This window comes from Zingiber officinale, chromosome 1A, assembly GCF_018446385.1.
Source record: "Zingiber officinale cultivar Zhangliang chromosome 1A, Zo_v1.1, whole genome shotgun sequence".
In the NCBI taxonomy this organism is placed as follows: Eukaryota; Viridiplantae; Streptophyta; class Magnoliopsida; order Zingiberales; family Zingiberaceae; genus Zingiber; species Zingiber officinale.
This window is the reverse complement of record NC_055987.1, coordinates 64,531,912-64,676,090: the sequence shown is the minus strand read 5'-3', so window position 1 is coordinate 64,676,090 and position 144,179 is coordinate 64,531,912. Positions and strand designations below refer to the sequence as shown.

General features: G+C 40.5%; 3 protein-coding genes across 4 annotated transcripts; 1 reads left to right on the top strand and 2 right to left on the bottom strand.

The window, feature by feature from the left end:
* Positions 1 to 77,058: 77,058 nt before the first annotated feature.
* On the bottom strand, positions 77,059 to 79,632 carry LOC122025720 (probable transcription factor KAN2). Of its 2 annotated transcripts, XM_042584577.1 has the most exons (6): positions 78,798 to 79,623; positions 78,637 to 78,713; positions 78,422 to 78,470; positions 78,244 to 78,343; positions 77,559 to 77,613; positions 77,059 to 77,484 (listed from the first exon to the last, which is right to left on the bottom strand). In XM_042584577.1, the coding sequence occupies exons 1-6, from the start codon at positions 79,396 to 79,398 to the stop codon at positions 77,395 to 77,397; spliced, it is 972 nt and encodes a 323-aa protein (XP_042440511.1). In that variant the 5' UTR covers positions 79,399 to 79,623; the 3' UTR covers positions 77,059 to 77,394. The 2 variants fall into 2 exon arrangements, with proteins under 2 accessions (XP_042440511.1, XP_042440519.1); XM_042584585.1 differs by lacking the exon at positions 77,559 to 77,613 and having other exon boundaries at positions 78,798 to 79,632.
* A 4,416-nt stretch (positions 79,633 to 84,048) lies between these two features.
* LOC121998223 (zinc finger BED domain-containing protein RICESLEEPER 2-like) lies at positions 84,049 to 85,470 on the bottom strand. Its single transcript, XM_042553025.1, has one exon. The coding sequence runs from the start codon at positions 85,468 to 85,470 to the stop codon at positions 84,049 to 84,051; it is 1,422 nt and encodes a 473-aa protein (XP_042408959.1).
* A 3,600-nt stretch (positions 85,471 to 89,070) lies between these two features.
* Positions 89,071 to 125,837, top strand: LOC122025711 (PTI1-like tyrosine-protein kinase 3). The gene is made up of 8 exons (XM_042584564.1): positions 89,071 to 89,260; positions 90,138 to 90,273; positions 99,954 to 100,201; positions 100,337 to 100,463; positions 100,918 to 101,191; positions 111,938 to 112,070; positions 125,192 to 125,278; positions 125,372 to 125,837. Exons 2-8 carry the CDS (start codon positions 90,171 to 90,173, stop codon positions 125,519 to 125,521), a joined length of 1,122 nt encoding a protein of 373 aa, XP_042440498.1. The 5' UTR covers positions 89,071 to 89,260; positions 90,138 to 90,170; the 3' UTR covers positions 125,522 to 125,837.
* The last annotated feature ends 18,342 nt before the right edge of the window (positions 125,838 to 144,179 follow it).

Below are 144,179 nucleotides of genomic sequence, written 5' to 3'. Positions count from 1 at the left end.
TGGACAGTGGGAGTAGGGGTTGTGAGCTCTTGATTGGTGGCTATGCCTCAAGGTAAGTGTTTACCACTAGTTTTCTTATTAGGTTTGCTTTGTTTTGGGTGATCATGGAAGGTTGAAAGAAGGATTAGGGTTTTACTTCCAGTTGTAAGTTGTTGTGTTTTGGTTAATTAGTTGTTGATGAGTGTTTGATTGTGCGAAGTCATGGATTAAATGATGGATTATGTAGGGTGGATGAATATCATGACTTCATGGTTGTCATTGGGATCATTAGATTGATTATTAGATGTGGGGTGTTTAGTTTATGATTTGAAGGATTTATGATGAGTTTGGATTAGTGTTTGATTGATGATGAATTATGTAAGTTGGATTTAAGATGTGTTGATTAATGAGTTTTGGATTGATTAATAGGTTATGGATTATGGTTGGATTTAGAAAGAGTGGAGTTTAAGGATGTACCTATCATCTACTTTGGTTTGGATCATTGGGTTGAAACTAAACAGGGTTACCTAATCGACGTAGGATTAGGTTTCGGGTTTAGTTTATTGTTGATTATGTGATTAGCTAAACATTATATATATACCATGTGATTCGCAGGACTTGGATTCGGGACGAGCGTCTCGAAGTGGAATTGATTTATCTGACGCGGTCGACAGATAAAGGCGGGTATTTCTTCCTTGGCTCTATGTAGATTTTTATTGAGCTTAGTGCATGGTTATTATGTGATGGTTTAGGCTGCTTTACCTTATATCGTGTTTGTTGGTTATTTTCCTGCTTGATACATATGCTTGACCCTTGTGATGATCTATTTAATTCTTATACAGTCTACACTTTGGATTATCTATACTCTGTGGTATTTGTGCACATGTAGAGTGTGTATGGTTCGTTGGCAGTGTTCATATGATGATTGTCCATTTTTATGTCGTGTACACATTTGTCCGGTGTGATGATTAGAGGAGTTGTGTTGATTGTATGTTTGTGGTTTATACACGTGTTTGATGTGTTTATTATTGGAGGATACATGTGGATTGTACTTGCGTTCTGTGCATATGTGTCCAGTGGGATTAGTGGAGAGTTTTGGTTGATTATACATGTGTAGTTGTGTACATGTATTTGGTGGGATGTGTGGATTTACCATGACGATTATATTCATGTTGTGGAGTGCTTATGTGGAGTTAGAGTTTGCATGGATGATGACGGTGTCTGTATCATGATTATATATATATCATGTTCATCATTCATTGCATACTGACGACTATCATCTCCTTTGTAGTTGAGAGGGTTGTCAGTTTTTATAGCTGTCCACTCTACCACTGATGGAGAGTGGTAGCTGGGAGTGGAGCTATGTCCTGTCGCGCTTACTCAGCTACTCAGTATTTTTACTCTGTCAGCCTCGACCACTCTGGAGTAGTGGATCTTGAGGGTACAGTAGTTAGAGGACTTGAGTTGTGAGTGGTCAGGGATCCTTAGCTATGTAGTTAGATAACTACATAGTATACTGTCGCCTCAGTCGCTTTATAGCGGTTACGTGCGTGAGGTTTGTACGGTTTGTCATGGACCCAAGCCTCTCGGCCATACTGGGGTCGTGGTGTTTGGAGAGGTGTCGGGGTGACCATGGAGCATGCATACACATTTGCATATGATGCACGGTGCATCGGTGGATATATACTTGCATACATGTCTAGTAGATACTAGTTGCATGTGATTGTGGTTGTTGCACTTGTTTGAGATATGCTTGTTGCATATGGTTGTCATGCTGCATACATGTCATTTATTTTACATGTATATGCGGTCGTATTTATATTGCACAGGTATCACGGGTATGTCTGTTGCAGATCTAGTGAGTTTGCTGATCTTTGTACCTTGCGTCGATTTCAGATTGGGTATGTATTTGCCATTCTGTCAGTAGTGGTTTGTGTAGTTTGTATGTCAGTTATGAGTATGTCTGGTTATTACGTCGGGTATGTTCAGATGCATTGATTATGATAGTATGATCATGTTCTTTATTTCCCTACTAAGACTGTATACTTTTGATCATCATGTTTATGTATAGTCCATGCACTATATTTTTTATTACCCGCTGAGTTACCTATACTCACCACCGCATTTATACATTTATGTTTTCAGGTAGATGGTTGGAGTGTCGCTTGGAGTATCCTGCCTACCGGGTCCTACGTCACATCCGACGATCGTTTCGGGTTTTGGTATATCTTTATTTGTATTCGATATATGTTGTATTTGGTGTGTTGTTGTATTTGTTGTTGTGGTTGTTGTATAAATCCTAGCCGGCTAGCAGTGTCTTGATGTGTTTTGTGTGGGCTTGTCTTATCGTTTTTCCGCTGTGTTGGTTTTTAGTGCGGCTGTGTGGGCTGTTTTTGTTGGGTTTTTCGGGCCGCGAAAACCGCTTTTCGCGTCGCGAAAACCCCGAATCACCCAAAGCCGTAAATCCGTGCAAGGAAAAATTTCGAAAACACAAATACGAGTTTTATACTACGATCTACAGTAGATCTACAAAGGAAAAAACCATTTTACCTTCGATGCGTGCCCTTGCAAAATCCCGCTCGTCCAAGGTACTTGTCGGATCTCCAAAGTATCAAGGTAGATACTTCTCTAGTGATATCCACACGAACAAGGAGTGTCTCTCACACTCAAAGGATGGAGAAGAGAGCCCCAAGTGTGCTAGCACTTTCTAGAGCTCTCGGATAGGATTTAAATGGAGGGAAAAAGAAAGAAGAAAGGAAACTCTTACACTCAAGAAGTAGTCTCCTCTTTTGTGACCTTCACCCTTTCTTTTCTTGGAATACAACTCAACCACCTTCTCTCCCTTCATGGAACCCACGACCAAAAGAGAGGAGAAAGCAAGAGAGAGCTAAGGAGGAAGAAGATGGAATGAATGAGAATGAATTGCATTCACTCTCCTTCATGTGTGTGTAACCCCCTTCCCATTTAATGTGGCCATTAAAGATGGGATTTGTAACCTCCATGAGGTGTCACACACATGTGCAACCATGATGATGTGGAGCATCATCAATGGTCCACCTTATGCCAACTCACAAATGAGGTGACAAATGGTCAATTCAAAATTGACCTTTGATCTTCCTTCTCAAATCAAGTCAAACTTGATCAAATCTCTCTCATGGTTGATCTAATCTAACCATTTGATTCAAGCCAACTTAATATAATGAATCTAATTCATTTAATTAAATTGATTCAATGATTCATAAACCAAATTAGACTCATTGAACACATGAATCAACTTGAGTCTAACTCAATTAGCCCAATTTGGATTACTCTTAATCTAATTTGGTTCATCACATGAACCTAATCCAATTGGTTCATCACATGAACCTAATCCAATTGGTTCATCATATGAACCTAATCTCCATCCACTTGTTCTTTATGTGTGACCCAATAGGTTCTTGTAACGTTGGCAATGTGTCTAAACTCCTTTAGAAACATAAGCAATGAGCGGCATCTAGCAATACATCATTGCTACCCAAGTTACAAGAATGTTGAGATCCAACATCACCTTGTGACTACTAATTGTGACTCCTCACAATATGTGACAAGTGTCCTTCTATCCTAGACATCTAGATTGATTAATGTGAGGCATAGACCGTGTCATCCTCTAATCAATCTAAATCTTGAACTCCAATTAGACTCACTCGATCAAATGAGCTCAACATCTAATGTTGACTCATTTGGGCATGGCCATGCACTTCGTAGTCTCACTCTATCAAGAATAGCGATGTCGCTCCCGTCATATGGGAGGGATAGATCCCATCTACATCACTCACATCCCTCTGCATAATTCGTTACATACCCAGTAATCGCCTTTATAGTCCACCCAGTTACGGGTGACGTTTGACGAAACTAAAGTACATAACTCCTTATGTAGGGATCCATGGTGACTTCAGGTCTAAGAACTAATAGTCATACTAATAGCCACATGAGAAAGTATATGACACTCATATAACGATCCATGATACTTTCTCATGGTGGGTCATTCAGTATACATTCTCCAATGTATACCCATGTGTCAGCATGATATCTCTATATCCATGACTTGTGAGATCAAGTCATCGAGTTGACCTACATGCTAGTCTTATTGCATTAACATTGTCCCTGAATGTTAATACTCGACTAGGAATGATTTAGAGTAGTGTTCCCTATATCATCTCACTATCGATTCAACTAATCGATTGATATAGGTATGAACCTTCTACTCAAGGACGCTATTATACTTAGTCTATTTGGCACTAATACAAATAAGTATAATAACCAAACAAATGCCTTTATTAATATACAAGAATATGATACAATGAGTCCATACAATCATCAAATGATTGGCTCTAGGGCTCTAACTAACAATCTCCCACTAGCACTAGTGCCAATCAGTATAGGCTCTAAGGCCTAATGACCTAGTGTGACCATCATGCTTCCTCTGTGCCAAAGTCTTGGTCAAGGGATCTGCGATGTTAGCCTCTGTAGGTACTCTGCAAATCTTCACATCTCCTCTATCGATAATCTCTCGAATGAGATGGAAGCGCCGTAGTATGTGCTTGGTCCGCTGGTGTGAGCGAGGTTCCTTCGCCTGTGCTATAGCTCCATTGTTGTCACAATAGAGCTCAATAGGGTCAGCGATGCTAGGAACCACCCCAAGTTCGGTGATGAACTTGCGGATCCAAATCGCCTCCTTTGCTTCTTCGATGCAGCAATATACTCGGCCTCTGTTGTAGAATTAGCTACTGTGTCCTGCTTCGAACTCTTCCAGCTCACAGCACCACCATTTAAGCAAAACACGAACCCTGACTGCGATCGGTAATCATCCTGATCGGTCTGGAAGCTAGCATCACTGTAACCCTTTACAGTTACTCATCATTGCCTCCATATATCAAGAAATATTCTTTAGTCCTTCTTAAGTACTTAAGAATATTCTTGACCGCTATCCAGTGACTTTCACCTGGATCTGACTGGTATCTGCTCGTCATGCTCAAAGCATACGAGACATCAGGTCGAGTACATAGCATGGCATACATGATCGATCCTATGACTGAGGCATAATGGATCTGATCCATGCGATCTCTCTCCTCTCTAGAAGAGGGACCTTGAGTCTTCGAAAGACTCACGCCATGTGACATTGGCAGAAATCCCTTCTTGGAATTCTGCATGGCAAACCGAAGGAGTACCTTGTCAATGTATGTACTCTGACTTAGGCCAAGCAATCTCTTAGATCTATCTCTATAGATCTGTATCCCTAGAATGCGGGATGTCTCACCTAAGTCCTTCATTGAGAAGCAACTCCCTAGCCAGGTCTTGAAAGACTGAAGCATAGGGATGTCCTTCCCAATGAGTAGTATGTCATCCACATACAATATGAGGAAGACAACTATATTCCCTACAACCTTCTTGTAGACACAAGGCTCATTTTCGTTCTTGATGAAACCAAACTGTTTGATTGCATCATCGAATCGAAGATTCCAGCTCTGAGAAGCTTGCTTTAGTCCATAAATGGACCTATGCAACTTGCATACTCTGCTAGTATGCTTTGGATCTACAAAACCCTCAGGTTGTGTCATGTACACATCCTCGAGTAGGTTTCCATTCAGAAACGCGGTTTTGACGTCCATCTGCCAGATCTCGTAATCGTGGTAAGCTGCAATAGCAAGCATGATCCGAATGGACTTAAACATCGCTACTGGAGAAAAGGTTTCATCATAGTCAATACCATGAATCTGCTAGAAACCTTTAGCTACCAAGCGACCCTTATAGATAAGTCCATCCATGTCAATCTTTCTCTTAAAGACCCACTTGCACCCAATGGGTTTTACCCCTTCAGGTGGATCAACCAAAGTCCATACTTGGTTCGTGTACATGGATTCCATCTCGGATCTCATGGCCTCTTGCCATTTCTCGGAATCTGGTCTCATCACAGCTTCCTGATAGGTGGTAGGCTCATCCTCTATGAGCACAATGTCATCATGGTCAGACAAGAGAAAAGAGTATCTCTCAGGCTGACGACGTACCCTATCAGACCTGCGAAGAGGTATGTCTACTTGAACCGGTTGTTGTTCCTCAACTCCTTGTGGAACAACATCATCCACAACACTTTGTGGTTCCGGTTCAATTTCCATCGAGGCATTAGTGCTATTGTTCGCATCTTGAACTTCTTCAAGATCGAACGCGCTCCCACTAGTCTTTCTAGAAACAAAATCCCTTTCTAGAAAGACCCCAGTCTTTGCCACAACTACCTTGTGCTGACTGGGAATGTAGAAGTAATATCCCTTAGTTTCCTTGGGATATCCGATGAAATAGCACTTGTCGGATTTGGATCCTAATTTGTCTGAGACTTGACATCGTACGTAAGCCTCACAGCCCCAAATCCTCATGAAAGACACCTGGGCATCTCTCCCAGTCCATATCCTATATGGTGTCTTTATCACGGCCTTCGATGGAACTCGGTTGAGAATGAAAGCTGTCGTGTCTAGAGTATAACCCCAGAGGTATGTCGGAAGACCTGTGTGACTCATCATAGACCGTACCATATCTAATAAGGTATGATTCCTCCTTTCAGATACATCATTCCACTGTGGTGTTCCAGGAGGAGTGAGTTGAGATAAAATCCCACACTCAGCTAAGTAGTTACGAAACTCATGGCTTAAGTATTCACCACCTCGATCGGATCGAAGTATCTTAATACTCTTGCCAGGCTTCCGTACTTCATTCTTGAATTCTTTGAACTTTTCAAAGGATTCGGACTTATGTGTCATCAAGTACACATAACCGTATCTACTGAAGTCATCAGTAAATGTGATGAAGTACCTATAACCGCCTCTAGCAGCGACATTGAAAGGGCCACATACATCACTATGTATGAGTCCTAACAAATCAGTCGCTCTCTCGCTGTGCCCACTAAAGGGAGTCTTGGTCATCTTGCCTCGTAGGCATGACTCGCATATCTCATATGATTCAAAATCAAATGAGTCCAACAAACCATCCTTATGGAGTTGGGATAAGCGCTTGTCATTTATATGACCTAAGCGACAGTGCCAAAGGTAGGTTTGGTTCATGTCATTAGACTTGAACCTCTTGGTATTTACGTTATAGATAGGGCTCTCGAGGTCTAGAATATAGAGTCCGTTTATCAGAGGTGCACTACAATAGAACATATCATTTAAATAGACAGAACAATATTTGTTCTTTATTATAAACGAGAATCCTTTCTTGTCCAAACAAGAAACTGATATAATGTTCTTAGTCAAGGCAGGCACATAACAACAATCATCTAATTCTAGTACAAGCCCAGAAGGAAGAGATAGATGATAAGTTCCTACAGCAATAGCAGCAACTCGTGCTCCATTGCCTACTCGTAGGTCTATCTCACCCTTCGTCAATGCCCTGCTATTCCTTAGCGCTTGTACATTAGTACAAATGTGTGAAGCACATCCGGTATCTAATACCCACGATGAAGAAATAGAGAGGTTGACTTCTATAACATGTATACCTGAAGTAGAAATCTTATTTCTCTTCTTCTTAAGATCTTCCAGGTATTCTTTGGAGTTCCTCTTCCAGTGCCTTGCTTGTCCTTGATATAGGTGACAAAGATGCTTAACCATATCGTAAGCGCCCATCAACTCATGTTGCTTCTGAAGCTCAGAGTTCATGGTCGCGAGCATAAGACAGGACACATCTAATGCATCATCTTGATGCTTCTTGTAAGCATCCCGGTCAGCTCGCGTGGCAGTGGCAGGAGGAGCCTCTGGAATGGGCTGCTCCAGAACGTTCTTGGGTGAGAACTATTCTCAAGTTCCTGTACCAGTCCAGGAAATTTGCTCCATTGAGCTTGTCCTTCTTAAGGACAGAACGCAGAGAGAAAAAGTTCGTATTCGACGTCATGGTTATCTACAACAGAAAATTTGCAGAAATAAATATCATATTCTTTTAAATCATCTAATTAGGCCTTTAATTAAATGATGCTCCCACTGAATTCTATAATTCTTGTGGGACAAGATCCACATCATACTAACCCTTGAGTTAGCTTTGGCTAATACGCCCAAGGCTTAGTATGATCGGTAGGTAACGATTACCAATTACATCTCTATGCAACTCTTGTTTATAGAATCAATACCCGCATTTATATTAAAACTCGAGTTAGCTTTGGCTAATACGCCCGAGAGTTAATATAGATGTGATTTTGACCTATTCTTTTCCAACCGTTGGAATAATGCCTATAGTTGACTCAATCCAACCGAGTAACTAGGAATACTCAATCTAATTGAGTTTGTATTCTTCCATGCGTTGATAGGCGGGACCAAGATTGTCCCTCCGTACCCTACCAAGATAATATGTATTGCTCTGCTTTGGCAGATTCAACAATACATGTGATCGAGGTAGTGATAGGTATCACAGCACGGTTAGGCATTTTGAGTTGGTTCGATCTAGATCTAATCTAATCGAGAAGGATGCATCTTGTGCATGACTTAGATCTAATCTAATCGCATGGGTGCATCATGTGCACGACATAGATCTAATCTAATCGTAAGGCACTAATTAATTAACTACTTATTAAATATGCATCACATACACAAGCAATTAATTAATCTATTTGTGATTTAGTCATGGCCCTACTACGATCTTCTCAAGCCAATGAGAAGATCGATTGGTCAACCTAGGGTCAACAGCTTCTTCAAGCTCCTCCCTTTGACCATCTTGTGTTGCTCGTGCCCGCCTCGGAACTCCGTCTCGTGTGGACCCTCCACCGCTCCAATTTGTATATTATAATTTGAAACTCGAGTTACATTCGAGTCTAAATCTAATTTACAACAAGAAAATAAGAGAAGGCACGACGCGCAGGTCACGAATATAATACAACACTCGCAAACACATAACGGCACGCAGGCCGTATTATGAATTACAACACAACCAATCATATTGGGTTTTGGGCCATGACTATCAAAAAATTTATATATAATTCAAAATTATATATTTTCATAATTTTTCTATAATTTTAAAACTAATTTTTACAATTTTTATGAGTAAAATTTCCCGACGGTCACGTTTAGCGGTTTCGGGCGCAATCGCGGAACGGATCCCCTTGCGGGGCCCAGGGGCAGCGCCCCTACCCGCGATCTAACCATCGCGAGGGTTCCTTTGCGATCCAACAGCGCCTAAACCCGCTGTCCCAAAACGATTTGGGCCGAGACATTGCCGTTTCGGATAAATCTTCCCGGCGGGTTCGTTTTTAGCGATTTCGGGTGCAATCGCGGAGCAAATCCCCTTGCGGGGTTAGGGGCAGTACCCCTACCAATGATCTAACCATCGTGAGTTGCTCCTTTGCGATCTAATGGCACCCAAGCCCGCTGTCCCAAACGGATTTGGGGCAAAACGAAGCCGTTTTGGGTAGCCGAAGCCTACAAGTGCCGAGACACTTGTGCTTCGCTTCTACGGAAAAATTACCCATAAAAACTATAAAATCATAATTTTACAGAAAATTACAGAAACTTTAGTTTTCATAAAACCAAAAAACAAACTCGTATTCGCCTTGCACGTGGCTCTGATACCACTGTTGAGTTTTCGCGTCGCGGAAACCCCGAATCACCCAAAGCCGTAGATCCGTGCAAGGAAAAATTTCGAAAACACAAATACGAGTTTTATACTACGATCTACAGTAGATCTACAAAGGAAAAACCATTTTACCTTCGATGCGTGCCCTTGCAAAATCCCGCTCGTCCAAGGTACTTGTCGGATCTCCAAAGTATCAAGGTAGATACTTCTCTAGTGATATCCACACGAACAAGGAGTGTCTCTCACACTCAAAGGATGGAGAAGAGAGCCCCAAGTGTGCTAGCACTTTCTAGAGCTCTCGGATAGGATTTAAATGGAGGGAAAAAGAAAGAAGAAAGGAAACTCTTACACTCAAGAAGTAGTCTCCTCTTTTGTGACCTTCACCCTTTCTTTTCTTGGAATACAACTCAACCACCTTCTCTCCCTTCATGGAACCCACGACCAAAAGAGAGGAGAAAGCAAGAGAGAGCTAAGGAGGAAGAAGATGGAATGAATGAGAATGAATTGCATTCACTCTCCTTCATGTGTGTGTAACCCCCTTCCCATTTAATGTGGCCATTAAAGAGGGGATTTGTAACCTCCATGAGGTGTCACACACATGTGCAACCATGATGATGTGGAGCATCATCAATGGTCCACCTTATGCCAACTCACAAATGAGGTGGCAAATGGTCAATTCAAAATTGACCTTTGATCTTCCTTCTCAAATCAAGTCAAACTTGATCAAATCTCTCTCATGGTTGATCTAATCTAACCATTTGATTCAAGCCAACTTAATATAATGAATCTAATTCATTTAATTAAATTGATTCAATGATTCATAATCCAAATTAGACTCATTGAACACATGAATCAACTTGAGTCTAACTCAATTAGCCCAATTTGGATTACTCTTAATCTAATTTGGTTCATCACATGAACCTAATCCAATTGGTTCATCACATGAACCTAATCCAATTGGTTCATCATATGAACCTAATCTCCATCCACTTGTTCTTTGTGTGTGACCTAATAGGTTCTTGTAACGTTGGCAATGTTTCTAAACTCCTTTAGAAACATAAGCAATGAGCGGCATCTAGCAATACATCATTGCTACCCAAGTTACAAGAATGTTGAGATCCAACATCACCTTGTGACTACTAATTGTGACTCCTCACAATATGTGACAAGTGTCCTTCTATCCTAGACATCTAGATTGATTAATGTGAGGCATAGACCGTGTCATCCTCTAATCAATCTAAATCTTGAACTCCAATTAGACTCACTCGATCAAATGAGCTCAACATCTAATGTTGACTCATTTGGGCATGGCCATGCACTTCGTGGTCTCACTCTATCAAGAATAGCGATGTCGCTCCCGTCATATGGGAGGGATAGATCCCATCTACATCACTCACATCCCTCTGCATAATTCGTTACATACCCAGTAATCGCCTTTATAGTCCACCCAGTTACGGGTGACGTTTGACGAAACTAAAGTACATAACTCCTTATGTAGGGATCCATGGTGACTTCAGGTCTAAGGACTAATAGTCATACTAATAGCCACATGAGAAAGTATATGACACTCATATAACGATCCATGATACTTTCTCATGGTGGGTCATTCAGTATACATTCTCCAATGTATACCCATGTGTCAGCATGATATCTCTATATCCATGACTTGTGAGATCAAGTCATCGAGTTGACCTACATGCTAGTCTTATTGCATTAACATTGTCCCTGAATGTTAATACTCGACTAGGAATGATTTAGAGTAGTGTTTCCTATATCATCTCACTATCGATTCAACTAATCGATTGATATAGGTATGAACCTTCTACTCAAGGACGCTATTATACTTAGTCTATTTGGCACTAATACAAATAAGTATAATAACCAAACAAATGCCTTTATTAATATACAATAATATGATACAATGAGTCCATACAATCATCAAATGATTGGCTCTAGGGCTCTAACTAACAGTTTTATATATAACTGCGTGGTTGTGATTGTTTCATTCCAGCCGAGTGGGCTGTTATTATAACTGCGTGGTTGTGTATATAAATATTCCAGCCGCATGTGGCTGATGTATATTTTATTTGTAGTGATGTTTCATATTGTCACCGGTACAGGGGAGATGCTGTCGGATTTTTGTCTGACAGGTACTCCTTTGGGGGCGTGACAGTTCAAATGTTCCCAAAAAAAATTTCTAAGTCAAGTGAATGAACTTTTAGAATTTTCCAGAAAAAAATTTCTAACCCAAAAAAACAATTAAGTTAGAATTTTTTTAAAAAAAATTAAGTTAGAATTTTTTTAAAAAAAAATCTAAGGAATTTTTGTTTATGTTAACAAATATTTGATAAACTTTCAAAGCATTATTTAATTCTTGTTTAATGCTTTTTCATAAAGTTAATTAAACATTTTCTTTCAATATTTTAGCTTCCAGGTCGTGGCGAGACACTAGGCCTTCTTGGTTATTGGAGCAACAACCACTTCCTTGACAAAGCTTTATAAAAAAAAAATTACTGTTTAATTTTCTTCTCTGAAAGCGCTAAGTCTAATATTTCAATTAACATCAAATATTATGTTTTTTAAATTTCCATTTTAACTTCTCATAAGTTCTTAATTCACAGATTTTTAGAATTATCGCAAAAAATATTGAGCATGCAAAAAATTGTACATTTTCTATTGTTAGTTTGTCAAAATCTTTTACTTGACAAATTGTGTCTTTTAACTCAATATTCTTTAATAGTTTTTCAGTTTTTAATTTAAAATGTTCTTTCGACGAAATAATTTGTAATTCACGAAAACCTTTCGGCAGTATTTCAATTGAAACAATTAATTTGCCAAGAGGTGGAGACCATACCTGACTTACATTGTCGGCGGTTGATTCTCCCCCTGTTGAGTTGTTTTCGTCTTCTGATGTATCTCCCCCTTCATCGATGCTCATTTGTGATGAGCATTCTAGGTCTTCAAGTTGGAGTTCGATTACTGGTTCTGTCTCGGCACTTACCTCAATTTCGGACTCTTCTGACGTCGGATCAGTGTCCATCGAGGAGTCGGATTCAACTTCAATTTGTTCTTCGTGGAGTTTTAAGAACTTTTCCCAGAATAAATGAAACTACCCTCCTGGATTTCAACTCAGAATAAATGCAGTAGTAAAATAATAAAGACAGAAAATAAAAGCAGAAACAGAAGTTTAACCTGGTTACAACCAAGAGGGTTGTTAATCCAGGGCAATGAAAAGCGCACTAAGAAAATTCTCCTTCTCTGAAGGTGGAGAAGTCTTTTACACTCTAATTGCTCAGAACTACTGCTAGGAATTGCTTACAGATTGATTGCTTGAGTTATTGTTGAATTCCTAGCTCCAGGGGCCTTTATATAGCTCCCGAGGGTCCAAGGCGCCTCCAACAAGATTCAAGGCGCCTCCAGCTCGGTCAGCGGATAAAACTTTATCCGCAGCATAAACAGTCAAATTTGACCTATTGAAGGCGCCTTCAACAGGGTTGAAGGTGCCTTCATGATGGAGGAGCCTCCAAGCCTGCTGGAGGCGCCTCCAAGCTGGCAGCACAGTTTCCAGCTTGGTTTTTCCAGCTTCCGACGCTCCGTTCTTTTGGATGATTGCGGCCAACCGGAATAGGGCTCACCCGAACCTAATTCTCGGCCTTTTCCTCGATCAGCCTTCCGTCCCGGCTTAACGTCCCTCGAACGCCGCGCACGCTCTTCACGCCCACCGGAGTACTCTTCCGCAGCTCTCTCGTCCTTCGGACGCACCGAGCCCGTCGACTCCCTTCCCGTGCCATCCTTCTCGCTAGCTGCATCTTCCGCTCGACTTCCTATGTTCCTAAGCTCATGCACACTCAGACACAGGGATCAAACACAGCAGGACCTAACCAACTTGGTTGATCACATCAAAACTACCACGGGGTCCAACAATAAGGCTTTCCAAGAATTGAAAGATTATTTGTCTACTCTCCCTGTATTAGCTAAGCCTATAGTAGGAGAGACTCTGTGGGTATATTTGTCGGCTAATGAAAATGTTGTAGGCTCTGTATTAGTCAGACAAGAAGGAAAAGAGCAACAACCTGTATATTTTTCTAGCCATTTATTAAAAGGAGCTGAGTGTAGATATACTATACTAGAAAAGTTGGCTTATGCACTAGTCTTGACCGCTCGGAGGTTGCGCCCATATTTCTTATCACATGAAATTATTATATTAACCAACGGTACTCTTGGACGGGTGTTACTCAATCCAGAGGCATCAGGTCGGTTGATCAAATGGATAACGAAACTTGGAGAATATGACATCCAGTATCAACCTCGATCAGCCATCAAAGCACAAGCTCTGGCAGACTTCATTATAGAAGTTCAAGGCCCTGAGGAAGAAAACATTTGGAAAGTTTATGTAGATGGCTCCTCAACTAGACAAGGTAGTGGAATTGGCATTCTTCTTATATCTCCAAGGGAAGATAGACTTCAACTCTCTATCAGATTGAATTATAGAGCTACTAACAACGAAGAAGAATATGAAGCCCTGATAGCAGGATTGCAGGCCGCTCGGCATGTAGGGGCAGCTCGAATTCTCATCTATTTTGATTCTCAGTTGGCAGCCCAACAACTATCAGGCAATTTTGAAATTAATAAGGACAGACTCCGGTTATATGATGAAGCGTTCGATAAGTTGAAATCTCAGTTTCAAGAAGTAAATATACAAAAGGTTCCTCGATCTGAAAAATCAGGTAGCAGATGAATTGGCTAAGTTGGCCTCTGCTAGAGTGCCATGGAGTCTAGATCGGCCCGTAGAACAAACTCTGTTAATATCTTGTATTGAAAGACAGACTGAAGCAGAAATTCAAGGTGATTGGAGGGCTCAAATCATATTGTATTTACAACAAGGTATTCTTCCCAGTAATACAGAACAGGCAAGGGTATTTAAGAAGAGAGCTGCTCAATACACTATGGTAGGAGAACAGTTATATAAAAGAGCTTTTTCTAGACCTTTACTCAAATGTATTGGTACAGAAGATATACAGTTTATCCTACAGGAAGTCCATCAAGGTTCATGTGGTAGTCATATAGGGGGAAGATCGTTAGCCCGAAAAATCTTATTAGTAGGATATTTTTGGCCTACTCTACACGCAGACGCCAATAAAGTGGTAAGAACTTGTATGTCTTGCCAGAAACATCAAAATATTTTGCATCATCCCACACAATTGTTGAAAACCTCTATAGTCTCATGTCCCTTTGATCAGTGGGGCATGGATATAGTAGGTCCCTTTCCTATGGCAGCTGCACAAAGAAGATTTTTATTGGTAGCAGTGGATTATTTTTCCAAATGGGTAAAAGCAGAGCCACTTGCCCGGATTACTGAAGATGCAGTTATTAAATTTCTGTGGAAAAATATTATATGTAGATTTGGCATTCCTCATAAGTTAGTCTCTGATAATGGAAGGCAATTTCAAGGGGATAGAATTCTAGCTTGGTGTGAGAGTTATAGTATTACTCAAGCCTTCACCTCTGTAGCTTATCCACAAAGTAATGGTCAAGTGGAAGTAACCAATAGAGAAATTGTAAGAGGTTTAAAAACCAAATTGGATCATGTTGGAGGTAGCTGGGTAGATGAGTTATCCAGCGTTCTTTGGGCATATCGTACTACACCTCGAGAAGCTATAGGAATCACTCCCTTTCAATTGGTTTATGGAGGAGAAGCAATAATTCCCATTGAGGTAGGAATAGAATCTGATAAAAGGCAGTTATATGATGCAGACAATGAAGGTCGGCGACTCATGGAGCTGGATTTGATAGAAGAAATCAGAGATAAAGCCGCTGCTCGTCTCGTATCGTATCGACAAAGAATGAGACAAAATTACAATAAAAGGGTCATCCCCAGATTTTTCCAAGTAGGAGATCTAGTGTGGAAACGTATTAAGCCTGTCGAGGATGTTAGTAAGTTGGCACCACAATGGGGTGGACCCTACAAAGTGGTGGAAAAGCTTGCATCAGGCTCATATTATCTCCAAGATGCTGAAGGAAGAATTCTGAAACGTCCCTGGAGTGCAAATCATTTACAACCCTACCGGATTTAACAAAGATCATGCTACTTAAAAATATGACAAAGGGAACAAACCATAATTGTCTGAACTAAGTTTCCAATTAAAAGAAGACAAGTATTCTCATAGTTTATGTACTCCATTCCTTTCAATAAATGTAATATAAAGCAAATACCGCCACAAAAATAAAGGTGGCTCATACAGATTGACTAGTATTGGCAGAACTTTTTGTTGGGTTTTTCGGGCCGCGAAAATCGCGTTTTCGCGTCGCGGAAATCCCGAATCACCCATGCCACTGGATCTCGTGCGAAGGATAGATTTCAAAATATTTAAATATGAGTACGAGTTTACTAAAACTTAGATCTACTCCTAGATCTACATGGAAGAGATCTATACCTTCGATGCGTGCCCTTTTTCGTATCCCGCTCGTCCAAGATTCGTCGGATCTCGAAAGTATCAAAGATAGATACTTCTCTATACGTATCCACACGAACACACTAGGTGGAGATGACCAAAACAAGGTGTGCTAGAACCTTATGGGATTCGGCCAAGGAAAGGAGAGGGAGAGCAAAAATGGCTAGAGGAAGGAGATGAAGTGAATGCACATGAATGAGAAAATGAATTCACATCCACAACAAAAGGTGGCCGGCCACTTTCCCAAGTGTAACCCCCATTTTTGCATTAAGTGTGGCCATTAAGAGATTTGTAACCTCCATGAGGTGGCACACACATGTGCTAAACATGATGATGTGGCACCTCATCATTGGCCACTTAATGCAAACTCACCAATGAGGTGGCATGAAGTCAAGTCAAACTTGACTCTTCATCTTCCTCTCAAGTCAAGTCAAACTTGACTTAATCTCTCTCATGGTTGATCTAATCCAACCATTTAATTCAAGCCAATTTAATATAATGAATCTAATTCATTTAATTAAATTGATTCAATGAGTCATAATCTAAATTAGACTCATTAAACACATGAATCAACTTGAGTCCAACTCAAGTTAGCCCAATTAGGATTACTCTTAATCCAATTTGATTCATCAAATGAATCTAATCCTCTTGGTTCATCATATGAACCTAATCTCCATCTAATTGTCCTTAGTGTGTAACCCTATAGGTTCTTGTAACGTTGGCAATGCCCCTAAACCCATTTAGGAGCATAAGTAATGAGCGGTATCTAGCAACACATCATTACTACCCAATGTTACAAGAATATTGAGATCCAACATCACCTTGTGACTACTAATTGTGACTCCTCACAATATATGACAAATGTCCTTCTATCCTAGACATCTAGATTGATCAATATGAGGTATAGACCGTGTCATCCTCTAATCAATCTATATCTTGAACTCCAAGTAGACTCACTAAATCAAATGAGCTCAATATCTCATATTGACTCATTTGGGCATGGCCATGCACTTCGTGGTCTCACTCTATCAAGAATATCGATGTCTCTCCCGTCATATAGGAGGGATAGATCCCATCTACATCACCCACATCCCTCCGCATAATTTGTTACATACCCAGTAATCGCCTTTATAGTCCACCCAGTTACGGGTGACGTTTGGCGAAACCAAAGTACATAACTCCTTATGTAGGGAACCATGGTGACTTCAGGTCTAAGGACTAGTAGTCATACTAATAGCCACATGAGAAAGTATATGACATTCATATAACGATCCATGATACTTTCTCATGGCGGATCATTCAGTATACATTCTCCAATGCATACCCATGTGTCAACTTGATATCTCTATATCCATGACTTGTGATATCAAGTCATCGAGTTGACCTACATGCTAGTCTTATTGCATTAACATTGTCCCTGAATGTTAATACTCGACTAGGAATGATTAAGAGTAGTGTTCCCTATATCATCTCACTATCAGTTCAACTAACTGATTGATATAGGTGAGAACCGTCTACTCAAGGACGTTATTGTAACGCCCGCCCTCCCTGCTACCCTAAGGGACGGGGCTACGATACTCTACGTATAAATTTTTCTTTTTAAAACAGCGGAAGACTTAAAATAATTTTCATAGTTTTAATAAAACTTTTCTTTTAAATTTCTTTTGAACTATACTATCACATGGCATCAAAAATCATAACATCAAATCCAGTGGAACCATAATGTCAAGCCACACATGTTTAGGTATCACAAGTCATAAAATACCAATGCATAGTTCTTTAAAGAAACTTTAAGCAGGTTCTTATTTATTTGGTTGCCTAGCCACCGCCACACACATCTTCGTTGCCCCTCCTGCTGCTCCTCTAACTCATCCAGCTTTTTCCTTTATCTGTGGTACAAGGAAAGTAAGCTATGAGCACTCATGGCTCAGTAAGTTCCTTTCCTACTCACTAAAACCAACAATCAGCACATAATCAAGAATGCATCAACAAGTCATAATCTAAACTAATCATGGCATAACATAGCATTCTATTCAAGCATATCATGCATCATAATATAATCTCAACTAGTCATAGCATATCAAGCATCACCATGGCCGAAACATATACATAGTGCATTGCATAAAACATAGCTAGACATGGCATAACAACAAGTATCATGGTATATCAAAGCATGGCCGAAACATGTATATCAAAGCATCATACTATGGCCGAAACATGTACATCAAGGCATCATCATATCCTTGGCCGAAATCTATATATCAAGCATCAACAACTCAATGGCCGAAACATGTCTATAAGGTATAGCATGAACATAACGTAATCATACCTTATCATGGCATATCATAATCAAGAGCATAACATGAAACATAGCATAATCATAAGGTGTATGCAATATGATTTTGGAAAACATGTATCCGCAAAACATGTGTATGTCTCATGATCCTTTAAACCATTTTCTTTTACATATATACTTGAAAATAATATCAACATATTTAGGGCCCCGGCTTGTACCATACATACATAACATAGATGCGCGCGTCCTAAGTATATCCAAGGTAGCAAGTCTTGAATCATACTAGGAACTAGGTCAAGATCACAAAGCATGGCCTAGGGGCGTATTTAAAGAGTCCATCCCTTATTAGCCCAGATCACAAAGCAAGGCTTAGCCTAGATCACACAGCAAGGCTTAGGGGTGTACTAAGGAGCCCATCCCTTATTAGCCCAGATCACAAAGCAAGGCTTGGCCTAGATCACAAAGCAAGGCCTAGGGACTGATTAGGAGTCCACCCTTGGTACAAGCCACTCACATATAAAGTAAAATACATGTCATACATATCATGTATCATAAAAGCATGCATCACTTAGGCACACATCATATCATAAAAGTATGCATCACTTAGGCATACATCATGTCATAAAAGTATGCATCACTTAGGCATACATCATATCATAAAGGTATGCATCACATAGGCATACATCATGTCATAAAGGTATGCATCACTTAGGCATACATCATATCATAAAGGTATGCATCACTTAGGCATACATCATGTCATATCAATATGCATCACTTAGGCATAGATCATAAAAACATGCATGTCTTAAGCATAAAGCATATCATCAAGCATGCATGATTTAACCACATATCATATCATGAAAGCATGCATATTTTAAGCACTAAACATAGCATCAAGCATGCATAATTTAACCACATATCATAACATAAGCATGCATAATTTAAGCACAAAGCATATCATATCATAAAAGCATGCATATCATATCATAAGTCATAAATCACAAGCATACATATTAAGCATAAGGGTGTATCTTGTGATTATCCTATCATAGGAAACATGGTATCATATTTATCTTGGTTTTAAGCTTCCTAAACCCTTGTGGCCGAAACCCTTTAAAGCTCAATTTAGGTTAAACACAACATCCAAGCATGTGGCACCTAAATTATCATCATAGCATTTTCATAGGAAGCATTATAAACATGATTAACTTAGTTTCTAAGTTCCTCAAGTCCCTAATTTCATATGGCCGAAACCTTAAGGTGTGGAACAAGGTTCCATATGACATAAAAGCATGGACAACTTTAAATCATATTTATAACATTTTTACCAAGGAACAAGGTAAACACATTTGACACATTTGAATTAGTTCCTAAGTTCTTTAAGCCCTTAACATATATCATGGCCGAAATTTAACAAGTTCTCATTAGGGCTACAAACAAGCATACAAGCATGTGAACTTGGACTAACATTATGTATAAATTCATACAAGGCATCATCCAATAGTTATGGCCGAAACAAACCCTAGCATCATTTTAGGTCATAAAACAACATATAGCATTTGAACCTTGGCTTTCTACTTATCATATTTCATGTAGAGTGACATGAGCATATTTAATTTAGGTCCTAGAGTTTCTAGGGCATCTAAACCTTCATGGCTGAGACTTACAATGGTCCATTTAGGTCATGGAAAAATCATACAAGCATGTGACACAATCAATAGGTTATCATATTTTCATAAGAAGCATTTTAACACCTTTGGTTTAAATTCTAGGGCCTCTAGGTCATTTAAATCCTTTTTGGCAGAAACTCATCAGTGTTTAAACTTGCTTCAAGTAACATAAAAACATATGAAGTCATACAAGTTTCATAGCATGTGTAAAGACAAACATAATGAGCATACATATGAATTGTGTCTTAGGCTTTCTAGGTTTCTTTTTCTCTTTTTCTTTTATTTTTTTCTCATGGCCGAAACCTACCATTCTTTAGCTAGGTTTTTAAGTGGCCTAAAGCATGAAAAACCTAAGTAAATTTCATGGTAAAATTTACTAAGAAACATATATATATATTTGGTTCATGAACAAACTTGGACTCTTGTGATCATACATGTCATATGTCATATAACTAATTTTTCTACACCCTAATCAAGCATGAGGGCATTAGAAAAATTTCATATCTAAACATCACAGAGGTATTGAGCACATTAAAGTTTTTTTTAAGCTTTTCTAAGCTATTCATCTCATCATGGCCGAAAACCCTAAGAAAGAGTTCATGAAGTTCTAGCAATATTCAAACATACAACTCTTTTAAGATATTTGTATTCTATCACATGAGCATGTTTATTTAAATTTAAGGGTCTTCCTAACCCTAAACCCTTTCTTGGCCGAAACATATGAGTGGGTTTTCTTTTAGTTCAAATATCTTCTAAGCAAGAAAACTAATACATGATCCTTAATATTTCATAGGAAGAACCTTGTACTAGTTGGGTAAAACAATAAATTTCCCTAGCCTCTTAAAGATATTTTTGGCCGAAATTCTAGGGTTAAGTACTTCTCTGATCAAGCATCATATAGGTATAAAAACATGAAGAAGAACCCTTTTCCATGGCATAGAAAATCTATCATGTAGTGAAGACTAGTTAAACATCACTAGATTTTTGAAAGCTCTTCTTAGCCGAATTTTCTCAAACTTGTTTCTAGGTTTTAAAATCTTCATAAAATCCGAAAAACACATAAAAGCCTTGTACCACAGGTGAGGGGAAGCTTACCTCCTTTTTCGCTTGTGGATCTAAGGTATGGTGAAGAAGAAGTAACCTCTTCTTTTAGTTCCTTTCCCTTGAATTCCCTTGCTTAGTCCTCCTTGTATCTTAGGCTTCTTAGGGAAAAAAACCTTGGCTTTGGGGCCGAAAATGGAGGAGGGGGAACTGAGGTTTCGGTGAGGGAGAGGAGAGAATGAGAAAAATGAGAGAAAATAGAATTTTCCCTTTACATATTCTCTTTTATGTTAAGGGGGAAGAGGTAGCAAACTTAGTTTTTGCTTTCCTTCTCCCTTAGCCTTTTTTTTCTATTTTATTTTTATTTTTATTTATTTATTTATCCCCATCATTCATGGTGAAATAAGGGGGAATGAATCCCCTTAATGGTCTCTTTTATTTTCGGCAAGAGAAGAGAGAAAGAGGGAGAGGAAGGGAGGAAGGCAAATTGCCTTTCTCTTGTTCTTTACTTGTTTTCTTTTGGCTATCTTTTATTCTCACCTTTATCATGAGTTTCCCTCCTTTGCTATCAATATCTTCTCTCTATCCCAACTGGTTATTACCCATTAACTCTATGAAATATAATATAAGAGGTTCAAGGTTCAATCCTTGACCATTACTTCTTTTTATTTCATTTTATTTCTTTTTACTTCAACTCACTTCTTATTATTTTTCTAAGGCAAAATTCATCATTCTCATATTTATTCTTAAAAGGTTAGTGGGTGTTACAGTTATTATACTTAATTTATTTGGTACCAATATAAGTAAGTATAATAATCAAAAACCAAATGCCTTTATTTATATAGAATATGATACAACAAGTCCAAAATACAATCATCAAATGATTGGCTCTAGGGCTCTAACTAACAATCTCCCACTAGCACTAGTGCCAATCAGTGTAGGTTCTTAGCCCAAATGACCTAGTGTGACCATCATGCTTCCTCTGTGCCAAAGCCTTGGTCAAGGGATCTGCGATGTTAGCCTCTGTAGGTACTCTGCAAATCTTCACATCTCCTCTCTCGGTGATCTCTCGAATGAGATGGAAGCGCCGTAGTATGTGTTTGGTCCGCTGGTGTGAGCGAGGTTCCTTCGCCTGTGCTATAGCTCCATTGTTGTCACAATAGAGCCCAATAGAGTCAGCAATGCTAGGAACCACCCCAAGTTCAGTGATGAACTTGCGAATCCAAACTGCCTCCTTTGCTGCCTCTGATGCAGCAATATACTCGGCCTCTGTCGTAGAATCAGCTACTGTGTCCTGCTTCGAACTCTTCCAGCTCACAGCACCACCATTAATGCAAAACACAAACCCCGACTGCAATCTATAGTCATCCTGGTTGGTCTGGAAGTTAGCATCACTGTAACCCTTTACAGCTAGCTCAACTTGGCCTCCATATATCAAGAAATATTCTTTAGTCCTTCTTAAGTACTTAAGAATATTCTTAACCGCTATCTAGTGACTTTCACCTGGATCTGACTGGTATCTGCTCGTCATGCTCAAAGTATACGAGACATCAGGTCGAGTACATAGCATGGCATACATGATCGATCCTATGGCTGAGGCATAAGGGATCTGATCCATGCAGTCTCTCTCCTCTCTAGAAGAGGGACCTTGAGTCTTCGAAAGACTCACGCCATGTGACATCGGCAGAAAACCCTTCTTGGAGTTCTGCATGGCAAACCAAAGGAGTACCTTGTCTATATATGTACTTTCACTTAGGCCAAGCAATCTCTTAGATCTATCTCTATAGATCTATATCCCTAGAATGCGGGATGCCTCACCTAAGTCCTTCATTGAGAAGCAACTCCCTAGCCAGGTCTTGACAGACTGAAGCAAAGGGATGTCCTTCCCAATGAGTAGTATGTCATCCACATACAATATGAGGAAGACAACTATGTCCCCTACAACCTTCTTGTAGACATAAGGCTCATCTTCGTTCTTGATGAAACCAAACTGTTTGATTGCATTATCGAATCGAAGATTCCAGCTCCGAGAAACATGCTTTAGTCCATAAATGGACCTATGCAGCTTGCATACTCGGCTAGTATGCTGTGGATCTACAAAACCCTCAGGTTGTGTGTCATGTACACATCCTCGAGTAGGTTTCCATTCAGAAACGTGGTTTTGAAATCCATCTGCCATATCTCATAGTCATGGTAGGCTGCAATAGCAAGCATGATCCGAATTGACTTAAACATCTCTATTGGAGAAAAAGTTTCATCATAGTCGATACCATGAATCTGCTTAAAACCTTTAGCTACCAAGCGACCCTTATAGATAAGTCCATCCATGTCAGTCTTTCTCTTAAAGACCCACTTACACCCAATGGGTTTTACCCCTTCAGGTGGATCAACCAAAGTCCATACTTGGTTGGTGTACATGGATTCCATTTCGGATCTCATGGCCTCTAGCCATTTCTCGGAATCTGGTCTCATCACGACTTCCTGATAGGTGGTAGGCTCATCCTCTATGAGCATAACGTCATCATGGTCAGACAAGAGAAATGAGTATCTCTCGGGCTGACGACGTACCCTATCAGACCTGTGAAGAGGTATGTCTACTTGAACTGGTTGTTGTTCCTCAACTCCTTGTGGAACAACATCATCCACAACACTTTGTGGTTCCAGTTCAACTTCCATCGAGGCTTCAGTGCTATTGTTCGCATCTTGAACTTCTTCAAGATCGAACGCGCTCCCACTTGTCTTTCTAGAAACAAAGTCCCTTTCTAGAAAGACTCCAGTCTTTGCCACAACTACCTTGTGCTGACTGGGAATGTAGAAGTAATATCTCTTAGTTTCCTTGGGATATCCAATAAAGTAGCACTTGTCGGATTTGGGTCCTAACTTGTCTGAGACTTGACGTCGAACGTAAGCCTCACAACCCCAAATCCTCATGAAAGACACCTGGGCATCTCTCCCAGTCCATATCCTATATGGTGTCTTTATCACGGCCTTGGATGGAACTCGGTTGAGTATAAAAGCTGCCGTGTCTAAAGCATAACCCCAAAGGTATATCGGAAGATCTGTGTGACTCATCATAGATCGTACCATATCTAATAGGGTATGATTCCTCCTTTTGGATACACCATTCCACTGTGGTGTTCCAGGAGGAGTGAGTTGGGATAGAATCCCACACTCAGCTAGGTAGTCACGAAACTCATGGCTAAGGTTTTCTCCACCTCGATCGGATCGAAGTATCTTAATACTCTTGCCAAGCTGGTTATGTACTTCATTTTTGAATTCTTTGAACATTTCAAAGGATTCAGACTTATGTATCATCAAGTACACATAACCATATCTACTGAAGTCATCAATAAATGTGATGAAGTATCTATAACCGCCTCTAGCAGCAACATTGAAAAGGCCACATACAACACTATGTATGAGTTCTAACAAATCAGTTGCTCTCTCGTTGTGCCCACTAGAGGGAGTCTTGGTCATCTTGCCTCGTAGGCATGACTCGCATATCTCATATGATTCAAAATCAAATGAGTCCAACAAACCATCCTTATGGAGTTGGGATAAGCGCTTGTCATTTATATGACCTAAGCGACAGTGCCAGAGGTAGGTTTGGTTCATGTCATTTGACTTGAACCTCTTGGTATTTATGTTATAGATAGGGCTCTCAAGGTCTAGAATATAGAGTCCGTTTATCAGAGGTGCACTACAATAGAACATATCGTTTAAATAGACGGAACAACATTTGTTCTTTATTGTAAACGAGAAACCTTTCTTGTCCAAACAAGAAACTGATATAATGTTCTTAGTTAATGCAGGCACATAACAACAATCGACTAACTCTAGTACAAGCCCAGAGGGCAGAGATAGAAAGTAAGTCCCTACAGCAACAGCAGCAACCCGTGCTCTATTGCCTACTCATAGGTCCACCTCGCCCTTTGTCAATGCCCTGCTATTTCTCAGCGCCTGCACATCAGTACAAATGTGAGAAGCACATCCAGTATCTAATACCCATGATGTAGAAATAGATAGATTGACATCTATAACATATATACCTAAAGTGGAAGTCTCACTTCGCTTCTTCTTAAGATCCTCCAAGTATACCTTGCAGTTCCTCTTCCAGTGCCCGGTCTGACCGCAGTGGAAGCAGGTAGCATCCTTGGCGACCCCTCTTTTAGGATTCAGTGCCTTGCCTTTGCCCTTGGCTTGGGACTTTCCCTTGCCTTTGGGCTTGCCCTTGCCCTTATGTTTCTGAACCATCAGAACAGTGTTGGGCTTAGCCTTCTTAATGTTCAACTCAGCAGTTCTTAACATGCTAAGTAGCTCGGGCAGTGGCTTGTCAATCTCGCTCATATTGTAGTTTAGAACGAATTGACTGTAGCTATCCGGCAAGGATTGCAAGATCAGGTCAGTGGCCATCTCTTGGCCAAGTGGGAACCCCAACCTTTATAGGTTCTCTATGTACCCAATCATTTTGAGTACATATGGGCCTACAGGAGCCCCGTCTGACATCTTGCACTGAAACAGTGCCCTTGAGATCTCAAATCTCTCATGCCTCGCTTGACCTTGATACAGTTGACGAAGATGTTCAACCATATCGTAAGCGCCCATTAACTCGTGTTGCTTCTGAAGCTCAGAGTTCATGGTCATGAGCATTAGACAAGACACATCTAATGCATCATCTTGATGCTTCTTGAAAGCATCTCGGTCAGCTCGCGGGGCAGTGGCAGGAGGAGCCTCCGGAATGGGCTGCTCCAGAACGTACAGTTTACGTTCTTGGGTGAGAACTATTCTCAGGTTCCTGTACCAGTCCAGGAAGTTTGATCCGTTGAGCTTGTCCTTCTCAAAGACAGATCGCAGGGAGAAGGTGTTCGTGTTCGACGTCATGGTAATCTACAACAGAAATAAAAAGCAGAAATAAATATCATATTCTTAATCATTTAATTAGGCCTTTAACTAAATGATGCTCCCACTGAATTCTATAATTCATGTGGGACAAGATCCACATCATACTAACCCTTGAGTTAGCTTTGGCTAATACGCCCAAGACTTAGTATGATCGGTAGGTAATGATTACCAATTACATCTCTATGCAACTCTTGTTTATAGGATCAAGATCCGCATTTATATTAAAACTCGAGTTAGTTTTGGCCAATACGCCCGAGAGTTAATATAAACGTGATTTTGACCTATCTACCAACCATTGGATAATGCCTATAGTTTAAACTCGATCCAATTGAGTTAACTAGTTACTCAATCTAATTGAGTTGTACTCACCCATGTGTTGATAGGCGGGACCAAAATTGTCCCTCCGTACCCTACCAAGATAGTATGTGTTGCTCTGCTTTAGCAGATTCAACAACAACATGCGATCGAGGTAGTGGTAGGTATCACGGCATGGTAGGCATTACGAGTTGACGCGATTTAGATCTAATCTAAATGATGATGCGTATCAAATACTTGATTTAGATCTAATCTAATCGTGGGGTGCATCATGTGCACGATTTAGATCTAATCTAATCGCTAAGCACTAATTAACTACTTAATTAAACATGCATCACATACATATAAGCAATTAATTAAATTATTTTGTGATTATGTCATGGCCCTACTACGATCTTCTCAAGCCAATGAGAAGATCGGATGCTCAACCTAAGGTCAACAGCTTCTCAAGCTCCTTCCTTTGACCACCTCATGTTGCTCGCGCCCTCCTCGTAACTCCGTCTCGAATGGACCTTCCACCGCTTCAAAATTTACATTACAATTTTGAAACTTGAGTTACATTTGAGTCTAAATCTAATTTACAACCAGAATATAAGAGAAAGGCACGACGCGCAGGTCGTGAAAATAAAATAAAATAAAATAAATACAGCACGCACATCACATAACGGCACGCAGGCCGTATTATGAATTACAACACATTTCCAAATCCAATTTGGGTCGTTTGGGCCATGACTATCACAAAATTAATATATAATTCAAAATTATATATTTCTATAATTTTCTGTAATTTTTTTTTATAATTTTACAATTTTTACGGGTACAATTTTCCCGGCGGTTCCGTTTAGCGATTTTCAGGTGCAATCGCGAAACGAATCTCCTTGCGGGACCAGGGGCAGCGCCCCTACCCGCGATCTAACCATCGCGAGGGTTCCTTTGCAATCTAATAGCGCCTTAGCCCGTTGTCCCAAAAAGATTTGGGGCGAAACCAAGCCGTTTTGGAAAAATCTTCCCGGTAGCGGAAGCCTACAAGTGCCGAAACACTTGTGCTTCGCTTCTACGAGAAAATTACCCATAAAAACTATAAAAAACCTAAATTTACAGAAAATCAAAGAAGCTATTTTTTCATAAAAAATCAAAAACAAACTCGTACACACCTTCGCACGTGGCTCTGATACCACTGTTGGATTTTTCGGGCTGCTAAAACCGCGTTTGCGCGTCGCGGAAACCCCGAATCACCCATGCCACTGGATCTCATGCGAAGGATAGATTTCAAAATATTTAAATACGAGTACGAGTTTACTAAAACTTAGATCTACTCCTAGATCTACATGGAAGAGATCTATACCTTTGATGCGTGCCCTTTTTCGTATCCCGCTCGTCCAAGATTCGTCGGATCTCGAAAGTATCAAAGATAGATACTTCTCTATACGTATCCACACGAACACACTAAGTGGAGATGACCAAAACAAGGTATGCTAGCACCTTATGGGATTCGGCCAAGGAAAGGAGAGGGAGAGCAAAAATGGCTAGAGGAAGGAGATGAAGTGAATGCACATGAATGAGAAAATGAATTCACATCCACAACAAAAGGTGGCCGGCCACTTTCCCAAGTGTAACCCCCATTTTTGCATTAAGTGTGGCCATTAAGAGATTTGTAACCTCCATGAGGTGGCACACACATGTGCTAAACATGATGATGTGGCACCTCATCATTGGCCACTTAATGCAAACTCACCAATGAGGTGGCATGAAGTCAAGTCAAACTTGACTCTTCATCTTCCTCTCAAGTCAAGTCAAACTTGACTTAATCTCTCTCATGGTTGATCTAATCCAATCATTTAATTCAAGCCAATTTAATATAATGAATCTAATTCATTTAATTAAATTGATTCAATGAGTCATAATCTAAATTAGAATCATTAAACACATGAATCAACTTGAGTCCAACTCAAGTTAGCCCAATTAGGATTACTCTTAATCCAATTTGATTCATCAAATGAATCTAATCCTCTTGGTTCATCATATGAACCTAATCTCCATCTAATTGTCCTTAGTGTGTGACCCTATAGGTTCTTGTAACGTTGGCAATGCCCCTAAACCCAATTAGGAGCATAAGTAATGAGCGGTATCTAGCAACACATCATTACTACCCAATGTTACAAGAATGTTGAGATCCAACATCACCTTGTGACTACTAATTGTGACTCCTCACAATATATGACAAATGTCCTTCTATCCTAGACATCTAGATTGATCAATATGAGGTATAGACCGTGTCATCCTCTAATCATTCTAAATCTTGAACTCCAAGTAGACTCACTAAATCAAATGAGCTCAATATCTCATATTGACTCATTTGGGCATGGCCATGCACTTCGTGGTCTCACTCTATCAAGAATATCGATGTCTCTCCCGTCATATAGGAGGGATAGATCCCATCTACATCACTCACATCCCTCCGCATAATTTGTTACATACCCAGTAATCGCCTTTATAGTCCACCTAGTTACGGGTGACGTTTGGCGAAACCAAAGTACATAACTCCTTATGTAGGGAACCATGGTGACTTCAGATCTAAGGACTAGTAGTCATACTAATAGCCACATGAGAAAGTATATGACATTCATATAACAATCCATGATACTTTCTCATGGCGGGTCATTCAGTATACATTCTCCAATGCATACCCATGTGTTAGGGTGTATACTAAAAGCCTAGCTTTTGGTATAAACATTTATCTAGTAATAAGAATCACATTAGTCAAATGTCTACATTTATGATAAATGTAGTTATTCAATTAATTTATATTGTAGATAACATGGTGTGTGGTGTCACACACAGAGGATCATGTTATCAGTACCTTATAAATTATAAACAGTAGCTCACGACCAAAATGGAAAGGAACAAACCATTAGAAGGTCGTAGTGTAATTAGGTATCAGTTTATCTTGACTGTATAATTACACTAGTACACTTAGAGTGTATTGAGTAGGACCATTTGAGGTCGTTTCTTTTATATTGATTTTATAAAGAAACAAAGACCTCGGTTATTATGGAAGTGTGCGCTCTTAATCCTAATATAATAACAAGCACATATATTTGATATTTATTTCTTTAATTTATCAATGGGTGAGATTTAGTTCGATGAATCAATAAGCCCGATAAGTTGGGAAATGGTATCACTTATAGTATGTGTTGTTGATTATAGAAGGAAACTCTGTCCTAGAGATACTAGGTTGATAATGTCCTCAAGAGGAGCTCATAAAGATTGTCATGTTAAACCCTGCAGGTGGGCCTAGTCCAACATGATGATAAGGTTGAGTGGTACTACTCTTGGACTAAGATATTAATTAAATGAGTTGTCAGTAACTCACTTAATTAGTGGACATTCGATATCTTAAACACAGGGAGACTAACACACTCATGATAAGAAGGAGCCCAAAATGTAATTTGGGATTGGTACGGTAGTTCAATAATAGTTCTCTAGTGGAATGAATTATTATTGATAAAATTAAGTTGTGTGTTCGGGGCGAGCACGGGATGCTTAATTTTATCGGGAGACCAAAACCAATTCTTCCTCTCGGTCCCTATCGTAGCCTCTTGTATATAGAGATTTATACCCACCACATACCCACCTTCTTACCCAACCAATAGGGGCCGGCCAAGCTAAAGGTTGGCCTTAAGGTGGCCGGCCAATAGCTTGGAGCCCAAGCTTAGGTGGCGGCCACATCATATTAAAAGGATTTTTATTAAAATTATTTCTTATGTGGATATCATAGTTTTAAAAGAGAGTTTAAAAATTAAATCTTTCCTTTTAAAGCTTTCTACAAAGATTAAGAAAAGATTTGAAATCTTTCCTTATTTGTAGATTGAAAGGAGATTTTATTTTTAAGAAAAACTTTCCTTTTTAACCATGATAATAATTTAAAAGAGAAGTTTAAAAATTAAATATTCTCTTTTATTAGTTTCTACAAAAGATTAAGAAAAGATTTGATATCTTTCCTTATTTGTAAATTGAAAAGAGATTTTAATTTTTAAGAGATAACTTTCCTTTTGGAAATTATCCACATGTTTAAAAGAAGAATTTTAATTTATAAAATTTCCTTTTTATTAACCACCATGAAGGGAAAATTATTGGAGAAATTTTTTATAAATTTCTGGAGACAAATTAGGAAGTTTTAATTAATTAAAACTCTCCTTGTTTATAGCTTGATGGTGGCCGGCCATGTAAATTGAGAATAAGAAAATTGTTTTTAATTAAATAAATTTTTCTTTTCCATGGCAAAAGAATTAAGGAAGTTTTTAATTAAATTTCCTTATTTGCCAAGACCAAGGATTATAAAAGAGGGGGTAGAGGTGCCTTCATGGGGGATCAACTCTATTATTCTTCTCCTCTCTTTTCCTCCTTGGTGGCCGGCCCTAGCTTCTTCCTCTTCTCTTCTTCTTATGGCCGATGGCAACCTCTCTTTTGGAGCTCTTGATGGTGGCCGGTTCTAGCTAGGAGAAGAAGGAGAGAAAGGTGGTTTTGTTTCTTGCATCCCTTGGAGCTTGGTGGTGGTGGCCGGACCTCTACTTCTCTTGGAGAATTGTGGTGGCCGAAACTTGTAAGGAAGAAGAAGGTGCTTGGTGGTTCTCATCTCTGAAGATCGTTGTCCACACAACGTCCGAGGTTAGAAGAGGAATACGGTAGAAGATCAAGAGGTTTTTCTACAAGGTATAACTAGTAATTTTTCTTTCCGCATCATACTAGTTATTTATGGAAATAATACCAAATACAAGAGGCTTACGATTCTAGAATTTCGAATATGTTTTTCGATGTTATGTTCTTTTGTTTTTTCTTTTCCTTGTGATTTGATTGTTCTTTTCGGTTAACCTAAAGTTATTTTAGGAAATTAAATATTAGCTTTCTATAAAAGGTTTTGTCAAGTCGGTGGTGGTTGCTCCCATATCCAAGAAGGTCGTGTGCCTCACCACGTCAGTACTGGGAACCAATTATGGAAATTAATATTTAATGGAATTAATAACTTAAGGTGATTTGGGTCGAACGTGTTAAGTTCCGCAGGAGATCCAAGTCAAAACCTAAAAGAACAAATAGATTAAGTTTTGGATCAAACGTGTTAAGTTCCGCAGGCGATCCAAAATTTAATTTAAAAGAACACATGGTAGCTAGGAAAAGGTTCAGACCTTTGTACAAAATTTTTGTACAGTGGAACCTCTAGGTTTTCCGAGTAGCAACCTACAATTGGTATCAGAACTAGGGTTTTGCCTCTGTGTATTTGGTATTAGTTTAATTATGCACATGTCATACATAATTTAGGCAGGATAATAGTAGGATGTGCTAACTTTGTGGATGCAGGATCCAACTATCATGGCTTATAGTTTTATGTGTGTGATTGGACCCTTGGACATGTCAAGGGCATTTATATGTGTGTGCATGATTGTATTATAAAATACAGAGTTGTATTTAGTTTTATTAGGATTTTATTTTGATCTAGATACATGTACATTCCTTTTATGGAATATAGGATCAAAATTGTAAAATTCTATTTATGTCATGGATCGAATCTTGCAAAGCGTGGAACCTTCTAAGGACCAGAGGCGCAGTGGAACAAGGAGCAAGATGGATGCGACAGTACCCGGTGGCGGTGGCCAAATATGGCAGCAGCTTGGGATGACAACGCACGGAGGACAACTAGAGATAAAAGCCATAATAGTTGAAAATTAGATTTTCTATTTATTGCTTTTATATTGTCTTTGTGCATGTTAGTTTACAAGTTTAGTAGGCTAGCATAGTTAAAATTCCTCATTAATAAATAACTAAGTGGGAGAGGGATTTTTAAGTAAATCTCATGGTCTCCATTACTGGTTTGTAAGTGATGCAAACAAGCTTGCGCGTTGGCTCTGAGTGCCTTCCTCCATAACGGATAAGCTTGTTTGCGGATCATTAGAACAGACTTCCATTTTTGGATGACTATAGGAAGTTAATTAAGAGCGTGTGATCTTCCCCAACGGAAGGGGCATAATCTTATTAATGGACTTAATGTCAAGTAATGGTATACACTTAGATACATCTAATAGTATCCTCCCCATCGGAGTCACTGCTATTATTTGTGTGACCAAATGAAACCAACTATTAATTTGTCATAAAACTAGGTTGACAAGATAATAAAATTAAAGGGTTAAAACCCCTCTTACAAATGATTGATTTTGTATACATCCACACTAACGTGGCATACAAAATTAACGGTGTTTGAGATAATTTTATTTGTCATAAAGTTACGTTGACAAGATAGTTAATGGGTAAAACCCTCCTCTTACAAATGTTGATTTTGTATACGTCCACACTAACGTGGCATGCAAAATTCACGGTGTTTTGAGGTGTTGGTAAATTTAAATAGTATTGTTAGAGGAATCAATATTATTTTAAATTTAGAGTCTTGACCAAATATTTGATTAAAGATAGACCAACTATTAATTTTATTCGTCATAAAGTAAGGTTGACGAGATAATAAAATTAAATAAAATTTCCTCTTTGAATTTGTATACGTCCACACTAACGTGGCATACAAAATTCATGGGGATTTTTAAGGAGTTGGTCTTAACCAAATATTTTTGTGATTCTTAGGAAGATGGTCAATCCCTAGCTGATATACTTTAGGATAGACTTAGTGGTCCCAATTATAATTGATTGGAAATAGAATTTGGACATTAAGGTAGGTCCTCTTAGAACTAAGAACAATATAGGTGTATTTTATTCATTAGTTGATACATGTTTAGTGGAGTTATCTACCAGTACCTGGTGTGTAGATATGGGAGTCATTGATCATGTCTGCAATTCATTGCAGGGTTCGAGGATACCCGACAACTAAATGAAAATAAAAACACCGTCCACATGGGCACTACTGCAAAAGTAGCAGCTGTTGCAGTGGGAGAGGTTTATTCTCTAATAGGAATAAAATTTGGATTATTAGGAATTGTCTTTACATACTAAGTTTAGAAAGAACCTGATTTCAGTTTCTAAACTATTATAGAATAGATATTGTGTCTATTTTGATAACAAAGTTGTTATCAAGAAAAATAGGCAAGTTATCTATTCTGGTATGATTGGTTGACAATTTATAATCCAATAACTCCCATGATGCAACAAATGGAAATTAATAACACATCTTCTAACTTAAGAGAAAGCAACCTTCGAAAATGAACCAATTATATCTTTGACATCTAAGGCTAGGTTATATTAACTTAAATAGGATTCATTGGAAGCTGATGAACTTTTGGGTTCATTAGTAGTGGAAATCTTTCCAACCTGCGCGTCTTACTTGGAAGGAAAATAACCAAGAAGCTTTTAAGTCCAAGGGGTATGGAGTCAAAGATATGTTAAAATCGGTTCATTCTGATTTGTGTGATCCTATGACTATCCAGACAAGAGGTAGTATTGAATATTTCATCTATTTTATAGACAACTATTCAAGATACAAATAAATTTACTTAATGTACCGCAAGACTAAGTACTTTGATTAGTTCAAAGAGTACAAGGCTGATGTGGAGAAATGTTAAAGTAAATGTCACTATGGTAAGATCGTAGTGGCAAGTACCTCTTGGGAGAATTTAGGAGTCACTTATCAAAAGTAGGGATTCAATCCCAACTAACTGCACCTGGTACACCCCAACAGAATGGTGTAGTAGAAAGAAGGTAAAGGACTCTTATGAAATAATTAGATAGATGATGAGTTATTTAGAAAATTACCAAATTTGTTTTAAGGATAAACTCTGATAACGAAAGTGAACATAGTACCTTCCAAGTTAGAACTCTCTACTCATATAGAATTGCTGAATAGGTGAAAACCTATTTTGAAGCATATTCGGATTCGGGTAATCCAGCACATATGTTAAAGAGAGACAATGATAAGTTGGATAGGAGTTCACTTGTTTGTAAGTTATCCTAGATAAACAAAAGTAAGTTTATAGTCTTAAAATCAGAAGGTCATTGTTAGCATCAATGACTGATTTTTTAGAAAAGGACTATATAATGAACCACGTGCTCATAAGTAAATTTGTTCTTAAGGAAATAATAAAGGACATGTCTAACCTAGTACCAACTGTACAAGATGAGATACCACAAGAAAACTGCAACACGTATCACAAATTGATACACAATTACAGAAAGTGTCTTATTGTAGTGGGAGGGTTGTTATGCAACCTAAATAGGTTCATGTTTTGGGAGAGTTTTTGGACTCGATCCCTGGAGGGCATGAACCTGATCTCTGGTCATATGATGAAGCACTCCAAGATAAAGATGCAGCATCTTGGCAAAGAGTAATGAATAAAAGAATTAGAATATATGTATTCTAATAAAATCTGGAAGCTTGTAGAATCACCAAATGGTGTAAAAGCCGTTGGGTATAAAAAGGTCTATAATAGGAAAAGAGGGATAGACAGGAAGGTAGTAACTTTCAAAGCAAGGCTTGATGAAAAAGGAAACTTTTTCACTGGTAGTCATGCTTAAGTCTATCCGGATTCTTTTATCTATTTGGCAAGAGGATGTCAAGACAGCATTCCTTAATGGAAGTTTTGAAGAAAGCATCCATATAAAGCAACCAGAAGGGTTCATTGCAAAGGACTAAGAGCATCTTGTGTAAGCTCAATCAGTATATGGACTGAGGCAAAGCTTCAAGGTCTTGGAACATCCGGTTTATCAAAGTAATCCAGATCTATGGATTTATTTAGTAACTGGATAAGTCTTGTGTATACAAAAGGTGTGATGGAAGCGTGGTGGTATTTCTTGTACTATACGTAGATAACATTTTTGGTAGTTGGAAACAATATCAAAATGTTGTCAGAAGTAAGGGTATGGTTGTCCAAATAATTCGATATAAAGGACTTGGGAGAATGTATATATTTTTGAGATCAAAATAATAAGGGATCGAAAGAAAAATATATTTTACTTATCCCAAGCTTGATACATCGGAAAATCCTTGCTCGCTTTAAGCATGCAAAACTCCTCGAAAGGTTTCTTACTTTTTAAGGATGGAGTAACTTTATCTAAAGATATGTCTCTGTAGACATCAAAGGAGATAAAGGAAATAAAGGCAGTTCTTTATGCTACGGCTGTTAGAAGCCAAATGTATGCTATGTACGAGATCAGAAATCTATTTTGCCAAAGGCATAGTTAGCAGATATCAAAGTAACCCTGGACAAGGACAGTGGACTGCAGTAAAGCATATATTGTAGTACCTTAGAGGCACTAGAGATTATATGCTAGCTTACAAGACAGTTATTTTGGTCCTTGTGGGTTGCATGGATTTTGACTTCCAATCAGATAGGGACAATAATAAGTCAACCTCGGGGTTTTGTGTTTACTTTAGGAGGTAAAGTCATAACTATGGAAGAGTGATAAGCATAGGTGTTTTTCTGGACTCCATCATAGAAGCTTAGTATATGGCAAGCCTCTGAGGTAGCTATAAAAGCTGAATGACTCAATAATCTCAAGATAGACTTAGATATGATTTCTGGTTTGTCCAAAGATTATTACAATTTATTGTAATAATGTTGGTGCAGTAGCAAACTCGAAGAAACCATAAGTCTATAAAGGCAAGTAAACACAATAGAGCGCAAGTACCACCCAATACGAGAAATCGTATAAACGAGGAGAAGTTGTTGCTGCCTAGAATGCATCAGATGATGACCTATAGATCTTTTCACTAAGGTCCTTAAGGCGAGAGCTTTTGATGGACATGTTGAAGGGTTGGGAATCAGATGTATGGCAACAGATATGGCAGCTTAGTCTTTTAGTATAAGTGGGAGATTGTTAGGGTGTATACTAAAAGCCTAGCTTTTGGTATAAACATTTATCTAGTAATAAGAATCACATTGGTCAAATGTCTACATTTATGATAAATGTAGTTGTTCAATTAATTTATATTGTAGATAACATGGTGTGTGGTGTCACACACAGAGGATCATGTTATCAGTACCTTATAAATTATAAACAGTAGCTCACGACCAAAATGGAAAGGAACAAACCATTAGAAGGTCGTAGTGTAATTAGGTATCAGTTTATCTTGACTGTATAATTACACTAGTACACTTAGAGTGTATTGAGTAGGACCATTTGAGGTCGTTTCTTTTATACTGATTTTATAATGAAACAAAGACCTCGGTTATTATGGAAGTGTGCGCTCTTAATCCTAATATAATAACAAGCACATATATTTGATATTTATTTCTTTAATTTATCAATGGGTGAGATTTAGTTCGATGAATCAATAAGCCCGATAAGTTGGGAAATGGTATCACTTATAGTGTGTGTTGTTGATTATAGAAGGAAACTGTGTCCTAGAGATACTAGGTTGATAATGTCCTCAAGAGGAGCTCATAAGGATTGTCATGTTAAACCCTGCAGGTGGACCTAGTCCAACATGATGATAAGGTTGAGTGGTACTACTCTTGGACTAAGATATTAATTAAATGAGTTGTCAGTAACTCACTTAATTAGTGGACATTCGATATCTTAAACACAGGGAGACTAACACACTCATGATAAGAAGGACCCAAAATGTAATTTGGGATTGGTGCGGTAGTTCAATAATAGTTCTCTAGTGGAATGAATTATTATTGATAAAATTAAGTTGTGTGTTCGGGGCGAGCACGGGATGCTTAATTTTATCGGGAGACCAAAACCAATTCCTCCTCTCGGTCCCTATCGTAGCCTCTTGTATATAGAGATTTATACCCACCACATACCCACCTTCTTACCCAACCAATAGGGGCCGGCCAAGCTAAGCTTGAAGCTCAAGCTTAGGGTTGGCCAAGGTGGTCGGCCAATAGCTTGAAGCCCAAGCTTAGGTGGTCGGCCACATCATATTAAAAAGAATTTTTATTAAAATTATTTCTTATGTGGATATCATAGTTTTAAAAGAGAGTTTAAAAATTAAATCTTTCCTTTTAAAAGCTTTCTACAAAAGATTAAGAAAAGATTTGAAATCTTTCCTTATTTGTAGATTGAAAGGAGATTTTATTTTTAAGAAAAACTTTCCTTTTAACCATGATAATAATTTAAAAGAGAAGTTTAAAAATTAAATATTCTCTTTTATTAGTTTCTACAAAAGATTAAGAAAAGATTTGATATCTTTCCTTATTTGTAGATTGAAAAGAGATTTTAATTTTTAAGAGATAACTTTCCTTTTGAAAATTATTCACATGTTTAAAAGAAGAATTTTAATTTATAAAATTTCCTTTTTATTAACCACCATGAAGGGAAAATTATTGGAGAAATTTTTTATAAATTTCTGGAGACAAATTAGGAAGTTTTAATTAATTAAAACTCTCCTTGTTTATAGCTTGATGGTGGCCGGCCATGTAAATTGAGAATAGGAAAATTGTTTTTAATTAAATAAATTTTTCTTTTCCATGGCAAAAGAATTAAGGAATTTTTTAATTAAATTTCCTTATTTGCCAAGACCAAGGATTATAAAAGAGGGGGTAGAGGTGCCTTCATGGGTGATCAACTCTATTATTCTTCTCCTCTCTTTTCCTCCTTGGTGGTCGGCCCTAGCTTCTTCCTCTTCTCTTCTTCTTATGGCCGGCGGCAACTTCTCTTTTGGAGCTCTTGATGGTGGCCGGTTCTAGCTAGGAGAAGAAGGAGAGAAAGGTGGTTTTGTTTCTTGCATCCCTTGGAGCTTGGTGGTGGTGGCCGGACCTCTACTTCTCTTGGAGAATTGTGGTGGCCGAAACTTGTAAGGAAGAAGAAGGTGCTTGGTGGTTCTCATCTCGGAAGATCGTTGTCCACACAACGTCCGAGGTTAGAAGAGGAATACGGTAGAAGATCAAGAGGTTTTTCTACAAGGTATAACTAGTAATTTTTCTTTCCGCATCATACTAGTTATTTATGGAAATAATACCAAATACAAGAGGCTTATGATTCTAGAATTTCGAATATGTTTTTCGATGTTGTGTTCTTTTGTTTTTTCTTTTCCTTGTGATTTGATTGTTCTTTTCGGTTAACCTAAAGTTATTTTAGGAAATTAAATATTAGCTTTCTATAAAAGGTTTTGTCAAGTCGGTGGTGGTTGCTCCCATATCCAAGAAGGTCGTGTGCCTCGCCACGTCTGTAATGACCCGCCTTCTACTACTAGGCTGTCTGGCGAATCGCTACGGTTTTGCTGTGCTATACTGTGCGGAAAGCTGGGCTAATTAAAATTTTACTAACCATCTGATTAATGTTAACTCTGACACTAACATTCCGGGTGTACCTTGGAGTTGTACACCGGCTAGGGGAGGCATTTTCAACTGGTGACCCCCCTCCAGATCGATCCACAGACCGATCTGCTGATACTGGTACGTTCACAAGGCCCTGGATCGGTCGGTTGTCCGATCCCGAAGCTACATCGCTCCTGTACGCACCTGGATCGGTCTGCAGACCGATCCAGGTGTGGCCTGATCGGTCGCTACGACCGATCCAGGTATGTCTGGATCGGTCGGCTGACCGATCCAGGCACCTGGAAATCTCCTGGTGGCTACTGTCTCGTGCTGTATCGGTCGGCTAACCGATCCAGGAGGACACAGTAGCATACTGTACCTGGCTGGATCGGTCGGCTGACCGATCCAATGACACGGCCAGGCCCTGATCGGTCTGGAGACCGATCAGGGTCTGATTTCACCCGGGGAATCTGATTTCAGCACTTTGGAGTGCCAAACCCCCACACAACATCTAACTAATGCATCATAAACTATTCTAACAACATATAATAACATTTTAACGACATAAACTAGAAATCTAACTTAACATAGGGCATAGTTTAGGAGTTCATGGCAACACACAACTAAAAGTGCTTAGAACATGAAACCAAAACCAATAGATAAAATGCTGAAGTAAATGCTAAAAGTCTAATGCTCAATTTGCTACGTCCCCTAAGGACCTTTGATTCCAGTTCCATACACACCCACCATCTTTGCATTGCCCTCCAGCTTCCTCTGCTAGTCCACTTTCCTTTTACCTGTATCTGCAGTATAAGGAAAATAGTATCTGTAAGCCAAAAAGCTTAGTAAGAAACCATCTACCTCACAAAATCATGCATTCGATGCAGTATGCTTTTAAATCATGCTATTTGAAAATATGCACTGAACTTACTAAGACATGGTATACTGAAATCATAAGGCATAACATATGAGCATGGCATAAGCACTGAATCATGGCAAAGCAACCAAATGAACACTGAACTGAATATAGGCTAAACTAACTGAAACTAAATCTGTAACTGGAAACAAACTCAACTAGCATAACTGATTTTGAGTTTTGAAATCTAATATATAATAATTGAAAATACTAAACATGCTGTTGGGCCCGGCAACTGTACTTACTGTGCGCGCATCCCTACTAGACCCGGGGTTGCAAGTCCCGAATTTAGCAGGGTTGTCTAGGCTATCTGAACCTAGGGACGACTGTGGGAGTCCAACCCAATCCAATACAGTGCCACTGAAAATAAAATACTGATAACTATAGCTAACTGATATAACATGCTGTTTCTAGGTTATCTGAACCTAGAGCTAGGTTGTCTGAACCTAGAGGCGACTATGGGAGCCCACCCATTGGACCGTAGTCCCATACAGCTAAAATAACTGATTTACTGTTTTAAACGCTTCTAATGCATTTAACTGTAGTATTAAAATGCCTAGGTTGCATTTTTACGGATCGGGTTATTTTATCGAACACTTAGTGTGCCCCAACTCTCCTCTTTATTAGGGAGACCACCTTTAGGCATCCGACAACGTCTACAACCCCAACTGAAGAGGATAGGCGTGTCCGGCCCATCTAAAGGTGCTAAACTAATTCCTAAATCTGAGAGGAGGGTTAAAACACCCTACATGTCAACAAAATCTGGATATTACTAATCTAATGCATAGAAAATCCCAAACGGAGCTATTATACTGCAGGTGAGGGGTTTCTTACCTCTTGATCGTAATTTCTTACGATTCTATTCGCTAGAGTTCCGGTGGAGATGATCCTCTCGACGATCCGATCACGTCTTCGCGTTCCTCTCGCGGAGAAGAACCTCTTTCGTGTTGGAGTCGTCGCCGGAAGATGAACCTATGGACCCTTGCCTTGGTGTGCCGTGCGTGAGGAAGAGGAGAAGGAGGGAGAGGCGGCGGTGAGGTTTTGGAAGGGAAAAGTGGCGTGAGGTGAGGAGGTGCCGAACCAATCCTAAAATAAACCAACCCAACTTAAGTTCTTCTATTTATATTGAGTGGGTAACTAGGCCCAATTCTAATATAAATATAACTGATTCCTCTTTCTTTCAGCACGGCCCTGCTGGGTTCACCGGTTACTAAACTTATCCGTAAACCATAGGTCTCGGGTTCGATTCCCGCCTAAGCTATTTTACGGTTCTAATTATTTTTGCTACTTCCGCTACTCGGAAAATTCCGGAATAATATCTAAAAATCCCAGAAAAATCATACTATATTTCTAAAACAGTTTTGAGAATTTTCGGGCTTTACAATCCCCCATACCTTATAAAAGTTCATCCCCGAACTTAAAACAATTCGGGTACTTCGTCTCATGCTGACCTCTGTCTCCCAAGTCGCCTCTGCTGTTGTGTGCCAGTGACTTTGACTAATGGTACTTCCTTGTTCCGTAATTTCTTCACTGCTCGGTCTATTATCCGAATAGGCCGATCATCATGCTGAGATCATCACGGACTGTACCAACCGGGGCTCAATCACCGGGTGGCCTGGAATTTGCTTCTTGACGGAGACATGAAATACGTTGTGGACGAGCTGACATCTCCCGAGGTAGCTCTATCTCATATGCTACCTTGCCCACTCTCTTCGTGATAGGTATGGTCCCACATATCCGGGAGCTAGCTTGCCCTTCTTCCCAAAACGCATGACTCCTTCATGGGAGCTACTCGAGGAAAACCTGATCCCCAATCGAAAACTCTAGGGTCTGCGCTGTATCAAGATAGCTTTTAAGGCGGCTCTGCTTGTCTCTATCCTCCGGCGAATCAGATGGTCACTGTGGTATCCGCCACTAGATCTGCTCAAGCTCTAGCTCCTTCATGCTCACCACTCTCATACCAACAGATTGGTGATCCGCACCTCCGCCCATAGAGTGCCTCATAAGGTGCCATGCCGATAGTGGCACGATAACTATTGTTGTATGCAAATTTTGCTAAGCTCGGATATTTGCACCAACTTCCTTGAAGTCTAGGGCACACGCCGGAGCATATCTTCGAGTACTGATTTACTCGCCTCCGTCGACCATCCGCGAGGATGGAAGGTCAGGTCAATTTCAATTTGGTGCCCAATCTTGTTGTACACACTCCCAGAGATGTGAATCTACTGTCTCTGTCTAAAATGATGGTTCGTGGGACTCCATGTAGTCTGCGATCTCCTGAAGATACAACCGAGCTAGCTTCTCCATGGAGTAGGATATCTTGATAGCTAAAAGTGGGCTGATTTAGTCAACTGTCGACTATTACCCGATGGCATCAAAACCATTCGTGGTTGGTAGCCCCACTATGAAGTCCATCGAGATATCCTCCCACTTCCATTCCGGAATCAGATAGGCCGCAGAACTCCTCCGGTCACGATGTTCCGCCTTGACCCTCGATGTGAGGCGTGCTAACATATCTGGCGATGTCTCGCTCATCCCGGGCCACCAAAACGTTTCTTGGTCTTGATACATTTTGGTGGAGCTGGATGCATCGCTTAGGAGTCCTGTGAGCCTCATCTAAAATCTGTCTCCGTAGCTCCTCCTGATCTGGAACACAGAGTCTATCACCAAAATACAACACCCCGCTATCGGACACTCTGAATTCTCTACTTTCTGATTCTGTTAGCCCTTGCTTGATTTTCTGAATTTCAGGGTCCTGATCCTGAGCTGACTGAATATCACCAAGCAAGGTAGACTCTAAGGTCATAGTAGAGAGCTGTCCGACGATGAGTTCGAGACCAAAATCCGCGATCTCCTTCTGTAGGGGTGGTGACATGGTTGCTAGAGATAATAAGGTAGCGCTGGATTTTCTGCTAAGTGCATCTGCTACCCTATTGGCTTTCCCTGGGTGGTAGAGGATGTCTATGTCATAATCTTTGACTAGCTCTAGCCACCTGCGCTGTCGCATATTCAGATCTGATGATCTGTATACACACTGCACTGAGCTCCATACAAGTAATGTCTCCAAATTTTGAGAGCGAACACTACTGCTGCAAGCTCAAGATCATGAGTAGGGTAGTTCTTCTCATAATCCTTGAGTTGTCTGGAGGCATAGGCGATTACCTTGCCATCTTGCATCAGCACTGCTCCTAATCCCAATTTAGAGGCGTCACTATATATATCGAAGCTGTCTGTATTTTCTGGCAGTGCCAGAATAGGTGCACTGGTCAATCTCCTCTTGAGTTCGCTGAAACTGTTCTCGCAGTCCTCTGTCCACTGAAATTTCTTGTTCTTCCTGGTGAGAGCTGTCAGTGGGGAGGCTATCCTGGAGAAGTCCTCTACGAATTTCCTGTAGTAGCCTGCTAACCCCAGAAAGCTTCTAATTTCACTGGCGTTCCTGGGTCTCTTCCAGTTACTTACTGCTTCTATCTTGCTGGGATCTACCATAACACCATCCTTGGAGATGATGTGACCGAGAAAGGACACTGATTTAGCCAAAACTCATATTTCGTGAACTTGGCGTATAGTCGGTTCTGCTGAAGGGTCTGCAATACTAGTTTCAGGTGTTCTTCCCGAGTTCCTGAGTAGATAAGAATGTCATCGATAAACACAATAACAAACTTATCTAAATACTCCCGGAATACCCTGTTCATGAGATCCATGAATGTAGTGGAGCATTTGTCACGCCAAAAGGCATGACTACGAACTCGTAATGTCCGTATCTGGTCCTGAATGTCGTCTTGATATATCACCCTCCTTGACCACGACTTGGTGATATCCGATATGAGGTCAATTTTGAGAACACCGCTGCTCCTTTAATTGGTCGAGCAGGTCATCTATTCGAGAAGAGGATACTGTTCTTGATCGTGACCGATTCGATGCTCGTAGTCTATACATAGCCGCATGCTTCCATCCTTCTTCTTCACGAATAGCACAGCGCCCCCATGGTGAGTGACTAGGGCGATGAAGCCTTGTCAAGTAGCTCCTGGCTACTCATGAGTTCCTTCAGTTCTGGGAGCCATGCGGTGGGTGCTTGATATAGGATTGGTGCCGGAAAGAGCTCTATCTCAAATTCAATCTCCCGGTGGTGCTAGGCCCGGTAACTCTTCGGGAAGACTGGGTAGTCACATACAACTCGGACCTCTGCTAATTGTTGGTCCTCGTCATGGCTGGTATTGACTACATGTGTTAGGTACCCACATCCCGAATCCATCAACTTCGTGCCTTCATAGAGAAATTTTTGGCTTTTCTCTTTGGTTCTCCGATGTACTCAAACTGTGCTTCAGCTGGAATACGACTTTCTGCTTATGGCACTCTATGGAAGCACCGTATTTAATCGGAAAGTCCATCCCAAGGATGATGTCGTAGTCAGTCATTTCCAGCATGATCAGATGAGTTCCCTGTCTGCTATAATGACTAGCACCGCTCTGAGCCAGTGCGTGGATGCCATGACCTCTCCTGAAGGTAGTGCCGTTAAACTGAGTACCTCTGGGGTATTTCTAATTTCTCGGAGAACATCCTGGCTATATATGAATGGGTTGCCCCAGTATCAAATAGAACAGTAGCACTATACTGAAAAATGCTAATCTGACCTGTGACGACTGTCGAGACATTTGCTACGTCTTCTCTGGTGAGTGAGTAGATCCTCGCATTTGCCATAGCTGGAGGGGCTTCTAATCTGCCATGGCTGATAAGTGGACCTTCTAGAGCGGCCTGCATCTGATGTAACTGAGCTGGCTGGCCTGCATACTGAATCTGCTGTGGCTGAGGAAGACCGGTCTTGTTCGGGCACTGCTTGGCCATGTGCCCTTCTTGTCCACATTCAAAGCATCCTCGTGTGCCCTTGCGACAAACCCCTGGGTGGAATTTCCCACAAGTGGCACACTTTGGATAACTGGGTCGCTTGCTAGATGGTCCTCCTTTTGAGTCACTCCCTGATTTGCGCTTGTTGTTGGAGTTCCCTTTCCAATTAGAGCTGTGGCCTTGCTGTTTTTGAGTGTGAGAGTTTCCTTGGCCCTTGGACTCTGAGGAGGCTTGCTTCTGCTGCTTCATGCTGTTCTGGTAATGCTCTGTGGTCAAGGCACTGCTCACTAACTCCTCTGTGGTTTGTGGCCTATGTATGCCACCAGCCACGTTCACTGCTATCTCTGGCCTCAGCATCTTGAGCATCAACCTGATCCGTTCCTTTTCCGTGCTGACTAGCTCTGGGCATAGACGAGCCAACCTGTTGAATTTCTTCACGGCTTCCTCAACTGAGAGGTTGCCCTGCCGAAACTCAGTGAACTCGTCATAGTGGCGGTTTGTAACCCGCATATGAAAGAACTCCTCAAAGAATTCTTTCTCAAAGTCGGCCCATGTCATCTGGTTCACTGGGCGCTTCTGATTCTTTCCCACCACATGCGTGCGTCTGGAGGCACACTTCACCTTCTCGCGTTCCGGCCAGTCCAGAAGTCTCCAGTGTTTTGAACCAAGCTTGTGCATCCCATGGTTCACTAGCGCGAGAAGTTCTCTGGCTTGACTCACTGCCATTGGATCAGATAGGCTTCCTTTCTTGGCTCAGCTGGGTGCTGGTGCTGGTGCTGTAGGTTGAGCTGGTGGAACCTCTAAGACTACTGGTGTCGTGACTGTGGGGGTACTCTGCCGATTAGCCTTTAAGGTGGCTATTTCGTTGTTGTTCAACTAGTTGTCAGAATCGAGCCACTAACGTAGAAGGTCCGGAGGAGGCACCAACCGCCTCTTCTTTGGGGCTCAGTAGCTAGTGCCCTTCTCGCTGGGCGTCCTCGTGCCATTTCTAAAGACATAGAGAACATAGGTATAACTAACACTATCACAGTTATCTAACTACTGATATCATGTTTAAACTATCACATATTAACAAGCAGTAGGTATATAAACATGAATTGTAATAATAAACCAGAAGCATAAATAAAGTAGAGGTGTTCTTACTTGGAAGCTGCAGGTACAATGCTGATGTGTGTGTAGGAAGTATGGAACCTCGCTCTGATACCACTCTGTAACGACCCGCCTTCTACTACTAGGCTGTCAGGCGAATCGCTACGGTTTTGCTGTCCTATACTGTGCGGAAAGCTGGGCTAATTAAAATTTTACTAACCATCTGATTAATGTTAACTCTGACACTAACATTCCGGGTGTACCTTGGAGTTGTACACGCTAGGGAGGCATTTTCAATCGGTGACCCTCCGCATCGATCCACGATCGATCCGAGGATACTAGTACGTTCACAAGGCCTGATCGGTCGGTTGTCCGATCCGAACTACATCGCTCAGACGCACTGATCGGTCGCACCGATCTGTGTGGCCCGATCGGTCGCACGATCGATCTATCGGTCGGTGGACCGATCGAGCACTGAAATCTCCGTGGCTATCGTTCGTCTGGATCGGTCGGCTAACCGATCCAGAAGCTGCATCAGCTTCTGGATCGGTCCAGACCGATCAGGGAGTTCCTTGATCGGTCCGGAGACCGATCAGGGTCTGATTTCACCGGGGAATCTGATTTCAGCACTTTGGCGTGCCAAAACCCCACACAACATCTAACTAATGCATCATAAACTATTCTAACAACATGTAATAACATTTTAACGACATAAACTAGAAATCTAACTTAACATAGGGCATAGTTTAGGAGTTCATGGCAACACACAACTAAAAGTGCTTAGAACATGAAACCAAAACCAATAAATAAAATGCTGAAGTAAATGCTAAAAGTCTAATGCTCAATTTGCTACGTCCCCTAAGGACCTTTGATTCCAGTTCCATACACACCCACCATCTTTGCATTGCCCTCCAGCTTCCTCTGCTAGTCCACTTTCCTTTTACCTGTATCTGCAGTATAAGGAAAATAGTATCTGTAAGCCAAAAAGCTTAGTAAGAAACCATCTACCTCACAAAATCATGCATTCGATGCAGTATGCTTTTAAATCATGCTATTTGAAAATATGCACTGAACTTACTAAGACATGGTATACTGAAATCATAAGGCATAACATATGAGCATGGCATAAGCACTGAATCATGGCAAAGCAACCAAATGAACACTGAACTGAATATAGGCTAAACTAACTGAAACTAAATCTGTAACTGGAAACAAACTCAACTAGCATAACTGATTTTGAGTTTTGAAATCTAATATATAATAATTGAAAATACTAAACATGCTGTTGGGCCCGGCAACTGTACTTACTGTGCGCGCATCCCTACTAGACCCGGGGTTGCAAGTCCCGAATTTAGCAGGGTTGTCTAGGCTATCTGAACCTAGGGACGACTGTGGGAGTCCAACCCAATGGATATCTAATCCAGTACAGTGCCACTGAAAATAAAATACTGATAACTATAGCTAACTGATATAACATGCTGTTTCTAGGTTATCTGAACCTAGAGCTAGGTTGTCTGAACCTAGAGGCGACTATGGGAGCCCACCCATTGGACCGTAGTCCCATACAGCTAAAATAACTGATTTACTGTTTTAAACGCTTCTAATGCATTTAACTGTAGTATTAAAATGCCTAGGTTGCATTTTTACGGATCGGGTTATTTTATCGAACACTTAGTGTGCCCCAACTCTCCTCTTTATTAGGGAGACCACCTTTAGGCACCCGACAACGTCTACAACCCCAACTGAAGAGGATAGGCGTGTCCGGCCCATCTAAAGGTGCTCAACTAATTCCTAAATCTGAGAGGAGGGTTAAAACACTCTACATGTCAACAAAATCTGCATATTACTAATCTAATGCATAGAAAATCCCAAATGGAGCTATTATACTGCAGGTGAGGGGTTTCTTACCTCTTGATCGTAATTTCTTACGATTCTATTCGCTAGAGTTCCGGTGGAGATGATCCTCTCGACGATCCGATCACGTCTTCGCGTTCCTCTCGCGGAGAAGAACCTCTTTCGTGTTGGAGTCGTCGCCGGAAGATGAACCTATGGACCCTTGCCTTGGTGTGCCGTGCGTGAGGAAGAGGAGAAGGAGGGAGAGGCGGCGGTGAGGTTTTGGAAGGGAAAAGTGGCGTGAGGTGAGGAGGTGCCGAACCAATCCTAAAATAAACCAACCCAACTTAAGTTCTTCTATTTATATTGAGTGGGTAACTAGGCCCAATTCTAATATAAATATAACTGATTCCTCTTTCTTTCAGCACGGCCCTGCTGGGTTCACCGGTTACTAAACTTATCCGTAAACCATAGGTCTCGGGTTCGATTCCCGCCTAAGCTATTTTACGGTTCTAATTATTTTTGCTACTTCCGCTACTCGGAAAATTCCGGAATAATATCTAAAAATCCCAGAAAAATCATACTATATTTCTAAAACAGTTTTGAGAATTTTCGGGCTTTACAACGTCAGTACTGGGAACCAATTATGGAAATTAATATTTAATGGAATTAATAACTTAAGGTGATTTGGGTCGAACGTGTTAAGTTCCGCAGGAGATCCAAGTCAAAACCTAAAAGAACAAATAGATTAAGTTTTGGATCAAACGTGTTAAGTTCCGCAGGCGATCCAAAATTTAATTTAAAAGAACACATGGTAGCTAGGAAAAGGTTCAGACCTTTGTACAAAATTTTTGTACAGTGGAACCTCTAGGTTTTCCGAGTAGCAACCTACACCATGTGTCAACTTGATATCTCTATATCCATGACTTGTGAAATCAAGTCATCGAGTTGACCTACATGCTAGTCTTATTGCATTAACATTGTCCCTGAATGTTAATACTCGACTAGGAATGATTAAGAGTAGTGTTCCCTATATCATCTCACTATCAGTTCAACTAACCGATTGATATAGGTGAGAACCGTCTACTCAAGGACGTTATTATACATAATTTATTTGGCACCAATACAAGTAAGTATAATAACCAAAAACCAAATGCCTTTATTTATATAGAATATGATACAACAAGTCCAAAATACAATCATCAAATGATTGGCTCTAGGGCTCTAGCTAACACTTTTATCATCTATGTTCGAGCAATCAATAATGGGGAATCTTGAAGACTTATTCAGCCTTCCCCCTCCCCTAAAAAGGCAAGAAATTTTAACAAGGTCAGTGCAGTCATAATTTTTTAACAAAGCATAGTCGATCAGGGCATCTCATGAAGTAACTCGGACGGACCTTCATGGGAGGAACCGGAGACTTTAAACCATCACAGAGCATAGTCGATCGGGAAATCTCATGAAGTAACTCGGACGAGTCTTCATGGAGCAACCGGAGACTTTAAACCATCACATAAGATAGTCGATCGGGAAATCTCATGAAGTAACTCGGACGGGTCTTCATGGGAGGAACCGGAGACTTTAAACCATCACAGAGCATAGTCGATTGGGAAATCTCATGAAGTAACTCGAACGAGTCTTCATGGGAGGAACCGGAGACTTTAAACCATCACAGAGCATAGTCGATCGGGAAATCTCATGAAGTAACTCGGACGGGTCTTCATGGGAGGAACCGGAGTCTTTAAACCATCACAGAGCATAGTCGATCGGGAAATCTCATGAAGTAACTCGGACGAGTCTTCATGGGAGGAACCGGAGACTTTAAACCATCACATAAGATAGTCGATCGGGAAATCTCATGAAGTAACTTGGGCGGGTCTTCATGGGAGGAACCGGAGTCTTTAAACCATCACAGAGAATAGTCGATCGGGTAATCTCATGAAGTAACTCGGATGGGTCTTCATGGGAAGAACCGAAGACGTTAAACCATCACATAAGATAATCGATCGGGAAATCTCATGAAGTAACTCGAACGGGTCTTCATGGGAGGAACCGGAGACTTTAAACCATCACAGAGCATAGTCGATCGGGAAATCTCATGAAGTAACTCGGACGAGTCTTCATGGGAGGAACCGGAGACTTTAAACCATCACATAAGATAGTCGATCGGGAAATCTCATGAAGTAATTCGGACGGGTCTTCATGGGAGGAACCGGAGACTTTAAACCATCACAGAGCATAGTCGATCGGGAAATCTCATGAAGTAACTCGGATGATTCTTCATGGGAGGAACCGGATACTTTAAACCATCACATAAGATAGTCGATCGGGAAATCTCATTAAGTAATTCGGACGAGTCTTCATGGGAGGAATCGGAGACTTTAAACCATCACAGAGCATAGTCGATCGGGAAATCTCATGAAGTAACTCGGATGAGTCTTCATGGGAGGAACCGGAGACTTTAAACCATCACATAAGATAGTCGATCGGGAAATTTCATGGAGTAACTCGGACGGGTCTTCATGGGAGGAACCGAAGACTTTAAATCATCACATAAGATAGTCGATCGGAAAATCTCATGAAGTAACTCAGACGGGTCTTCATGGGAGGAACCGGTGACTTTAAACCATCACAGAGCATAGTCGATCGGGAAATCTCATGAAGTAACTCGGACGGGTTTTCATGGGAGGAACCGGAGACTTTAAACCAACACATAATATAGTCGATCGGGAAATCTCATGAAGTAACTCGGACGGGCCTTCATGGGAGGAACCGGAGACTTTAAACCATCACAGAGCATAGTCGATCGGGAAATCTCATAAAGTAACTCGGACGAGTCTTCATGGGAGGAACCGGAGACTTTAAACCATCACATAAGATAGTCGATCGGGAAATCTCATGAAGTAACTCGGACGGGTCTTCATGGGAGGAACCGGAGACTTTAAACCATCTCAGAGCATAGTCTATCCGGAAATCTCATGAAGTAACTCGGACGAGTCTTCATGGGAGGAACCGGAGACTTTAAACCATCACATAAGATAGTCGATCGGGAAATTTCATGGAGTAACTCGGACGGGTATTCATGGGAGGAACCGGAGACTTTAAACCATCACATAAGATAGTCGATCGGGAAATCTCATAAAGTAACTCGGACGGGTCTTCATGGGAGGAACCAGAGACTTTAAACCATCACAGAGCATAGTCGATCAGGAAATTTCATGAAGTAACTCGGACGGGTCTTCATGGGAGGAACCGGAGACTTTAAACCAACACATAATATAGTCGATCGGGAAATCTCATGAAGTAACTCGGACGGGCCTTCATGGGAGGAACCAGAGACTTTAAACCATCACAGAGCATAGTCGATCGGGAAATCTCATGAAGTAACTCGGACGAGTCTTCATGGGAGGAACCGGAGACTTTAAACCATCACATAAGATAGTCGATCAGGAAATCTCATGAAGTAACTTGGACGAGTCTTCATGGGAGGAACCGGAGACTTTAAACCATCACAGAGCATAGTCGATCGGGAAATCTCATGAAGTAACTCGGACGAGTCTTCATGGGAGGAACCGGAGACTTTAAACCATCACATAAGATAGTCAATCGGGAAATCTCATGAAGTAACTCGGACGGGTCTTCATGGGAGGAACCGGAGACTTTATACCATCATAGAGCATAGTCGATCAGGAAATCTCATGAAGTAACTCGGACGGGTCTTCATGGGAAGAACCGAAGACTTTAAACCATCACATAAGATAGTCGATCGGGAAATCTCATGAAGTAACTCGGACAGGCCTTCATGGGAGGAACCGGAAACTTCATAGCCTAATCAACCGGGATTACATTGGCCTGGTAAATACAAAGTTTCATGGATTTATTCACAAAATCAGTTAACATTTCACACTGGGTCAGAAGCCAGGGTTCAAGGGCAATTCTATACATATGACGTATTTCCTATTTGGAGGTCCATTCAAATGGAAATCTTTATTTAAAAATCGACCGGAGTATTATACTCAGCTCGGAACTCAGGAGTTTTTTACAGTCCCTTATACAAAACTACTTGGGATTATTCATTCTTTTGAAATATGGAGCACACTAGCTATTATCTGTAGAAGGATGCATCAAGGCGAGGTTTAACTTCAAGAGATAGACAAGGAATTCTTGAATAAAGCTTATACTTAATGCTTGGAAGCATTTCAAAAGAGGCATTCTCAAATCAGCACAATAGAAAAACAGTTAAGTATCAAAAATATCTTATACATCGCAATCACTTAATTACCAGGCTTTGGTTACATTTCTTTTCACTACTAGTTTTTCATTTACAAGTCTTTTATGAACAATCTCTTTAGACATTTGGAAAAGGACCTTTTAGATCTGCGGGTAGTTCTTCGTTAAGCCTGCGACGATTTATGAAAGAAAAGGGAGGTTCCTTGGGTAAATAGTCACCCTCTCTTAACTGTTGAAGAACTCCCGATACAGAATAATTTAAAGCACCCACTATCTTGCGGACAAATTCTGAGGCAAATGCTGAAGACTTTAAATAAGCCTGACGCCACTCTTCCCACCGATTCTTCTCTTGCTCCTTATAACTTTGGAAGTCAGCTTGCAGTTTTTTGTTTTGTTCCTTTAAAGCATCCTTTTCTGATTTAAGCTGTTTCAATTCCTTCTAGAGCAGTGACAATTCAACATCTTGAGCCTTCCTCTGCTCTTGTTCCTGTTGGATAATGAAATCATGAGAGGCTAGGTCTTGGGCTTGGTTAGAAAGACAGGCATTATGAAGCTTCTCTACTTTCTCTAAAATAAAACTTTTTTGAGAAGCATCTAATAGAGCTTTCTCTTTTAAAGCAATCTCCAGTCGAAGACCAGAATGTAATCGATCCACCTGTAATTCCAAAGTTCTTCTTGCAAGCTCTTTATCTTTTAATAATTGCTGGGATTCCTCCAATTCTTATTTCAATGCCCCCAATTGTTGATTTTGTAAAGCCACTTTCTCTTGCAACTGAGCCAGATCGCTGTTAGAAGAAGGTAAAGTAGCCTTCAATGTCTCCAGTTGAGCTTTTAATTTATTGTTCTCGTGGTCCTTAGCCGTAAGCAGCTAGTCGATATGTAGACTTGAGGCAAGAAACTAAACAAAAGGATGATGTAAGTTAAAGATGAAGGTACAAAGTTGATAACATATAACTAGAAATATTTACAGCCACTGTCTGATGACTATGGCGATCAGCTCGATGTGGAAGGCTAAGGCCTCCTTGTTGTTCGTAACCCTGTAGCCAAGATTCGGCTAATAGACCTTGTAGTTGCAAAGAGCCATAGCTAGGTGGATCAGAGGGATGTCCCAATTGAGAAGGTAAACACGCAGCTTGTTTAAATAAAGGATGAGGAATGGAGGAAGAAGGAGGCAGAGAAGAAGAAGATGCAATAGAATGAAAAGGAATAGTAGAAACAAGAGAAGCAGAGGAAGAACTAGATGGAATAGAAGGCGACAGTGTAGGAGAGGTTGATGCAGTTGTGGGAACACTAACAGTCGAAGGAATGGCACTGGGAGAAGATCTCCGGCAAGGTGTCTGTTTTGCTCGAGGCCCAGAAGTCAAGGGGGGCAAGGCCAATGCAAGAGGTGCAGAGGACACAGAAGGGATAACGGCCATCTTAGAAGCAGAAGCAGAGGAAGCTAAAATAATAGAAGAAGAAGGGATAAGTAGACCGGGTCCCATCATCCTAAGAGAAGGGTTAGAAATAATATGGGTAGGAGTTATCGGTGCCTTACCTCTCTCAAGAGAAATGGGTGCCGGGACAAGAGGAGTTTGCACAAAGGTACCAAAGAAATCACTAAAAGGAGAAGCCTCGATAAGATTTGGCTTTTTAACTAAGGCAATAAAAGGCTCTTCTTCTTCCTCTTCCATGGTTGCAACAGCCTCTGCCCGTTGTTCTTCCACAGATAATAAACCCAAGGTGGAAAAATTAGGATTCGATCGGCGGTCACGTAACCATTTTTCTCCAAGATTATTGACAAAGGACTTAGTCATAGCAGGATTCTTGTACATAAAGGCTGGAAGACGAGCATCAGCTGAAACCCAAGAATTGAACACCGTTATGAAAGAGATGCATTAATCAGTAAATATGGGCCGAGATGTTTATACATACCGAAGGATCCATCCAAAGGGGTGTCAATTTTACTTATTTCAAAAGGAAACATTAAACCCTCCACAATTAGATGAGGCAAGCTGAATTTTGCTCCTCTCAATTTAGGTAGGGCAGAAGCAACAAAGGGATCGTTAAGAAGATCATGGGTGCTAGGAAGTGGAGGTAAATCATGTATCCATTGGATAGGAAACGGAGGGGGAGAAGGGAGACGCATATAGAAAAATTTGTGATACAATTCCCCCTGAGGAGGAATGCGATTGAACAAAATAGCCTTGGGACGAGATTGGAATTTAAAAACACTAACATCCACTCGACGAGGAATGAAGAAGTGATGAAAAAGACGAGGAGACAAGGGAAAATCTAACAATTTAGATACCCCAATAAAACCCATAAGAATGGAAAAGGATTGAGGGGCAAACTGGTTGAGTGGGATACTAAAATAACGGCTAACATTACAGAAAAAAGGGTGAAGAGGAAATCGAAAACCTTATAGGACTTGGTCTCGGAAGATAGATATACACCCTAAAGGAGGAAGATGTGGACCTTCATGAGGAGCGGGACGGATTATATAAGAAGGAAAACCATAGGTCGCCTGTAAGTCCACTTCTTCTGTATCTATAAGGCTGGAAACACATGAGAGAAACTAGGCAGGAGGAGAAGCCGCAATAGAGAGATGATCAAAGAAAGAGGAATCAAGGAAGAGGACGAGAGATGGAGGAAAGCGGAAGAAAACTTCGTAAACCCTTGTTTTTCTTCTGGCCTTGTGCTAAAACCCCCAAACAGAAACAGCAGAAGGAAAGAAGAAAATAAAAAGTACTTAGAATTCCAATCGTCATAAATGAGTAAAAGTATTAAAAAATAAAATCAAGGGAAAGAGATAAAGTTAAGTAATCTACCTCAAAAAATATGTGAAGTTTCCCTAGAAACAATTCTTAAGAAATCTTGGCGGATACAGAGAAAAATTAGTCCATTAATCATAAGTTTTGGGTATTGGTGTAATAAAATAAGGCAAAAAGTTGAGCACTATATGTTAGTTAACAGACAGGACTTGGTTATAGGATGTCGGATGAGGTCCATAGATATGAATTGGGCGGTTCTGATAGATCGGCCGAGACAAAGATCACCCAAATGTATCGACCAAAAGCTTATCACAATAAGTTAAATCATATACCCTATGACAAAACCATATGAGACTTGAATAATACATAAAATGACATATGAAGATACAAGTAAAATAAATCGACCAATATGCAAAGTATCATGATAGGACTGTGCTAAATCTGGCAAGGAATAACTAATCTATAAAATATCGGGCAGTACTTATCAACCTTGATATATACCGTCCGGTCATGAGGAAACAATCTAAAATATCTGTTAGGTGAGGTTGTGGGATAACCCGCCAAGCAACATTTGACATATTTAAAATAGATGACTGTCATGAGAAAGAGTGAAATTTACAATGAAAAGGGTTTAATCAGCGTTACATAAGTTGGTCAGATTGTCATCATAGAGTTTTGATCCCCTTTTGTTACAAGAATTTGAATATAAGTCAAACTAAAGTCAAATGGGCTATAGATCAGGAGGTTTGTTCTCAATAAGTCTGCGACGATTCAGGAAATTAGGAGGAGGGTCACGAGATAAATAGTTCTCCTCTCGTAATTGTTCAATCGCCCCTTTAGCTCCCGCAGTAAAAGCTAATAAAATGGACTTCACGATCGGCCTATTGAATTCGGAAGATTCAATCATGGCGATAGCCCGGTCCTTGTAACGATTATCTTCATTCTCTTTGTAAACCACCAAAGCCGTTTGGGAAGTCTTCAGTTCATCCTCTTTGACAGAAACCTCGGCTTTAACTAAATCAAGGGAGGTGTTCATGGAAGTTATTTCATCTTCCTTCAGCTGCAGGGCTTTAAGTTTTTCAGCCAATTCTGCTTCATAACCAACCTTTAGCTTGCCAATTTTGGAAGTTAATTCTTGATTGAGGTCTGTAGCCGATTTGAATTGTGTTTGAAGACTTTCCATCTGAGCTTCAAGTTGCTTCTTGGCGGCAGCAGAAAACACGGTAGAAGATAACTCAGTAACCTGTTGTCTCAACTGATCATTCTCAGATTTTAGTTTCTTGCTCTCGATATATAAATTATGCATCAGTCGAGATAAACCCATGTTTTCTATCCACCGCTGGAAATATAATAAAAGACCATAAGATAATCACTAAGAAATAAAGAGTAGACGTTAATAGATATACCTGATTCTCCTTATGGGAGAAACGGTCAATTGCTTCAGGGGTATTAAGTTCTTCAAAAATAGGACAAACTTTATCCCAATCACCGGCGAAGGAACCGCCTAGCAATATGGGGAGGACAGGCATAGTAGAAGAACCAGCAGAGAAGGAGGAAGTTGTTAGCTAGAGCCCTAGAGCCAATCATTTGATGATTGTATTTTGAACTTGTTGTATCATATTCTATATAAATAAAGGCATTTGGTTTTTAGTTATTATACTTACCTGTATTGGTGCCAAATAAACTAAGTATAATAACGTCCTTGAGTAGAAGGTTCTTACCTATATCAATCGATTGGTTGAATCGATAGTAAGATGATATAGGGAACACTACTCTTAATCATTCCTAGTCGAGTATTAACATTCAGGGACAATGTTAATGCAATAAGACTAGCATGTATGTCAACTCGATGACTCGATCTCACAAGTCATGGATATGGAGATTTCAAGTTGACACATGGGTATGCATTGGAGAATGTATACTGAATGACCCGCCATGAGAAAGTATCATGGATCGTTATATGAGTGTCATATACTTTCTCATGTGGCTATTAGTATAACTACTAGTTCTTAGACCTGAAGTCACCATGGTTCCCTACATAAGGAGTTATGTACTTTGGTTTCGTCAAACGTCACCCGTAACTAGGTGGACTATAAAGGCGATTACTGGGTATGTAACAAATTATGCGGAGGGATGTGAGTGATGTAGATGGGATCTATCACTCCTATATGATGGGAGAGACATCGATATTCTTGATAGAGTGAGACCACGAAGTGCATGGCCATGCCCAAATGAGTCAATATAAGATATTGAGCTCATTTGATTTAGTGAGTCTACTTGGAGTTCAAGATTTAGATTGATCAGAGGATGACACGGTCTATGCCTCACATTGATCAATCTAGATGTCTAGGATAGAAGGACACTTGTCATATATTGTGAAGAGTCACAATTAGTAGTCACAATGTGATGTTGGATCTCAACATTCTTGTAACTTGGGTAGTAATGATGTATTGCTAGATACCACTCATTACTTATGGTCCTAAATGGGTTTAGGGGCATTGCCAATGTTACAATAACCTATTGGGTCACACACAAAGAACAAGTGGATGGAGAATAGGTTCATATGATGAACCAAGAGGATTAGATTCATGTGATGAATCAAATTGGATTAAAAGTAATCCTAATTGGGCTAATTGAGTTGGACTCAAGTTGATTCATGTGTTCAATGAGTCTAATTTAGATTATGACTCATTGAATCAATTTAATTAAATGAATTAGATTCATTATATTAAATTGGCTTAAATTAAATGGTTGGATTAGATCAACTATGAGAGAGATTAAGTCAAGTTTGACTTGACTTGAGAGGAAGAGGAAGAGTCAAGTTTGACTTGACTATTTGCCACATCATTAGTGATTTGGCATTAGGAGAACTAATGATGATGTGCCACATCATCAAAGTGTGCCACCTCATGGGGGTTACAAATCTATTCTCTTTAATGGCCACATTTAATGAGAATGGTGGTTACCTTTTTTGGTTTTGAATGAGAATGAATTTTTCATTCACTCACATTCACATCATCTTCCTCCTCCTAAGCTCTCTTCTTGCTACTTCTCTTCTCTTGGTCGTGGGTTTCAAACAAGGGAGAAGAAAGGAGAGTGAATCTAATCCAAGAAGAAAGGTTAGTGAAAGTCACATAGAGATTTTAAAGGAGTGTGTTCTCTTCTTTTTCTTTCTTCTTCTTCCAATCCCATCTGAGAGCATCAAGAAGTGCTAGCACACTTGTGGTGTTATCTTCTCCATCCTTGTGTGTTAGAGAACACATCTTGTTCGTGTGGATACTTCTAGAGAGTTGTCTACTTTGACAACTAGAGATCTGGCATCTCCTTGGACAAGCGGTACTCGCGAAGGGCACGCATCAAGGGTAATTTTCTAAAAATATAAATATAAGAGTAGATCTAGTAAGTAAACTCGTACATGAAAATTTTTCTTTGCACGGATCCGTTGGCTAGGGAGTTTCGGGGTTTCTGTGACGCGAAAAAGCGGTTTTTGCGGCCCGAAAAACCCAACAGTGGTATCAGAGCCACGTGCGAAGATGAATACGAGTTTATTTTGGTTTTTATGAAAAATAAACATTCTGTAATATTCTGTAAATTTATAATTTTTATAGTTTTTATGGGTATTTTTCTCGTAGAAGCGAAGCACAAGTGTTTCGACACTTGTAGGCTTCGACTACCGAGAAGTTTTTCCCAAAACGGCCAAGTTTCACCCCAAAAGTTTTTGGGACAGCGGGCTAAGGCGCTGTTAAATCGCAAAGGAACCCTCGCGATGGTTAGATCGCGGGTAGGGGCGCTGCCCCTGGCCCCACAAGGGGATTCGTTCCGCAATTGCGCCCAAAAACTGCTAAACGAGACCGCCGGAAAATTTTACTCATAAAAATTGTAAAAATTATGAAAAATTACAGAAAATTATGAAAATATATAATTTTGAATTATATATTATTTTTGTGATAGTCATGGCCCAAAAAGGCCCAATATGATTGGATTTGTGTTGTAATTTATAATATGGCCTACGTGTCGTCATGTGTTTGTGTGTGCTGTATTTGATACGCGACCTGCGCGTCGTGCCTCCCTATTTATATTCTAGTTGTAAATTAGATTTAGACTCAAATGTAACTCGAGTTTCAAAAATGTAATGTAAATTTTGAAGCAGTGGAAGGTCCACTCAAGACGGAGTTACGAGGAAGGTGCGAGCAACACAAGGTGATCAAAAGGAAGGCGCTTGAGAAGCTGTTGACCTTAGGTTGACCATCCGATCTTCTCATTGGCTTGAGAAGATCGTAGTAGGGCCATGACATAATCACAAAATTTAGTTAATTACTTGTGTATGTGATGCATGTTTAATTAAGTAATTAATTAGTGCCTAACAATTAAGATTAGATCTAAATCGTGCACAAGATGCACCCTTACGATTAGATTAGATCTACATCGTGTACAAGATACACCATATCGATGAGATTAGATCTATATCGAGTATATGATACAACATCGACGTTTAGATTAGATCTAAATCACGTCAACTCTAATGCCTACCGTGCCGTGATACCTATCACTACCTCGATCACATGTGTTGTTGAATCTGCCAAAGCAGAGCAACATATATTATCTTGGTAGGGTACAGAGGGACAATCTTGGTCCCGCTTATCAATGCATGGGCGAGTACAAACTCAATTAGATTGAGTATTCCTAGTTTACTCGGTTGGATCGAGTACAACTATAGGCATTCTTCCAATGGTTGGAAAGGTAGGACAAAATCATGTTTATATTAATTCTCGGGTGTATTAGCCAAAGCTAACTCGAGTTTTAATATCAATGCGGATCTTGATCCTATAAACAAGAGTTGCATAGAGATGTAATTAGTAATCGTTACCTACCGATCATACTAAGTCTTGGGCGTATTAGTCAAAGCTAACTCAAGGGTTAGTATGATGTGGATCTTGTCCCACATGAATTATAGAATTCAGTGGGAGCATCATTTAGTTGAAGGTCTAAATAAATGATTTAAAAGAATATGATATTTATTTCTGCATTTATTTATGTTGTAGAATTTCCATGACGTCAAACACGAACAACTTCTCTCTGCGTTCTATCCTTAAGAAGGACAAGCTCAACGAAGCAAATTTCCTGGACTGGTACAGGAACCTGAGAATAGTTCTCACCTAAGAACGTAAACTGTACGTTCTGGAGCAGCCCATTCCGGAGGCTCCTCCTGCCACTGCCACGCGAGTAGACCGAGATGCTTATAAGAAGCATCAAGATGACGCATTAGATGTGTCCTGTCTTATGCTCGCGACCATGAACTCTGAGCTTCAGAAGCAACATGAGTTGATGGGTGCTTACGATATGGTTGAACATCTTTGTCACCTATATCAAGGACAAGCAAGGCACTGGAAGAGGAACTCCAAAGAATACCTGGAAGATCTTAAGAAGAAGAGAAATAAGATTTCTACTTCAGGTATACATGTTATAGAAGTCAACCTCTCTATTTCTTCATCGTGGGTATTAGATACCGGATGTGCTTCGCACATTTGTACTAATGTACAAGCGCTGAGGAAAATTGACGAAGGGTGAGGTAGACCTACGAGTAGGCAATGGAGCACGGGTTGCTGCTATTGCTGTAGGAACTTACTATCTATCTCTACCCTCTGGGCTTGTACTAGAATTAGATGATTGTTGTTATGTGCTTGCCTTGACTAAGAACATAATGTCAGTTTCTTGTTTGGACAAGAAAGAATTTTCGTTTACAATAAAGAACAAATGTTGTTCCGTCTATTTAACGATATGTTCTATTATAGTGCACCTCTGATGAACGGACTCTATATTCTAGACCTTGAGAGCCCTATCTATAACATAAATACCAAGAGGTTCAAGTCAAATGACATGAACCAAACCTACCTTTGGCACTGTCGCTTAGGTCATATAAATGACAAGCGCTTATCCCAGCTCCATAAGGATGGTTTACTGGACTCATTTGATTTTGAATCATATGAGATATGTGAGTCATGCCTACAAGGCAAGATGACCAAGACTCCCTTTAGTGGGCACAGCGAGAGAGCGACTGATTTGTTAGGACTTATACATAGTGATGTATGTGTCCCTTTCAATGTCGCTGCTAGAGGAGGTTATAGGTACTTCATCACATTTACTGATGACTTCAGTAGATATGGTTATGTGTACTTAATGACACATAAGTTTGAATCCTTTGAAAAGTTCAAAGAATTCAAGAATGAAGTATAGAACCAGCTTGGCAAGAGTATTAAGATACTTCGATCAGATCAAGGTGGAGAATACCTTAGCCATGAGTTTCGTGACTATCTAGTTGAGTGTGGGATCCTATCCCAACTCACTCCTCCTGGAACATCACAGTGGAATGGTGTATCCGAAAGGAGGAATCGTACCTTATTAGATATGGTACGGTCTATGATGAGTCACACAGATCTTCCGACATTCCTTTGGGGCTATGCTCTAGACACGGCATCTTTTATACTCAACCGAGTTCCATCTAAGGTCGTGATAATGACACCATATAGGATATGGACTGGGAGAGATGCCCAGGTGTCTTTCATGAGGATTTGGGGTTGTGAGGCTTACGTTAGACGTCAAGTCTCAGATAAATTAGGATCCAAATCTGACAAGTGCTACTTTATAGGATATCCCAAGGAAACTAAGGGATATTACTTCTACATTCCCAGTCAGAACAAGATAGTTGTGGCAAAGACTGGAGTCTTTCTAGAAAAGGACTTTGTTTCTAGAAAGACTAGTGGGAGTACATTCAATCTTGAAGAAGTTCAAGATGCGGATCCTAGCACTGAAGCCTCGATGGAAGTTGAACTGGAACTACAAAGTGTTGTGGATGATGTTGTTCCACAAAGAGTTGAGGAACAATAACCAGTTCAAGTAGACCTACCTCTTCGCAGGTCTGATAGGGTACGTCATCAGCCTGAGAGATACTCATTTCTCTTATCTGGCCATAATGATGTTGTGCTCATAGAGGATGAGCCTATCACCTATCAGGAAGCTGTGTTGAGACCAGATTCTGAGAAATGGCTAGAGGCCATGAGATCCGAAATGGAATCTATGTACACCAACCAAGTATGGACTTTAGTTGATCCACCTGAAGGGGAAACCCCCATAGGGTGTAAGTGGGTCTTTAAGAGAAAGACTGACATGGATGGACTTATCTATAAGGGTCACTTGGTAGCTAAAGGTTTCAAGCAGATTCATGGTATTGACTATGATGAAACCTTTTCTCCAGTAGCAATGTTTAAGTCCATTCGGATCATGCTTGCTATTGCAGCTTACCATGATTACGAGATCTGGCAGATGGATGTCAAAATCACGTTTCTAAATGGAAAACTACTCGAGGATGTGTACATGACACAACCTGAGGGTTTTGTAGATCCAAAGCATACTAGCAGAGTATGCAAGCTGCATAGGTCCATTTATGGACTAAAGAAAACTTCTCGGAGCTGGAATCTTCGATTCGATGATGCAATCAAACAGTTTGATTTCATCAAAAATGAAGATGAACCTTGTGTCTATAAGAAGGTTGTAGGGGACATAGTTGTCTTCCTCATATTGTATGTGGATGACATACAACTCATTGGGAAAGACATCCCTTTGCTACAGTCTGTCAAGACTTGGCTAGGGACATGTTTCTCAATGAAGGACTTAGGTGAGGCATCCCGCATTCTAGGGATACAGATCTAAGAGATTGCTTGTCCTAAATCAGAGTACATACATTGACAAGGTACTCCTTCGGTTTGCCATGCAGAACTCCAAGAAGGGGTTTCTGTCGATGTCACATGGCGTGAGTCTTTCGAAGACTCAAGGTCCCTCTTTTAGAGAGGAGAGAGACCGCATGGATCAGATCCCTTATGCTTCAGCCATAGAATCTATCATGTACGCCATGCTATGTACTCAACCTGATGTCTCGTATGCTTTGAGCATGACGAACAGATACCAGTCAGATCCAGGTGAAAGTCACTGGATAGCGGTCAAGAATATTCTTAAGTACTTAACAAGGACTAAAGAATATTTCTTGATATATGGAGGTGATGATGAGCTAGCTGTAAAGGGTTACAGTGATGCTAGCTTCCAAACCGACCAGGATGATTATCGATCGCAGTCAGGGTTCGTGTTTAGCATAAATGGTGGTGCTGTGAGCTGGAAGAGTTCGAAGCAGGACACAGTAGCTGATTCTACGACAGAGGCCGAGTATATTGCTGTATCAGAGGCAGCAAAAGAGGTAGTTTGGATTCGCAAGTTCATCACTGAACTTGGGGTGGTTCCTAGCATTGCTGACCCTATTGAGCTCTATTGTGACAACAATGGAGCTATAGCACAGGCGAAGGAACCTAGCTCACACCAGCGGACCAAACACATACTACGGCGCTTCCATCTCATTCGAGAGATCATCGAGAGAGGAGATGTGAAGATTTGCAGAGTACCTACAGAGGCTAACATCGTAGATCCCTTGACCAAGGCTTTGACACAGAGGAAGCATGATGGTCACACTAGGTCATTGGGGCTTAGAGCCTACACTGATTGGCACTAGTGCTAGTGGGAGATTGTTAGCTAGAGCCCAAGAGCGAATCATTTGATGATTGTATTTTGACTTGTTGTATCATATTCTATATAAATAAAGGCATTTAGTTTTTGGTTATTATACTTACTTGTATTGGTGCCAAATAAACTAAGTATAATAACATCCTTGAGTAGAAGGTTCTTACCTATATCAATCGATTGGTTGAATTGATAGTGAGATGATATAGGGAACACTACTCTTAATCATTCCTAGTCGAGTATTAACATTCAGGGACAATGTTAATGCAATAAGACTAGCATGTAGGTCAACTCGATGACTCGATCTCACAAGTCATGGATATGGAGATATCAAGTTGACACATGGGTATGCATTGGAGAATGTATACTGAATGACCCGCCATGAGAAAGTATCATGGATCGTTATATGAGTGTCATATACTTTCTCATGTGGCTATTAGTATGACTACTAGTCCTTAGACCTGAAGTCACCATGGTTCCCTACATAAGGAGTTATGTACTTTGGTTTCGTCAAACGTCACCCGTAACTGAGTGGACTATAAAGGCGATTACTGGGTATGTAACAAATTATGCGGAGGGATGTGAGTAATGTAGATGGGATCTATCCCTCCTATATGACGGGAGAGGCATCGATATTCTTGATAGAGTGAGACCACGAAGTGCATGGTCATGCCCAAATGAGTCAATATAAGATATTGAGCTCATTTGATTTAGTGAGTCTACTTGGAGTTCAAGATTTAGATTGATGAGAGGATGACACGGTCTATGCCTCACATTGATTAATCTAGATGTCTAGGATAGAAGGACACTTGTCATATATTGTGAAGAGTCACAATTAGTAGTCACAAGGTGATGTTGGATCTCAACATTCTTGTAACTTGGGTAGTAATGATGTATTGCTAGATACCGCTCATTACTTATGGTCCTAAATGGGTTTAGGGGCATTGCCAACGTTACAAGAACCTATTGGGTCACACACAAAGAATAAGTGGATGGAGATTAGGTTCATATGATGAACCAAGAGGATTAGATTCATGTGATGAATCAAATTGGATTAAGAGTAATCCTAATTGGGCTAATTGAGTTGGACTCAAGTTGATTCATGTGTTCAATGAGTCTAATTTAGATTATGACTCATTGAATCAATTTAATTAAATGAATTAGATTCATTATATTAAATTGGCTTGAATTAAATGGTTGGATTAGATCAACCATGAGAGAGATTAAGTCAAGTTTGACTTGACTTGAGAGGAAGAGGAAGAGTCAAGTTTGACTTGACTATTTGCCACATCATTAGTGATTTGGCATTAGGAGAACTAATGATGATGTGCCACATCATCAAAGTGTGCCACCTCATGGGTGTTACAAATCTATTTTCTTTAATGGCCACATTTAATGAGAATGGGGATTACCTTTTTAGTTTTGAATGAGAATGAATTTTTCATTCACTCACATTCACATCATCTTCCTCCTCCTAAGCTCTCTTCTTGCTCCTTCTCTTCTCTTGGTCGTGGGTTTCAAGCAAGGGAGAAGAAAGGAGAGTGAATCTAATCCAAGAAGAAAGGTTAGTGAAAGTCACATAGAGATTTTAGAGGAGTGTGTTCTCTTCTTTTCCTTTCTTCTTCTTCCAATCCCATCCGAGAGCATCAAGAAGTGCTATCACACTTGTGGTATTCTCTTCTCCATCCTTGTGTGTTAGAGAACACATCTTGTTCGTGTGGATACTTCTAGAGAGTTGTCTACTTTGACAACTAGAGATCTGGCATCTCCTTGGACAAGCGAGACTCGCGAAGGGCACGCATCAAGGGTAATTTTCTAAACATATAGATCTAAGAGTAGATCTAGTTAGTAAACTCGTACATGAAAATTTTTCTTTGCACAGATCCGTTGGCTAGGGAGTTTCGGGGTTTTCGCGACACGAAAAAGCGATTTTCGCGGCCCGAAAAACCCAACAGAAGTAGGAATGGATGGAGGAGCAAAGACTAAATAAGAAGAAGGTGAGGAAGGTAAAGACCCAGAAGTTGGAATCGATAGAGGAAAAGTTAAAGAGATATCACCAGAAGTGCTGGCATTAGAGAAAGGTGAAGCAGGAAAAGTGAGAGAAGGGTAGAGTTCGTCCAATGTGGGTTCGTCCGAAGGAGGGTCAGCAGGAATGAAACCTTCTGAAACCTGTTCATCAGTCGGAAGGACAAGCCTCCTTTTGGATGGAGGGATTCTGGTAAGTTTACGCCCCGGACATTTGCCGGTAACAAGTTCAGCCATTGATTTATGGGGGCTACCGGAAGATGTGAGTTCAATGAGGGGAAGAGGAGCGGATGAAGAAGTAGCAGTAGCCATTGGGGAAGTAATGGTGGGTAGAGAAATAGCAAGGATCTCCGTAGAAGGACCTTCAGAAACCTCAAGAGCTTCAAGAACCCCTAAAGAACTGGGTGTCTCCGCTAAAGGAGCCGGCTCCTCGATTGAAGGAGGAGGAATAATAGCAGCCAGAAGTTCGGCTTCTTTTGCACGAATTGCATCCTCTTCCAGACGTAGTTCTTCGTCAATCAAAGCATCATAGAAGCTATCCACTACACAGAAAATAAAAATAGTTTAGTTAGTTAAAAATAAGAAGAAAGAAATAAGGTGTTACCTAAAGGAACACGAGTATCAGGTTTGACTGGACTTAAGCCAAATAGGTATAGGAGATCGACTCTTAGCCACTTGGGAATAGAAAGTCGGTGGTTTAATAACTTCTCACAGTAAACAGGAAAGGAAGGATGAAGATGAAACTCCTTGACGTCGGGTAAGGGAGGCAAGAAGGATTTCCAGGCATAAGACCAAGGAATGGGTCCTGGAAACTTCAGAAAGAAAAAACGGGATTTTCAGGCTTTGAGAGACGAGGGCATATCCTCAAAAAGAACCATTTTAATCTGTGAATGAAACAAGAAAACACCCGGTTCTGAACATTTGGGATAAGAAAACATGAAGAAATTTTGAGGAGTAGGAGGAATATCCCGCAAACGAAACAACATGTAAGTACCGCATAGATAACGAAATGCGTTGGGGGCAAATTGTTGCAAAGGAATATCAAAATACTGGCTTATTTCAATCAAGAAAGGAGGAATAGGAAACCTTAAACCTCCTATCAGTTGATCTTTAAAAAAGGTTACGCAATTATTAGGGGGGCGATGAGGACGATCGGTTGATTTTGGGATTATGATGCCGTATTCCCGGGGAATTTCATACTGACGACGGATAGCTAGCCTCACATTTTTATCAAAAGAAGAAGACATATGGACATACCAAGGAGCAATTGCTTCCTCAGCCATGGACAAAAGTATAGGCTAGTGAAACAATATATTACTTACTAAAGACAAGAAAGGAGATCGTCGAGAAACGGTGAGCACGGGGTTTGGTTGAAGACTGCAACAAGAAAAGAACTCTAGAGAAGAGAAAAGAAGGGACAAAGTTTAAAAGGAGACGAAGGGTTTAGGGTTTGAAAAGCACACAACTATCGTCAGATCAAAACACTTTTATCTCAGCAGACGCTGAGGATCATAAGAGAAAGGCAAGAGGCCTACGTGACGTGGCGGTCAGAAAAAGTATATGTCATACCATCATAAAAAACATTTATATTGGATGTGACGGATCGGATCACGCTGGGGTTGGTAACACCTCGGGGTACGCTTCTAACATTCTCTCACCCAAAGAAGAGCCAATCACCAGCTAAAAAGCTTCGAAAGAAGACGTGATTAACTGGACATGATAAAGTGAAAAGGACTGATTTTTTGACTAAGTCCAAGATAAGAACAAAAACATTTAAGGATGGAGATTTAGGCGAATCACAGATTTTGAATTAACATCCTTATAAAATGCAAACTAATATTGATCAAAATAATTGTATATTGGCCGGTATAACTTTGGTTATGCTAGGTGAGTATAATATTGATTTCAATCAATGAAACAATATTGGCTGGCATAATATTAGCTATAATATAGAAGTATTCCAATAGTTAAGATAGCCTCAGCCATGATAAATGACACGTAGGATATACAGAGGGGTAATGAATATAACATCACATTTATTCTTGTAAATTACAGAAGGATTCAATAGAACCACTTAATTCAATACAAAGGTTTGTTTTTACACTTAGAATATGATCAAGTACATAACATTACATTTCCCCTCAGAACGGTAAACATCAGATAGATAACAAAATTTACAAACACAAGCTCTTAAAACGCTTAGAAAATTTCAGTTCCACTGGATTCAAACTTACCATGGAGAAGAGATGGAAATATCTTACTTCGCCCAGGCTTGTCAAGGCACATAAGTGGCAATATTCTGCCTGGGACGAAGAAAGCAACAAAGTAGAAAGACTCAAGGGCAAGGGGAAGTAGAAAAATCTATTCAGACCATGATGGAAAAGTAAATGTAAAAGTCACTTCCCCTCTCAAGCCCTGGAGTGTTGCAACCAGAGCAACCAAACATAACCCAAGGGTAACATGTGTTGTGCCCTTCACACCACATCCATGGGTTATTTGGTTGCCCTTCCCTGAGTAGTAAAAATCTCTCTGAAGTTTCTTGAGTCCTTCAGAGCATCGGCATCTTTGGATGAAAAGTCTGAAATGTGAAGCTTTATCTCTTAAGACGATCCCTTGAACCCTAGAGGTAGCCGGAGCAAAAATCCTAATAAACTCACATATAGATCTCACCTTGTCCGACAAAAGTCGCCCCCACAGAGGAGGATCCAAGACCATAACCTTAGCAAGGAAAGTTAGCAAGGAGGGAAAAGAACTAAGGTGGGTGGTGAACGAAGAGAAGAGTGTAACCCTATTTAAAGGATCAAAAAGACTTAAGGAAGGAATCACTGTACTAAGGCTCACGGGATCATCATGCTTAGTTTCATCAGATAGTCGTACATAAAATCTGTGAGGTCATATCAATATCTGGGGCAGAGTCACGGGTAGAAAAAGACAAAATCAGACTTATGTCTAGTCAGTCGTCTACACTTCCTTCGACTAGACTTGAAGGGAAGGCTAGTGATATGAGTTAGGTGTCGTGGGTCCCCGATAAGGAAAAGAAAGGAGGTAATAAAACCAAGGAGGTAGGCTAATATCGGCCGGGATATACCTCCAAAGGAGATAAGTTTGTATCAACCGAAATATACTTCCCAGGAGGAAGATTCGCATCAATTGGCATATACCTAAAAGGAGGTACGCCAATATCGGCCAGGATATACCTCCAAAGGAGATAAGTTTGTATCGACCAAAATGTACTTCCCAGGAGAAAGATTCACATCAATTGACATATACCTCAAAGGAGGTAAGCTAATATCGGCCGGGATATACCTCCAAAGGAGATAACTTTGTATCGACCGAAATGTACTTCCCAGGAGGAAGATTCACATCAATTGACATATACCTCAAAGGAGGTAGGCTAATATCGGTCGGGATATACCTCCAAAGGAGGTAAGTTTGTATCGACCGAAATATACTTCCCAGGAGGAAGATTCACATCAATTGACATATACCTCAAAGGAGGTAGGCTAATATCGGTCGGGATATACCTCCAAAGGAGATAAGTTTGTATCGACCAAAATATACTTCCCAAGAGGAAGATTCACATCAATTGACATATACCTCAAAGGAGGTAGGCTAATATCGGCCGGGATATACCTCCAAAGGAGGTAAGTTTGTATCGACCGAAATGTACTTCCCAAGAGGATAGCCAAGACTGGTCGGTTGACCAATATCTTGGAAAGATACTTGATAAAATATAACCTAAGGTAAGTAACATAGAAGGTCGTCGATAGAAGCCTCTAGTCATGATTAACTTTGACTGATACAAGGAACATTGGTACATTAAGCTATCCATGATATAATAAAAGCAAGAAAGGCGGGAAGAAACGATAGAAATACTTTAAAGAAACTCGTGAAGTAGGATAGAGGTAAATATGTCAAATAAGATAATTAATGAAGATATCTGCGATATGTGACTCTATGACAGGTGTTATATATTTTGGCGGGAAATGTGTTTTTAGATTATTTTGCAGGTGCTAAACGACAAAGAAGGTACATCTGGGGTACAAGAAAGATTCCTTAAAAGTCATTCACCACAAGTACACAGCTGATGTCATCTCATAACAAACTCTAACAAACCGGGGTCCACTTCATGACTACGGAGGTTATATGAAGTGGTATAAAAAGGGAAATCCTCTCCGTTGGCTAGGTAAGTACACATCATCGCGCACACTCATAACGCTAATTTTCGGAACTACTGCTCATCTTCTTCCTCTTTTCTTCCACACAAGCGAGATCACTGACTTGAGCGTTGGAGGGCCTAGCCAGGGATTCCCATCCCAGTCTTAGGTCACTGACGATAGTGTTGGTTGGTCTCTTGTGCGCAGGAAGTCTCGGAAGTTCCGAATCTGGGTATCTCTTCGATTGGATTTCTCTCTCGTCATCGGATCTTCGTGCAAGGAAGGCATTCAGTAACTCTATTTTTCCTGATCCGCTTTGGGTTTCTCGGATCGTTGGTCTACAAGTATTATTCTTCATCAGCACGGTGGGTTTCCTTCTTCCGGATCTCCATCCTGCTCAGCTTCTCAGACAGGATCAACACTAAACATGAAAATCCTGACCATATCTACCTCCATAAAACATGTACCAAAAATAGATAGATCAAATACGAAGGTCAAGGTACACATGTCAGATATGGTCAATGTCTAGTTCGGTGCATCGTAAGGCATGGTTTGTGACTACCTCTATGAGCATATATAATCAAGCAGATATAAATGAAAAACAGGTAATTAAAAACAAGAATGCAACAGGTAACTAGTAGTGACATACCGATGCAGATATGAACAAAATCATTACTACTTGTTAAAAAGTACTATGCATATCAAATGACAATATCTAAAGATAAGTCAAGGTACCCGCCTCCAAAATAGTGTGTGCCAAAAGTAATCCTACGTAAGGTAGTGCGCCGCAAATTAGAGTCCTGTAACAACACCTTTAATTTAGCTACTACCATATATACCAAATAGCTAAACCAAATTCTTATTTAACAAGAACCCTAATTCATTCATTAATCTCAGTTAACTAAATAAATCGAGTCTAATCTAAAACTTAGATTAGATCCCTCAATTAACCCTAATTATCAAGACAACCACTTGGGTCTATCATTTCTAATCTTCCTAATTTCAATTTTAGGTGTAAGCTACAGCAAGGATAAATTCCTCCACCTCTTACCTCAACTCAAGCCACCACTGTTGACTCGCTGTCGGAGATCACAACTATTGGGAATACCCGAAAACACCACTACTCTGGCTAGAAACCTCCTCATTGCCCGGATCAAAAGGAGATCAAGAAAGCAACCAAGAAATCTATTCATTATCACAATCTAGCAGCAAAATAGCTTCCATTACCTCTTCCTCTTCAATCGTCGGTGATGATCATGGATCCAGTGATGTAGACGTCCAGCTAACAGTGCTATGGTGGCTGGAATCTAGCAACCTCAAACCAACCGTCCACTGAAATATAGAAAATAAATCCCAAATTCAACTAATTAGGAGTCCTTACAGCAGTGTACCCAAATCCACATCGTTGTACAAGTGAACAAGGATGGCAGAAATCAAACAGGGTTGGTGGCAACAACAGATCGAGAAAAGATTGGAAGTTACCCTGGGTATGTGCGACGTTGGCTCTAGGGCAGAGATCCAAACTAGGGCACGCCTCAGCTAGGGACCAGGGATGAAGATGTGGGGTCGACTTCTATCTCCATGGTCGGCAACAACCCATCGGCGGTGTCGAAGACGGAAGCTAGGGCACCGAGCGTTGTGCCTAAAGTGAGGAGATAGGGAGAGGAGCTCGTGTAGCTGATGCTCGGCTGTCTTCGATTTGCAATGTCGGCGCTGCTCTGTGAGGGAAGAGGGAGACACCTAGGGTGCTCTCGCTCGGCCATGGCTGTCGGTGGCGATGAAGACTCGGCACCGGCACGATCGAGCGACGGCGACGTCAACTGAGGTGCGTGAGGAAGAAGGGAATCGGGTAAAGGGAAGAAAGCGGCGTTGGTTGTGATCAGGAGGGAGATAGGCTCAGGATTTTGTACTCGTGGGTGAAGAGGAAGAGGAAAAGGGGAGGACTCGAAGCTTCCGCCGGCGGTTTTGTACGTGAGGGGAGGAGAGGAAACGCCATCGGTTTGGGAAGGTGAGAAGACTCGGGAAGAAGAAACCAAGGAGGAGGAGGAAAGGGGGTCGTCGTCGGGGCTTAGGGCATGGTGAGGAGAAAAGGAAAAGAAAAGGAAATAAGAAAAACAAATATTTCCTCGTTAAAATGGGATAGTTTAAACAGGTTTTCCCGTAGCCCTAATATTTATCCTCGTAACCTACATCATACGACCTTCAAAAAATTTCCAGATAATTTCTAAAAATTTTGAAAAATTTCGTTAAGGTTATTCCTCTATTTAACCTTATTATTTAATTAATTTTTGTTGCCATATTTTACACTTCCCCTTAGGACATTGGCTCATGTAATGCCCCTTTTGATTGCAAGAAATGCACACAATGTGCTCCTTACTCTTCTTTGTCATGGAAGCAACCTTCTTAGGCTTATTTTGCCCTTTGGTGTCACTTGGCCCTTCTTCTTGGCCAATTTTAGACACTTGCTCTTATAGTAACCTCTTTCCCTACACTCAAAGCATATAATGTGATTTTTATTATTAACAATTGAAATTGTTATATCTTTTCTTGTAGGGTTGGCACACATCTTCCTCTTTATTTGACCTAGACGTGGAAGCTTCTTCTTCCTCCGATGTCAACGAATGATGCTTCCCCTCAATCTTAGATGTGGAGGCCTCTTCATCTTCATGATCGTGTACATGGAACAAAGAGTATGCTCCCTCTTTGCCTTTCTTGTGGCACTCCGTTGAAGATGAAGCTTCTTCTTCTTCTGATGTTGAGCATCTCTCAACCTCGGAGTCCTCTTCCTTTTGGTCTTGCTCCAATGAGTTGCCCTCTTTGGATTTCTCTTGGTTTGGTGTAGTGGAGGGAACCTCATAGACTTTAGCCAATTTACTGCATAGCTCCTTGGCATCCTTGTATTCTCCAATTTGAGTCAAAATATTGTTTGGCAATAAATTGACCAATAGCTTGGTCACCTTGTCATTTGCCTCACTCCTTTGAATTTACACTTGACTCCATTTGCTCTTCTTGAGAATTTTACCTTTTGAATTTGTTGGAGCTTCAAAATCTTCCATTAGAGCAAACTATTGCTCTATCTCCATCATGAAGAAATTTTCGACTCTTGATTTTCAAGAATCGAAGCTTGTTAATGTATACGGTGGAGGCACCCTTGTGTCGTATCCAAATCCATCTTGGAATTCCATTTGAAGTTAAGCCTTGATAAAATCTTTGACTTGTTGAATTTGGTTTAACTTCTTCTCCCTCTAGCTCGTTGCCCCTTCCGGTGATGATTCCGGTGAAGAGTGACCTAGCTCTGATACCACTTGTTAGGGTTGATTTGTAGCTAGAGGGGGGTGAATAGCTCATCACGCTCCAGTTGCTTGCTTCGTGATGATGATATGTAGCAAAAATACACACAAAGTACACTCACAACCGCTAACACTAGGATTTACTTGGTATCCATCTCAAGAAGAGGTGACTAATCCAAAGATCTACACACGACGAACACTCCACTAATAAAAACACTCCTTCTTGGTAACTACCGACGGTGGAGAAACCTCGTACAATACTCACATACAACAACTCAACACAAGAAGAAAAATGCAATGAATATAAATAAAAAAACCCTCTCTTCTTGCTTACTTGTCATTTGGTGTTGCCTCTTGAACCTTAGAAGTGCGCCAGCACTTGTCCCCAAGAGCCTTCAAGAACTGGTTGTGAGCAGTGGAGAAATCGCGTGAAGAATTGGGAAGAATCGCACGTGAAAAGCTGCCGAGAAAAACACTCACAACGGCTATATACTGTGTGCTCCTGCGGTTCCCAATCAATTGGGCTTCGTCACAATCGATTGCCATGTCACATCCCAGCCGTCGATCACCTGCATCCTGTCCAATGATTGAATCCCAATCGATCGACTGATCGATTGGGGAGGCTGAATCGATCGGCTGATCGATTCAGCCTTCTTCTGTGTTCTTGTGTCTGCACGAAAAAACCCCAATCGATTGACCAATCAATTGGGGAGCCCAATTGATCAGCTGGTCAATTGGGGAAGCTACTGTGTGCTCGATATAGGCTCCCAATAAATCGACTGATCGATTGGGCTACCATTTGTCGCAACACCGTGCCCAATTGATCGACTGATCGATTAGGCATCGGTTCAATCGATCGACTGATTGATTGGGCTTCGGTTCAATCGATCGGCTGATTGATTGTCCTCCCTTTGACTTGCTTAACTCAAGTCTAGGATCCCCAAATTCAACATCCGGTCAACCGTGACCTGTTGGAACTCCTCATGCCTAGCATCCGATCAACCTTGACCTGCCGGGACTTCTTTGCCAAGTGTCCGGTCAACCCTTTGACACACTTGGACTTACCGTCTCGCGTCAAGTGTCCGATCCTCCATGACCCATTTGAACTTCTACCAGATGTCCGGTCACTCTTGATCCATCTAGATTTCCTCGTGCCAAGTATTCGGTCAATGCTTTGACCTAATTGGGCTTCCCAACACCAGGTGTCCGTCCAACCTTGACTCGCCTGGGTTTTCCACGTGCCTGCCTTCACTCACCAGGTCTTTCCTTCTGCCTAGCTTCACTTACTAGGGCTTTCCTTCTGCCTAGCTTCACTCACCAGGACTTTCACCTAGCTTCACTCACTAGGGTTTTTACCTAATTTCACTCACCAAGATTTTCCCACTGCATGACTTCACTCACCGGGACTTTCACCTGCCTAGCTTCACTCACTAGGTCTTTCACCTGACTTCACTCACCAAGATTTTCCCACTGCCCGGCTTCACTCACCGAGACTTTCACTTGCCTAGCTTCACTCACTAGGTCTTTCACCTGGCTTCACTCATCAAGATTTTTCCACTACCTGGATTCACTCACCAAGACTTTCACCTGCATAGCTTCACTTACTAGGTTTTTCACCTGGCTTCACTCACCTGGATTTTCCCTTGCTTAACCTCCAGTTAGGACTTTTCCAGTAAAGTTCCGGTCAACCTTGACCTACTTAACTATTCTTCACATACAACTGGTCATCCTTAACCAGATGAGAATTGTATCAACAATCTTCCCAATCGGATAATTGCATCTGCAATCTCTATGTATTGTCAAACATCGAAACCCAAATATCCAGACTCAAGCTTGAGTCAATTCAAGCTTAGTCAACTTGGTCAACCTGACCTAAGGAATATTGCACCAACAGTTATAGCTCCCCCTTAATCACTTAACTTTCTCTCCTTAATCACTTCACTTTCTCCTTAACTTTAGAATTTTCTAACTTCTTTCCTCCTTTGACATATATCAAAGAAATGCAAGAATGTTAACCGACTAGGGTTTGATAATCTTGAAAATTGGATAAAGCTTATAGCTTAGTAATTAAGAAAAACTTAACTTTAAAAACATAGTTTTAAAAATATTTTGATAACAACTTCGTTTGAAAGGGATTTTGACAAAAATCATAATTAAGTACTTAGCGTTAAAGAATTTTTAGATAAATAGTATAGTTAAGCACTTAGCAAATTTATAAATCTTTGAAAGTACTTAGCTTTTTCCAAAAATTTAGTTAAATTTAAGTATGGAAAGGAAATGCCTTTTAATCACATTTAGCTAAGAAGGTGATGTTTTTGAAAAACTACTTAGCAAAAATTAAAACATTTTATCAAGTACATAGCTTTTTGAAAAACTTAAAAAAACTTGAACTTGCTTTTTCAAGGAAAATAGTTAAATAAAAAAACTGAACTTCCCTTTCACTCTCTCTTGATTAATGTCAAAAAAAAATTGAACTTAATTTTTTTTAAAATACTTTAACTTTTCAAAGAAAAATAGTTTAACTTTGAAATTTTGAAAAAGAATTAATGCATTAACTCCCTTTCATTCCCCTTGATTAATGCAAAAAAATACTTTAAAGTCTTAAAGTCCAAGCACGAGAGTTTAAAGTAAAGAAAAGCTTCAAAATTAACATCTATTTTCCTTAACAAAATATCTAACTTTTAGCTACTACCTACTTACCATAAGGTAGTAAATTTTACTTGGTTAGTAAAGTTAGGTAAGCACTACAGTTAGTTTGACTAAAATGAGCTCTCTCTTTTTCAGTACTATGCTAATGACCTCCTTATAAAGAAGTTTTGTCTTTGACGATTATAAATGGTCATTATTCGATGTAATTATTCGCTAGCCAGTATTACTCATCAATTTTAATCAAATGGAATTAATCTCAATTAATTCATCAATTTTACATTTGAACAGCAACAAAAAAAAATATGACAAAACATCTTGGGTAAATTTTTTCTCGACCAGTCCAGTATTCGACTTAACAACTTAGTTAAATATAATTTGAATCATAAATTTACAACTCCTTGCACACTCAGACATGAGAGATAGTTTTTCCCTATACATTTATTCCTATCATGAATCTATATACAATAATTTAAATCAAAAGACTTATCAAGAAATTTTTAACATGAAACTAAATTCTCATTCATAATAAAATTTTCATTTTATTTTTCGTTGTATCTCTTTTCTATTCATTATTGAGCAAGTAACTAACATTTTCTCTTACTGTTTATTTGAGTTATTCACCCAGATGAAGACAGTTTATTGGAAAATATTAAAAATCTTAGAGCTTGTTTTTTAAATTACTTGAAAACATGTATGTTTTCTAAAAGAAGTAATATCAATCCGGCTGATTTATCTCATTTCTGTCTAAATTAAATAAACTGAATGATTATTTTGAATGAAAAAAACTTTCTTTAAAATGCTACTCTTCCTTTTCCAAGTAACATCTGCTCACAACCACTCAATCCGGTTGAGTGTTGACCAAGCGCTACCTAGTTAGCTAACTTCCCAGAAAGAGACTGACCCTTCCAGAGAGAAAGTCTTGGGGTCCAAAGGTAAACTAGCATATCACAGTGGCCCAAAATGCAGGGATGTGGGGAAGAGGCAAACCTCTACATGAAAACAAGGCATCAATTAAAGGGACGTCACCTCACAAGCCCGACCAACTCTGTTGCCAAACCAAGGTAACGAGGCGACTAGACACTGCTCTGCCCTTGCTGCCAGCGAAGAAAGAGGGGGATAATTCAAGAAAAGAGAAGAGCCACAAGCTTTGGAACCTTGTGATGAGAGAATGAGTGCATCCTGTGCATCATCATGGAGTAATCATTCTTTTATTATTTCAGCCCCTCCTTTGTTTTTTTGCCTTTTTCACTTTTTTCCCTCATGAAAAAGTAAAGAAGTGAAAAAAACAGAGAATGAGAGTTAATTTCTTTCTTTAAAAAAGAGTGTTTGAAAGCAACAAATGCTCCCGTACGATGATTTCTGAAAAGATGTCTTTTATCATCGAGCTGCTGCGCCTCTAAAGGAGTCTTTATTTACTTACTATCCATTTAACTTTACTGCCTTCGCCTGCTGCTTTATTTCCTTTGTCTGCTGTCAACTGTCCATTCTTTTAATCTCTAACTGATGACAGTCCGCTCAGGTTTACTTACAGAATAATTAGGAAACATGAGGGTTTAATTAGATATGAGAATAGCATGAGAGCACGGTATGTTAAATATTTTTAACATGTTGCATGATATGAAACTAGAGAAAGTAAGATGCATCAGAAAGAAAAGGTGAGCATGAAAAAGCTAAGCAAACATCGTAAAGCAAAGGGTGAAAGTGTATGAGGCCCAGATAACGGTTGCATGTTGAGGGAGCATAACCACATGAACAAAGGTCAAAAGAAGCTTTGCAGGACCTATCTTTTGGTAAATGCCGATGCCATTCTTCCTAATTAATATGCCTCATCGTTAAGCTATTATTCTCCAGTAAAGGTGAAGTCAAATGTTCCTAAACTAAGTCATTCTTCATCACTGGAGTAAAGATGGATGTGCTGAAGATTCTATGCTTGATTCATTCTCCATTGTTTCTATACGTTAATAATTGATGCATGAAGATTAATACATTTTTGATTTGTGATAAAATATAGAAATTTTAAACAACTTTTCCAAAGAAACATTTGATCATTTATCTCCATTTTATGTGTAAGTTAAGCTATAGTAATTAAACTTAATTCTTAACCAGCACTAGAAAAGGATCAACTTGCCGAATAAATTGTGATGAAAATAAAAAAAACTCACTATATATACGAATTTAATATAGTTTTCATTAAACTTATTTCATGAATATTGGCATCTGCTAACCAATAAATTACCCAATTTTCACAGTGCTATAGGATTATATAGAACTATGCTTACACTAATGACTGTCTTTTGACTTTATTGGGAGAATACAATGAAATACACATCATCAAGCTCATCCATCAAATGTTGTAATCACTTTAATGAAAGAAAATTAAACACAAAGTCTGTGCCGATAAATCTTTACACTAATTAGGTAGAACATATCTGTTGGTTAATTAATAACTTTTCCAAAGACACAGGCACCTGTGTCCTTCAAGATGATCTCCCTTGCTCTACCTTTTCTTTTCTTTTCTTGTTTTGCATCAATTGTCTTCTTGTCTCTTTAATTGTTTGAACTTTCTTTTGAGTCATTTAGTTGCGAGTGGATCCGTCTTGAGTAATCTAAGTCATCGTGGCCTTCCCAATGTGAACTCAAGATTGACTTTGCTTGGACTCAAATCTGAAAACACTTCGAGCTTGCTTTTCGCTTGCATGTCCTGCAAATTCGACGAAAATGGCTTCGAAACTCATCTATATTTTCTTTCTTAAATCATTCAAGTTGTTTCTGTACCTCAACAAAAGTTTCAGCATTATTTGCGGTGGGTTCATCAGGGAAACAACTTTCCCTGATAAAACAAGATCGACCAAATTAATTAATGCATACTAAATAAGGGCTGCAAGCGACTATTGTTAAAAACAACGACCTTCTCATAATAAAAACAAAGTTGCATATAAACAACAGTTTTTTATTTGTCTTTTTTGGGCAGATTTTTCAGATGAGACATTGCCTCGAAATAAGAGAGAAATATGGTCTCCTGTTGTCTCCTTTGAACTGCAGAAATTCTATCATCTCATACCAAATCATCATTATCACAATGTTGAAGGTACACCTAGAATTTATATAAATAGGCTGCAATTTTTCTTAGCCTCTGTGCGCAGATGAATATAAGTCGAAACTTAAAAAATTAATTAATTAGTTAATTAAAAAGTATCCAGGAGAAGCTTTCGTGCGAACTGGCATGAAAAAGATTGGTTTGAGCATAGAAAAAAAATTGAGGTCGGTTAGCCATCTTGCATTATCCCTAGCTATTTCTATGAAAGGGCACTTAGCACACTAAGTGCTAATTGTATTATTTATAAGCTAGATACAACTATAAAGAAATGTAATTGAGTAAGAAATAATAATTAACGCGGATAACATTCATGTTCATAGTGATATATAGTAGCGTTTCATTGTTAATCTTAATTAAGCTCACCTTCCATGGAATGATCCAACCGTACGCAGGTTTGGTCTCTCCGGGGAGTTAACATCGAACACCTCCCTGGATAACCCGTTCTCAAATCCATCGAGTTGGCCTAAAACGAAGGAAACAAAAATAAAGAAAAAAATTACGACCTAGCTAATCAGTAACCATGGTCACTAAACGATGATACCTGAAGAAAGTGGTGTCCTGTGATCGGTATTTTTCACAGTTCGATGCATCTGCAATATTCATTTGTAACGAGTTGTTGTAAAATCTCGATAGAAAAGGGAGGGCGGGGTAGAGTATTGCAATTAAGAAATTGAGGGAGAGGAGTAGAAGAATAGGGAAAAAGGTTTCGCTCAGAGATCTTAGAAGAGCTACGATCGAAAGGAAAATCTCTCTTACCTGCAAGTGAGATTTGACATGGGCCAAGGTGAGATCTTTGACATCCATGAGCTCAAGAACCGACTTGGGCGTGGCTCCTAGTTAAGCAAAGTAACGCACGGCATCAAAAGAGGTAAGCGATGAGCAACCCAATTGATCAGAAGTGGTTCATAAATTAGTACTTTCATGGCCTCCCAGGAGCTCCACAGCATGGACAAAGCGGGTGTGGAGAGTGGGGGTCCAGCGCATTCTAGGCGCTCTCACCCCCCGCTTTCCGAGTAACAACCTCGACGGCAAGTAGCACCTCGACAACGATGCCCTCGGCAGCCCTAACTGGGTGCGAACGAAGAGAGAAGCGCTGGAGGCGAACGAGGAGTCACACAAGTTATGCAGTAGTGGGCGATTGTAGACCGGTATTCCGTTTATGGGCTTCAGCAAGCAGAGGTGGTGGGGGTGACTCTGGTGGAGTCCTCCTATCAGTGATGGGACAGGGAGGTGAGGGTGTTGGAGGAACTGATGCTGGGTGCTACTGTGTCTCGAGGAGCATGTCGGGTCTCCCAGGGAGAGATCACAAGCAGATGGCTCGCCGACGTTCTTCACCCCTGCGGCGAAGGGGATGCTGCTGGTGCAGGAGTTGTTGATGTTTCTGTCGAGGGATGGCTTTGTCCACAATCCTACCTCAATGCTCTCGTCTGCTGGTTTCGGCCTCCAAGTTGATGACGGAGAGCCGCTTGGTGGGCTTATCTGAAGTGATAACTCTGGTTGTGCGGAGAACAGCTCCATGGATTTTCTTCTGCTGGAGGAAAAACTTGAGATCTCCCCCCTCCTTATTCTTCTTCTCTCTGTTACCGTATTAGTTGTTACTGCTTCAGGTGTGCGTGGAATAGCTATGGGTAAGATATACCTGGAGGAATTTGTGTAGTAAAGTGCTACAGTGGCAAAGATTATGAGCTATACATAACGCGCATGTGGTGTGCATCATCATGTAAGGGAGAAACATGTGATGAGTAAACATTTAGTTTTGGAGTGATAAAGACGCTTTCAATGCGTTTCTATTTTGTTTTCGCACAGATTTTGTGTTTTTTCTTTTCTTTTTCCTACACATCTTTACCTAGTGATTTTTTTTTGTCACTTTAGGTAATCATAAATGTCAATAAAATTAAATCACTCCTTGGGGTTAATTATAACTCCACACTTTCACTTTGTTTCTTGTAGGAATAACTCTTGTTTTTGTTTTTAATTTTTAACTTTTGGATAAAATTTTATATACAGTCTAATAAATTGACTTGCATTCCAATTAACAGATATGAGTGCGTAGTATACACTTTCATGCTAAATATATAAAATAATTTCAAGCATCAGTATTAAAGTATTCCTTTTTAAAAAAATCTTTTGAAAAACTCAAAAATACTATCAAATAATTGTTTAAGCATCTCTACTGCTCTTTACAATTAGGTATGGTCCGAGATATATGATCTAGTTCGGAAATTGAGTCGGATGAAGACGGACCGCGAGGTCGCTAGTGTTGACGGAAAGTCGTCGCGAAGCCAGGTCGATATGGCACCCTCCGGGAGAGCTCACACAAGCGGATGATGGGGGGTGGTGACGGAGATGATGAAGCAGGGACCCTCTGCACACTCAGACGAGCCCACCCGTCGTTAGAGACCAGAAATCAGGGAAAAAGTCTCCGGGTCAGGCCCTCCGACGCTCAAGTCAGGTACTTTTTCCCCAGAAACACAGAGAAATGATGAAAAGTAGAAGGCAAGTATGAAAAGGACTAGTGAGCGTACTTTCGTAAGGGACAAAGCATCCCTTTTTATACTGCAACGGATGTTTCTGGAGTCTGACGGATATCAGGGAATGTCGGATGTCAGGCTTTGTCTGGCGGTGGATGACACGTGGCGTCCTTCTATAGGTCTAGGAAGGAATCCTAGGGTTGTACACACCAGACCATTGGCATATTCTCTGATAGGCAATGATTATTCCCTGACAGGTTGTTACAATTCCTTGACTTGCTTGTCGTGTAGCTTCCGACCCCCTTATTCCATTGTTCCTGTGTTGGCTCTTTATACTTGATGATCTCGACCTGTGGGTGCAGACCTGTAGCTATCTTGAGTCATGACCTGTATGCGTCGGTCTGCTTCCGCTCATCCTGAGTCCCGACCTGTATCCTTGGTTGGCCCTGTATCCTTGGTTGGCCTAATTCCGACCTGTACGCTTGTCCTTATATCCTATGTCGCAAGGCTAGAAGCCCCGACCTGTAACCTTGGTTGGCACAATCCTGACCTGTATGTTTGTCCCTGTATCCTGTGCCGCAAGGCTAGAAGCCCCAACCTATAACCTTGGTTGGCACAATCCTGACCTGTATGTTTGTCCCTGTATCCTGTGCCGCAAGGCTAGAAGCCCCGACCTGTAACCTTGGTTGGCACAATCTCGACATGTACGTTTTGATCCCTGTATCCTGTGCCGCAAGGCTAGAAGTCCTGACCTGTATCCTTGGTTGGCACAATCCCGACCTGTACGCTTGTCCCTGTATCCTGTGTCGCAAGGCTAGAAGCCCCGACCTGTAACATTGGTTGCCACAATCCCGACCTGTACGGTTGTCCATGTATCCTGTGCCGCAAGGCTAGAAGCCCCGACCTGTAACCTTGGTTGGCACAATCCCGACCTGTACGTTTTGATCCCTGTATCCTGTGTCGCAACGCTAGAAGTCCTGACTTATATCCTTGGTTGGCACAATCCCGACCTGTATGCTTGTCCCTGTATCTTGTGCCGCAAGGCTAGAAGCCCTGACCTGTAACCTTGGTTGGCACAATCCCGACCTGTACGTTTTGATCCCTGTATCCTGTGCCGCAAGGCTAGAAGTCCTTGTTGATACAGTCTGACCTGGTGTTGTTTTGATGTTGACACTGATTTAAGTTTGTATCAGATTTTAATTAGACTCAGATTGATTAATGATCAAGGTTGATCATGTGGAGAGGAAAGTCCAAGTATGGATACTTGGCACGCGAAGTCGGAGAGGGCTCGGCAGCTCGTTCTCCAGACTAGGTCAGAGAGGGCTCGGTAGCTCGTTCTCTGGACCGGACGAAGTCGGAGAGGGCTCGGCAGCTCGTTCTCCGGACTAGGTCAGAGAGAGGGCTCGGTATCTCGTTCTCTGGACCGGACTAAGTCGGAGAGGGCTCGGCAGCTCGTTCTCCGGACTAGGTCAGAGAGGGCTCGGTAGCTCGTTCTCCGGACTAGGTCAGAGAGAGGGCTCGGTAGCTCGTTCTCTGGACCGGACGAAGTCGGAGAGGGCTCGGCAGCACGTTCTCCGGACTAGGTCAGAGAGGGCTCGGTAGCTCGTTCTCTGGACCGAACGAAGTCGGAGAGGGCTCGGCAGCTCGTTCTCCGGACTAAGTTGGAGAGGGCTTGATAGCTCGTTCTCTGGACCAGGAAGACGTTAGGGTTTAGGGCTGGGAGGCTCTAAAACTAACACAGGGACATTGGATCGGTCTGTAGACCGATCCAGTGATACTTTGTTGACTGGATCTGTCGACAGACCGATCCAATGATACCTTAAGTGAACTGATCGGTCTCGTGACAGATCAGTAACCACACAGAAGCTTTCTGTGGGTTATCTGATCGGTCTACAGACCGATCAGAAGGAAGCGATGGGATGCGCTGGGACTCAAAGCGATAAGGGGGGGATCGGTCTGTGGACCGATCCACCCATAGGCTAATCGGTCCACAGACCAATCAACATCAACCCAGACCGATCAGGGTGTGTCCTGATCGGTCTGAAAGGTTATGGATCGGTCTGTTGACCAATCCACAACAATGTCGTTTGTTTTCTGCTGTTTCTCTGCGATTTCTGATTCACCTGATCAAATCATCTGCTATGAGATTTTTGAGTTACAGGTTACAGGTGTCGTGCCAGTGCTTAATTTCAAATTAAGCTCCATCAGAAGAATGAGAACAAATGCCCTTTCTGCTGTGTTTCACTGCAAGTGGTGCAATTCGAGCGTAAACGTTCACTGGCTGCGATCAGTTGGCAACAGCTTTACTCTTGCTCATTGGTTCGAGCTCAGAGACACCAGTGAAGACCATGGATGGTATTGATGTGAGTTCAGAGAACCAGATGAGGAGGAAGAGTGATTGGCGACGCCTGAGTTGGTTGCAGCGATTCGACACAGGTGACAGTGGACAGTGAGAAAGCAGAATAACGGACTGTCTGGGTCTGACTTCGGATTTCCAACCGGAAACCCTAGGTCGACCCGACGCCTACTGTTCCCTCTACGGGGAACGCATCCTCACCTACTCCCCTCAGGAGAGATTACCTAGTGTCAGTCCGGTCCTCCAGACCGACTGGACTTTCTGCCTAGTGTTACCACCCCCTAGGACCTAGGGTTACCGCCCCCTAGGGTTTTTCTCCACCTAGGGTTTCCAACCCCTAGGACCTAAGGTTACCCCCTTAGGATTTTCCTCCACCTAGGGTTACTACCCCCTAGGACCTAAGGTTACCGCCCCTTAGGATTTTCCTACCAACTAGGGTTACCACCCCCTAGGACCTAGGGTTACCACCCCCTAGGACCTAGGGTTACCATCCCCTAGGGGTTTTCACCTGCGTAACCATAGTTAGGACTTTTCTGCAATCTCATTTAAGCACATTAGATAACAAGGAATCTTAACTTTGGATCTCTTTGCCATTATCAAAATTTAGGTTCGATCGTCGGATGCTTCCCGCACCAACAATATCTACATGAAAAAGAAAGGAAAAAAAATACATTACAAATACAACTTTAGATTAAAAAAATTATAACGCTAGAAAATTTATCGTTTTCTCCAAAGAGCCAATCTCTACTGCATATTAAGGCTTCAACAACTTGTGGAGACATTGAACTACGATATTGGTCAAGAATTCTACCACCAAGACTAAAAGTCGATTCAGATGCAACTGTTGAAACTGGAACATCAAGAACATCACTAGCTAATTTAGCTAACTCTGGATATATGAATTGTTGAGATCTCCAAAACTCAAGTACATTAATTGAAGATGTTCTTTTACTTCTTGGTTCATCTAAATACATCTCCAATTGACTTTTTTGAGCACCGACAGCAAACTCAAAATCCTCAAATTCCTAGCATATCAAGATAAAAAAAATACTATATTTGATAAAAATAATTCAAAACGATCAAAATGTTCATCATTCTAAAATTACTATTAACATTAACAACTTAATATCATACCTTGAAAACATTTGAAGATTCTTTACTAATATCATCCTAAAATGTAAGAGCATTGACTTCTTTGCTTCCTTGAGAATGCAAAGATGATGTTGAACTAGTATTTGAATCTTTAATATACTCACAAAAAATATCAAAAAGTGTTTCTCTAACTTTCATTAATTCCCGAGACCCAGAACCATAAAGCTTTCCATAACTAAATTCAATAAACTAAAACTTGTACAGAGGATCAAATTTCACAGCAATGACAAATAAAATATTGAATTCACACCAATATTTGTTGAATTTGACAAACATTTGATCAGTTATCTTCTTCATATACAAATCCTGACTAGATGACTCTTCATGTAACTTTAACTGAATTACAAAGACATGAGGAAAGTACAAGTTTGATGTTGGATAACGAGATCCAGAAAAGTCCACAGTTGCATTATGAAAAACTTCAAGAAATCTACATTTTTTTTTAACTCTATCCCACTCTTTTGCAGTTGGACAACTTTGAAAATTAGAATCACTCAATTGAAGATGGCAAAAAGCAAGATGATAGAAAAGAGCACTAGAAAGCATCCTATATGTAGAATTCCATCTAGTCGGAACATCTTGCATTAATGCTCTTTTAGAATCTAGAGAAGTTTGGAAAACACAATTCTTGAACTTTTCCTTTCTTCCTTGAGAACCCTTAACATATTTCATAGATTCTCTAATCTTATCCACGACAATGTCAATCTCTTTCAAACCATCTTGTACAATCAAATTGAGAATATGTGCACAACATCGAACATAAAACAAAATGCCATCAAAGATCAAAGCATTCTTTAATCTAAGCTGAGTTTTAAGTATTTCAACACAAACATCATTCGCGCTAGCATTATCCAAAGTGATAGAAAACAACTTCTTTTCAATACCCCAATCACAAGCCAAACTATAAATCTTTTCAGCCAAAGCAACTCCTGTATGTGGAGGAGGAATATAGGAAAAATTCAAAATTCTTTTTTGCAACACCCAATTCTTATTTACATAATGTGCAGTCAAACTCAAGTACCCATCAGTCGCAATAGAAGTCCATGCATCAGAGGTTAAACATATTCTACCAGGGCATGCAAGTAACTCAGTATGCAGTCTACCAAATTCAACACCATAAATCTTCTTAATGTCAAACTTTACAGTGTTTCTGGAGAAATGGCAAACTCTCGGTTCCAAGTACTTAAAGATATTCCACATTCCTTCATATTCAACAAAAGAAAACGACAAATCATGTCTCAAAATTGAATGCACCACTAACTCCCTAAATTTATCTTGATTAAAGATTGTTCTTGTGGTTAAGCACGAACCTTCATCCGTAGCAATTATGTACTGCCCAATCTCTTTTGTAGTCATTCTCACACATTTTTTAATATGACGGTGTAAATTACCTGTACCACTTTTGCTATCAGCTACATACTTAGCCCCACACTTGTTGCATTTGCATTCGAGTTTCCCATCTGAATTTCGAGGAAGCATACTAAAGTGCGACCAAACTCTAGATGAAAGTCTTCTCTTTTTTTGTTGGCGGTTGAACTTTTTTTGCTTTATCTTTATGGCAAGAAGATTGCGAGCCTTGTGGTATTTCTTGAATTGAATCCTCACTGTCATCTTCAATATCCATTAAAATTTCATCTTCTTCGTTCCTTTCCATATTTTACCTACAAAATAAGTTTCAATAAAAAAAATATTAGTAATAAAAATAAACTATCTAGTATCTAACAGAGAAGACACGGAAGGCATTCAAGTCAAAAGAGAAATGGGGGTGAATCGTGATGATACCTTTCTCGTTCGATGGTCACGATGATATCTAGGGCTTATCATGGACGTCATCGCATCATGGCTTTGACATCGATGGTCGTCGCATCGGATTGTCAACATCGAGGGCGTCGAGGCATCTCGGGATCAACATTTAGAACTCTAGGGTTGTCGCGTTGGGGACTCGGGGCTAGGTCGTCGCGGCGTTGAAGCATTGGCCATCAACGTGCATTGCTTTGAAGAAGGGTGAAGAACTGAAGAAGAATCAAAGATTGGAAGACGAAAACTGAAAAGATTAAAGGAGTTCGGCTGTTGCGTCGCAGCGTCGCCCGCTGAAGAAGAATAGAAGATGTGTCGGAACGGGTAGGGTTTTTACTTCTTAACTTTTTTATTTTTTTTATTTGTAATTTTAGTTTAAATTTATAATTATTTATAAACGGGTTCACAGGTTGTAATTGGGTCATTTCAGATTGACCCGAACCCGACCTATTTATTAATTGAGTCAATTGGATCGACCCGATTTCGACCCGAACCCGAAACTACCCGACCGTAACTTGATTTTTTTCGTGTTTGGTTCGGGTCATGTTTTCATGTCGGGTCAAAAATTGCCACCCCTAGCTTCAACTACTGTAAAGAGGCTTCTCCGCCTGAAGGAGATTTTTAGTGAGCTTTACTTGCCTTGAATTAACAACCACCTAGATTGTAACCAAGTAAACGATCTATCGCTTTCTTTCTTTAATTAAGTTTCTTTTTATTCCAGTGTTTCTTAATTAAGCTTGAAAAGACAAGAAAGGTTTTGTTTTTATTTCAAACTATTCACCCCCCTCTAGCCGGTCGTCAAGGGACCAATAGTTGTCGGCCATGACCATCGATCGGTGCCCTCTTGATGTAATTGCTGGGGTCTCCGGCAACGGAAGCCAATCGCCAGCCATCTGACATGGTAGCCGACCCCATAGGTGCGTGGAATTGTGAGATGTGGCTGCGACCATCTCTACCATGACGAATGTGATATTTGGCTTGTGGATTGGCCGTTGGCCTGAGACAGTCCCGATGATGGAGATGAAAGGGCGCTGCTGCCGCTCAACTCTGCCAAACGCCCTATCTTCCAGTGTCTGTAAGTTCCTGGTAGCCACGTAAAAATCGCGATACCATCGTGATTTCCCAGCTACTACTGAAATCACGACTTCATTATGCCGCCAGCTCAGGGAAAAACTATTGTGATGCGGTCACCAACACTTGTCGACTTTGATACCATTGTTGACAATAAGAAGTTCATACAAAATAATAAACTTATAGTGTTTTACTCTTGGAGAAGAAATCAGAGAAGAACTTTCCGAGCGATTACCACCGAATCGAAAATCTCAAAAATCTTTTCAAGGTTCCACGAACCAAATCCCTCACATTGCTCTTGATGCTCTTTTTTGATCACAAACACACACCTTTTGTATCAATTGCCTTGGACGCCTTTTATACAAAAGGCAAGTGACGGTAACATCACTAATTAAAAGAGGAAGTTGAAGGGGAAGAGACACCCTTTCACCTTCTTAACTCCAACAAAAGCTACTCCAACATGGAGCATCAAAACTACTACAACGATGAGGAGCTCAAGGATAAATTTTGAAATGAGGCAAAACTACAATTGGATCTTACATCTCCCTATAATCCAATGAACATAATGAAATGTTTCAACTTCACTATAAATCAGTCTATAACGAGGAATAGTTTTGCATAAGATGCTACATTTTATAAAACAATAAAGGTCACAAACATTTAAGATGAATGAAGGTTTAGGTTGTTAATGTATTGATTTCACGTATTCTTCTAAATCCTAGATCAATAAACAAATATTTGAATAACTTTTCATTTGAAATCTTGGAAGGCGGAAGAGATTGTAAGAATTCGATGAAGCAAGAGAGATGATGACCCAGTCCTCTCGGGGCGGTACGATGATTAAGACATGGGGTGTTATCACATGAGGTCTTGGGGTCGAAATTCAGCGTGACCGAGCATAACCTTCCCCATGTCTTGGTCATTTGTACTAATGACTAGTAGCCATCTGTGATTTACCTCCTCCGTGTTGGCCTAAAGACGGATTGATGGGAGCGTTAGGGACGAGCGAATCGTCTTTTACCACAAGAGAGATGATGACCCGTGAAAATGACTTAAGATGGAAAACAAGAGTTTAAGCACTTTCAAAGTAGCTCAGTACAAATGACCTAAATTGAATTGTGATTTTTTTAATATTTTGAAAAAAAAACAATTGCAGTTAGGTGATGACCGGTTGAGTTATTAATAAGTTGGGTAATTTTGCATGCATTCCCCATTGATAAACAAAACTTTACATGCAGTCTCTAGTGATGAAAAACTTTGTTTCCACTTCCTAGTCAAATATGTTTACCTAATTGCCCATGATATTTTTGGGTATAAAAAATCCAAAAATCAGTATCATTTCTCTTAAATTTAGTACATTAAAATTAGAATCCAGTATATTTTCTATCAAATTGAGTATGATTTTTTTTTTCACTTCAATTAGATGGAAATTATACTAGATTTTCTTTAAATGACTCAATTGGATGAAAAATTTACTAGATTTTCTTTAAATGGTAAATGATGTTGAATTTTTGAGTAATTATATTAAGCATGAAAAATATCGTACTCAATTTAATAGAAAATATACTCAATTCTAATTTAATGTGCTGAATTTAATAGAAATTATACTCATTTTTAAAGTATTTGTACCGAAAAATATGAGAGTTAATTTTGATAGAAAATATACTCAATTCTAGTATAAAGTACTGAATTCTAGTTATAAAGTACTGAATTTAATCAGAATGATACTCGTTTTTAAATTTTTTATACCTAAAACATCTGAGGGCAATTTGATCATGATATTTACATGAGGGGAGTTGAAGCAAAGGAAACTTTGCATGTAGGGAGTGGAAACAAACTTTTTTAGATAGGGGGACTGCATGCAAAATTAAGAATGGAATTGGGGATTTTTCTCCACTTTACCGTTCGATGACTATATGCCTAGGAATTATCAACGGTTGATAATTCTGGATTCTAATTTTAATGTACTAAATTTAAGAGAAATGATACTGATTTTTGGATTTTTTATATCCAAAAATATCATGGGTAATTAGGTAAACATATTTGACTAGGGAGTGGTAACAAAATTTTTTACCACTAGGGACTGCATGTAAAGTTTTGTTTATCAATGGGGAGTGTATGTAAAATTATCCATAGTTGAATAGACTGAGAGTAAAAATAAAATAATAATAATTAAAAAATAGATTGAGAATAATAGGTTTTTTTAAAAAAAATCATTATTTACACCAAAGACAGTCCGTATCCAATTTCACACGTGAGCCGCTTCCTTTCCTTTTTCTCTCCATTCCTTTCCTGTTCCAATTACACCAAATGACCCCACCCAACATCCTCACGCGTCTCCTCTATCTTTTTACGCGGTGTTCATACGCTCGACGACTCCACGGTTTCTCTGTTCTCTGTTCTTTCTTCTGTCGTCCTTCCACCATCCTCCTCGCTCTTCCTTCCGCGATCTTCCTCGCTTCCTCCCATATCCCCACGCTCCGGAGAAATTAAATCCTAATCCTACCTCTTGCTGCGAGGTATCCGATACCAGGTACGGTTTCTTTTATCCTTCGTCAGATACGTCGATGTAATTCTCAATTGATCGGAAGCATCAAATCTCCGCGTTTAAAGCATTTTTTTTTGAGTATTTGTTTTTTTTTCCTGATGCGAGCTTTTAACGATATTTCGTGTCTCGACTCCCTATCGATTTTAGTATCTTTTTCTTTGCCCTTTTCGAGGTTTCTTAGCTCTCAGCGAGGAACGTTTTAGTTTTTTCATTTCCTCTTTGGTCTGATCTTGTTTTGTTCAATTGGTTGGTCTTGTTGCCTTTGGCTGGAGAATGCGGTAGAGCTTCTTCTGTTGGTTGCTGGAATTTGCTAGAAGGCGTCATGGTGTATAAGTACCTTGGAAGTCATTGTTAGCGAAAATACTATTTCGATTTTTGTGTTTCATCAGCAGTTGAAGACTTCTGCATGATGGAGGTACAAGTCGAGATTCACAAAGAAAACGACGAGGCTTTGTTACCATATAAATTCTTGTTAGTGTTAGCACTATTAGGCAACGACCAACCGTGCTTGGGGGATCTGGCAGGATGGCTTGTTTCAATTATCTCCACAATAAACTATGATGGCCTTTTTAAAAACTATCTTAATTGCCTAAAGGCCTTACCTTTCCTCTAATTAACCTAAGATCACTTAGATTTTTCTTCATCAAATGGCGATGCATTTCTTAATTTTTTAGTTTTTCCCCATCAGATTGAGATGCATTTCGCAGCATTTTATTAACTTCTCACTGTGAGAAGATTGTTGTGTTCTTCATCCTGTTTCAAATAAAGCATTCTGTTTGTTAGAAGGGAAAATATGTGATTTCTTCTATAATATGTGGTACTGTACTATTATCTTTACCTGATGATCTGTTTGTTGCATCAGGGTACGCGTGTAACATAAAAGAGATAGCAGAAAATGAGTAAAGTTCGGCATTGGTTTTGTTGTTCTTTTCAGGTGAATGTGTCTCATGATGTCCATGAGGATGAATACAAGAAGAACCCGACTAATAATGCAAGTGGTAGGTCGTTTGTGGTGACTTTCACCTTTATAATTGATTTTTAAAATTCTGTATCTTTTAAATGTAATTGTATATCTAAATGTCTGGATGCTTTGATTATGTCTAAAATAGCAATCTGGAATAATTTCTTCTTGTGTGCTTAGCTCCATTCCTTAGTTTTAAATAAATTGTTTTTTTAGATGAAAAAATAAAAGTTATTGAGCATAAATGTGCTTCAGATATTTGCTTCACACCTCTGAGATAGATAAAGTGGGATATAAATAATCCAACAAACATACCAGTTTCTTAAATTTTGATAGTTTCTTATTGAGTTCTACAATAGGAAATTCTGAATAGATAGTAAGAGCAGCCTGCGTGATCTTTCTGTACCTACCTTATTATTGTTTTCCCCCAAGGCTTGATTTTCTTTTTGTTTCTATTTGTCTTATTTTTTTTAAAAAACTGTGTTTTCTTTGTTCCCTCTTCGTTGTTATGGTTACTTTTTCTCTCTTCAAGTTAGCAACATCATAGTCACTTGCCTAATAGTGCAGATTTAATGTCAAGGATAAGTCATTCTCTTGATTTAATACCCATTTATATCTTAATGGAATAGAATCATTCTCTTGCTATTTTCAGCTTCATATTCCACTAAATTTACCATTAGCAACAAAGGAGTAGGTGTTTTACATATGTAATTGATAGTTCAGCTGGAACATGTTAGATTATTGGCATTATCCTTCTCTCTGCTATTTTGCAGTATTGTTCTGTTTGTTAGCTAAATGTTTCTTGTGACATTGAGAAGTCTTATAATACTTTTTGGCTAATGACCATCCATCCTATCATTACATACTAGAAATTACTTGGATGATTTGGGTCAATAACTCAATTCTTATGATAGATAGCAAGAAGCAACTGAAAAAGAGTAGTTTGACCTGGAATTAATGTCCGTTACTATCCTTTTGTAAATATCAGACAAGAGAGCCACTGGAGATAGTTGATATCTTGATCCACTGGACACAGATATCTAGAACATAAAGAAGCAATAGAAGATGGAGATAATCAAACCCTTTCTTTCTTTTCAATCTCAAGAGTATAATTTTTTTTTTCATTATACTTCAGTAATTCATCAAGTCGATATTCCAAACTGTTTTGTCTTCTGAATAACTTAGCAGAAGGTTTGATTTCATAAAATATTGCAACAAGATTACATCATTGCGAATTGTATTGACAGAGAGTGTCAAAGATATAATGCGCCAACTTTTACAATGCTAGTAACCTGTCCCAAAACCTCCAAAATATCATGGTCTTTTGCATATGTCATCACCACGTTTGAGTGGAGATAATATTGTTATGAAGCTATCAACAAATCTATGAAAAAACACGTGCTTTAGAGGGGCTAGTGGAGATATACTGAACATGGAGGGATAGATGAAGGAAAGTAAGATGTTGGCTCGAAGGGGAAATTGACAACAGGTCTAGGCATAGAACTAGCAGAAAGCACAAAGGAGGATAGGCAACAAGCTTGGAAGAGGAGGTGAGCTATGCATATGATGCTAGTAGGAGGAAGAAGACAGTGAAATTATGACAAATGAAGTAGATTGTGTCTGGAGAGGTGGAAGAGTTGTTACCTTAGTTCTTGGGAAGGGTCATTGAAGGGGCCCACAGAGTGCATAAGGGAAGGGTTGTTGCAATTAATGGGAAGAAAGAAGAAAAGAAAGAAGGATCAACAGAACCAATTTAAGGTTTTAGATGCCCTACTACAACTGTGCTCGATGACTCCACAATGGCTGTTACATAAGCCTTAAAGCTTTTGTGACAACATAAGGTTGTCGAAATGGTTGTTATAGAAGACCACAATTTGCTACATTTGCAAACTTATATAATAATCAGTCACTGTTCATGAAGCCTGGCTTATGTAACAGTAATATCATAATTAGCCAACAAGATCTCTTCTTCATTTCCCCCCTTCCAACTACATTTGTATTTTATCTCAAACAATATTGATCAGTTGCTGAATTTTACAACTTGCCTTGGATTTGCAATTAGTATTTTTTTTCACATGGTGTTAATTATAACTGCATTAATACAAAAAAGAATTTGTGAATTATGATAGAAAGTAGCCATTTGGGTTTTGCATCAGAGTTGTGCCTCTTTTCTAAAAGTTTGATAAAATAATCTGGAGTTCTAACAGATTCAGCAGAAAAAGAGCAGTGGTTGCAAACAAATGATAAATAAAGAGAAGACAGAATGATGAAGACATAAGATTCTATTGCATAGAAACAATAGTCCTATTCAGTTTTACCTCTTTTATTTATTGTTTTCCGTTATGTGCAATATCACAATGAAATTGCATTTGGGATGAATTCCTAACCTGTACTTTTCTGAACTTGAGTGATTAGTTACTGATTCTTTTCTTGCTTGTACCTCAGATAGATTTATACTGGATGTTTATTATGGCATGTGATAGAATATGAGGATACGAGTTACTACAAATTCAAAAAAATATCATCTTTGCATGATCCTGATGCGGGTTCAAGAAAATACTATTAACCAACCAAACTATTTATTCATGTATTTGCATTAGATTAATAGCTCTAGTATTCACTCTCATTTACAAAAGAAACAACCTAACCTGTGGACAACCAAACTAATCAAATTAGATAATTGCTTGTTGCCAATGTTGGCAGAACCATTAGATCATCTTTGCAACTAGTACTAACATTTTTGTTTTCATATTTCAACTATATGCAGATCACATTTAATCCATGGGAAAAACTCAGATAATATTAATAATACTATTATAATTTTTCTTAGCATATGTGTTGTTCTACTGCAAGTGGACGGTTAAGTCGTCAAGCAATAATAATATCGATCCACAAGGAATGTTGATTAAGCACTAGTCGAGTTCGCAAAGCAAGTTATTTAGACGATCAAAAATTGTGAGAACGCTTGAAAACCAGAGATTGAGAGAGAGAGTTGAGAAGGAGAGAAAGTGAGCACAAGTGAGCACAAGTGAGTGAAGAAAGAAGTTGGATTTAGGGATGATTCTAGGAATTCAGTTTCACTATGACGTTAATTAATGTCCCTATGCATTGTTTATCTCCTTATCTCAATGCTTACATGGATTCTAACCAAATTACCTGTACGACCTAGTGAAGATCGCATTGAAGAGTTTACACGAATTTCCAACGCCATTAATTAAGAAGTAACTCTAAAAAGTTCGGTTAAAGGGATACCTTTTGTTATTAAGGCCCCCGATCATACAATCTTTAGAGTTTTCTCATTTATTTCCTAAGGTTAGATTAATGCTATTAAACGAAGAGGTAACATAGAAAGTTTGGTTAAAAGAATACCCTCTATCACTAAGAGCCCCTGGTTATACAATCTCTAGATTACACAAGTCACTTCCTAACATTAAATTGGGGAAAACTCATTAAACTCTAATTAGCTAATCTCTTGTAGAAAATTGACCCCCGTTTCAAGTTGATACTCTAGAAAAGTCCTGTTAAAGAAATACCCTTTGTCACTAAGAGTCTCCCGGTTATACAATCCAAAGCATCTTCTCTACATGGTAATCAATTCTTTACATCTAAATGCATTTATCACACACACATTTCGTCAAACATGAACAAGGCATAACACAAAATAACAAGTCATACACATATCATTGAACATGGAAATGAGAAATTACATAGTTCATACATCAACATCATATCATAATTACTCCCTACATCTTAGAATTGGAGAATCTACTATATAGCGTAGGAAATACAACTGAGAGATAAGAAAAATAACATTCTATAATCCAAAACACGAAATTGAGAAGAGAGGATGCTTGTCAATGTGTCGTTAGTCTTCTTGGATGAAGTCCTAGCTCAGATGGTGGATGGATCATCGTGGCAGCTCTTGGATGAGGTTCTAGAGTTTTCCTAAGGGGAGAACCCTTTCCCAAGAAAAGGGGCAGAGCCCCAAACTCAAGATACTCTCGAAAGGGGAGAAAATCTTTTTTTATAGTTGGGGACACTGTGCTTGAGGGGCATGACTGTGGCATGTAAGCCATGGGTAAGTTGACACAGTTGTGTCTGAGGGGTACGACCATGGCGTGTAAGCCACGGGTAAGTTAACACAGCCGTGCCTCTTGGCACGACCTACCCGTGGAGTCTGTTGGGATCGACCCTTAGACACGACCTCGGCGTTGGGCTTGTCAGCCGTGCCTTTGGGCACGATTATGTTGTGGGTTCTGCTGGACACGATTCTAGGAACTTCGGGTAAACACGACTATGTTTGATGAGGCATGACCATGTTAGTGATAAACACGACCGTGCTTAAAGAGGCAAGGCCTTGCCTTGCTGCTTTTCTCTAAAGTTGCTCCAATGTTTGTTTTTTACTTCATTTTCGCTCCAAAATACATTTTGTTGAAGAAAATATACAAAGAGCAGATCTTCGAACAAAAAGATACAATATAATGATAAAATAGGGTGCGATAGCATAAATCATGTTCATGAAATACAAATAAATGTGTGTTACACAATGTATGAAAATATATATAATCTATGCACATCACACCCTAGACTTAAACTTAGGGATGACAATTTCACCCGAATCTGATGGAGGATCCAATATTCAATCCGAATGGAGGAGGGTATGGAGGGACTATCAATACCCGATATCCGACCCGAATACCCGATTAAATAATATATATACATACATATATTAAAGAAAATTTTCTTTTTCCAAAATCCACTAACTATTTTTGTTGATATGAGGAGGAGGCTATATAGATGTTTAATCTATTTTTTTAATTATGTATATATATTTTTAATAGGATGTTAATTTTAATATGTTTTTATTGAATGATAATAGTTGGATAGAAAGAAGAAAAATTATAAGTATAGAAGATATCCGATTCTTTAATGGGTATGGATATATCTATCGGATATTCTATACCTGATGAGTATGAGGACGGAGGATATAGAATCCGACTCAAACTCGACCCATTGCCATCCTTACTTAAACCTTTGCTTGTTCTTGAGCAAAAACCTGCAATCTAGATTTGTGTAGATGGTGCGTCATGATCTCTAGTAAATCAGTATAATCCCATCATGTAGTTTCATTGATGTGCATAATACAAAATTATTTGTGTGACCTAAGTAAAAGTTCTCCGTGCTCAGTGCGATGAGAGACCTAATCTTTTCAAGTTTAATCTCCAAGCATGTCGCCATCTAACTGTCTTCCTCATGCTTCTGATGATAGACACTTACCTGCTACTTGCAAAGTTCTTCCTTCTCAAACTACATAAGGTCTCAAAGGAGTAATCAGTATCAAGAGAAATATAATAATAGTCCCAGTAACCTAACTCGTTCTCAAAAGGGTAACTGGTTAGTTTTTACCAAGGTTTAAAATTTTGACCCGTATCGAGGTTTCGGTCTCAGACTGGAACGATATGATTTCGGTATCGTATCGTGCCGTGTCGATAAAGTTTCGGTATTTTTTATTTATCTATAGTAATTATAAAATAAATATGTTTATTGTGTATATAAAAATAAATTGTATATTGATTTATTATAAGTTCTCAATTATTGAATAATTTAATATTGTTAGAAAAAATAATTAAAAATAATTTTATTTAAATAGGAATTGATATATCAATAATTCAAATTAAAATGAAAGTATCTATAATAATAATAATATAAATTAATACAAGATATTACTTTATATAAATAATAATTATATAAAATAACTATTTATTCATTTAATTAATTATTAATTAAATAATATATATTTTAAATAGTAAAAACATATCAAGTAAAAAAATATCAGAATATAAATATAATTTATTAGAATTTTTAAAAAAAAATTTAGAATTTTTTTAAAAATTTAAATGAAATTTAAAATAATAAAACATATATTAGAATATAAATAAGAATTATTATATATTTTTGAAAATTTTTAAATAAAATTTAAAACATTATTTTTTTCAGAATATTAATTAATAAAATTTATTTAATTTATTTTAATTTTAAATATATTTCTTATATATTTTATTAGGATAATTTAATTAGGGTTTATAAAAGCCTCTTTGAAATATCATACATCCTCTTTAGGAATTGTTTAAATTAATTAAATAAAATAAATAATTATTAAAAAAGAAAAAAACCTGCGTACGCGAGATCGCCCGTCGCGGGTGATCTCGCGGGGGGCAGAAGGCGTCGCGCATGACGCTTTCAGTGCCGAAGGCATTGCGGGATGCCGCCGGAGCCGTCTCGCGTCTCCTCCCGCGCCGCTGAGACGGGGACGCCTCCCGTGCCGGTTTCGGCCGCTCGGCGGAACGGTAAAAATCGTCCATGCCAGGCAGCACAGGACGACATTTCATACTCTGGTTTCTACTCACGATAACTATTTTTATATCCCCTATTCCAATAATAATAATACTTACCATTTAACGCAAGTCCGGAGAAAGCCTCAATCTCTGATTCGGACGACGTTTCGTCCACGTCGCCTTCAGGTTTTTGTGCTTATTCGTTTGGACGGGCTTCTTGTTCTTACCCTTGTCCTTGTTCTTCAATTTATGACAGTTATTTTTAACGTACTCTTCTTCATTGCAATGGTAGCATCTGATTGCTCTTTTCTTTCTACTCTGCAGATGGTTAGTTTTTCTAGATTTAAATAATTTTTTAAATTGTCTTACCATCATTACTGTTTCGTCATTGTTGAAAGAAGATTCTGAATCCTGTTCATCCATCTTTGCCTTAAGGGCAATGTTGTTCTTCGGCTCCTTCTTCGTATTTGCACATCTCGTTTCATGGACTTTAAATGTTGAAAACATTTCTTCTAAGGTAACAGATTCTAAATCTTTAGATATATATCATAAGCATCTACTAATGATGCCCACTCGGTAGTTCTAGGAAATGCATTAAGTGCGTACCTTAGTGAATCCCGGTTGCTTACCTTTTCTCTGAAATTCGTGAGTTCGATGATTAGTTCCTTTATTCTCGAGTGAAGATGTGCAACGGTTTCTTCTGCTTCCAATTTTATGTTGCTTAATTGATTCTTAGCAGATCTCGTCTCGCGAGCTTGGCTTCGAATGCCCCTTCGTGTAGCTCAAGGAACTTCTCCCAAAGCTCCGTTGCTGAGTCGTAGGTGCCGATCCGGTTGACTTCTTGTGGCGGTAGGACGTTCAGCAGATGGAACTCTGCTTTGCCGTTTGTCACGAAGTCGGTCTGCTCCTTCATCCACTAGTATTCTTTCTTACCTTCGGATGCTACAAAATCGAATTTCATTATTAAAAGCAATTCAAAATCGGTTTAAAGAATACCTCCATTTGCTTTTTCCAGCTCGCGAATTCTCGCTCGAACTTTGGTGGATAGATGCTCGGTCCGACCATCTTGTGTGCTTCGTTCGACGGTTAGTCCTCCTAAAGCGTCCTCGTTCTGATACCACTTGTTAGGACCCTTGGAGGTCGGCTAGAGGGGGGAGGGTGAATAGCACCTACACAAATTAAACAAAACAAATACCTTTCTCGGACTTATAACTTAGAATAAAACACTTGCATAGACAAAATAAAAAATAAACTGAAAAGACAGAGACATAGAGAATTTTACTTGGGGAGGTTGTTAATCCAAGGAATAAAGTCACGCTAATTTCTCCTTCAGGCGAAGAAGCCTCTTTACAGTAATGAAGCACAGAAAGACGAAGCTAAAATAGACAAAGAAACGTGTACTAAGTGTTGCTTGAATAATTCTTGTTGTTACTAGCTTCTGGGAGCAGGGCTGCTTATATAGCCCTGCTCGGGGTGCTTGGAAGGGTTCTAGGCGCCTGGAGTGGGATAGAACTCAATCCCCGACGCAACGGTCAAAGGCCACATTGAAACTGTTAAAACTTGGGTTCTGGCCGCTTGGAAGGGTTCCGGGTGCCCCGAAGGGGAAAGTTAGCATTTTGTTGACTTTCTCTCCGGGCCTCCAGCTCCGGCTCCGCTCGTTTGGGTGATTTCGGCCATCCGGAATAGGGCTCACTCGAACCCAACTTTCGGCCTTCTCGAGCAAGCTTCCGCTCCGGCTTCTAGTCCCTTGGAAACGCCACGCGCTTCCTTCTCGTCCGTCCGCGTACTTTTCCGCAGCACCTCGTCCCTCAGACGCACTGAGCACGTCGGCTCTCTCCCGTGCTTTCCTTCTCGCTAGCTGCGTCTTTTGCTCCACATTCTGTGCTCCTAAGTTCCTGCACACTTAGACATAAGGTTAATCACAATAGGACCTAACCTAATTTGTTTGATCACATCAAAACAACCTTGGGGTACCAATAGTAACGACTAGAATAAAGACTTCAAGCAGAGTAACTGAACCATTTCCAATAAAAATAGGATTACATCAAGGATCAACTCTAAGTCCCTATCTTTTTACATTAATTATGGATAAACTCACTGCGCACATTCAAGACACAGTACCGTGGTGCATGTTGTTTGCAGATGATATTATTTTGGTAGATGAAACACGTGAAGGAGTAAATGCTAAACTAGAATCTTGGCAGGAAATAATAGAAGGAAAATGTTTTAAACTTAGTAGATTAAAGACAGAATATATGGAATTTAAGTTTAGCAATATTAGAAATAATGAGACAATTGTTAAGATAGGAGAGGACGAGTTGTCTGTAACCAAAAGATTTAAATATTTAAGATCATTTTTATTAAAGAATGGAGGGATTGAGAGATGTCTTATAGATGATACAAATAGAATGGTTAAAATAAAGAAGAACGTAAGATGTTTTTTATGATTGTAAAGTATCTCTAAAATTTAAAAGATAGTTTTATAAAATAGCAGTTAGACTTACTATTTTATATGGAGTTGCATGTTGGCTGACTCGAACACAAAGTAGAAGATAAGAGTTACTGAGATGAAGATATTAAGATGAATGTGTGTGCATATAAAGATGGATGAGATAAGAAAAAATAATAGGGAGAAAGTTAGAATTACATCTATTGAGGACAAACTGACTAACCTATATTTAAGATGATGTAATACTTGATGGTCAATATAAATGCTCCAGTTAGTCGATGTAAAAGTATGACAAATGTGCATATCAAACGAGGAAGAGGAAGACCAAAAAAGACTTGGTTAGCAACAATAAAATAAGATAAAATTTATTTAAATATAGATGATGATATAGTAGGAGATAGAGCTCAATATCGGATTCATACAGCCGACTTCACCTAGTAGGAAAAGGCTTGGTTGTTGTTGTTGTTGTTGAAATCTTCACCAACCCACCTGTGATTCTAAGGGAGAGTGTTATGAATATAAAATATAAATTGGTCTCTTCCCTAGTAGATGAAGCTATTAAACTAAGTGGTTAATCAATCTTAACAAATGTTAGGAATATAGGCTTACAAGAATGCAATGCAAGTGTTAGATCCTGGTAGCAGACCCTAAACAGTTGTTGTTTTATTTGCAGTTCTTGTGCTGAGGGGGATAAGAATTTCCTCTTTGATAATTAATTCTTGTCATTGTATTTTTTGATAGCCAACTTCAATAACCTTTAATATTTTATTTTTTAATTTGTCTTCTCATTTTCTTTTATTCTTCCATTTGTTATTGAAATACAAAACCATAATGTTCCTTTAATGCTAAACATGTACTCTTTAATTTTTTATCTAGTGGAGTGGATTTTGCATCTATTGTTGTATAATGAAAGACTGTTTCCTATTATTCCAGGACCACCGACAGGCTCGAAGTATTCTTCTCCTGTTAAAAATGTCATAGCAAAGGGTCCACCAGTTATTCAGTTGTCTGCATTATCATTAGAGGAACTGAAACAGAAGACTGATAATTTTGATTCAAAGTGTTTGGTAGGGGAAGGGTCATATGGAAGGGTGTACTTTGCAATTCTAGACAATGGGAAGCATGTTGCTGTGAAGAAGCTTGATGCTTCTGAAGATGACTCAAATGAATTTTTGTCTCAGGTTATCTTTTACACATGATGAATGTTTAACTTTGCTCACTTTTTTAGAAAGTTGGATTTGGCATGTTGACACCTGGATGCCCATTCAGCATCATTATCTAATCCAATATTTTTCTGTATCTATTTGTGCTTTCAGGTTGCTACTGTATCCAGATTGAAGCATGAAAATTTTGTTGAAATGCTGGGATACTGTGTGGAAGGAAATATGCGTCTGTTGGCCTATGAATTTGCAACTATGGGCTCTTTACATGACGTTTTGCATGGTATGACTATGGCATTTGTCTGCTACTTTGTCAACTTTGATGTTCTTTTCAGTTACTTCTTAAGATGGATTCAGATAGCAGTCTCCTCAAAGAACCATAACAGTAGATAACTAGATATTGTTTTTGATTCAAAATTTGCTGAAGACTAGGTGCTCCAGACATATAGTCCAACATGGACAAGTGTAGTGGCCACTAAGTGCTTGCTAAGTATTAATATTCTGCTAATTCTCTAGTCATATTGAGATAGAATGAGCTCTATTGCACTTTTACGAAATGGTAATGATTTGTACGGCTTGCATTTACCTGACAGTAGTAGCCTGACCATGCGCCTAAGCCAATATAAGACTGGTATCTGAATCCTTGACTATCAGGCAGATATTATACATAAAAAATTTCATCTACGCAGTATTATACATAAAAATGATAAAAATTTCATGTATGCACCAAAACTCAGGCAGAAAGGGAGTTCAAGGCGCACAACCTGGTCCGGTGCTAGATTGGATGCAACGAGTTAGAATAGCTGTTGATGCTGCAAAGGGACTTGAGTATCTACATGAGAGGTTTCAACCTTCTGTAATACATCGTGATATCAGATCAAGTAATGTTCTTCTATTCGAGGACTTCAGAGCCAAAATCGCAGATTTTAACCTTTCAAATCAGGCTCCTGACATGGCTGCTCGTCTTCACTCTACTCGAGTGTTAGGAACCTTCGGTTACCATGCACCAGAGTAATTACTTGACCTGAATATTTATTTATTGCATGGTTGTATTTAACTATTTATGCTAGTCCAGAATGATGCTTGGTGTTCTTAACTGCATGCCTAAGAAAATGTGGTGCACGTATAGAATTACCCGGTGGCTACGCACATAGCCCACTAAAGTTTTTCTTTCATCTAACATTGCCCTGCTTCAAGGCAGCCTCGATCAGCATGATCCTTTGACTAGATTCTTAGGATAATGCTTGTCCTCTCAAGTACAATGAATCTTTTTATAGATGGTTAATCTTTAAGTTGCACTTCAAGACATGTGCTGATGTGCTATTCGAGAAGCATTTACTTTTGCTACTCTTATTGTATTTTTTTAAAGCTATAATTTTTAATAACCAGTTATTTGAGAAGTATTTACCTTATCTGCCATATTTAATTACCCCCTAATGAGAATGAATAATCATCAAAAAAACAAAGAATGTTTTTATGTGAACGTGCTTGGATGATACTTTCTTAATTGTGTAAATTATAAAGTTCTCTATTTATAAATTACAAAACTGTATTGGTCTTTGGAAAATGGTCTTAAGATTTATTCTCTGGATGATTACTGATTTTTCAGTATGATCATTGGGTGATCAGATTGTGAAAATATTTCTTAAAAAAATGTAAATCATCTATTGCGAAATTAACAGTCATGGATAGCCAACATAGGGCAGTTGAATTGTGTACGTGAACTGGAATAGTCTAGTATTTTTAGGTTTCTTACCTTTTTTCTACATTGAAAAAATTAGATATCTCAGAATATTTATTGTGGCATAAAGCCACTAAAATTTGTGTGCTGTTAATGCTTAAGCTTAATGAAATAATGTGATGCGGTGATAAAGGAGGCCCACTAAGTGTGGGTCAAAGGAGGAAGATAGCAATTCACGTGGAGGTTAAAGTCAAGGAGGTCAACGTCAGAGGACCTACGAGCCCACCAAAGGGTGGCCGAACGGAGCCCTACATCAGGGGCCGACCGACATATGTTGCACGACCGACAAAAAGGTGGGCCAAGTGAAGCGCCTATGCAGCCAAGATCACCAGAAGTTCGTCACAGAGCAAAGGAGTTTGGAGATGATCGAAACGTTGTTCCGGTCGGGTAAGAATGTACTATCGAAACTTGTTGCTGTATGGAAGAGCAGCTGAGTCCTTTCGAGCGGAGAAGTACTTGGCCGATCAGAGGAGTACTTAGTCGAGCGGCTATCCCGTTCGGCCAATCAGCGGGAACGCTGACATGTCTTTGGATATACTTTTGAGAGATGATGTCATCGACACGAGGCATGGTCAACAGACGGATTGTACGATGAACAAATTGAAGGATGTGCCCACGACTAATTGAAGAACGTGTCCATGAACACGTGTCCAGTTCCAATTGGGGAACATGCCCGCAATCAATGCGGAGAACGTGCCCACGCCTCGAAAAGCGTGCACGTCATCCACCGGGACATTATATAAAGGGGGTCCATACACCGGCGTAGGTATGCATTATTCACTATTTTAGGCTTGTGCTACTATTGTTCCACGTTTTTCGTACCGATGACTGACTTGAGCGTCGGAGGACTAACGCTGAGCACCCCTTCTTTGGCTCGACACTGACGTTTCTTGTGCTTGTAGATCGGAATGTGGTCTACGTACAATCAACGCAGTAGCCACATCCCTAGTTTTCCGTTTCTATGATTTTCGGATAGGATCATATTGACGCCGTCTGTGGGATCGTATCCTGAATCCGAAACGCGAAGATAGAGGACGCTGGACGACTTGCCATGGTTACTCTTACAAAAGAGGAGCTGGATGTGCTGATACAAGCCCGAGCGGCAAAAATAGTGGAGTAATAACAGCAACAGGCGCTGGCCGATCACAGTTACAGGAACTCGCGGCCTTAGCAGCGGGTCATCCAGTCGGATATAGAGATTGAGCGGATCATGTATTCGTTCGGGGACAGAGTAAGAAGCCGACCAGCACATACGGAGACACGCCCCACGCGCCGATCCCACTTCCATTGAGCACTGTTCCACAGTCCAGCAGAGGAGTAAGGCCGAGCGAATAAGGAACGAGGATCCTCCTCGGATGACGCGCCCGTTCGGGACACACATAAAGGGAAAGCACTAAGCAATGATGATTTGCCCGAGCGGATCAATCAACAGTTTTCTCACGGAATCTTGGACGACCCTCTGCCAAAGCACTACACCCCGTTGATGATCGCTGAGTATAACGGAACGACCGATCCAGACGACCACCTGGTCCAGTTTGATAACGACGGGGTGAAGTGTCGGATCTTCCTCACCACACTTTCTGGGTTAGCGCAGCGCTAGTTCAGACAAATGCCGATTGGCTCGATTCAAAGCTTTAAAGACTTTCGAGCAACATTCTTACACCACTTTGCCAGCAGCAGCTACTACCAAAAGACGAGCGTCAACCTATTTTTCTTGAAACAAGGGCCCAAGGAGGCACTGAGGGCTTACATCAAGTGCTTCAACTAAGTGGCCATGGATATTCCATCGGTCTCGAAAATATTGGTGAATGCCTTCGCCCAAGGGCTCACCGAAGGAGAGTTCTTCCGCTCACTCATCTGGAGGCCGCCGAAGGACCTCGACCACCTGCTCAAGAGGGCCACGGAGTACATAAATGTGGAAGAGGCCTAAGCTGCAAGAAGAAAGGAGGTGCTGGCCGAGCCCGTAGGAGCGCCTGAACGGCGACCACCTAGCAGCCCTCAGCCACCTAAGGGGCCCCGAGCGGGAGGTGCACAGCAACACTAGGAGCCTAGAATGCAAGCTGTACAGCATGTGGCAGCCAATCGCCTAAAGGCGGCGAAGGGAAAGGTATGGACGTTAATGTTTTGCTTGTTCCATCATTCAGCAACACAACACGCGCGATTATTACGATTTGACGCCAATTGCGAGCCGATCGGCTCCTCGAGGATATCGTCATCGGTCACCATCACTCGATCGACATAAGAGTCGCCGATCAACGAAGCGGCGATATGGCGATCGAGTGGCATTTGAGCGACGTCATCATCAGTCTCAAAGGAAAAACAACGCATGTCCCGCCCGAGCTTCTGCTGAGCGGACTAGAACCTCGACTCCGGAGGAGGAGAACCGAAACAACATCGCTCGAGGAGAGATTGGAATGATCGCAGGTGGGTCGACCGGTGGTGACTCAAATCGAGCGAGGAAGTCGCATACCCGGTGCCTAGAGATACATGCTGTCGGATATAGCAAGGAAAAAGCCGAGCGGCCTGAGATCAGTTTCGGCTCCCGAGACCTAGAGGGAGTGGAGATCCCTCACAACGACGCCCTGATCATCCGAGCGGTAATAACTAATTATAATATTCACTAGACCTTTGTTGATATATTCAAGAGGGCGTTCGACCAGCTGCAAATTGACCGAAGTGGATTATAGCCAATGACGACCCCACTCTACGAGTTCACAGACAATGAAGTATTGCTGATCGGCCAGATTTGGCTGGCCATATCGCTCGGAGAGGAGCCGCTCAAGAGGACAAGGATTACAAACTTCATTGTGGTAGACGCGCCGTCCGCCTACAATGTTATATTAGGTCGATTGACCCTTAACGAGTTCTGAGCGGTGGTGTCTACTTTTTGTCAGAAGATCAAGTTTCATGTAGACAACAAGGTGGGCGAAGTAAAAGGCGATCAGCTGGCCGCTCGGTGATGCTACGTCGAGATTGTCAAGTCCGAAGCAAGAGTTGCAGGAAGACCCCTCGCTTGGAAGTGAATGACATCAGGGAAGAACCTCTCACGCTGGTCTATGAGGAAAAGGAGGAAGTCCAGATTCATCCCAACCGATCGGAGGCCACCACCTTCATCGCTGCCGACCTAACAGAGAAAAAGAAGGCAGAGTTGGTCACGTACCTTAGGCGTCACGACATGTTCGCTTGGTCGACCCACGAGCTCTCGGGCGTCTCGCCAAGTGTAGCTCAGCACGAGCTTCACGTCCGACTGGACGCTCGGCCTATGAAATAGAAGAAGAGGGACTACAGTGCAGAGCAGAACCAGATTATTTGGACGGAGATAGAAAAATTGCTTAAAGTTGGTCACATCTGCAAGGTTCAGTTTCCCAACCAGCTCACCAATGTCGTGCTGGTCTCTAAGTCGGGCAACAAATGACGAGTTTGCATCGACTTTCGTGATCTGAACAAGGAGTGCTCGAAGGACTTTTATCCCCTACCCAGGATAGATTAGATGGTGGACTCCACTGTATGTCCGACGCATATCAAGGTTACCACCAAGTGCCGCTCGGTCGAGAGGATCAAGAAAAGGTCAGCTTTATTACTACAGACAGAACTTATTGTTACAATGTCATGCCGTTCGGACTGAAGAATGCCGGCGCCACCTACCAGAGACTGATGAACAAGGTGTTCCGACGCCAGATCTGTTGTAACATAGAGGTATATGTCGATAACCTTAATAAAATCCCTTCGAGCTGCTGACTTTTGTGCAGACATCGAAGAAACTTGCTATATTTTGAGGGCGTATGGAATAAAGCTGAACCCGAATAAGTGCCTGTTCGGAGTAGGAGTGTAAATGAATTAAGCCGCTCGTGAGCTATTCGAAACTCGATTCGATAAAAGTTCTTTTGAGCTCGTTTAAGGAGGCTCGTTAAGATAAACAAACCAAGCTCAAGCTTCACAATATTCGGCTCGTTAGCTCGTGAACATGTTCGTTAAGATCATGAATCAACTTTTAAATAAAAAAATAATAGTTTTGATATTGAATTTATAGATTTTACAATGTACTTATTAAACATATAGACAAATATACTAAATTTATTTATTAGAATAAAATTATAAATTTTAATAAGAATATTATAATTTTCTCTAAATATATAATTTAGTTTTTAATGAATATTTAAATTTATAATTTATATTTCTTAAGCTCGTTTAGGCTCGATAAAAGCTCGAATAAGCTCGTGAGTCATGAATATATTCGTTAAATAAACCTTGAGCTCGACTCAATTATAAACGAGCTAAACTCAAACATTTAAGAGTTCGGCTTGGCTCGGCTCGATTACACCCTTAGTTCGGAGCAAGGAGTGGGCGCTTCTTCGGATACATTATCACCGAATAGGGGATCGAGGTGAATCCGAGCAAAGTGAAGGCGCTACGGACATGCCCCCATCTCGTAACTTGAAGGAGGTCCAATGGCTGACCGAACGGATTACCGCGCTATCAAGGTTCATCTCCAAGTTCTCCGACCGGATTCACCATTCTTCAAGATACTGCGTTGAGCGACTAAGTTCTAGTGGGACGCGGAATGGGATAAGGCACTAGAAGAGCTCAAGGAGTACCTTACCTCTTTGCCTGTATTGGTCAAGTCCATTGTCGGCAAGCCGCTAATGATTTACTTGTCATCCACTGAGTATGTGGTTGGCTCGGCGTTGGTGCGCTAGAACGGCTTTGAGCAACAGCCTGTATATTTTCTGAGTTATATATTAAAAGATGCAGAGTCCCGCTACACCTATCTCGAAAAATTGGCCTACGCGCTAGTACTCGCCGCTCGGAGACTTTGTCCATACTTTCTATCACATCCGATCGTCGTGATGACCAAAAGTGCCTTGGGAAGAGTCCTTTTCAACCCAGAGGCATCCGGACGACTGATCAAATGGATAACCGAGCTGCGTGAGTTCGACATACAATATCAACGCAGGACGACGATCAAGGCCCAGACCTTAGCAAATTTTGTCACTGAGGTCGGAACGCCGAGCCAGATGCGACTTGGAAAATATACGTAGACGGATAATCCACTTGACAAGGTAGCGGGATTGACATTCTCTTGATTTCGCCTCGGGAGGACAGGATGCAATTGCCCATGCGGCTAGACTATCTGGCTACAAACAATGAAGCTGAGTACAAGACTTTAAAATCCGACTTGCAGGCAGCTCGACATGTCGGAGCTGCAAAAGTCATCATCCACTCGGATTCTCAGCTGGCCGCTCAGCAGCTATTGGGGACGTTCGAAATAAGCAGCTCCCGACTCAGACTATATGTAGAAGCTTTCGCGAAGTTGAAGGCAAACTTCCAAGAAGTTGTTACACAGAAGATCGCCCGTTCGGACAACCAGATCGCGAATGAGTTGGCTAAGTTAGCCAGTTCATTGTCACCGATCATGATAGAGCAGCCGATCAAGCAAGTCTCACTAGTGGTGCACATTGACAGGATGAATGGAATAAACTTCCAGAGCGACGGGAAAAGCTCGTTGATAGAGTTCCTTCGATCGGGTAGCATTCCAGTCGGTCAGGAAAAAGCTCGCCTGTTGAAAAAGAGGGTCGGATCGTTCACTCTGATTAGAGACCAGTTGTATAAAAGAGCTTTCTCAAGGTTGTTGCTCAAGTGTGTCGGATCGGAGGACGTCAAGTACGCCCTTCAAGAAGTGCATCAGGGTTCTTACGGAAGTCACCCGGGCAACAGATTGCTGGCCCGAAAGATCCTGTTAGCGAGATATTTTTGGCCCACACTGCAAGAGGATGCCGCTTAGACAATGACCACCTATCTATCGTGTAAAAAATATTACAACATCCAATACTGACTGATTGAGGAGATGAAGACATCCACTTTGTCTTGTCCGTTCGACCAATGGGACATGGATATCGTTGGACTATTTCCAATGGCGACCGGTCAACAAGAATTCCTGCTCATCGTAGTAGACTACTTTTCAAAGTGGGTGGAGGCCGAGCCGATAGCCAAGATAACTGAACACATGATTATCAAATTCATATGACAAAATATCCTATGTCTGTTCGACATCCCTCGCAGGCTCATCTCAAAGTGGGTAGAGGCCGAGCCGCTGCTCGGTTGATGGCGTACAGACAATGCATAAAGCAGAACTACAACCAAAGAGTGATCCCACAGTTATTTAAAGTCGGCGACCTGGTTTGGAAAAGAGTAAAACCGGTCGGTGACATCACCAAATTGGAGGTTCCATGGGGAGGACCTTTTAAAGTCATTCAGAAGCTCCGCTCGGGAGCCTACTTCTTATAGGACGAGGATGGGTGAAAGCTCGAGCGGCCTTGGAGCGCAAATCATTTCCAACCATATAGGGTCAGGTGAGAGGTGCGTGGTTATATCTGAATGTACTTGTGTAAGTCTAGGTCTTGTGGATGTAGGAAGACAATGAATGAAAATCCTAAGTGTTCCATACTCTTGTGTCGTTCGACCAACTTAAAAGTCGAGCGGTGACTATAAACTGTAATCTTCATCAACAGTCGAGTGACGACTATAAACCCTTGTCTACGCCTTCAACAGTTGAGTGACGACTATAAACCCCTATCTGCACCTTCAATAGTCGAGCGACGACTATAAACCCTAGTCTACGCTTTCAACAGTCGAGCGACGACTATAAACCCTCGTCTACGCCTTCAACAGTTGAGCGACGACTATAAATCTCTTCTATGCCTTCAACAGTCGAGCGACGATTATAAACCCCAGTCTTCGTCAGCAGCCGAGCGATAACTATAAATCCGAGTCTATGACGAATATCGGTCGAGCGGTAGCTTTAAAACCAAGTCCACGACAAATAAAGCTGATCAATGAATATATAAGCCGAGAATAAGGCTGGTAAGGAAACATGTTACTCCTAGAAGCGGTAATTTTCCGCTAAAATAACGCCGTTTGGCTGGGCTGAAATAATTACGCCGACAACATAGCAGCCAGTTACATTGACGATCGGGAGTACAAGGAGCCATGCTTAGAGATTTTTTGCAAAGTGATTTTTTTGCAAAGTGATAAGTGGTTCATAGTCCTACTTAAACTGAGCGGTAATACATTTATTAACAAGTGCAAAATCAAACAAAGGGAAGAAACGTATGATGGAATGTTGTTAAAACCAACTAAACAAAGATTCGCCGAATGGGCGATCATGCATTAACATTTGGAAAATTTTTACAAAATAACCAGAAGCAGTACAAAAGGAGGCGAGCTTCCTAGTGGGCGGGGGTCATTCAAGATAATCGAGCACATCATCAGGCTAACTCAGTCAACTTGTCCCGACTGATGATCTTATTGGTCAATGCAGTTGGGATATAGCCACCGCCCTTCAGTTGGTTGAGCGTTCCATTAATGGCGAGGTCGAAGAGGCGGAGCGCCTGGTCGGTGAGCCGATCATTGAAGGGGTCCGATCGGAGGTAATCCTACTTCAGAATCTTGAACCGGCTAGACTCTGCACCTTGATAACTTCCAAAGCCATTCGGGAGCCCTCCAGCTCGGCCTTCATAGAAGCCAACTCGGCATCCTTATCAGCGAGCTGCTCTTGCGCTGCTGCTTGCTCAGCCGATCGGGTATCCCGCTCCGCATTCAGAGCTACCTCCGCCTCCTTCAAATTTTAGGCCAGGACTTGAGCCTCTTTGTTCTTGATTTCCAAGTCCTCAATGGCTCGGAGCTTCATAGCGTTGGCCGAATTGACCTTCGCCTCAAAGGAACTGACCTACTTATTGAGCCTCACCAGCTGCGAAGCCTGCTCGGCGCACTTGCTCCTCTCTGCCGTGCAGGCGGAAGATGACTACTACCCCGTACAATAACTGAAAGGAGTTCGACACTAATTGATGAAGGGAGATGTGGAAATATTTACAGACGGCAGGAAAGAAGGGATGAACGGGAAATCGGAGACCTGCACTAAACTGATCCTTAAAGAAAGACAGAAAATCGACGGGTGGTTCATGTGACCGGTCGTAAGCGAAGGGAATAACGACTTGATAATCGGATGGAAAGTGGTAGGTGGATTTCATCTTCTCTATATCGTCCCCATTAAACCTGGACTCGGTAGAAGTATACTAGAGCCTAGGGATGGGCATAGGGGATTGCGAGGAACTGGTCATTGAAAACGAAGGAATCGAGAAGAAACAACACGCGGATTCAATAAAGGAAAAGAGAAAAGCCTTACTGAAAAGGGTCGCCGGAGAAGAAGGGGAGAAGAAACGTCGCAGAGGTTGCTCGAAGAAGAGGATGCAAGACATGGTGAAGACGACGGCGAGCAACGAGATGTTTATAAACCTTGTGGCCGATCGCCCATAGCCGTCCGATCAAGGGTTGCGCAAAACTAGGAGAAGATCCGGCCGTAGAATTTAAAAAGGCACTTGCCACATCACTAACGGATATCCACCTGTCACATCGAGCGTGCAGTAGAAAGTGGGACACATGTTAGCAGGTTATAGCGGAGAATTAATGAAGTTTAATTAAAAGGCATGGGCAGTGTGCTCGAGTATAATGATCAGATATTTGCACGGTCTTCTAGAAATTTGGACGACGTCAGCCACTATCACAGGGCACTCATCCGAGAGAGCATAGGGAAAAGAGAAAATTCGTTAAGTGTAGTCATCAACGTTCCCGAGCGACACAGATATCTGAATATCACATCGTCGAAAGGCCGATCCACCACCAAGCTTATGAGGTATGATCTGAGAATTAGTCACACACCAAGTTCAACAAATGTAGCAGAACGGCGAAGTTTATGTAAACCGATTGGGAACTCGAGAACATAGAAATGAAATGCCGGTCGACGAGTTAGCTCTCCGAATCAACGACTAAACTTTACCGCTCATTATGCTCGAACGACGATTAGTAGATATGATCCGACCAGCATCCAGAGCACATAGAGTGTTCGATCGGCGGAGGTCACTCGAGGCACTTCTTGTCAAGTCAATCGGACTCGCAGCTTCCTTCGAATAGACTTAAGGGGAAGGCTTGTGATGCGGTGATAAAGGAGGCCTTTAAGTGTGGGTCAAAGGAGGAAGATATCAATCCACGTGGAGGTCAACGTTAGAAGACCGACGGGCCCACTAAAGGGTGGTCGAACGGAGCCCTACGTCAGGGGCCAACCGACATATGTCGCCTGACCGACAAAGAGGTGGGCCAAGCGAAGTGCCCGTGCAGCCAAGATCACCAAAAGTTCGTCACGGAGCAAAGGAGCTTGGAGATGACCGAAATGTTATTCCGATCGGGTAAGAACGTACTATCGAAACTCGTCGCTGTATGGAAGAGTAGCTGAGTCCTTCCCAGCGGAGGAGTACTTGGCCGATCAGAGGAGTATTTAGTCGAGCGGCTATCCTGCTCGGCCGATCAACGGGAACGTTGACGTGTCTTTGGATATATTTTTGGGAGATAATGCCGTCGACACGAGGCATGGTTATCAAGCGGATTGTACGACGGATAAATCGGAGGACGTTCCCACGACCAATTGGAGAACGTGCCCATGCCTCGAAAAGTGCGCACGTCGCCCACCAGGACATTATATAAAGGGGGTCACGTACAACAGCGGCGCAGGTATGTATTATTCACTATTTTACGCTTGTGCTACTGATGTTCCACCTTTTTTTTCATGCCGCTGACTGACTTGAGTGTCGGAGGGTCAACGTCAGGGACTTCTTCCCTGGCTCGGCACTGACGTTTCTTGTGCTTCTAGATCGAAGCGTGGTCTACATCTAGTTAACACAATAATCACATTCCTAGCTTTCTGTTTTTATGATTTTCAGACAATGATCATAATCAATGAGGAATCATTGTTGTAGCTGTTTATTCTTGACCATGGCATATATAATAGTTGGCTAATCATGGCTTCTATATGGTGTAACTGAAAATGTAGTTGAAAGGGTAACATTAGTAGAATTTAACTTGCTTATGAACGTTCCAATGAGCTCTATCTTTATGAGACAGATCAAAATGATAACACATTGAATTTTATGCCTTTTAATTATAACTGTCTTTCCAATTATATGCAGGTATGCTATGACAGGCCAATTGACACAAAAGAGTGATGTGTATAGTTTTGGTGTTGTTCTTTTGGAATTGTTGACTGGTAGGAAACCTGTGGATCATACAATGCCTAAAGGGCAGCAAAGTCTGGTCACTTGGGTAAAATTTCACTCTTACTATTTTATATCACTTGATTATATCTATTTTGTTTCAATATACATAGTCTTAGGATCAATAATGAATTTAATATTTGTGATGAAAATGAACATGAACATATTGATAGCAAAAAAAAAAAAAAAAGATAAAAAATGATGGTTGTTTTAAGCCTGTTTTTGCAACTTGAAAAACGTAACGATGCCTTTTCCTTTAACTAAAATTATTAATTATCTGTATGCGGCATGAAATAATAGAGAATCTATGGATTTGAGACAATCCCAAAAGAAAGTTATTCAAGTTACTTTTTCAACTTATAATTATTAACCTTATTATCTTTACAGTAATTTAATTAGAACAAGTCAATTTTGTTTTGAATATGAGATAGTTATTATAACGTCTTTTTATTATTAACAAGGCATTTCTTGGATGCCTATAAATAAACATGGAGCTTTTGACTAATAATCAAGAAATTAATTATTGAATTAATTCTTTATGAATTAAGAGTCTGTTTTGGCAATTGGAGGTCAATCCTGTGGAAGTGAATATTCGCTTATTCTTTTCTCTGATTTCCTATGAATTAGGATGCAACTTCTTATTACCATGGTATTAGAGCGAGATTCCTCGCTGCTATCAATTACCCCTATATTATAAGCCCTCCACAACCATCACTAATATAAACTCTTTGTAATCATTATCATATATAACATTGTCTATATCCATTGTTAGCATTAGTCATCATTGACTTGAGCCTACATCTCTTAAACATGATTACTGATCTTGTCCGAAAGTCGATGAGATGGAAAGATGGGGATGTGGAGGTCTTGCTGACCGCCCGTAGACTTCGTTCCGCCTTGCAAAACAAATGGCGTCAGTGTCGAGCCAGGGAAGGGGTCCCGGCATTGGCTTTTCGACGCTCAAGTCAGTCACCGACGATGATGTAGAAGGCGGAGCAATAAGAATGAACACTGTAGTGCAAATAGTGTATATCGTGTACCTCCGCCAATGCTTGAACCCCCTTTATATAGAGTTCCTGTAGCGCACTTGCATACTTCCCCAGGCGAGGACGCTTCTCGAATTTTCCCTTGAAAAGACTTGCCACTAAAGTATCTGACACAATACCTTAACAAGCCGAGCATATCTTTCATGTGACAGTGGCAGCTTTCGTCGTACGATCTTCTTGTCGACCATGCTTGGTGTCAGCGACACTAACTCCCAAAAGGATGTCGAGAGATAACATAGTGGGTCCGTTGCTAGGCCGAGTGGGTTAGCCGCTCTGCTAGAACTTCGCTATGCCTGTGCTGCGTCTGCTCAGTCGGAACTCCGTTGCGCCTGTGCCGAATCCTGTTGTCGGGCCGAGCGGGGTAGCTGCTCGGCCATAACTTTGCTGCGCCTGTGTCGAGTCCTGTTGCCTGGCCGAGCGGGGTAGCTACTCGGCTAGCATTCTGCATATTGTCCCCTTCTCCTTTCGGCGTCCAACACCACTCCATTGAGCGTCGGCTATTTGACACCTCCCCGAGTCAAAGGTGGGGTCAGACCGGAACCTTATCCTCCCGGTCGGGGGCCTGATCGCCTGACCGGCCAATACGATTATCATCCGTTTGGTCGTAACGATTATCATCCGTTTGGCCATATGAGACCTGAACGTTGACCGCCCTAACTTTGACCTCCATCATGGCAACTAACCCCTGTAGGGTGGGCCTCTTCTTATCGCCGCATCACATGCCTCCCCTTCAAGTCTAGTCGAAGGAGGCTGTAAGTCCGACTGGCTGGACAAATTGTCAATGACGCTTTTCACCCGATCCATGCCTCTTAATTACCTTCATTAAATGCCATCCCGTGGTGCAGTGCCACGTGTCCCTCCTGCTGCCACTGCACGCTTGACGTGATAGGCGGATATCCTATGGTGATGTGACCTTTGGCGCTTTGAATTCAACGGCCAGATTTCTTCCTTGATCTCCTCGACCGTAGATCGGACGACCTCGATCGACCCGCCCTGGGGTTTATAAACCCTTGCTCGCTGCCTTCTCCTTTTGCATATTTCCACCTTTGAGCTCTTCGGCGATACTTCACCTTTGTCTCTCGGCAATATCCTTCCTCTCCTGCTCCTTCGGCGACATCCCAGTAAGCTTTCCTTCCCTCCAATCGCATCTTTTTGCTGTCTTCTTTGCTTTTTGCGATGGTGAGTTCTTCACAGCCTCCCGTCGCCGTCTCTGGGCCTTGGTACACCTCTACTTAGTCCAGGATTGACGCCGGCGACGGTGAGAGCCTGACAGCCGCCTATGAGTTTCCTTTCGATTACCAAGTTCTTCCTTCTCCTTCCGATCGACCAAATGCTCCGCCGTCTGACTGCCGCCGGTCTGCGGTTTCCAATCCACCCCATCTTTCCTGCCATATGTAAATATTTCGCATCTCTCTTCATCAACTAATGCCGAACTCCTTTCGGCTGTTGTGCGGGGTAGTGGTTCTATTCTGTCTGCACGACATTCCTCTCACTCCTCTGCTTTTTCATTATTTTTATTATCTCAAATTGCCCGAGTCGGGGACTTTCCTTTTCCAAGCCCAAGTGGGCTTAGTTTTCTTCGATAAAATGCCGATCTCTAACAAGCATTGGAGGGAGTACTTTTTTATGGGCCTTCCTCAGCGGTCAGACTTCCTGACCGACTGGCAGCTCGAAGTGGCGAGTCAGCCTCCACTAAAAAAGTACAAGAGCCGATCGGACTATACCTCAATGCAACTTCAAGCACTAAGTTGCTGCTGGAGGGTGTCCTCTACGTTTTCGGCTTGAGTCCGATCCGCACATTTCTTCCATCCAGCCTAGGTATATAGCTAATTTCTCTTCTTCTTTTGATTATAACTAATTTCTCTTCTTCTTTTGCAGCTGACATCATGCTGCGTGCGCATTTGGCCAAAAAGGCCAAGCTTGCGGACGTTGAGATCAATGCGGCGGCCATGACCGAGCTGGAGAGCAGTAGTCTTCGGCCGATCATCTCACAAGAAGACCCGCATGGCGAGAGCGAGGGGGCTCCAGCTTTAGTGAGCGAAGGGATAGCCAGCCGGACGCCCATCGGTGGAGCGGTTGGTGCGTCGAACCCTCCCTCCGAGTGGCTGCCGGTGATTCCAATTGAGAGGGTGTCATATTCTGCCTCATCTGGGGAACCACTGATAAGGTCCAAGAGGCGTCGAGCGGAGACTTCATCGCGATCCACTTCCTCGGTGGTGCGGACCCCCACCAGAACTGGCCCGCGCCCTTCTGCCGAGCGGGGTGAAACCTCGACCCTAGCTTCAACTCTGACGACTGTTCCCCCTACGTCGTTTGATCGGACACATGGAACCATTTGCACGCCGCCAGTTGTCTTCATGCCGCCACCATCGAAAATTCAAAATCTAGCATTCGTCCGGCATCCTCATCTCGGCCGTCCGGCAGAGCGACCTTGGCCCAATCAGCCCCGAGCGGCCAGCGCCATATAACGGCGATTCTCCATCTTCCGACCGAGGAATGACGTGAGTTGGATGGCGCTGAAGCTCGAGCTCTCGAGCACCAGATAATCATTCAAGGGTTGCTTGCACAGATATGGGTTGACGCCCGAGCCCGTGCAGTGGTCATGCCTCCGGGGGCGCTCGCGGACAGGTACACCCGAATGTCCACTGGGGTAGGTCTTGTATTTTCTTAATTTATTTTTGATCGACGCTTATATTTTCCTGGTTATTCAGAGTATTGGGTAGAGAGTCTGGCTATGTGCTAAAAGCTTGCTTTTTTGGAGTAGGAAGTTAAGCAACTGAAGGCGTTGGGCGATCAATCATCCGCTTCTCAAGAGCGGCGGGAGCAGATGAATACTGATATGGCTCAACTATGAGCCGATCTGGCTAAGAGCGCCGAGCTGCTAGAGGCGGAGAAAGGAAAAAGCGCCGAGCAGGCCACCCAAATAGCTCGGCTTAATAAACAGGCCAATACCTTTGAAGCCAAAATCCATTCGGCCAACACCAGGAAACTTCGGGCTATTGAAGATCTGGAGATCAAGAATAAAGAGTTTCGGGTGTTGGCTCAAAACTTGAAGGATACTTAGGCCGCGCTGAAGGCCGAGAGGGATGGACGGTTGACCGAGCAAACTTCAACGAAGACCCAGCTCGACGCCAAGACGAAGAGTTGGCCTGGTTGAAGGAAGAACTTAAGGCCTCCCGAGCGGCCCTAGAGACATATCAGAGAGCCGAGTCGGGTCGGTTCGAACTCATGAAGCAAGCCTACATCCGCTCGGATGTTTTTAATGTCAAGGTCGCTGACCGGGCACTTCGTCTGTTTGACCTGGCGATCAAAGGGACGTTCGACCAACTCAAGGAAGGTGACTACCTCCTTACTGCTCTATCGAGTAAGGTCATCAGTCGGGACAAGCTGACTGAATCGCTGCCCGATGATGTCTTGGATTATCTAAAGTGATCTTTGCTCGAGTGATTTTGTATTCACCCTTCTGTTTGTAATCCTCATGCAAGCTGTTTGTAATCCTCATTTCAAGTATTAATGAATGATCACCCGTCTGGTGATCTTTTTTTATTCATTCATCCCCTTGCCTCCATTTGACATCTTTCGATTTGACTCGTATTTTAGTTGTTCACGTGTTGCCACGTAAAATCCTGAGCAAGATTATGAGTTGCTTATTGTGGCTTTCTGACCTTCCGATCGGTGACGAGAAGTCATAGCAGAATAATCCCGAACGATCACCGTATTTTGATGACTTGCAGCTTTTGAGTAGCGCGTATTCACGGTTGGCCGTTTATCGTTCTTGAATTATAAGATCAACGCTTGACCGCTTATCGAGACAAGGGTTTAAGGTCGCCGCTCGACCACTAATGACAACAGGGGTTTAAGGTCGTCGCTCAACCGTTGGTGAAGGCTATGGTTTAAGGTCGTCACTCGACCGCTGATGAAGACTAGGGTTTAAGGTCGTCGCTCGATCGTTGGTGAAGACGAGGGTTTAAGATCACCGCTCGATCGTTGGTAAAGACTCGGGTTTAAGGTCGCTGCTCGACCATTGGTGACGATCGGGGTTTAAGGTCGCCACTCGACCGCTGATGACGACGGGGGTTTAAGGTCGCCGCTCGATCGTTGATGAAGACGGGGGTTTAAGGTCGTCGCTCGACCGCTGATGAAGACTAGGGTTTAAGGTCGCTGCTCGATTGTTGGTGAAGACGAGGGTTTAAGGTCGTCTTGACCGTTGGTGAAGACGAGGGTTTAAGGTCGCCGCTCGACCGTTGGTGAAGACGTTGACTCAGCTCAAAAGTGGTATACTTCGCTTTTATTCAAATTTGTCCTGCATCCATGAAGCAATATACAAATACATCCGTGTTCACTTGCGCACCTCTCACCCGACCCTGTAGGGTTGGAGATGATTCGCGCTCCACGGCCGCTCGACCAACCTTCCGTTCTCATCCTCCAAATAGTAGGTGCCTGAGCGGAGCCTCTGCACGACTTTAAAAGGTCCCACCCATAGGGCTTCGAGCTTGGCGACGTCACCGACCGACTTTACTTTCTTCCACATGGGATCGCCGACCTGGAAAGACCTCGGGATCTGTTTCATCCACTGTTTGTACGCTATTAGCCGAATGGCTGCTTTAGCCCGCATATCGTCCACCAAGTCGAGCTCCATGAATCTCCGTCTGACATTTGCTTTATCGTAGAACCGCACCCGATCGAATTCCACTCCAACCTTTACAGGGACGATTGCTTCGTCGTCGTATACCAAGTGGAAAGGAGTTACGCCGGTCCCCTCCTTTGGTCGTACGAAGGGCCTACAATACACTGGGGTGCTCGTCAACCCAGCTGCTTGTGGTCGAGCCGAGCCTGTAGTCCTCTGAGGATTTCCCTATTGGCGACTTCCGCTTATCCGTTGCTCTGGGTAGGCCACAGAGGTGAAGACCTGCTAGATGCTAGAGCCCTCACACCACTTTCTAAGCTTCTGACCGGTGAATTGTCTCCCATTATTTGATATGAGCCGGCGTAGGATGCCGAATCGGCATATGATGTTTTGCCAAACGAACTTAATGACCATATGCTCGGTATTCTTGCAAGTGGCTCGGCTTCCACCCACTTCGAGAAGTAGTCCACGGTGACGATCAGGAATCTCCGCTGACCTGTCGCCATGGGAAATGGCCTAACGATGTCTATGCCCTATTGGTCGAACGGGCAAGACGCCTTGGATGTCTTTATCTCCTCGGTTAGACAGTGCGAAGTATTTTGATATTTTTGGCAGGACAGGCAAGTGCCTACTTCTGAGCGGAGTCCTCTTAAAGAGTGGGCCAAAAATATCCGGTCAAAAGTATCTTTCGGGCTAGCGAGCGACTGCCTGGGTGACCTCCACAAAAGTCCTGATGTACTTCCTTCAAGATGTACTCGGCATCTTCTGGCCTGACGCATTTGAACAAGGGTTTGGAGAAGACTCTTTTATACAACTGATCTTCGACAAGGGTGAACCGTCCGACTCTCTTCTTTAGTAGACGGGCTTCCACCTAATTGGCCGGTGTGACTCCCGATCGGAGGAACTCTATCAGTGTCGTTCTCCAGTCACTCGGGAGAGTTATCCCTTCTGTCCTGTCGATATGCGCCACTAATGAGACTTGCTCGATCGGATGCTCTATAGCGATCAACGTCAAGGAGCTGGCTAATCTTGCCAACTCATCTGCTGCTTGGTTCTCCGATGGGGGGATCTTCTGTATGACGACCTCCTTAATGTTGACTTTCAGCTTCTTGAAGGCTTCCGCATAGAACTTGAACCAGGTATTGTTTATCTCGAACGTCCTTGATAGCTGCTGAGCAACCAATTGAGAGTCCGAGTGGATGAGGACTTTAACGACTCCCATATGCCGGGCCGCCCATAAGCCGACTACCAATGCTTCATACTCAACTTCATTATTGGTGGCTTTGTAGTTCAGCCGTACTGACAGGTGCATTCAGTCTTTCTGCGGTGAGCTTAACATTATGCCAATCCTGCTACCTTGCAGAGTGGACGAACCATCCACATATATCTTCCAGGTTGCCTCCGGCTCGACATTCTGGACCTCTGTGATGAAATCAGCCAAGGTTTGGGTCTTGATTGCCGTTCGGGGTTCGAATTCACTTAGCTCGATCGTCCATTTTATTAGTCTCCCAAATGCCTCGGTTGAGAAGGATTTGCCCCAAGGCGCTGTTAGTTAGCACGATGATTAAGTGTGCTAGAAAGTATGGATGAAGCCTCCGAGCGGCGAGTGTCAAATGCATAAGCTAATTTTCCAGACCGGTGTAGTGAGACTCGACATCCTTCAATATATGGTTTAAAAAGTATACAGGCTGTTGTTCCTGGCCGTTCTGCCTTATTGAAGCCGATCCAACCGTATGTTCGTTGGATGATTAGATAGATCCAGAGCGGCTCACCAACAATCGACTTGGCTAATATAAGTAAGGAATTAAGATACTTCTTGAGCTCTTCTAACGTCCGATCACACTCGGCGTCCTATTGGAATTTTGTAGCTCGATGAAGCACCTTAAAGAATGGCAAGCTCCGGTCGGATGATCTGGATAGTGCTGTGATCCGACCGATCAACCGTTGGGCTTCCTTCAAGCTCCGGGGTGGTGACATGTCTTGTAGCGCCTTAACCTTGCTTGGATTGGCTTCGATGCCCTGCTCGGTGACAATGTAACCCAGGAAACGACCACTCTTCATGCCGAATAGATATTTATTCGGGTTCAGTTTTATCCCGTAAGCCCTCAGAGTTTGACAGATCTCATCAATATATGCGCATAGGTCAGTAGCACGGAGAGATTTTATCAATATATCGTCCACATATACCTCCATGTTACGGACGATCTCCCTCCAGAACATCTTGTTCATGAGTCGCTGGTAAGTAGCGTCTGCGTTCTTGAGTTCGAACGGTATGACGTTGTAGCAGAATGTTCCGTTGGCAGTAATAAAGCTGATCTTCTCCTGGTCTTCTCGGGCGAGCAACACTTGATGATAGTCCTGATAAGCATCAAGCATGCAGATCAGCTCGCAGCCCGCAGTAGAGTCCACCATTTGGTCTATCCGAAGCAGCGGATAGAAATCCTTTATGCATGCCTTATTCAGGTCATGAAAGTCAATGCAGATCCGCCATTTATTTCCCGGCTTAGAGACTAGCATGACGTTAGCGAGCCAGCTCTGGAATTGGACTTCTCTTATATGGCCGACCTTCAGCAGTTTTTCTTTTTCTGTCCAGATGATCAAGTTTTGCTCCGTGCTGAAATCTCTTTTCCTTTGCTTTACCGGCCGAGTGTCCGGTCGGACGTGAAACTCATGCTGGGCGATGTTCGGTAAGATTCCAGGAAGCTCATGTGTTGACCATGCGAACACATTATAATTTTGTCTGAGGCAGACGACCAACTCTGCCTTCTTCTCCTCCTCCAGGTCGGCGGCGATAAAGGTGGTTGCTTCTGTTCGGCTTGGGTGGATCTGAACCTCCTCCTTTTCTTCGTATACCAATGTAGGAGGTTTTTCAGTGATTGCGTTTACCTCCAGGCGTGAATTCTTCCGAGCGTTCTTAGCTTTTGACTTGTCCATTTCGACGTAGCATCGTCGAGCAGCAAGCTGGTCGCCTTTGACTTCTCCCACCCGGTCATCCACCGGAAATTTGATCTTTTGGTAGTATGTAGATACCACTACCCGGAACGATCGGCCCAGGATGACATTGTAGGCCGACGGTGCATCCACCATGATGATGTTTGAGGTCCTGCTTCTCATCAGCGGCTCTTCTCCGATTGAGATGGCCAGCTTGGCCTGTCCGAGTGGCAATACCTCATTGCGTATGAAACCGTAGAGCGGGATTGTTATAGGTAGCAACTCGTTTCGATCGATTTATAATTGATCGGAAGCCTTCTTGAAGATGGTGTTCACCGAGCTCCCTGTGTCAACAAAGGTTCGATGAATAGTATAATTGACAATTACTGCTCGGATGATCAGTGCGTCGTCGTGAGGGATCTCCACTTCCTCCAAATCTTTGGGACCGAAGCTGATCTCGGGCCCTTCAGCCCTCTCTTGCTACATCCCACGGCGCGGATTTCCAATCGGCGAGCGTGCGACTTCCTGGATCTGTTGGAGTCGCCGCCGGTTAGTCCCTTGGCGATTATGCCTATTTTTCCCTGGGCGACATTGCTTCTGTTTTCTTCTTCCCGAGCTGAGGGTCTATTCTGCTCAGCAGGGAGTCGGGAGGGACCCGTGTTATCCCTCTGCTGGTGTTGTTGATCACGTCGCTCGAGCGCCCTTCTTTCGTCCTCACGCCACCCCATGGATCTATGCCTATGGCGCCGATCGGGTGACGGAGATCAGCGGCGGTATCCTCTTGGCGCCGATCGGCTAACGATCGGTGTCAGATCATAGCAGTCGCGCGTGTTGTGCGTCACCGACTGATGAAAATAGCAGAACATTAGCGTCTATACCTTGCCTTTTGCAGCCTTATGATGACCGGAGGCCACATGTTGCACGGCATGTGTCCTGACCTCCTGGTGTGGTTGCGCTCCCTCTTCCCTTGACCCTTAGGCGGCTGGTGGCTCTTCAACGGTCGACGCGCGGACGCCGACGAGGGTTTGGTCGGCGTTTCCTTTTTTCTTGCCGCTTGAGCTTCTTCCACATTTATGTATTCAGTGGCCTTCTTGAGCTGGTGGTCGAAGTCTCTGGACGACTTCCTGATGAGTGACCGGAAGAACTCTCCTTTGACGAGTCCCTGGGTGAAGGCGTTCATTAGCATCTTAGAAGAGACCGATGAAATGTCCATGGCTACTTGGTTAAAGTGCTTGATGTACGCTCTGAGCGCTTCCTTGAGCCCCTGCTTTAGGGCAAAGAGGCTGACGCTCGTCTTCTGATAGCGTCGACTGCTGGTAAAATGGTGCAGGAATATAGCTCGGAACTCTTTGAAGCTGTATCGATCCGTCCGACAATCTTCTAAACCAGCGTTGTGCCGATCCGGAAAGCGTAGTGAGAAAGACTTGACACTTCACCCCATCTGTGTACTGGTGCAGTGTGGCTGCGTTATCAAACTTATTCAGATGATCATCTGGATCGGTCGCTCCGTTGTATTCTCCGATCACCATCGGGGTATAGTGTCTGGGTAGAGGGCCGCGCAAGATCTCCTTAGAGAATTACAGATTGATTCGTTTGGGCGAATCGTGGCTTCCGGGCACCTTGCCTTTCGGGCATCCTGAACGGGAGTGTCATTCAAAGATGATCCCTGTTCCTGGTTCGCTTGGGCTATTTCTGAGGGAGTTTAAACAAAGCACGATAGAAGGGGATTGGCGCGTGCGGCGCTTCTCCCTGCGTGCCGGTCGGCCTCCTATTCTGCCTCCATATGGAAACTTGTTTCACTTGGTCTTCTAGCCCTGCTTGTCTTTCGGCCGTCGACGTCGCATGTTGTGGTACTTGTCGATCGACTAACGCCTGTTGTTGCTACTGCTCGACCATCTTCTCAACTCGGATGCAGGTTAAGTTTCCACAGACGGCGCCAATATGATCCTGTCCGAAAGTCAATGAGATGCAAAGCTAGGGATGTGGAGGTCCCGCTGACCACCCGTAGACTCCACTCCGCCTTGCAAAACAGATGACGTTAGTGCCGAGCTAGGGAAGAGGTCCTGGGATTGGCCCTCCGACGCTCAAGTCAGTCACCGACGATGATGTAGAAGGCGGAGCAACAAGAAAAAGTTCCTGTAGCGCGTATGCACGCTTTCCTAAGCGAGCATGTTTCTCGAAGTTTCCCCTAAAAAGATTTGCCAGTAAAGTGTCTCTAACACAATACTTTAATAAGCCGAGCATATCTTTGATGTGACAGTGGAAGCTTCCGTCGTACGATCTTCCAGTCAACCATGTCTGGTGTCAGCGGCACTAACTCCGAAAAAGATGTCGAGAGATAACATAGTGGGTCCGTTGCTAGGTTGAGCTAGTTAGCCGCTCGGCCAGAATTCCGCATCTGCTCGGTCGAAACTACGCTGCGCTTGTGCCAAATCCTGTTGCCGGGCTGAGCGGGGTAGCTACTCGGCCATAACTTTGTTGCGCCCGTGCCGAGTCCTGTTGCCTGGCCGAGCGGGGTAGCTACTCGGCCAGGATTCTACATATCGTCCCCTCCTCCTTTTGGCGTCCAACACCACTCCATTGAGCGTCGGCTGTTTGACACACCTCCCCGAGTCAAAGGTGGGGTCAGACCGGAACCTTATCCTCCCGGTCGGGGGCCTGATCGCCCGATCGGCCAATACGATTATCATCTGTTTGGTCGTAACGATTATCATTCGTTTGGCCGTATGATACCTGAACGTTGACCGTCCTAATTTTGACCTCCATCGTGACAACTAACCCCTGCAGGGTGGGCCTTATCGCCGTATCAATTACAATTTTATTTAAAGAAGCTTCCTTTATAATTTTCTTATTTGTTTATTTCCATTATAAGAACAAAAATATATTATTAAAAACAATATGTTTGAACAATTCTAATATGATTGCAAGTAGATACCATATGGCAAAAAACTAAAGAACGTACGAGATGAGACAAAAGATAAATTCTCTTATTAGAGAAGTGGAGATCCTATTGGATTGATTTTGAGAGCTGAAGGTTTTTTACTCTTACACTTTGCCAAATGACTCCAAGGTGGAGATGACTTCTTTTGCATCGTGAAGAGGAAGCTCTCTAAAAATATCAATTATTTGAGTATGTTATGGATTTGCATCACAAATGGAGTTTGTTGAGGGTTACCATTTTATTCCATAAGAGTATGACAATGCAAATGAGGAGTTATCTAAAATTTGATTAGTTACAATACTACCTGAGTACCATAATCATTTTCTTTAACACTTTAACCAAATTAAACTAGTGGTTGGTCAGAGCAAAATTTGCTACATACTTTTATGGATTTTATTTTGACGTCCAAGAAGAGAGTTAAAATATATCATCCTTGGACCCTAAAAGTTGCATTATCCTTTTCAAAACTACAAGAAGAAAAGATCTTTGAAGAAGAAGAAATAATGAAGTTATGAGTTATTCATTACCCGAGATAATGTGTGATAATATAAGTTTGGAGTACAATCGGAAAAAAAATACTAGTTGAAGCGAGGTTTAAAATTTCCAGCCGCATCAAAGTTTTGATCTTTGACTGGAATAATACTATTTTGGTATTGTAATGATTTTGAAGCATGATGCTGATAATAGATTGGAATTAAAGAAAGAAGCAGATGAAATATATGAAGGAAATATTGTCTGAGCTGAACATAGTATTAAATCTTGTATCATGTTGAGTAAAATGGTCAAAACATATCAATCTAGTAAATTATCAAAACTTGACAATATCTCCTTCCCTTTTCAACCTCCAATATATTACCTGCACCATGCATCAGAGTGTCGGCATGATATTGAAGTGATATCTCCGATCAAAAACTAAAACTATGATGCGATTCAATATTTTCAACTTTGGCATTGAGTGGTATCAAATCTTGGTGATTTACGAAAATGATATGTTTCGACAATTTCACCCATCACGATATGAGATTTCAAACCATGAGTGAAAGAGAGAGCAAAAGAAAAAACAAGAACAAGATAGCTATAAAGGTGATTCATATGAGGATCTTAACATTGATAACGATAAAAAAAATAATCTAGCACTACCATCACAATACTTATATTTTAAGTCACCTTTTTTGAGTCTGTCATTTGCAACAATATCTACTTCATCATTTAAGAGAATAAAGAAAAAATATTTTGCCATTGTTGACAACATCAAGTAATCCCCTTGGAGCGACACTACCGAACTCACTTTTACTAAAAAAAATGTCACGATCGGTGCACTTACTACTGCCAAATGAAGACATGGGGTACACTATTCTTTTTTTATAACTCAATGAGGACAAACAAAATGAAGGCTCTGATAGCAGTTTGATCTAGATACATGTCTAACATCAATAATTTTCATTCATTCTTGGTAACTGGAGATTTTTGTATTTTTTTAGAGGCTTTTGAATAATTAGCCTGTTTTATTTAAAGTAACTAGACTGAAGTTGCATTATTTTATACCATGTTATATATTCAATTTAGCATCCTAATCAGTCAACAACTAGTTCCATCCTTAATAGTGTTCCCTTCCTGCTTTACAGGCCACTCCAAGATTGAGTGAAGACAAAGTAAAGCAATGTATAGATCCAAGACTGAAGGGAGAGTATCCACTAAAAGGAGTTGCAAAGGTTTCTTTCTTCTGCATGTTTACGTTCTACTTGTTCTTGAACAATTTGGATAGCTTTCATCACATAGCAATGTTTTCTATTTTGTTCATACAGTTGGCTGCAGTGGCAGCACTATGTGTTCAATACGAATCTGAATTTCGACCCAATATGAGCATTGTGGTTAAGGCTCTCTCTCCTCTTCTTGTAAATAAGGCAGCTGTTGCTGCACCACCTGCTGCTACTGCTCCCCCATCTTCAGATTAAGGATGAAAGGATCATTTTGCATTAATCCAACTTGTGATGATGGTATGCCTTGTACAAGGACAATCGACAGTTAGGTAGTTATCAGGCCTGCTTGTGAGATACAATTCTTTCCTGTATTTTCTAGTATCATATGGACCATTGATTACGAGATTCTTGTGGGTGGTGAATATGTGTTGTTAAATCCTCTCATGCTTCAGTTCTTTTGGAGACGGCTGTGAGACAACACAAACGGTTGTGTTGTTGAAGGTTGTAATATGCGTTACGCTCTCTATTACTCAGTCAAAACTTTAATAACCAGGAGTGCTTATTATTTTCAGACTTCCTTCTGAGGAATTGTTGATTGAAATTTTCAGTAAACTTCTTAGTGATGTCCTCTAGCTAGTCGATGTGGTGTCTGAATATGATATTTTATGCTTGCATCAGTTGTCCTCCCACTTCCTCCCATTTTGTATTTATCAAGGTTGATTTATTCGTTCCAGCAGCATTGGATGTGACAACACACATTGACCCTTTTTTTAGTCTTCAAGTGGAGTAGCAAGTGTTCAGCTTGGACTTGTTGCCAAAAGGATCTAATCAGGCTGTGCAAACCTGTCAAGTTAGTCAAGTCAGATAAGCCGAGCGGATCTAGTGGAACTGGCTAGGCAGGATGATTGCACTGGAGGACAAATTAGATCAGGCAGGTTGAGTGGGGTTGATCAAGGCAGGCAGATTCGTTGAGCCGGTCTGTCCAGTCCAATTGAGTGGATTAAATAGAACCAAGCAGATCATGCAAGTGTAGTGAACGGTCGAGCTGACCTGTGGGTTGGGCTTAGTTGTTAGAATGAACCATGTTATCCAGGTAAGAGCTGGGTTGACAGAGTCATCACATGCCTACTCCAAGCTAGTGCCTATATATATATATTCTTGCTATCCTCACGTGCTGCGTTCCATACATGGCAGTGTTCCAAAGTAAAAAAATTAAATAATTTGTCTCTCTTTATATTACTTAACTTGGGACGGCTACGAGAGACATCTAAAATGAATATGATCACCTTTACTATAATGAGTAAATAAACTACATCGATGTGGGCTAAGATCGGGTATCCACTGCCCTTATTCACGTATAAAGTATGCAAGGGCACTTACTACTGTCTCGGGCTATAGTGGACCGCTTTTATATGTAATCAAACATTAATTCTTAGCTATGATATATTATGAAATTAATTTCTACTAGCGGGAAGATACCTCTGGAACACTAGTTACAGAGCAATGAGTCGTTCGTACTTTTAGATTTACGTTGGTAGGAAATCTTTTTGAGACTGGATGAATCATCTCTAGGATTAATTAATTTGAAGAGTTGACAATTTAAATTTTAAAAAAAACATACAAGCATCTCCTACTGCCTTTATATGATTATTATTAATTGCACTGCATAATATTTTCTACAAGTTTTCGAGATTTACATTGCATCTATTCAACTTTCTTAGGCATATAGAGGATCTAATTATCATCATCTACTATATTGCAAATCAAAACAATGGCAAACAAAGGGCTGACCTGAATTGAGAGCCAATGCCATTGAATCTTTGTCGTTGAACGAAGTTCTTGCAAGTAGCAAAAGGTCTTTTGCATGAAGTAAGCAACAACTAGAGTCTCATCTCAATGGGGAAGAGGAGGAAGAAAAAGAAGCTCAATTTTGCCCAACTTGAAACCAAATGTCTTCCTCTTATACCAAACCCATCTTACAAGGACTATTCATCAATATTAAGAAACTAGGTTATTGGATCTATATTGCAATCCACATCTAAAACTTAAACCATGTTAGTAATTAGCCCTAAGAGTCAATCATGAGATGATTAGGAATTTTGGGTTACTCATTGAGTTAGACTCAAATGAACCTACTCATTGAATTGAGTCCAATCCGAATTAGACACATTGGATTAATGGGTTAGACTCAATGAGTTAGACTTATTAGGTTATTGGATTAATAGTTAATCCAATATAATAAATCCAACCCATTAAGAAGAATACAAAAAGACAAAAACCCTTGGTATTCATGGGATGAATATAAATAGGTTTTTTGGATTTATTTTTCATAAGATGATTAAGAGTTGAGAAAGAGATGAAGATGATGACTCTTGATCTCCCCTTTCCTTCCTCCTCCTTCCTTGGCCGAATCCTCAAAGTTTGGCCAAACCATGTTTCTTGCTAGCACAAGAAGATAGTTATTCTCCGAAGGCTTCGTTCGTGCGACGAACAAAGGATATGTTCGTATGGATACCGTAGAGGCGCGAGCGCTTGAACGCACTGACATCTGGATCTAAAGAAAAGACTGCTGTCGGGATTGCGAAAGGCACGCAACAAAGGTATACCTCTCATATAAAACTTAGTATATGATTGTTTTCTCCTTCGCATGGATCTTCTAGAGAGGATCTAGTTAATTTTCCGCTGTGCTTAAGCGTGTTTAGTGCGCTAGATCCCTACACTAGTATCAGAGCCACTTGCGAAGACATATACTAAGTTGTTAGAATTTTTATATATGATATAGAAATTGCATGATAGGTTTACTGTGATTTGCAAAATTATGAGTCTCGGCCAGACTATGAGTCTCAGCCAGATTGTGAATCTCGGCCAGACTATGAGTCTTGGCCAGATTTTGTGTCTCGGCCAAATCCTAAGCCTTGACCGAAAGGGGTGTTTTGTTGGGAACAAAACATAGTTGGTGTGTGACCAGCAAGGTCTCGGCCAGAGGTGTTTTGTTTAGAATAAAACATAGTTGGTATTGTGGGTAGTAGGGTCTCGGGTATAGTAGTAACTCATAAAATAAGTATGCAAAATAAATTTTACTTTGGGGGTGTTGCCCCCTGAAAACCTCGCAAGGGGCGATGCCCCCTTGACTCCCGTCTGCTAACCGGCTAGTGGGACCACCGTGGCGTTGCGGCTCATAATTTATTGTTAAAATCATAGTAAATTTTATGTCATAAAATATTGTGAATGTTATATGACATGGTGCATTGTTATGACCTTTAACCCCCAATGTGATTGGATATGTGTGTATATTGTAATTCATAATACGGCCTGCGTGTCGTGCCTTCATCCTTTTATTCTTGTTGTAATTTAGACTACACTCAAATGTAACTCGAGTTTCTTTAGATTTTGTAATGTACAAATCAGAAAGGAGTTAGTCAACTGGACAACGGGTGAAAAGGGAGAAGGACAATAACACACGATGACCAAGGAAGCACTTGGAGAAGCTACTTTGACCTACGTTAACTTATCGCTCTTCTCATTGGCTTGAGAAGATCGTAGTGATGGGGCCATAACCATGTTACATTTAAATTAGCATATATGTTGATGTATGCCATGATATGCCATGAATGTATGTGATGCATGTGTAGCTATCGTAATTAGGTCCTTTTCATATGCTTGCCAAAGTTTGGTACTCACTACTACCTCGATCATTTGTAGTCAGGTTTGCCAAAGCAAAGTGACTCATTTTATCTTAGTAGAGTGCGACAGGACAATTGTGATGTCCGACTATTGGACTTTGGGTGTGACTTAATTAAGTTGAGAACTTAGAGGCATATCCCATATGATGAAATTCAAATTATAGTAGTCTTTGGCGATTAGCCAAAGCTAACTCAAGATGAGTTATAGTATAGATTTCATAAGATGGGAAAAATGAACAAATAGTCTTATTCACCTAAAGATACAAGAGGTACATAGGATGTAATTGGTAAACGTTGTCTACCTAAGTTGTACTAAATCTTGGGCGATTAGCCAAAGCTAACTCAAGATAAGGTATAATATGGATATTGTCCAATTGGTACACGTTGCCTACCTAATTTATACAAGTCTCGGGTGATTAGCCAAAGCTAATTCAAGATAAGATATAATGTGGATCTTGTCCCACTTGAATGTCTTTACTTTTGGGTTTAGAGCTAGTAGTGACTTGCTCCTATCAAACTTTAGAATTTAGTGGGAGAATCATTTAATTAAAGGCCTAATTAAATGATCTGAGTATGCTACTGTTAAGATGTATACTAAAAGCCTAGCTTTTTGTATGAACATTTATTTTAAAATGAGAATCACATTGGTCAAATGTCTGCATTTAGTAAAATGTAGTTGTCCATTTAATTTATATTATAGATAACATGGTGTGTGGTGTCACACAGAAGATCATGTTATTAGTTCCTTATAAATTATAAATAGTAGCTCACAACCAAGATGGATTGGGACAAACCATTGAAATGGTTGTAGTGTAATTTGGTACTAGTTTATCTTGACTATAAAATTACACTAGTACACTATGTGTGTATTGAGCAGGACCATTTGAGGTTGTTCCTTTTATATTAACTGCATAAAAGAATATAACCTCTGTTATTATGGATGTGCGTACTCTTAATTCTGATATAATAACAAGCACATATACTTAGTATTTATTTCTTTAATTTATTAATGGGTGAGATTTATTCGTTAAATCAATAAGCCCGATAAGTTGAGAAATAATATTATTTATATGATGTGTTGTTGATTATAGAAGGAAACTGTGTCCTAGTTATCTAGGTTGATGATGTCCCCTTGAGGAGCTCATAAGAATTGTCATGTAAACTCTGTAGGTGGGCTTAGTCGGACACGACAATAAAGTTGAGTGGTACTACTCTTGGAGCTAGATGTTAATTAAGTAAGTTGTCAGTAACTCATTTAATTAATGGACATTCGATATCTTAAACGCATGGAGATTAACGTACTCATGATAAGAAGGAGCTCATAATGTAATATGGGATTGGTGCGGTAGTTCAATAATGACTCTTTAGTAGTATGAGTTATTATTGATGAACTTAAGTTGGGTGTTCGGGTCGAACACAGGAAGCTCAAGTCCATCATGAGATCAAAATCAATTCCTCCTCTAGGTCCCTGTTGTAGCCTCTTATTAAAAACCTTTTTATCCACCCAAAGCCCAGCTTCTTACCCAAGCTAGGGGTCGGCCACATCCTTGCTTGGTGCCCAAGCAAGGGGCCGACCAAGCCCATCTTGGTGTCCAAGATGTGGTCGGCCAAGCCTTGCTTGGTGACCAAGCAAGGGGCCGACCACTAATGAAATAAAAAGAGAGATTTTAATTTTTGTTAAAATATTTCCTTTTATAGCAATCTACAAAGGATTAAAAGAGAGATTTTAATTTTAAAATCTTTCCTTTTTTGAAGCCATTCACATGGTTTTAAAAGAGAGTTTTAAATTTTAAAATCTTTCCTTTTTTGTTGCCATCTATATTGGTTTAAAAAGAGAGATTTTAATTTTGATAAAACTTCCCTTTTTTGTAACCATGATTTAGAAGAGAAGTTTAATTTTAAACTTTCCTTTTGTAGCCATCACAATAGGAAATTTAAAAGAAAGAGATTTTAATTATTATTAATTTTTTTTTGCCATAACCAAGGATTATAAAAGAGAGGTAGAGGGTGCCTTATGGGAATAACGAATAACACATAACACATCTCCATATTTCTCTTGTTCCCTTAGGGCCGAAACCTAAGCTTTCCCTCTTCTCTTTTTCCTTGGTGGTCGACCCTTCTCTCTTTCTCTTCTCCCTTTGTTTTCTTCTCTTAAGGTCGGCGGCACATCAAGCTCCATCTTCTTGTGGGCGGTTTGCTTGGAGGGGAAGGAGAAGAGAAGGAAGTTTCCTATTTTGGCATTCCTTGGGTGGCCGAAACTTGTAGGCAAAGAAGAAGGTTCGGGTGAATTTCATCTGGGTAGATCGTCGCCCACACGATGTCCAAGAGGAGGAGAGAAATACAACAGAAGATCAAGAGGTTTTTAGCTACAAAGAAAGGTATAACTAATTATTTGTTTCCGCTGCATAATTAGTTTGTGTTCTTTGTATGAATCCTGAAATACCAACACAAGAGGCTATCGATTTTATGTTTCGATTATGTGTTTCGATTTTGTGTTTCTATTGTGGTCTCTATAGTTAAACCTAAGGTTACTGTAAGAAGTTTAAATATTCAATTTCTTTGAAAGGCTTTGTCTAGGAAGTGGTGGATAATCTCATACCCAAGAAGGCGGAGTGCCTCGCTATGTTTAACTTGGAAGCCAATCTTTGAAATAGATATTTAATCAACTTCTGTAATATGGTTTAACTTCTGAAGAACACATGGGTTGAACTTGGAGTAAAAATGTTAAGTTCCGTTTCCAATCCAAGTTTAACTTCTAAAGAACAACTTGGATTAAAAATGTTAGGTTTCGTTTGCAATCCAAGTTTAACTTCTGTAGAGCACATGGGCTGCTAGGAAAAGTTCTGTTCTTGTACAAATTTTTAAACAAGGGAAACAGAACCGAATTCCAAGTAGCACCCAATGGATACTTCTCTGCATTTTATTGTTGTAGACCACCATGTCATCTAGTACGTAGAAGACACTATCTCTATGATCTGTCCTTGATAAGGAGAAGCTCAATGAAGCTAATTTTCTAGACTGGTATAGAAACATGAGAATAGTTCTCAAGAGAGAAAGAAAACTGTACATCCTAGAGCAACCTATTCCTGAAGTACTTCCTGCTATTGCCACTAGAGCTGATAGGGATGCTTACAAGAAGCATCAAATTGATGCATTAGATGTATCATACCTTATGCTCGCCACCATGAACTCTGAGCTTCAGAAGCAACATGAGAACATGGATGCTTATGATATTGTTGAATATCTTGGACAACTATATCAAGGACAAGCAAGACATGAGAGATTTGAGATATCTAAAGCGTTGTTTCAATGCAGAATGCAAGAAGGAAGTCCCGTAGGATCATATGTACTTAAAATTATTGGGTATGTAGAAAACCTATAGCGATTGGGAATTCCACTAGGCCAAGAATTGACTACTGATCTTATCTTGCAGTCATTGCCCGATAGCTATAGTTAATTTGTCATGAACTATAACATGAATGAAATTGACAAACCGCTGCCTGAGATGTTGAGCATGTTGAGAACTGCCTGAGATGCAAAGCCTAGTACCATTTTGATGGTGTCTAAGGGCAAAGGCAATTGGAAGCCCAAAGGTAAGGGTAAGACCCAAGCCAAAAGAAAGGGCAAGATTCATGCATTGAAACCTAAAGGTGGGGTTGTTAAGGAAGGAACCTACTTCCATTGTGGTGAGACCAGACACTGGAAGAGGAATTGCAAGTTATACCTAGAGGAACTGAAAATGGAAGAGAAGTGAGACTTCTACCTCATGTATATATGTTATAGAAGTTAATCTATCTATTTCTTCTTCACGGGTATTAGATACTGAGTGTGCATCACACATTTATACTAATGTGTAGTGGAAGAGAAATAGTATAACATTGACAAAGAGAGAAGTGGACCTACGAGTAGGAAATGGTACAAGAGTTGCTGTTGTCTCTATAGGAACATATTCCTTATCTTTGCCTACTGAACTTGTTTTAGAACTAGAAGAGTGCTGTTATGTGCCCGCTTTGACAAAGAACATTATCTTTGTTTCTTGTTTGGACAAGAAAGGTTTTTCATTTGTAATAAAGGACAAATGTTGTTCTATTTATTTCAATGAAATGTTCTACTGTAGTGTACATCCTGTGAATATACTCTATGTTCTAGACTTTGGCAACCCAATCTATAACATAAATACCAAATGGTTCAAATCTAATGATTTCAACCAAATATATCTCTGGCATTGTCGCTTGAGTCACATAAATGAGTCGCATATCCCAACTCCATAAGGATGGACTTTTGGAATCATTTGATTCACCTTCAAGGCAAGATGACTAAGACTCCATTTAGTGGACACAGAGAAATGGCTAATGATATGTTAGGACTCATACATACTGATGTATGTAACCCTTTCAGAATAGAAGCTAGAGGAGGCTAACATTACTTCACTACATTCACTGATGATTTCAGTAGATACGACTATGTGTATTTGATGAGACACAAGTTAGAATTCTTTGAAAAGTTCAAAGAATTCAAGAATGAAGTACAAAACCAACTTGGTAAGAGTATTAAGATGCATTGATCAGATCGAGGTGGGGAATACCTTAGCCAAGAGTTTCATGACCATCTTGTTGAGTGTGGGATCATATCTCAACTCACTCCACCTGGAACACCACAATGGAATGGTGTATTAGAAAGGAGGAACTGTACTTTATTAGATATGGTACGATTAATGATGAGTCATACAAATCTTCCTACATCCTTCTGGGGACATGCTCTAGAGACAGCCTCTTTCACACTTAACTGAGTTTCATCCAAGGTTGTCATAAAGACACCATATACAATATGGACTGGGAAGAGTCCCAAAATATCTTTCATGAAGATTTGGGGTTATGAGGCTTACGTTCGACGACAAGTCTCAGATAAAGTTGGACCCAAATCAGACAAGTGCTATTTTGTAGGATATCCCAAGGATACAAAGGGATATTACTTCTATAATCCCACACAAGGCAAAATGGTTGTTGCTAGAAATGATGTCTTTCTAGAAAGGGAGTTTATTTCTAGAAAAACTAGTGGGAGTGAAGTCGATCTTGAAGAAATTCAAGATACACAAACTAGCATTGACGCCTTGATGGAAATTGAATAGGTACCACAAGATGTTGTGGATCATGATTTTGTTACACCATAAGAAGTTGTGGAACAATAACCTGTTCAAGTAGCACAAGCTTTACGCAGATCTGATAGAACTCATCATCAACCTAAGAGATATTCTTTTCTCTTGTCTGACAACGGTGATGTAGTGCTAGTTGGTCTCAACGAGCCTACTGTTGGTTGCTACTCGGAATATCGTACCGGTTCCCCTGTACAAAAATTTTGTACAAATCCTGAACCATTCCTAACAACCTATTGTGTTCTTTAGAAATTAAATTTGGAATCTCAAACAAAACTTAACATTGTTGATTTCAAATTCAACTTATCTGTTCTTAGTGGTTTAGACTTGGATCGCAAACGATGCTTAACATTATTGATCAAAATCCATCTATGTTACAAATTCAATTAAATATTAATTTCAGAGATTGACTTCCAGGTTAAACATGGCGAGACTCTAGGCCTTCTTGGGTATGGGAGCATCCACCACTTCCTAGACAAAGCCTTTCAACGAAATTCAATATTTAATTTTCTTATAGTAACTCTAGGTTTAACCAAAAAGGACAATCGAATCACAAGTTCAAAAAACAAAAGAAACACAAAATCGAAAACATAAATTCGATAACCTAGATTCATTAACCTCTTGTATTTGGTATTTCAAGATCTAAACAAAAGGATGAACTAGTTATGATGCGGAAATTAATAACTAGTTATACCTTTTATAACTTATAGACCTCACGATCTTCTGTCGTATTCCTCTTCTTATCTTGGACGTCGTGTGAGCGACGATCTACCAAGACGAGAATCCACCGAAGCTTCCTTCTTCTCCTTGCAATTTTCGGCCAACAACAATCTCCAAGAGATGAAGAACTTCGGCCACCAACCAAGCTCCAAGGGATGCAAAGAAATAAAGCCTCCTTTCTCTACTTCTTCTCCAAGAAAAATCCAGCCACCAAGAGTCTCCTAGAGAGTTGATGCCGCCGGCCACCAAAGAAGAAGAAAAAGGAGAAGAGGAAGAAGATGAGGGTCGACCACCACCAAGGAATAGAGGATAGGAATACTAGAAGATATGTTATGAGGTGAGGCACCTCTACCCTCTCTTTTATATTCCTTGGTCTTGGAAAATAAGGAAAGTTTAATAAATAAAATTTTCTTATATTCCTTGCCAATGTTTAAGAAGGAAAATTTAATTAAAAATTTCCTTTTAAACTCTTAATGGTCGGCCACCTCATTGCCCTCTAAAGAAGGAAAGTTTTAAATACAAAATTAAAACTTCCTAATTTGTTTCTGGAAAATTTTAAAATAAAATTTTCTCTTTAAAAATTCCCTTCATGGTTGGTTATAAAAGGAAACTTTTATAAATTAAAATCTCTCTATTAAAACATGTGGATGATTACAATAAGGAAAGTTTTCTCCAAAATTAAAATCTTCCTTTCAATCTACAAATAAGGAAAGATATCAATCCTCTCTCTTAATCTTTTGTAGAAACTATAAAAGGAAAGATTTAATTTTAAAACTCTCTTAAATCATGGCTTCCACATAAGGAAATATTTTTTTAAAAAATAAAATCCCCTTTTATTTAATTGTGGCCGACCACTAACTTGGGCTCCAAGTTAGGGCCGGCCACCACTTGGTCCATCCAAGGATTAATCTTGGCCGACCCCTTGCTTGGGCTCCAAGCTTGGCTTGGCCGACCACCTTGAGATGGGTAAGAAGGTGGGTATGAGTGAGTATAACACTTTATAAATAAGAGGCTACGATAGGAACCGAGAGGAGGAATTGGTTTTGGTCTCCCGATGAACTTGAGCTTCTCGTGTTCGCCCCGAACACCCAACTCGAGTTCATCAATAATAACTCATTCCACTAAAGAGTTATTATTGAACTACTGCACCAATCCCATATTACTATATGAGCTCCTTCTTATCATGAGTGTGTTAGTCTCCCTGTGTTTAAGATATTGAATGCCCACTAATTAAATGGGTTACTGACAACTCACTTTAATTAATATCTAGCTCCAAGAGTAGTACCACTCAACCTTATCATCATGTCAGACTAAGTCCACCTGTAGAATTTACATGGCAATCCTTATGAGCTCCTCTTGAGGACATCATCAACCTAGATTCCTAGGACACAGTTTCCTTCTATAATCAACAACACACACTATAAATAATATTATTTCCTAACTTATCGGGCCTATTGATTTATCGAACTAAATATCACCCTTTGATAAATTAAAGAAATAAATATTAAGTATATGTGCTTGTTATTATATTAGGTTTAAGAGTACACACTTCCATAATAACAAAGATCTTGTTCTTTTATTTAGTCAGTATAAAAAAAAGCTAGCTCAAATGGTCCTGCTCAATACACTCATAGTGTACTAGTGTAATTTTATAGTCAAGATAAACTAATACCAAATTACACTACGACTATTCCAATGGTTCGTTCCTATCCATCTTAGTCGTGAGCTACTGTTTATAATTTATAAAGAACTGATAACATGATTTTCTGTGTGTTACACCACACACCATGTTATCTACAATATACATTAATTGAACAACTACACTTAGCATATAAATATAGACATTTGACCAATGTGATTCTTTTATTTCAAAAATAAATGTTTACAAAAAGCTAGGCTTTTAGTATACACTCTAACAATCTCCACTTATACTAAAAGACTATGTTGTCATAAGCGCTGCCATACATCTGATTCTCATTCCTTCAACATGCTGATCAAAAGCGTTCGCTGGAAGGGTCTTAGTGAAAGGATCTGCCACGTTATCCGCTGATGCAATCTTGGTAACAACAACTTCTCCTCGCTTTATGATGTCTCATATCATGTGGTACTTGCGCTCTATGTGTTTACTCGCCTTATGGGCTCATGGTTCCTTCGAGTTTACTATTGCACCGCTATTATCACAATAAATTGTGATGATTTTGGGTAAACCAGGAATCACATCTAAGTCCATCAAGAAGTTCCTAAGCCACACTGCTTCTTTGGCTGCCTCAGAGGCTGCCACATACTCATCTTCCATGGTTGAGTCTGAAACATATTTCTGCTTTACACTCCTCCATGCTATGGCTCCACCTCCTAAAGTAAACACATAACCTGATGTAGACTTACTATTGCCCCTATCTGATTAGAAGTCAGAATCTGTGTAACCCACAGGGATCAAATCATCTTCTTGGTAAACCAGCATATAATCTCTAGTCCTTCTCAGGTATTTCAATATCTGCTTTATAATAGTCCAATGTCCTTGTCCAGGGTTACTTTGATATCTGCTAACCATGCCCACGGCAAAACAAATATCCGGTCTCATACACAGCATAGCGTACATTAGGCTTTCGACAGCCAAAGCATAAGAAACTGCCTTCATGTCCTCTATCTTCTTTGATGTATTCGGAGACATCTCTTTAGATAAAGCTACTCCATGCCTAAAAGGTAGAAAACCTTTCTTGGAGTCTTGCATGCTAAAACGAGCAAGGATTGTATCGATATATAAAGCTTGGGACAAGCACAACATCCTTTTCTCATGATCCCTTATTACTTTGATCCCAAGAATATGTGCACATTCTCCTAAGTCCTTTATATCAAATTGCTTGGACAACCATACCCTTACTTCCGACAACACTTTGATATTGTTTCCAACTAACAAAATGTCATCTACGTATAGTACAAGAAATACCACTACGTTTCCATCACACTTCTTGTATACACAAGACTCATCCAGACACTAAATAAATCCATACAACTGGATTACTTCATTAAATCAGATGTTCCAAGATCTTGAAGCTTGCTTCATTCCATAAATAGTTCGATTTAGCTTGTACACTAGATGCTCTTTGCCTTTTTCAATGAACCCCTCTGGTTGCTTCATATGGATGTTTTCTTCAAGACTTTTGTTAAGGAAAGTTGTCTTGACATTCATTTGCCAAACCTCATAATCCATATGAGCGGCAATAGATAAGAGTATCCGGATAGACTTAAGCATGGCTATCGGCGAAAAGGTTTCCTCATAATCGATACCCTATTTCTGAGTGTACCCTTTCACAACAAGCCTTTCTTTAAAGGTTTCCATCTTCCCATCTGTCCCTTTTTTTCCTTTTGTAGATCCACTTACATCCAATAGCTTTTACACTATTTGATGGTTCTACAAGCTCCCAGACTTTGTTAGAATACATATATTCTATTTCAGATTTCATTGCTCTTTGTCAAGATACTGCATCTTTATCTTGGAGTGATTCGTCATATGTCTGGGGATCAGGTTCATGTTTACTAGGGATTAAGTCCAAAGACTCTCCCAAAAATATGAATCTTTCAGGTTTCCTCACAACCCTCCCACTACGATGAGACACTGTCTGTGGTTGTGTATCATTTGTGATATGTGTTGCAGTTTTTTGTGATATTTCATCTTGTACTATTAGTACTAGACTAGACGTGCCCTCTCTAATTTCTTCTAGAATAATTTCACTCATGGGCTTATGGTTCATTACATAATCTTCCTCTAAATATTGAGCATTGGTGCTAACAATGATCTTCTGATTTTTAGGATTATAAAACAAACCACCTTTCGTTCCCTTAGGATATCCCACAAACAGACAAACTTCTATACGTGATTCCAACTTGTCAGTATCTCCCTTCAACACATGTGCTGGACTACCCCATATCCGGATATGACTCAGACTAGGCTTATGCCCATTCCACAATTCATGGGAGTAGAGGGTACTAATTTCTCATCATCGATCTAACCATTTTCATAAGAGTCTTATTCCTTCGTTCTGCCACACTATTCTGTTGGGGTGTACCAGGTGCAGACAATTGGGATTGGATCTCGACCTCTGATAAGTAATTCTTAAACTCTCCAAAGAGGTATTCGCCACCACGATCAGACCACAGTGTCTTGATACTTTTATCATGACGTTTCTCCACATCAACCTTATACTCTTTGAACTTATCAAAGCATTCAGACTTGCGGCGCATCAAGTAAATGTATCCATATCTCGAATAGTCGTTTATGAAAGTGACAAAATATTCAAAACCACCTCTTGCCTGGATAGACATAGGACCACACAAATCAGAATGAACCAATTCTAACACATCTTTGGCTCTATACCCCTTGGCCTTAAAAGGTCTCTTGGTCATTTTACCTTCTAGGCAGGATTCACAAGTTGGAAAATTTTCCAACACTAATGAACCCAAGAGTCCATCGGCTATTAGCCTTTGTATCCTACTTAAGTTAATATGACCAAGCCTTAGATGCCAAAGATATGTTTGGTTCATTTCCAAAGGTTCCTTTCTCTTATTAGAATTAGAAGATGTGTTATTAATTTCCATTTGTTGCTTTGTGGGAGAAATTGGATTTAAAGTATACAAATTTCCTACTAATGTACTAGAACAGATAATAACTCTATTCTTCTTGATAACTACTTTGTCATCTAAAGAAACAGAATATCCATCCACAAACAATTAAGAAACTGAAATTAAATTCTTTCTAAAAGTTGGTACATAAAGATAATTTCTTAAAACCAAAGTTCTATTCCTATCGATTGATAAGTAGACGTCTTCCACTGCAACAGCCGCCACTTTTGTAGCATTGCCCATGTAGACGGTTATCTCTCCCTTATATAGTCGTAGAGTTTCCTGGAACCCCTGCAATGTATTGCAGACATGATCAGTGGCTCCAGTATCTCCACACCAGGTGCTGGTAGATAACACCGCTAAACATGTTTCAACTACTAGAGAATAAGATATACCTTTACTGTTCTCTCTCCTATAAGGACAGTCCGCCTTCCAATGTCTAGTCTGCTTGCAAATAAAGCACTTGCTTTTCAGCTTCTTTACTCCAACTTTTGGTCCAGTACCTAGAGATCTATTCACCTTCTTTGCCGAGCCAACTTATTTCTGGTTCTTCTTCTTGCCTTTCGACTTAGAAGTAGAACCATTTTCAGCAAAGTGAATTTGAAAATTATGATGAAATAACCCTTCTGTTGCCTGAAGTTCTATCAGTAGTTCTGCCAATGAATACATCCTCTTATTCATATTATAGTTTAGGCAGAACTGCTCAAAACTTCTGGGCAGCGTTTGGAGAATAATAACTAGTTACACCTTTTATAGCTTATAGACCTCATGATCTTCTGTCGTATTCCTCTTCTTATCTTGGACGTCGTGTGGGCGACGATCTACCGAGATGAGAATCCACCCAAGCTTCCTTCTTCTCCTTGCAAGTTTCGGCCAACAACAATCTCCTAGAGATGAAGAACTTCGGCCACAAACCAAGCTCCGAGGGATGCAAAGAAAAAAAACCTCCTTTCTCTACTTCTTCTCCAAGCAAAATCTGACCACCAAGAGTCTCCTAGAGAGTTGATGCCGCCGACCACCAAAGAAGAAGAAAAAGGAGAAGAGGAAGAAGATGAGGGCCGACCACCACCAAGGAATAGAGGAGAGGAATACTAGAAGATATGTTATAAGGTGAGGCACCTCTACTCTCTCTTTTATATTCCTTGGTCTTGGCAAATAAGGAAAGTTTAATAAATAAAATTTCCTTATATTCCTTGCCAATGTTTAAGAAGGAAAATTTAATTAAAAATTTCCTTTTAAACCCTTAATGGCCAGTCCCCTCATTGTCCTCCAAATAAGGAAAGTTTTAAACATAAAATTAAAACCTCCTAATTTGTTTTCGGAAATTTTTAAAATAAAAATTTCTCATTAAAAATTCCCTTCATGGTTGGTTATAAAAGGAAACTTTTATAAATTAAAATCTCTCTATTAAAACATGTGGATGATTACAATAAGGAAAGTTTTCTCCAAAATTAAAATCTTCCTTTCAATATACAAATAAGGAAAGATATCAATCCTTTCTCTTAATCTTTTGTAGAAACTATAAAAGGAAAGATTTAATTTTAAAACTCTCTTAAATTATGGCTTCCACATAAGGAAATATTTTTTTTAAAAAATAAAATTCCCTTCTATTTTATTGTGGGCGACCACTAACTTGGGCTCCAAGTTAGGGCCGGCCACCACTTGGTCCATCCAAGGATTAATCTTGGCCGACCCCTTGCTTGGGCTCCAAGCTTGGCTTGGCCGACCACCTTGAGATGGGTAAGAAGGTGGGTATGGGTAGATATAACACTTTATAAATAAGAGGCTACGATAGGGACCGAGAGGAGGAATTGGTTTTGGTCTCCCAATGAACTTGAGCTTCCCATGTTCGCCCCGAACACCCAACTCGAGTTCATCAATAATAACTCATTCCACTAAAGACTTATTATTGAACTACTACACCAATCCCATATTACTATATGAGCTCCTTCTTATCATGAGTGTGTTAGTCTCCCTGTGTTTAATATATTGAATGCCCACTAATTAAATGAGTTACTGACAACTCACTTTAATTAATATCTAGCTCCAAGAGTAGTACCACTCTACCTTATCGTCGTGTCAGACTAAGTGCACCGGTAGGATTTACATGACAATCCTTATGAGCTCCTCTTGGGGACATCATCAACCTAGATTCCTATGACATAGTTTCCTTCTATAATCAACAACACACATTATAAATAATATTATTTCCCAACTTATCGGGCCTATTGATTTATCGAACTAAATCACACCCTTTAATAAATTAAAGAAATAAATATTAAGTATATGTGCTTGTTATTATATTAGGATTAAGAGCACACACTCTCATAATAACAGAGATCTTGTTCTTTTATTTAGTCAGTATAAAAAGAAGCTAGCTCAAATGGTCCTGATCAATACACTCATAGTGTACTAGTGTAATTTTATAGTCAAGATAAACTAATACCAAATTACACTATGACTATTCCAATGGTTCGTTCCTATCCATCTTAGTCGTGAGCTACTATTTATAATTTATAAAGAACTGATAACATGATCTTTTGTGTGTGACACCACACACCATGTTATCTACAATATAAATTAATTGAACAACTACACTTAGCATATAAATGTAGACATTTGACTAATGTGATTCTTTTATTTCAAAAATAAATGTTTATAAAAAGCTAGACTTTTAGTATACACTCTAACACCTACATCTTATTAGGAAGCTGTACAGGGCCCAGATTCTAAGAAATGACTAGAGACCATGAGATCTGAAATGGAATCTATGTACACTAACCAAGTATGGACTTTGGTTGATCCACCTGAAGGGATCAAACCCATTAGGTGTAAATGGGTCTTCAAGGTGAAGACTGTCATGGATAGACATATGCATACCTATAGAGGTAGATTGGCAGCTAAAGGATTCATGCAAATTCATAGTATAGACTATGATGAAACCTTTTCACCAGTTGCGATGCTCAAGTCCATTCGGATCATGTTTACTATTGCTGCTTGCAATAATTATGAGATCTGGAAGATGGATGTCAAAATTGAATTTCTTAATGGAAATCTACTCGAGGATGTGTACATGACACAACCTGAGAGTTTTGTCGATCCAGAGCATGTTGGAAAGGTGTGTAAGTTGCAACAATCCATTTATGGATTAAAGCAAGCTTCTAGAAGCTGGAATCTTCGATTCGATGATGCGATCAAAGTGTTTGGTTTCATTTAGAATGAAGATGAACCTTGTGTCTACAAGAAGGTTAGTAGGAGCACAGTCATCTTTCCCATATTGTATGTAGATGACATACTTCTCATTGGAAATGATATCCCTACTCTTCAGTCAGTGAAGACTTGGCTTGGGAATTATTTCTCAATGAAGGACTTAGGTGAAGCAGCTTATATTTTAGGCATCAAGATCTATAGAGATAGATCCAGGAGATGGCTTGTTCTAAGCTAGAGTATATATATATTGACAAGGTGCTTAAATGTTTTGCCATGCAGAATTCCAAGAAGGGATTTTTGCCGATGTCACATGGTGTGAGTCTTTCGAAGACTCAATGCCCTTCTTCTAAGGAAGAATAGAACTGCATGAATCAGATTCCTTTTGCATCTGCTATAGGGTCTATCATGTACGCTATGTTTTGTACTCATCCAGATGCCTCGTATGCGTTAAGCATGACGAGAAGATACCAGTCAGATCCAAGTGAAGGTCACTAGACAACAGTCAAGAATATTCTTAAGTACTTGAGAAGAACTCAAGATTATTTCTTGATCTTTGGAGGTGATGAAGAGCTTGCTGTAAAGGGTTACAACTGTTGTTGTAAAGGGTTACAACTGTTGCTGTAAAGGGTTACAACTGTTGCTGTAAAGGGTTACAGTGGTGTAAGCTTCCAAATTGACAAGGATGATTCTATATCGCAGTTAGGGCATGTATTTTACTTAAATGATGGTCTTGGGTATTGGATACTACAACAATTTCATCTCATTCGAGGGATCATCGATATATGAGATATGAGGATATGCAGAGAACCAAACAATGCTAACATTATGGATCCTTTGACCAAGGCTTTGGCACCAAGGAAGCATGATGGTCACACTAGGTCAATGGATATTAGATATTTCAGTGATTGACACTAGTGACATAAAGAGATTGTTAGTGTAAGCCCTAAGAAGCAATCAAGAGTTGATTGCCTTAGGACATTTTGTATCATATTTTGTTATTTCATTAGAAGGCAAAGGTAATGGTTATTATATTTACTTTAGTTTAGTGCCGAATGAATAAGTATAATAATGTCCTAGAGTAGAAGGTTCTAATCTACAATATATCAATTGGTTGAATTGATAGTAAGATATTGTAGAGAACGCTATTCTAAACTATTCCTAATCAAACATTAATATACAAGGACAATATTAATGTGTTGAGACTAGCATGTAGGTCAACGGATGACTTAATCTCATAAGTCATGGATATGAGATATCAAGTTGACACATGGGTATATATTAGATAATATATACTGAATGCCCCACCATGAGATGTTTCATGGATTATTATATGAGTGTCATAAACATTCTCATGTGACTATTGGTATGAATAGTCCTTAGACCTGAAGTCACTACAGTTCCCTACATAAGGAGTTGTATACTTTGGTATCGTCAAATGTCACCCGTAACAGGGTAGACTATAAAGTCGATCACTGGGATTCAATAAATTATGCGGAGGGATGTAAGTGATGTAGATGAGATCTATCCC

Excerpts from the sequence above, each read along its gene's own strand:
- LOC122025720 (XM_042584577.1), bottom strand. The coding sequence starts at position 79,398 with ATGGAGCTGTTCTCCGCACAACCAGAGTTATCACTTCAGATAAGCCCA. Across the intron at positions 78,471-78,636 it reads ATGTCAAATCTCACTTGCAG|ATGCATCGAACTGTGAAAAA; the intron begins GTAAGAGAGATT and ends TGAATATTGCAG. Across the intron at positions 77,614-78,243 it reads GTTGGATCATTCCATGGAAG|GGAAAGTTGTTTCCCTGATG; the intron begins GTGAGCTTAATT and ends TTGTTTTATCAG.
- LOC121998223 (XM_042553025.1), bottom strand. The coding sequence starts at position 85,470 with ATGACAGTGAGGATTCAATTCAAGAAATACCACAAGGCTCGCAATCTT.
- LOC122025711 (XM_042584564.1), top strand. The coding sequence starts at position 90,171 with ATGAGTAAAGTTCGGCATTGGTTTTGTTGTTCTTTTCAGGTGAATGTG. Across the intron at positions 100,464-100,917 it reads TTTACATGACGTTTTGCATG|GCAGAAAGGGAGTTCAAGGC; the intron begins GTATGACTATGG and ends ACCAAAACTCAG. Across the intron at positions 101,192-111,937 it reads TTCGGTTACCATGCACCAGA|GTATGCTATGACAGGCCAAT; the intron begins GTAATTACTTGA and ends AATTATATGCAG.